Raw genomic sequence first — 142,042 nt, forward strand, 5'->3', positions numbered from 1 at the left:
TGCATTAAGCACGATGATGTACAGCACCAGGGGTCCGCATTCTTCAAAAGCTTGTTTTCCCGCTGTGGGCCAGAGGTTACTGCAATTTTTCAGAAATCGACTGCTGAGAGTGATTGACAGCCAATGGGGGGTTCAGACCTGTCTGTTATTAAATATCCCATTGCACACTGGAAATGGGGTAATGTCAGGCTGATCGCATGGGTGGATGAAGACTGAAATCGCCGGCCCAGCCCTACAGATCTGTGTTTGGCTGAGGAAAACAGCCCTATTTTTATTTATCTGGATGTTGGAAAGCAGAGGCTGTGATCTCTGGTGTCATTTTGGTTTGAAAAGTGCCAAAGACAGATAGGATTTTACATGATCCTACCTTTCGCTGGCCTATTGCATTGTCTGACTCTGCTACTACAATGCACATACAATTGCACCAGTAAATTAGGTTACTAGGATTGTGTAGGGCTTTAAAACTAAAATATTAAAACATGCTACAAACAACTGGGATGTGTAACTGTCAATTAGTGGCCAGCGGATACAGAAATCTATCCAAATCCAAATCCCAAACTATAAGAGACGGATTTTCCTTAGATTTCTTTACATACTGTATGGTTTATTCCCATTCTGTAGCGTTGGGGAACATGGTGTTTTTGTCAGTGGAGAGGGTGAAAAGTGTGGTTAGCTCTCCTGCTGTGGTTAATCGTAGTGCAGCTCTGAGTCGATGCGGGGGCAATAGGGCACTGCTCGGGATGGGCACTAACGCTCCCCCGGGCCTCCTTTGAGTGCCCACTCCAACACCACACCACATAGGCCAAGGTTGAAAAATACCAACGTTTCCCTTTAAGTCCACTGTTATATCAGTTAAGAAGCTTAATGTATGCTGGACGAGTTAACTTGGATAGCGAGTTAGAGATTAACCTGGCCAGAGTTACTGGAGTCATTAGCTAAACACTTTATTTTATTTTATCACTTTTATTTATTATTATTTCTTTTATTTGGACTTAATATATTGAGATGGTAGTAATACTTAGAAACTTGGTTAGAAACTCTGTTAAAACTTCGTCTTAAAACCACAGAACACCAGGAAGACATAACGTTTCTGACATTTGAATGAAAAATATGCATTTTAGATTGACAGCTAACCTAATGCAGTCAGGAACAAAGGTGATAGCATTAGATTGGGAATCATCAAAGAACAGCTATATAGGCAACACTAAGACTAACGTTACACTCAACTTTAATTTTCGTGTATCAATTCGATTTCATCGAAGCACCAAAATGCTCTCTATTCATTGTGGTGATATTTTATTTTCAGTTGTCAGAAGTGGTGGGGAGGAAAATGGTGATTGCAAAAAGTGGTGGGGACATGTCCCCAGCATCCTCGTCGTAAATTACACCTATGGCCGTGATCATCAAACTCAATTGCAGCCCATCAGTGGCTTTCTTGAGAGAAATATTTACTCCTGCCGGTCGGTCATTGAGGGGGAGACATCTTTAAAATGACAGACCCCCTCCATGTTGTATTGATTGTAGTGCTATGTGTGGCTTTGTGTTTGTTGGCAGACCTGCAGAGGGTATCAGAGGTCAAATCAACATTAGCTGAACTGATTAATTGTCTGCACATAATTAGCTTCTCTTGTTTAAAAGTTATTCTTTTTTACTTCTTCTGAGCTGGAGAGCTGTACTGATGATTGCGATCACTATCATTAGCAAACACTGTCCCATTTTGTCATGAGCTCATTGCATTTCTGTAAGCACATATTGATACCCCTAGCCATAGAGCTCAGAGGGATTGTTGTCACGGTTACAATATTTTGGTTTCCAATCTTCTTAGTTTGCAGATGAATTACGTATTGATTAATTCATCTTCAGTAATTGGACAAGGGGAAAAAAACATACTACAAGCCAGTCCTGTGACTATATAGGCATATTTCAGAAATATGAGACAAGCTAAGTAGTCCAGTTCTAATTTCCCTGTGGCTGTTTCATTTGTGATTAACCTTAGGGCATGAACATTTGATTAATGTCTAATACACTGTAGTCTGTGAATGTCTCTAGTCAGAGCAAATGTGACCTGAAAGTACCTGAAAGTTCGCCGGTAAGAGCAATGCAAACAAGTTTCTCAAGGCAAAAAGTTTCTCTCTCTGTCAATTTTACTGCTTCTGTGATAAGAAAAAGGGCATGAAGAATGTATGGTTGAGGTCCTTCTTGAGTATGGTGACATGACAACCTTGTGAAGCCCACTCACTGAGCAGGAAGCAAATTTGACACGAGTAATTTAGATATTGGTGGGGGGTCAGGCGGACTGTGGAGGGGGGACCCTGCCTCTCCACACATCTGCGTTCCATGGCACACTCACATGGGCAGTAACTGAGTTGAGGGGGAGCCTGGTTCACACAGTGGGGAGTCCTAATCATCTAATGAGCTGAAGAAAGCACGCCAGGCAAGGAAAAATATTCTTCCGCTTCTGTCAAAGGCCTCTATGAATCATGAGCGCTCGAATTATTATGCATTTAGTCAGGCCTATTGTCAAGACATTTCATTGGTTATTACCTCATTAGTTCATGTGTGATGTCGAAAGATATTATGTAAGAGAAATTTCACTCTTTTGAAGAATTACTCCAAATGTATCCACACATTTAGCTAAAAAATATTATGTGCTATATATTCATTTATTTCTACGGATCCCCCTAAGGGTCATTCCCACAATAATTTTTTGAAATTGCGAGAAGAAAAAAATTGAGCTACCTTTGCTTTCCCTCACAGTACTTTCATGTTCCCTCCATCCCTGCATCATGCAGATCACTGCAATGCTTTCTTGTAGTGAGCCCTCTCATTCTAAGTATTCGTTTAAGTGTACTTTCTCTGATTGCACAGCCATGCTTATCATGAAGCAGTAAAACTATGTCCGCATATGAAATGTCAAGTTCAAAGACAGTACAATTCTATGAGCCGATCCATGTCATGGCAAATACACTAAGAGTAGTGGGATCATGAGGTAATGCAAAATGTAAGCTATTGCGTGGGAACGCAAAACCATTGTGGGGGAACGCAAAACCATTGTGGGGGAACGCAAAACTATTACGAGGGAATGCAAAAGTATTGTGAGGGAAGGCAAAGGTTGCTCAAAAACAAAAATGACCCTTAACAGGCTCTGTACTTTTCTGGACATTTAGAGAGTTGAATTGTGTAGCTTTGAAAAATTAAAACTTGCATTGCGTACGACAAGAGTACTTGGTTTGCATATACTAGGTAGGGATTCAGTATGTTTTCTATGATTTAATTTAAAGTTTGATATGCAATAGGAAAGATGTTAATAAAAAAAAAAACTGAAAAGTACCAAATCCTCAAAATCAAGTCTAATAACTGTGCAATGACAGCAGAGGGAGAGGCAGGTACAACAAACCCCTTCAACACAGTGTCAATGTTGTGATATCTCCTGCAAAAAGTCACTTGGTTGTCCCGTCATGAAATTATTTTGATGGAAAGCCCTTTCCTTTCCTGTCATTCCCCATGGTGAGTCACAAAAGATGGTGCGGTGAGCCGTCTTTTGTGCTCTGCACCAACTATGGATATCATTTAAATGCCAACGTAGAACACTAAAGCTCTAAAATATGAGTCAGAGCCAGACTTTTATGACATACTGACAGGATGATTAGAACATCTGTAAAGTACGTTTTTTTTCTCTGTCTCTCTCTCTATCTTCATGGCTTCCGAATGAGAGAGGGAGCTTTGCCTTGCATGCAGATCCGTCTGGAACTGGGATACTCAAAGACTTGCATGCAGATCATAAGCAAAGAAGATGCTAAACGTGTATGCAGAGTGTCACCAAAGACCTGCAGGCTAGTATGCAGACACGACTACTAAACTAAATGAGTGTTGCACCTGATAACAATGTTTACATCTCAGAACAGAGGCCCGACCTGATGCTTTGTGATGGCACTGTGGTTGTTAAAAGCAGAGTGGTAAAGAGCACCTGCACAGGAAAATGTCATCCGCACATGCACTGCTTTTAAAATATGTCAGTCTCCATATAGTTTGTGGGGCTTTGTTGATAAATATTACAAAGCACTGGCTGGGTTATTTAGTGTTGTATGGAAGGCTGCATGCACAAAAGGCTCCAGATAATTTACTACCCCATAAAAACAGCTTGACTGATTTTCTCGAGTATTTATAGCCTGCCTTCAATGAATAGCTCTGCCATTTCATTCAGTTTATGGTTTTATGTTAATGCACAAAAATCAAATTAAGCTCCATTTGTTTATTTATTTGATTGTTTGCTCACTTTGTGATTTGTTGGACAATGTGAGTAATGGCTCGTGATATATTACAGCAAGTCGCAGGACTTCCATGGCACTACAGAGGGAGGAAGCAAATAACCTATTCTTCAGCTACAGCTGTAGCTGAACTTCCAAATTTAGTGGGAATTGTTAACAGTTAATTTGACCAGATTGTGGACTTTTCCAATTGATAGGTTATGTTACGTAATGTCAGTAACTTTCGTTATTCCATTCAATGAAAACATACATAGCAACACAACACATACAAACACATAATTCAACAACTTTTTACTGCACTCTCCTCCTCAGTGCAGTACCGAAGCATACTCACCTAAACCATCAAGGCTTTCTTCTGCCTCAGAGATGCTCCAGGCCACGTCCTTCACTGTCCCTGCCTCTCAGCCTCTCCCATTAGCCCTCAGCATGCTGCCACTGACTGATATGTTTACAGTAATGGGTGATTAAAGACGCTTGGAGATAAAGTCAGGCAAGCGCTTAGTCAAAGTGAGTCTTAATTCTGTATGGCTAGCTATAAAGCTGCAGCTGTTGTGCTCTGGAAGAGAAAAATATATCCATGCAGGCATAAATAAGGATTAACGTGTCAAACAAAAGAAATGCAAAATACTTCGGGAAACAAATAATCAGTTCCGATGCCTTGTTATTGTTATGGTAGCCATCATTAAGTATTCAGATAAAATCATAATATTGTTGCGCAAAAGTGGAGTCAAGGCGTCTTTTTGGCATTCATGCCATTTATTGAGACGGAAGACAACTGATATAGAAGGACTGGCTAAGCAGGGACCTTACACGCAGACATGATTTACATGATAAGGGGACGCGAATACAGAGGAAACTACACAGGGGCATTAAAACATAACAGGGAAACACCAATACACTCTTAATTCAAACAATACACAGAGTTACACTTTACACCCTACAGCTACTACATGCATGGAATTACCCGCAACAGGAACATAGAAGTGCCCCACCCCCAAGCCCCCAAGCTGTCCCCAGCAACCACAAACACAAGGCCCAGGAACCACAAACACAAGGCCCAGGAACCACAAACACAAGGCCCAGGAACCACAAACAAAAGGCCCAGGAACCACAAACACAAGGCCCAGGAACCACAAACACAAGGCCCAGGAACCACAAACACAAGGCCCAGGAACCACAAACAAAAGGCCCAGGAACCACAAACACAAGGCCCAGGAACCACAAACACAAGGCCCAGGAACCACAAACAAAAGGCCCAGGAACCACAAACAAAAGGCCCAGGAACCACAAACACAAGGCCCAGGAACCATGGAGCAGACACGGTTGCCCCCAGGACCCCCTCAACGGAATGGTAAAAGGCAGGAAACTCATGGCATGTTGAAGAGCAGCGGACACAGTCCCGCCTGGAGCAACTGTCTCTGAACTTTAAGGCTGGAAAGTGGTGGCAGGGTAGCGGCATCGTCCTTCTCACAGGAGAATTCCCGGCCTTAACAGAACGGTGTCCTCAGTGTGCTGAGTTCTTGGGCGGGCTGTAGTGACGTGGCAGCCATGCCCCTCAGCTCACAACGACCTGGGTGAAGACTGCTGCGGGAAGACTTCCCAGGGGTGGGCGTGGTCTCCACTGAGGGCAGCAGGTTCTGGGGCAGGCAATGGCAGGATGGAGGCTCTTCCACTGACAGCAGCGGTACAGAGGACCCTCAAATGAGCGACGTGGGAGCTCCGAGCTGGTGACAGAGGAATGGGAGGACCCAAGATCAGCACAGAAGACCTCCAGGCGGTTCAGGACACCCCCGACCCTCTGGCTGGCGGTAACGACGTAGGAGCCACCAGGACCATCAGCAGCAATACCGCGGCTCCTCTGGGCTCTCCTCAACACTTCAACAATGTCGTGGCCGTCCTCTTCCCCTGGCGATGGCGACACTGAGCCAATGAAAAAGGCCTCTCTACCGGTTGGCGATACGAGAACAGCAACGGACAACAAATGTTCTCCAGGCACAACATCCTCAGTCTCAGCAGTCAACAGTGGCTTCAGTGTGCTAAATTCTGGGACAGGCCGTAATGACATGGCAGCCACGCCCCTCAGCTCACGGTGACCTCATTGAAGACTTTGGCGGCTGGAAGACCTCTCCGGAGTGGGGGTGGTCTTCAGCCACCGTATGGTGGCTTTGGTGCAGTGGGCTCTGGGGCAGACGATGATGATGTGCCAGCAGCTTTCCCCCGCTCGTTGAGGCGCTGGGTTGGGACAGCTTGCTCCTTCCTCCCCGGGCTGGGCTCATCTTTCACAGTGCTCCCAGTCCCTGGAGTGGCAGTGGTGTCCAGCAGCTCCCTTGTTGTCCTGGGCTGGATGTGGCCGCTCCATCGTGCTGCAGCCAGGGTAGAGGCACGGCCCAGTCTAGCTCCATTAGGACTTTGGAATATTGCCTGACGCCCACACCTCTCCCCACTGCAGCTGGATCAGGTCCTCGACATCTTATCGGCGTGGTTATCTCAAGGTATCATTCCTCCAGTCCTCCAGGGGGCGCTGATCCCACTTCTGACACCAGCGTAGCGACGAGCGGAGTAAATGCTTCTCTTCTCTCTCTACAGAAGGGCAGGCTAAGCAGGGACCTTATACACAGATATGATTTACATGAAAAGGGACGGACAAAGACGCTAATACAGAGGAAACTACAGAGGAGCATTTACACATAACACACTGACTCTTAACAGGAAATACACTCTTAATTTGAACATTACACATAGAATTGCACATACAATTATTCACATACAGTTATATCTACAGCTACTACACACACAGAATTATGGGTGAATTCACCAATTCCCAGAGCACAAACATAGGAGCATGCACCCCAGCACGCTACAATATTCATTCATATATATTTGTCCCTACCAAATAATAATCTTGCAGTTCCTGTAAATGTTTTCTTTAAAGACAAGTGCGCTCAGATTTATAAATGCTTACAGTATTAATCCATAGCCAATTTACTCTGCGGAAACAGTTTGAGCAGCAAAACCTCTGAGTCATATCCATATGCAGAAATAACTGTACAAATCCACATATGCATACTGCCCTCTGGTGGTCCATTCTATGTTTAGTCTGACTCTGAGTAACAAGACATTGTGTGCTGATACATATGTTCACATATAGCCATATGTAACAAAATATGTGATAAAAATGACTTACTGGGTCACACTATGACATAAATATTGAAAGATGGATGACTGAAAATATTGAATTTATTGATGTCATGGGATTTCCCATGATGGACTTTTTTTCCCCAGTATTTCAGGTGTAGCGACTTATCTTGCAAAATCATCTGGCTCTGTGTCAAGCAAAAAGATTATCTTTGATAATTTAATCTGTCATCCTGAATCTTCAACAGCGTTAAACTGTATTTTTCTTTGCCTCATTTTTTTCCTTCTTCACTTGTGTACAGCAGCAGAAGCAGCTTACATTCATTCTTGCGATACTGTTACGTTCTAACGCCAACATGCTGAATAAGGGAAATAATAATAAGTTTCCAAGGGACCCACATTGCATACAATCTGTTAGAAAAACTCTGGGCATCATTTCCCTTGAAGTAGTTTCATAGTTTATTCCAACCACATTCAAAAGTGTCAGCAAATCCAGACTTGAGCATTATAACACAGTGCATTGCAATTGTATCTCAGGCCAACTAAACATGCTTGAGCCTTTGAACCACAAATAAGCATTGTCTTTATTTTATGTAACATAATCACTGGGTATAGGGTAGGGGTGGGGGGAAAAAAATCGATTTTTCGATTTCTCTCGATTCTCTTTAGAACGATTCTGTCTCGATTCAGAAAAGTTCATAATCGATTTTTTAATAAAAAAATTTTTTTTTTTTTTTTACACATTCATTTTGTGTTGAAATGCAAGCTGCATCGATTATTGCATTGTTCATAGAAAGTCATAATTGTGACAAGGAAAAACTTTTTCTCTAATAAAAAAATAGATCTGTTGATTTATCAAACACAAAGTAGGAAGTGATTTGAGACTCTAAGTAACAAACTCAAATGTTTTAAAAATTGAGATGCATCGATAATCGTTTTATCGGTTTAGCATTGATAATCGATAATCGGTTTAGAATCGAGAATCGGTTCAGAATCGAGAATCGGTTTAGAATCGAATCGTTGACCTCTGAATCGGAATCGAATCGAATCGTGAGGTGCCAAGAGATTCCCACCCCTAGTATAGGGTGTAATCACTTGCGAATATGTTTTAAGAATAATTTGTAATAGTATCAAGTGGGTTTCATAAGACAAAAGCCTTTCAAAAGCCTTTCTCTCCTACATATCCACAGTAGTAGGCTACCGACTCTCATCTCATAAGTCTTAGCTAAGATAGGAGCTATCACCTCTCTCACTCATTTGCTCTGGATGGACAGAGTTGATATTAAGAGGGAGCTGTGAAGGCACCCACTTGTGAAAAACGCCTTGTGTTCATGATGGCTACCTATAGTGGGCTTTCCATTTGTGATTAGACACCATCCATTACGGTGACAAGGAGAACACATTTGGCTGATGATGATAAATAAATTCACTTGCTAATGACAGTGCTCGGGGGACTAACTTTTCATTTCTGTATATGGTTATCACGCAGTGAATATGAAGCCTAATTTTGTCAGGTGTAAGGTGCAGCCAGCACTGAATCTGCACTTGTAAAGGTTCATACCACATTGTAGATGTTCTGTAGGCGTAATGCACATGATAATGAGAAATCATTTTCTTTCTTTAGCCTTTATTTTCAAAAAAAAAAAAGTAAACCTCATTGTTGGCTGACTCTGGGGAGCCAATTGGGGAATTATATGTTCACAGTATTAAAAAAAAAACAGAAGTTGCTTGGGCTGAAAGATGGCTGTCTATTTACCTTTGAGACAATAAAAATATAGCCTTCTCTCACCTTGGTGAAAATGTCAGTAGGAATCAATAATGTATGGATACAATCAAACTCACTCAGTACTGATGACACGCCAACTCTCCTTTTCTGTTACCCAGCATGCGCAGCGGGTGCTGGAAAAAAAGACCTCACCAACGCCTGAAGCTTGCTCTTTGCTAGCTAGCACAGTCATCACGAAAATTAGAGGTGGGGTATTAGAGGATAAACTTACATATTTTAACCGATATGCCTCCGAAGAAAACCTCTCAACCTGGTGCTGGTAGTAGTAAGAAAACCCAAGAAAAGAAAAAGGAAAAGATCATTGAAGTGAGTGAGATTTTGAAAAGAAATTGCGCTTTGGGGAATCACTGTTCAACCATGCTGATTTTTCGGCCTACCATACGTGGATTTCATATTGGTCCTGTAGCTAACTCCTGGCTGTGCTCCTAGCAAGTAGTATTAGCTTGCCGGCTAGCCATACTTTACGAGCGTAGCCATGTGGTTAAAATGACAGATCTGATAGCGAGGTGTGAACAGAAGTGTATAATGGTTTTGGGCATACGCATGATTTTTGTATTGCATTAAGCAGTTCTTGCCAATTATATGATCTTGAACAAAAATAAATGACAGACAAGCAACATTCCTTTTACCACTGTTTGGTTGTGTTAGCTAACGCCTGTTAGCAAGAGATCATAACTAGCTGGTCAGCTAGCTCGCTATCTATCATATATTCCTTGATGTGGTTTGGCGTGCCTCTCGATACGTTAGCGACAGCTATTTTTTTTTTTTTTTTACCAAAGCTTGGTTATTATCCAGCTATTTACCGATCACGTTGCTCTTTTTAAAATACGACGATACCGTCACATAACTTGCCTGTTAGCCAGCTAATATTTATCCTAGCCAGCATTTGGTGTGAGAACATAACGTATCATTACAGCTAGCTAGCGGAGTCCACGGTAACGTTACTCCATTACTAGTTAGCTAGTCATTCCTAGTTTGGACTTCTCTTTGAGCATAGCGTTAAATATAACTATAGATAAGTCATCTTTATCTGAACACAATCTGGCCTCATTTAGCTTGCAAGGTTGCTTGCCATATCTTTGCATAACAGCCCTTTATATGACGAGGCAGATTGTCTACTAACAAGGTTACTCGGGAAATTATTTTAATTCAGGTCTGATGTGATGTTATGAAAATGTTCATACTTCTTTCAAAAAGTGATATAATGAGTAGAACGCTCGATTAGAGTGTTAATGCGTGGAAGACCTTTGCCTGTTAGTCGACACTGTCGTATAGCTGGCCTTCAAAAGTCTTGTGTGCCAAATGAAATTATTAGAATTATTGTATTATTTGGGCACCTTACCCTGTGTGGTACATGTTAAAACCTTTGTTTAACGCACAGGACAAGACCTTTGGCTTGAAAAACAAAAAGGGCGGAAAACAACAGAAGTTTATCAAACATGTCGTACAGCAAGTGAAGACACCTCGGCCGGTAAGCTATTGTTCTTCTGTCATTTTAGCTGTACACAATTTGTATTCCCACCTCTCGCTGAAGCTTTATTGTCTTTCGGTATTTCTTGTGTTAGGCTGGTGCTGTTGGTGCAGATGGCAAAAAAGTCGACAAGAAGAAAGAGATTTCTGAGCTGAATGATCTCTTTAAGCCTGTAATAGCTGCCCAGAAAGTCGCCAAAGGTAACTCAAGGCCTCTGAGTCAATACATTAACATGCTGCACATAAATACAAATAACAATCGCAGTTGATTAGTTTGTGTTTTCCAATGTTATGAATATCGTCAACTTTGCTTGGCATCATTCTCTCCCACATGCACTGTCTTGCCCTGGCACATTCTGCAAATCAATTACTACAGGTCTTAGTTAACTAATTTGCTAATTTGGCATAAAGGCTGTGCTGAAGGTCTAGCATCAACCTCTGTGCCGGGTGATGAGTGATGATGTGCTTTTGTGCAGGTGTGGACCCCAAATCGGTGCTCTGTGCTTTCTTCAAGCAAGGACAGTGCACCAAGGGGGACAAGTGCAAGTTTTCCCATGACTTGACCATTGAGAGAAAATGTGAAAAGCGTAGTCTTTACGTTGACGAACGAGATGACGAACTTGAAAAAGGTGAGAGCCCAGCGTTATTCGTCATGAAGAATGAAAGTTAAAATTGTCAGGTTAAGATAGATAAAACCGATGTTTTAATTCTAGGAGTGGATGATACTAGCTGTGCTGTTTGGAGATATATTCCAAAGCTAAGTAACTTTTTGTTTTGTAGATACCATGGACATGTGGGACGAGAAGAAACTGGAGGAGGTTGTCGCCATGAAACATGGAGAGGCAGAGAAGAAGGCACAAGCGGGGAAGGAGAAGATAGTGACCCAGATTGTAAGCCAGACAGACAGACGGATGGACGGACGTGTTTATATATGTCTACAGTTCAATGACTTGACTTTGCTCCACTAATTCACACTCCTTAAGAAAGGAGAAAATGCTACCCTGGACTTAACCAGGATAGCATTGATATTTATAATATGTGAAATTATTAAGCTAAAGAAATGAATCAAAAGGAAGGTGGTTAACATTGTTTTGCTCATCTGTAGGTGTGCAAACATTTCCTGGATGCCATAGAGAGCAATAAGTACGGTTGGTTTTGGGTCTGTCCCGGTGGAGGTGACAACTGTCTGTACCGTCATGCCCTCCCTGCTGGGTTTGTGATCAAGAGAGACAAGAAGAAAGAGGAGAACGAGGAGGAAAAGATTTCACTAGAAGAACTTATAGAAACTGAGGTGAGGTTTTCATTATGAAGATGGGTTGTGAATGCTGTGTGTGTGTGTGTGTGTGTGTGCGGGCGGGGTGGGGGCTCCTTTGTATGTAGGAGTCTTCTTTTAGTTCTGGCGATCGTCATATGCCACTTCACCACCGTCTGATATCCCAAACACAGATTAAAACATGTTTTATAGTTTGAATTACAAACAAGAAAGGGTCATGATTAAGTCACCTTTAAAAGTGAGCTTGACCTTGCTGTGTACTGTAGACCACCAGTAAATAGAAATAACCTAGTTGCTTGAAGACTGTCTTAGTTGTAACAGATATAAAATATTATATATCTTATTATTAACTGTGAATGTGAATTTCAAAGCTATAGAGTGTAATATTAGGAAGGGTTTATCACTCATGACAGGTGGATAAAGCGTTGATATGCTTGATGAAACGCTCAAATCCTGCATGGCAATTCATTTCTGCAACAAGATTTAGCAGCAAAATGTGATTGTAGTAACCTAGGCAACTGTTCTCTCCCCTAAGTAACATATTTATTAGTAGTCAGGTTGATGTTTTTAGCTCCATTCTGACTGAAAGTGAAGTTTGATGATGGGTCATTTGGGTCATTTCATGAAATATTTCAAAAACGTTTGGTTAACAGGTTTGAAAGTTAGGGTTAAGGTTTGCCTGAAGATTTGAAGGTGAACAGAATATATGAGTATAAAATGTGTGTGGACATCTACCTTGTTTGTTAGTTGAGTTTTGTCTCGTCCTGTAGCTGACGCTGCTTAGATGTGTACACATTTTGTGTAATTTAGTAACAACCACTATTTCAAAAAGAAGAAACAACCACCCCCAAAGTGCATTCGCAGACACACATTAGGGGTGAAAACTCTGTTCTTATAGTAAGTGTTCCTCTAACTCTCTTGCCCCCCCTCTCCCTCCAGCGAGCTGCCCTAGGACCAAACGTCACCCGCATCACCCTGGAAACATTCTTGGCCTGGAAGAAGAGGAAACGACAGCACAAGATCATCAAAGCCGAGCAGGACATGGAGAAGAAGAAGGCTGATTTCAAAGCTGGCAGGTCTCTGGGGGTGAGTGAAGGACACACACACACACACACACACACACACACACACACACACACACACACACACACACACACACACACATACCGGCCCATAGGAACATGTCTGCTGTGTCAGCAACTCTATGCAGTCGGTGCAAGACTCCTTTGAGGTAACTCGGCAAAAAAGGGAGTCACAATTTGTCCTGGGACGTTTCTCCATGGATTGCAGTAGTTGAGAACAAGTGCTAGTTTCCACAGAATTTGCTGAGGAGGCATTTTTTCTCCAGGGTAGTGCCTTTGCGTTGTTTGGCTCTTATAGCCACAGGCACTTGTTTTCTTTTTCCTTCACAACATTTGCCCCTTGCTTACATTTATGATTATTATTTGTAGGAAACTTTTTTTTTTACACTATTATTAGTACATGCCAGTTCCAGGGACAGTGTTTATGTCTGCAGAAAAATCAAATTGGATTCCCTTATTACGATTAATTAGTTTCTTAACTAATCACTATCCTAATGACTTGCCAGATCAAAGGATAACATTTTAATGGTTGTGCATATGCACTCAATTCTGTCTCTTAAATTAACATGGACAAACAAGTTAGTAACCCTAGAGTTGCTCCTGAGTTGCTGTTGTTTATCCACAAGATGGAATCCATCAAAATAGTGAAGAAATCTCTTCTAGTCTCTACCCTAGTGTGCCAGTGGGTGGCGGCAGAGCCCCAAGACTTTTGGAGTCTTCAATCAGTGTTCTAAATAGCAGCAGGATTTATCATCAATGCAGTGAGCAGTCAAGGTGGAGGTTTATGAAGTTGTGTATTATAGAGAGCATTTTTCATGTGATTTTTCTGTTATATTTAATAGACGCTGTTAGCCTTGCAATGTAATGCTGAAGGAGTGCTTTAGAACAGACTGACTGAAACTAAGATGAGTGGTGATGTCTGTCCCCTTTACAGGTCAGTGGGCGTGAAGTCTTCGAGTTCCGTCCTGAACTGGTTGACGATGATGATGATGAGGCTGATGATACCAAATACGCCAAAGGTGATGATGATGATGATGACAACGAAGATGATTACGATGAGGACATCATTCAGGAGGTCAGTCGCCTGTGATAGAGCAATTCACCTTATCCATTGTCGTCTTTCATTGTGTATGAGTAATGATGTTTTGTGCTTCTTGTTAGTCTTAAACAGGCTACGTATTGAAGTATATATGTCAAGGACACGTTTCTCTTTTTTATTAGATGCCATGTGCAAGGTTCTCTACTGTTGTCTTGTGTCTCAGGGCTGTCTTTAAATGCTCTCGGGTGGTTTTAATTAATGTCGTGTGTGTTTCTTTTTTCTCTTCAATGCAGGTGCAAGAGCCAGATGACTTGCAGGACATTGATGTTACCCGGTTTGTTCCCCAAGAAGTCGACTATGCTGGCATCACGATCGCAGCAGCGGACCGCTTCACGGCAAAAAAGACCAAGGCAGCCAGAGAGAGAGACGGTGGGTGGCATTTTAGCACAGGCATTGTGCTACAGTATGTTCCTGAAGGTGCAATGTTTTCACAGTCGAGAACAGAACAGTCACAGAATATAATGGTTTTCGTTGAATTGGTGATGCTTTTCATTGTGTAGAGATGTTTAGTCATATTGAGAACCATTGAGAAGAGAAACCATTGGCATAAGAAGTAGACTAGATTAGAAGGGAAAGAAACCTGTTGTATGACATGAGGGTCAGTGACTGCTAGATCCTCTTGGTCAGTTTCAGGTTTTGAAGAAACCGTCATCAGCTCATCTGACTTCTGTAAGGTTGTTTGTCTAATTTGCTAACACGGAGCTTGTTTTCCCCTTTGCACAGCAGACAACAAACTGAGTGAGGCTTCGGGCGGGGTGGAGGAAAACGGTGAGCACAGTGAGGACCAGACGTTGGAGGACGAGTCGGAGGATGTCCCCGTGGACGAGAACCTCTTCACGGGAGAGGACCTGGACGAGCTGGAGGATGAGCTCAACACACTGGACCTGGAGGAAGAAGACTAGATGGGAGTTGGAGGGGTTGGGGGACTAGTCAGCACCGTTTTCATGAACTTCACAAGGCTTTTGACATGAATGAAAAAGACAGTGTCTTCACAAATCAAACAGCAACAACCACAGTCCACATTGGAAACGTGCAGCCTGCAATCCTTTTGTCTCTTTAAAGAAAAAAAACTATTAAATAAATCCCTGGATATTTCAAGATTGATTTTTGCGGAGTGTGCAGAGTTAACTGAGATCAGAATGGTTAGTTTTATTTTTTTTATCGTTTTGTTCCCCAAGCAGGCATTATCAAAGCAATCTGGCTTTATCAGGGCAGAGTCGGGCAAGGTTCCCATTGGGATCAACGCATTTTAAAAATATACCGGAATCTGAAATGGGAATGTATCCAAAATAAAATATTTATTTGGGCTAATGACATGGTAGCAGTTTGTTATGGTAGGTTTTGATGCTCCCTTCAACAGTTTTATTTAGGCCAACAACCTGATGGCCTGAACGTTCCAGATCATCATCTTATTACACCCAACTTGTATGATCTTTTTGAAATTAGAAGCACTATTAGGGGTTGGTTGTGGCCATTTCCACTCAGTTTTCCTGTTGATTTGAGATGGATGTGCTTACTGCAATACAAAAAAACGATTGTTTTTCATTGATACTTTCATTTCTGAGTTCATGTAATATCTAAAGTGCATGCCTGTATCAGGATAAGAATGTATATGGTGAACACGTGTTATGACATTCTAGTGTTCAATTCGCACTTGACGGGGGAGGGCCCCATATCTCGGTCACTCTGTCAGATTGTCTGTAAAAGCAGTCCCTGTAGAAGAGCACGACCTCTTAAAGAACAGTCAGAACATCTCAGAGGAGGAAGCTGGCAAATAGATATCATGAGAAACCTTTGCTGCTCAGGTTTGGCTGTTACTGTCACTGAATGGAAATACTTGCGTGAGGTTAATCTGCAGAAAAGAGGATGACAGGCCGGTAAGTTGGATGTGTCTGTGTTTGTCCCCTTGTGTCCCGGTTTTATTCTCCCTTTCATCAACATGCCAAGACAAATTGTAAATAAAAGGATATCAGATATTGACTGACTCTTAAATGTGTGAGATCTTTTGCCACGTATAGAGTAATGGACCCCTTTGAATTAGTTTGAGGTAAGACTTGTGTTGGTAAAAGGAGCTAATGAATAGTTGTTGCCAGGTGGCCAATTTTGAAGCCAAGTCTCATGAGTGGAAGACCTGGCTGGAAAATGTATTTATTCAAGGACAAAGGTTATTTTGCTATGTTGAGGAATTCTGCAATCTCATACTTGCTGAGGCTAAGTAAACAGCTTTAATGAAATGAGATGCTATTTCCACACTTAAACATACTACCTGGTATGCTTTAGGAGGAGAAAAGTGACTTGACACAACAAGAGCTGTCCATAGGAAGCATTAACAATGCTGGTGCCACATTGGTAAGGTAACACGTAATGACCCGCTAAAAGATATTTGGCAGTGTGTCATCACACTGGCATTTCCTGTGACCCTGAGGTGGAAAGGAATTAATTCCTTCGATTCGTTCAAAAACACTGACCCACAGGCAAAAAAGAACACAAATACAGTTATGACTAAACTTGGGCAAATATGTAGACCAACTCAGTGGCAAATGAGGCTGCATATTTGATCAAAATGATAGTATTTGATTTCTGGCCTAGTTATTTCTTATGCATTTGCCTTACCAAAAATGGAGGCTTGCTCAAACACCAAGAATTGGTTGGGTTTGTCCAATTCCTTTGACACAAACGTATTAAAAGGCAATATTGCAAATTAAAATGGTTTATCTATTGAATTTTGTCAATTTCACATATAAACATATTGTGACCATTATATCTAATATCAGAAGACTGGCTGTTGTGGGATGTTGCAAAAATATAAACCAAAAACACTACAATATAAACATGGTAGCAGTACGTCTAACATCTCCATGATTATGATACTGAATTTGTTATCCATATTTTTATGTATCTAAAATACATAAAATATGGGCTCCTATTTCTGTGACTCCATCCATTTGAAAATAATTGGAAAAATAAAATGTAAGTACTACAGTACAACTTAGACAATATGGGATATAATGCCCTCACATGTTTGGCTAAAGACAACTCTATTCACGCCCCAAAGGCAGATAATGTAGGGAGGCCACGGCACTCTTGAACGGCGTTTGAAGTTTGTCCAAAAAAATATCGGTCAAGCTGCCGTCAAGCACGACCCTTTCCTCTCCAAATCCGAGTGGAGAGGTGACTGCTAGCTGGGCTGACAAGATGTAGAATTTGAGCAAGTGCTTTTGTCTTTCCAGTCTCAGCAGCATGCAACATACGACGGCGAGGATATTTTTGACCTCTGCATAAACATGCATGTCCCGTCCGACGAGGACCAGGACTGCTTACCAAGAGCCCAGTGTGGGTCTCCATGTACCAATGGAACAGCGAGCGAGATGGATAAACCCTTCTTTTCTCAACCGTTGTGCAGTTCAGAAGCTAAATGTGGAGTTGCCCTTCCGCCCTCCAGCCCAGAGACCCACCAGGCTCACTGGAATCTTCCTGCCTCAGACTCCCACGATGGTGAAACAGTGTCTCCTACTTTTTCCGGATTTCGTGACTGCTAAATCTATCCTGGAATAAACAGCTGTCAACAGTTCCTGGAGCACGATGGAGCTAATAAGTCGGGGCTGATCCTCCTATGGAACCATCCCTCGCCTCTTACCTGGCCCACTCTCACAACAAGGGATTACGGGCCCAGCAACTATACTGTCAAAGCATTGCCATTTTTCTTTTTCATGCACAGGCTGCCGTACTTGATGAAATTCAGGTGGCTTCAGACTACATTCTCCACTTGTCTCACTGTGCAATGCTCTCCCTGGGCAGAGGGATGGCTACCACCGTCGTGGCTCAGCGTCACCTGTGGCCCATGCTGATGTAAATGTCGGACAGGAACAGAGCTTCCTACATGGATGAACCCATTTATCCTGGTGGCTTATTCAGACATTGTTTGACTTGAAAACGAAGCAGACGGAGGCGCTACAAAGCATCCTACCCAGACGTGATGCTAAGCCCAGACCACCATTGGGTGCTCGCCGGCCTATCGTGTCTTTCCAATCCCCTAAGAGAGCCGCTCCTCCTGGTTCACCCAATGTGCCACTGAAGCAGCCATCAGACAAGAGTCTGCATCAAGTCTTCACCATGTGGTCTTTGTAAGGACACCACTATGAGGAGGAAAAAAACAAATTCTTCCTAGTTACGGCTTTAACATGAAAGGGTCTGACATTTTCAGGAGACATGGCAGTGCCAACCTTAGTGTCACCCAAGAGGTGCCTTGCATCTTTTGTTCCGAGGCCCAAAGGACTCGTCTCACATTCTCCCAAGCAGTCTTGAAGGATATGATCCTCTTCTCTCCTCAGCTTCAGCAAAGCGTGTGTCTGATATTCTGTACATCTTTTGGGTACCCACTGTGCACTGGTGACACAAAGGTCACTTTGCACCCTCATGCTGCTTACGTATCTAAGGTCTTGTCTTATAAGTCTATGGCTTTTCACTTATGTTGCTTTCTCTCCTCCTCCATTTACCTCTGAGGAGCAGAGGAGACTGCATGCACTGTGCCCAGTGCAGGCGTGGCGTACATATATCTCACGCACCCAGGAGTTTCGGTCATGTGACCTGCACTTTGTCTGTTTTGCTAATCCAGCTCGTGGCATGGCGCTGTGCAAACAGTGGCTCTCCCACTGGATTGTGGAGGCTATCTTCCTGGTTTATAACAGCAAGAGCCCACCTTTGCCAGAGGATGTGCATGCTCATTCCACTAGGGGGATGGCAGCATCCTGGGCGCTGTTCAGGGGTGTATCAGTGGAGGAGGTGTGCTTTGCTGTGTCATGGCATGGGAGTCCTTCCATACATTTGTACACTTCTACCGCTTGGACATGGTGGCCCAATCCGTGGCTTCCTCAATCCTCACTACTGGACCGGTAGGGTGTTAATGTTCTGTTCGGCCTCAGCTGTTCAGGGAATGATTATAGGTCCAATACTATCTGTGTTTTACTGAGTGAATCAACTGAAATTAACTGTGAAGTTCTGCATACAACCACTGTTCCCTGAATGAGAGGAATGAAGTACAACATTAGTTTGCCCCGCACAGCAGCTAGTGCTCGGTGAAGAGACGGAGGTGACCTGGCTTATGTAAGCAGGCGTGGCCTTCCTATGTCACTACACATCATCTGTCTTTTAGGCATGCAAAGAGGTGTCTTCAGCCAGACACCCACATGCGTGATATCCCAGACTCTCTGTTTTATACCTCATTACTCTCCTTCAGGATAGAGTGGTTTTATACGTAAGCTTACGACTGCCTGGGTAGCACACAGAGACAAATAAATTAAAACCCATGAACACTTTCCAGATAACAAAAGTGTGATGTTTAAGTGTCTGTGTACATGCCAAAAATAGTAATTAAATCCATATAAATTGTTTCAAAATTGCAAGCAAGAGCTAAAGGAATGCATGTACTAGGAAGTTCCTGCCTACACACATCTTTCTTGAGTGGGCCTAGGAAATTTAATAGGAAAATTAATGTTGAGCGATGTTTTGGTAAATGCTTTTGCCCCACAACAACTCTGGTGCTTACATTAAGCTTAGCTGCTCAACTGGATAAGGTTTCCTTGAATACAGCTTTTGGGAATAGGGAGTTCAGTAACACTGGAGGTTGAGATTTTTCTGACTTTTTGCCTGCCAAAATAAACACAACTGGCATTTCATGTTTCCTCTTTATGCTGAATCTGTGTAACTACAGCATAAGGGACCCAAGGGATTTACGTAGTGCATTCTTTTAAGTATACTTCATTGCAGAACAAGAGGCTGCTCAGAGGCAAGCCAAATATGACCAAATATGCCCAAAGTCAGATTAGTCATTCATCATTAGACATAAGGATTTAGGGGCACGATGTTGCTCTTTGAAACATGAAAGGATACGACAGCATTGCACAGCTGTGGAATTTTAGAGGAACAAGTTAGTTTTAAATGTTGGCACGCTGTTTTAGGTCAAACTGCCTGAGACTGTGTGCAACACTGTGCTCAGTGTGTGCCTTTTTTATTCAACGACAAGTGGCACTGTTTCCCCCAAACAAACAATCATTGCATTACGTTTCAACAAACACTTCAAACTCTCGGTGTGTTTCGGATAAATCAGTGCCCCAGTTACACGTCTTTTGAAAATTAGAGATTCCATCATACCACTGTGTTCCACGGAAACAGACGATAGACGGCGACACTGAGGGAAAAAACTGGTGGGCAAAAACTGGTTGCGGAAGTCTGAGTTACGTTGGGGGGTTACGTTTAAGTTGATCAGTCTTCACTTCCTGTACAGTGGGACATCCCGCTGCATCAGTGTCCGCCGTATCCATGGTGAAACAGTCTCTTTTGACATTTATTTGAAACACTGCGTCGACGCTAAATACCTAGGACAGATATGCGACTTTACTTCAGCTTGTTTACGTCCAGTATGTGAACGCTGTTCTGAATTAAAACTTGCCGTAAAAAAACGTCGGTACGCTACATCTGTTTGTCCATGGACATGGAGCCTGGAATCACGGTGAATCGAATGTGTTCGTAAGCGGGAACGAGGACAAGTTGGCAACATCTTGGCTACATTTCTGTTCTCCTACCCTTTGTAGCATATTTCAAAACAAATACTTCGGAAGGATATAGAACAACCTGGCAAAATGGGGAAATATCGGAATCTATGTTTATCCGTAGCCATAATATTGTCCTGTCTCAAACACGGACTTGCATTCAACCTTGATATTGACAAACCTTCTGTATTCTCTGGTCCTCGAGGGAGCTATTTTGGATTTTCTGTGGATTTTTTCAAACCGAGTAACAGACAGTGAGTATGGCTTTATTTGTTGTTTAGTACGTCCGCGTCACGTTGTGTAGACGGGTACAGCTGAGCGAAGTCACAGAGTGAACTATCTCGATGTATGATACATTGTTGCAACCATGGGAAAATGCCCTACATCCACTGTGGGATGGATTATCCAATTCTAACACATTCAGAGTGAGATTGGCCAGTTTGAATAGTTATTCCTTCGTTTATCAATTTAATAATTTTGTAATTTGTTATTTTATACCCTTGGTTCACCGTATATTTAGGTTAAGTTGTCTATGTATAGGCTATATTTGTTTCATTGTGTGTCATTTTTGTGGCCAGATTAAATGTTCTTATAGGTGCCCCAAGAGCAATCGTGTCAACACTGTCAAACGTGTCAGAGAGAGGCGCAGTTTACAGCTGCCCCTGGCAAACCGGAGATGGCTGTAAGCAAATACTATTTGACAATTCGGGTAAGTTCCTACACATTGTTTTAAATGCCATATGCTGGTAGCACATGTTTTGTCTGCGAGAAGTGAAGCTCTTGTTTATCAGTGCTGCCGAAGTTAAACTGTACCTTTCATGGCCTTTGTGTTTTTTTTAATGTTGTGAATGGTGCTTCAACATGATGGATTCCCTTTGTTATGTTATGGGGCATGTATCAGTTTTGCTCCAAATCTTTTCAATGGGCTGGTAAGAGTAGCTGTACGGATTGGAGGAGAGCAAGCAACAGAGACAGACAGACAATGTTTTGTACTCAAGTCAGGGCTCATCCTGGAATGTTGACACACTGTCACCCTCACTAATTAGTCCTGTATGGAGGGCTGCAGAAAGGAAAACAGCTGAAAGGACATTACTGAGAAAGATGCCAGATACTGAAATCTCATTGGAGTGACAGTTTCTTTTTTAGATGCATTTCTTTATCTCGGTAGACTTGTCTTCTGTGGCATGAACCATCAATGCTATAAGCCAAGGCTTTGAATCAGTGGTCCCCCCCCCTCGAGAGTGGTATTTTACTGAGCAACGAAGGCAGAAAATTTAATTGAGAAACGATGAAACGGTCCTTTAATGACATAAACAAATCATTTAAGTGACCTTGTTTTGATTCAGTGAACTGCTGTCATTTATCTAGAAAATGAAAAGTGAAGCATACAAGCTTCCCTTTCGGCTCGTTCAAGGTCTCATTGATATTCTGGGTCTGTTCACAACAGACTTGGTTTAAACTGAGTGCTCTGAGCCAGTCCAAGTCTCTTACAATAGCACAGCACAAACTCATTCAAGTGGATTATCTCTTGGCATGCTCAAAGTCTTCACCAGGCAAAGGGTTGTGTTCTCTTCGCCATCTATCAGAGCCCTTAATGACAGCATTCTGTTTGCACTCATATAGTCTTGCGTATTCTTGTCCTTGTAAAAAAAAATCACAGAATACCGCTATTTTCAGCATGATTATAACATCCAGTCCTTCTAAATCACAGGCTCATCAGTCCTATTTACGAAAGTCAGTATAATGTGGATAGCGGGTTTTCTAAACGTTACTGCTGTAAGTTTTCATGTAAACACTATTGTTTGCTCCCTCAAGGGAGGTCGGTGCTGCACCTAGCCATGATTTTACTGTAAGTGATGACTGAGCCACAAAAGGGCCCTTTGTGCCAGCAGATCTGCTGACTGCTAGGGAGGCAGACTCAGCCTAGATTAGAGTGGGGCTCTGGGGGTGTCGAGGTAAACACTGTAATTACTTAGTGCAGAGGAAAAGGAGCTGTTTTCCCTCTCACTGACAAGTCTGAGCATAGCACTCGCACAAATCTATTGTTTTGGCTTTGCTGGGCTATCTGTTTGTCTTAAGAAGGAACTGGTTCACAGTTCCACGACCTTAGTTGTGTGTGCGCAGAGAGAGAGAGAGAGAGAGAGAGAGAGAGAGAGAGAGAGAGAGAGAGAGAGAGAGAGAGAGAGAGAGAGAGAGAGAGAGAGAGAGAGAGAGAGAGAGAGAGAGAGAGAGAGGAGAGAGAGAGAGAGAGAGAGAGAGAGAGAGAGAGAGAGAGAGAGAGAGAGAGAGAGAGAGAGAGAGAGAGAGAGAGAGAGAGAGAGAGAGAGAGAAATTCACATACGTGTGTTAGTTGGGTTGGTGAAAAGACAGGCAAGAAGAAGGTCAACATTTATACTGTAGTGCTTACTTTTTAGTGAATATACAGATGGAGGGCCTTGTCTTACGACCAGGTTCAGCGGATGGCTGGGCTTCTAGTATTTAGATTGAGCATACCAACAAAGAAGTAGAGACGGATAACAGTGGACCACACTGCCTTGTATTTCACTTCCTAGTTTTATACTTTGTTCATACTGCACTGCAGCTGCTGAGAGTGGGCTCTGTTCGTTCAGTTGTATGGCAGCGTGGGCACACACCCACACACACCTACCCCCCCCCCCCCCACACACACACACACAACCCAGGGAAATCCCCACCTCACCAAACGAGACGGAGAGCAGCTGGACAGTCACTTCTCTACCACCCCCCCAATCACTTCTCCCCTCCTCTCCAAAGTACAGACGGCCAATTCCAGGCAGGCTGCTAGACCTGTGCTAACGCAGTCAGAGAACCCTAAGGGGGTATGAACATCATCTTAAATATATGAGTGAGAAGCAGGGCTCTGTACAAACCCGCTCACCCTGGCTAAGAGGCCACTTAGAATCTGAACACTTTCCTTTGCTTCTTGTTGTTTAAAAGATGTCTGTCTTTTCAGCCTCTTTACAGTGACGGGTGATCTCTTTTACTTGATGTGGATCTTAGATCAGTGATATGCTAATTGGCTCAGTTTGGCAACTGTTGCGTGCCACGTTGGCATTCAGTTGACCTGCCTTTAGTGTAAGCCAGGAAGGGTCTGTAAGTGGTAAACCTGCCTTTTATGGTATAGGAAGAGGGCCTCCGTCTTAGTTAGTCTGAAGTTGCCCTGATGGCCTGAAGGCTTCCTGATGACTTCCTGATGACTCAGAAGCAATATGTTATTGAATGTTCTCTGACTGCAGGAGTCAGCTATGTCATCAAAACATGAAGTCGTCACCCGTTGTCATTTGTTTTCTGTAAATGATGATGCAGATGTTGTGTTCATAGATGAGGAAGGAATTTTAAAGAGGCAGAACTTTTTTACGTCCTGTTGCTGCATACACAAAGATTCCATACACGGCGCCATTCAAATTGAAATATTAAAGACGTAATTGATCACTGCCTTTTACTTGATCCAAAACGACAGCACTAACTTGCTGACAAATTGATCTCTTGACATCTTGAGATATGATTGATGCCTTTGTAGAACAAAAGGTGGAGAATAAGTCGGGATCATACAGGACCTATTAATAGATTCAGCTGTCTCTCGTCGAGGGGATGCATTTCACTTCATAAGCAGTCAGGGGTAAAGACAAGGGCAACACATATCACTTCATCAGAGAGAGGATGTTCCAGAGAGATTTTGGCCAGGAAATCACATGTTTACTGCACAACTACTGATGTTTCAGTAATGTCACTGTATTAAAATGACCTTGATGTTCTTTTGATTTGCTCATGTAGACAGTCTGTCTTTTGTCTCTGTCATAGATGATCGGAAGAATGAAAACAACCAGCAAATGGAGTTCAAGACCAACCAGTGGTTTGGAGCTACGGTGCGATCCGCTGGGGATCATATTTTGGTGAGTTTGTTTTACAACGGTATGCTCTCTGGTCTTAGAGACACTGGCCGGGAAGCAAGGGGATGGTTGTCATCCCAGGCGATAATCTCTCTTTATTTGGTTCTTTCTCGCTCTTTCTTTCTTTCTTTCTTTCACATTTTCTGTTTGCATTTAATGGAGTGTCTTTTTGTTCAACTTTATTGTTTAGTGTCATACTTTTTTCTCTTCTTCTTCTTTACTCACTCAGTCAGTCAGTCAGTCAGTCAGTCACTCACTCACTCACTCACTCGCCTTTAATTTGGTGAGCATCAAATTAGGCCTTTAGTAGTTGTGACCTTGCTGAAGCTTTGTGAAAAGTTTGTCTCTATCTTTCAGGCCTGTGCGCCTCTGTACCAGTGGAGTACCTATGGTCTTTCAGAGAGGGAGCCCGTCGGAACCTGCTTTCTGAAGAAAGGAACAAGTGTGGTTGAATACTCCCCTTGTCGCTCAAGTAAGCTGACCAGCTCAAATAATTCATGTCCAGATCTGGCATTAAAGGAACGGAAGACTTGCGCTGTCAGTCAGATGATTATGTATAATCTTTCCACAGTGGTCTGTCTGCCCGTGAAAGTAGCTAGGAGTCAGAGAATCATTGTGTCATCTGACAAGCTAGATGTCTTTGTTGTTTGCACTTCTATAACTCTAGTCAGATCTGTGATTTAGTGCTTTATAAAATAAACACAAGTGACAATATATATCTTTTCAGATCAATCTCCTCTTCTTAAAACAACCGGAACTATAGGCAATAAATAAGAACATTGAAGCTTTGACATCAAAATATTCCGAATTCTTACTTTTCTTTTTAATCACTCCCCAGATTTCAACTCACCAGAGGGACAAGGTTTTTGTCAAGCTGGATTCAGTGCAGATTTTGTGAAGGTACAAACGGTTCAGACCCAGTAATAGCTCATCTAATTTTACTGGCCAATTTTTTTTTTTACTTGTTTGAGCGTCTTCGGTTCTTCCGAAAATAAATGAGCATGGTCTTTGTGGTCACCTTTTAAAGCAAACAACATCCGGCTGATGTGTGTGATGTGTGAACTAAGAGTATAACTGAATATGTCCTCTTTTTCCTACAACAGAATAACAGAGTTGTTGTCGGCGGACCTGGCAGCTTCTATTGGCAAGGTAACTAATGTAATTGCATCACTTAACCAGGTTTAATATTTAAGTGCATTAGCTAGCTGGGAAAACTAAAGAAGTGCGTGGACTTCAGTAAGAGATGAAGCGTGTTGTGAAATTGGGAATCTGTGCTGTGTTTTTGGCAAAACAGCTGATGGTGTTTCGAAAAGCAAGACTTCTTTGTTCAGTGGGCAAACTGGTTTCCCCCCCTGTGTAAGGGCTGGTTGTTAATGTGTAGTGTTTGTCTGTCTGGTCATTCGTTTAAAAAAAAAAAAAAATAGAAATAAATGAGAAAAATCTGGAGGGCTGCGTCTTTTTGGAAGCCAGGCAGAGAGTGAGCTTCAAAAAATTGTTACAGATGGAGGAGCTCTGTGTCAATAAATAATTCACTGATTCACAGGCTGTCTTCCCGACACAATTTTCTTCTCTTTTCCCTTAAGTCACTCTGTCTGCCTCTCATTGGCAAAATAGTACTAAAAAAGAATGACTGAAAGAGTTTACGGCTTGTTGTAAGCCCTGTCCTGAGGGTGTAAGAAGGCACATTTCTGCCAGTGGTGAAAACAGGACAGACAACCTTGAAGTGTGGTCTTGACTTTGCAGCGCTAGCTTTTGACATCTCGAGAATTTGCTAATAGTATGTGTTTGTTCACATGCTGAGTAAGCCTTTTCCATTGGGATGTGTGAGGTTACCGAGAGCGAGAAGGAGAGTGAGGTAGGATGGAGAGAAGAATCAGTTCCCTGACGTAAATAGAAACGTTTTCCAGTGTGTTAAAAGAATATTTGGCTGTCTGGTACATAGGAACTGAGGCGTGAAGTGTAATGAATAAGCCCTGCTGGGAGCAGCTTGTGCTGGTGAATGCTGGGAGCCTGCCGGCTTGGCCTGTAGTGGACTCATGCCGACATGTCCTTAGTCAGAGCAGGTTCAGGAAAAAACCCTAGTGAGGGAGAAGGGGCACACAGTGCAGCTCTGTGTTCCCAAATGGAGCGCTGACGTCTAAACTTAATGCTCCAGACAACTGCATCATAGTTTGATTCATGACTGTGTTTTGTTTTTTTGCCTTTCAGTTGTTACTGGGGTGCCATGATGGAATATTTCAGAATGCTGTTCTTAATTGCAACCTTGCGTTGGTATTTTATATTGACCGAACCCCTTCTGTGATATGTTTTCAGTTATATGAAAATACAGAGCCTAAGAGCTAGATTCAGGTTAAGACACTTGTCTGCCAAAGGGGGGGGATTTGTTTTCACACGCCCATACAGAGGTCATACATAACATCATATGGTTTCCTTTCTAAGCTGCACAAGTTGTCCTCTTTAAAACCATTTCTTTTTTGTTGAAATCAGTCATATACTTGTTTCCTTCCTTCAGGTCAGCTCATCTCTGATGACATATCGGAAATCATAGACAAGTATAACAACAACTTCTACACAACGTACAGCGGTCAACTAACCACCAAGTCAGCAAGCGCCCAGTATGATGACAGCTACTTAGGTAAGGCTCTCTTCTGCTAATATCTTAGTCGACACCCTTAATTCTGAATCTCACAGTTGCAATCATGCTGTTTTACAATGCAGTGACTGCCATTATCTGAACATCAGCACAGGATGTTAAAATGACTGGTTAATCTGATTCAATGACTGATACATCTGATTCAAAATATTTTTCATCCGAGCTCAAGCAGGCTCGTACATGCTGTGTGGTGTAGTTAGTGCTGTCGAGTGCCAAAAAGAACTCCCCAAAGAGCCTGCTGATCTTGCTCTCTCTCTTCCCCTCCCCCTCCCCCTCCAAAGGGTACTCTGTAGCAGTGGGGGACTTCAATAACGACGGGGACGAAGGTGAGTGTATACGCAACTGCTGATTATTCTAAGACCCCTCAGGTGTCTCTGTGCACACATTCATGCCTTCATCTCTCCTGCCTTAATGCAAGAGACCAGCCTGCGACTCGGCATGTTTCCTTAGACCATTACACTACAGTGCAGCCCAGTGGGAAAGAGCTGCATTGTCTTCCTTGTGTGGCCGTAACTATATTTCTCAGATACCTCGTCACCTTGTGGTGTACGTCTAGTCCATGAGAGCACCTCATGACTGCTATGAGCTATTCATTATGCGCTGACGGCACTGAGATGGTGGGGTGTGTGGGCTTAGCCCTAAATACAGGTGTCTGGCATTGCCCTAGCCCCCACAGTTAATCCTCCAACTGAGTGCCAGTGTTGCTCAATGGAGGCATTCTTTGGTTTAATTTACTGCTTCTCTTCATACAGATTACATTACTGGAGTGCCCAGAGGAGAAAAGGCCCTTGGTTATGTAAGAGCTCTATGCCCTTTTAATGAACTGTACATCAAAAGCACATACATATATGGTGTGTTCCTTTCAGAAAGGTTAATTCCTACTTATTGTGTCTTCTCAGGTTAACATTTTTAATGGGAAGAATATGGTGTCTATGCTTAACTTCACTGGTGTTCAGGTAAGCTGTGGGCGTTCATCTACACTCATTTCTAAGAGTGCATATCCCCCCCACACACACACTCACACACTCCACACTTCCTAGATACAGTATGTCCAATCAGATCCCTCCACCTGTGTCATGTGATGTGGGTGTGATGTGATGGCACTCTGCTGACAGCGTATCGGAGGTCGCTCCGGCATGCATATCTTAACAGAATGTCCCCTGTGGTCGCGGCCTAGTTTTGTGTGGTATTTGTTTACAAGCCAGGAGTTCATGTCCTAAATCCACTCCCACATCTGGAAGCTATTGTGAACAGCATTCAGAGGTTTGGAGAAGGAGAGAAAGAGAGATGGAGAGAGAAAAATAAATGGCGAGAGAGACAGAGCGATGGAGAGGCAGCGGCGGAGGATGAGGAGGAAGAGAGGAAGTGCTCAGTCAGCACAGGATGGAGGCAGAGTGCCCAGACCTCAGACCCAAAATCTGATTAGATGCTAGCATAGCACACCGCTAATCTCTCTCTCTCTCTCTCTCTCTCACCAGAACTGGTTTGTCCCTTAGAGATAGAGAAATAAGATTTCCCTGCTTGTGTGAAAGATAATGCTGTTTTCGGAACATGGCGGTTGCTATTATGACACTGGTTTCACACAAACACATTGAGGCATCTAATTGAAAAATTCCCAGCAAAAACTTGACCATCAGTTTGGCCTGATATGGCGAGATTCTGACTCTCTGACTGTGGCGTTTATCCTGTTGCACAAGAGGAATCTTATTTCTGCAGCCTCTCTCACCACCACCACCACCCATTTTCATTTCTAATTCCGGTCCTGACGCGCACACACTTCTCACACATAAAAAAGAAAGAAAAGAAAAAGGGGTAAAAAGAAAACTGTTAACAAGCATATAAAGCTGAGGCCTCTCCTCCTACCCTGCAGTAAAGCCAGTCAGCCACTGGAAAAGGGAGCTGGGCTCGTAGCCTGTTTTGTACATTGAATGGCAGGGTCCTGACCAAAATGTGTGTATCCATGTCGGGGGACTCAGCAGGCTGCCTTTAGTTTGCATATTTGGGATTGATCACCCACACAGCACGCAAACAGAAAACACCAACCGGCGATAATGACAGAGGGAATTGGGCTCTTGGCTACAGCTGCTGGAATGCTGTGTGTAGAGTTGTGTTGCCCTGTGCTGGTTTTGCCCTGTGATGGTTTACTGTGTTTTTGGTTGTCTCTCATGACCATGATGTTTTCTTTGCTGTGTTTATTATCACAGATGGCTGCCTATTTTGGGCATTCGGTAGCGGCTACTGACATTAACAATGATGGGTAAGCGATGTCTTCACATACCAGGAGATTATGAGTAGCGCTACTGAGAGCAGTTACCTTCATGCTGTGTGTGAACAATAGTCTGGAAATGTGCAGAGGCTGAGTAACCTTTGGAAAAGCACCATGATAATGTGAGGGGCCAGAAAGTCCCTGTTTGTTTTTCTTACTTTCTCTTTTTCTCTCTTTCTCCCATCTCTCTTTCTTTCTGTTTCAAACTCTCCTTTGTTTTGGTTTCTTGCTATCTGTTTCTCTCTCTTTCTATTCTTGTCTCTCTCTCTCTATCCCTCTTTCTTTCTTTCTTTCTTTCTTTCTTTCTTTCTTTCTTTCTTTCCTTCTTTCTCTCTTTCCCTCCCTGTCCCAGGCTGGTGGATCTGTTTGTGGGAGCCCCTCTCTTCATGGACCGTGGCTCCGACGGGAAGCTGCGAGAGGTGGGGCAGGTGTACGTGTACATGGGCAAGGGCGCCTTCACCTTCCTCAGCCCCCAGAAGCTCACCGGCTCCGAGATCTACGCCCGCTTCGGCAGCTCCATCGCCAGCCTGGGGGACCTGGACCTAGACGGCTTCAACGGTACAGCGCTGGGCAGTTGAAGAGCAGTTTGTGTAGTTTACCTAGAGGAGCAAGACTGCACAGACGTTAGACTATGATAAATAATTTTCACAATGTTTTAAGGGCCACATTATTTGTTGGCCAGAAAACAACAATGTCAACAAGTTTGGCATCTATAGGCAGGAGAATGTTGTTTATCTACGTTTATTTATTATCTACAATATTTATTTATCTATCTACATATAGGACATAAAGGATATTTATTTATCAACATTGCTAAAGGCCCCGTCACACCATGACGTTCTGGTCAACGTTCTATGATGTTAGAGGAAACGTTGGTAATCGTCCATGGTCGCTGGAATTGCGCCAGAAGAGCTTTGTGTGAAAGCTGGTGAACGCTGTAATCGTCGGTAATCGTCGGTGATCGGAGGAGAACACTGGTCCAAAAAAAAAGTTTTGAACATGCACAAAAGTTCTCATGGAGATCAGCGTTCTTCAACGTTTCATTTAAACGCTGGAGAACTTTCGTGGAACGTTTTATTAACTTTGCACGCGTTTGGCTATCATAGTCAGTCGTTGGGTAGGGTAGACTGAGTACAGTTGATGCACCCGAAATAACTTATGTGCGCAGCAATCCTGAGACGTGATTTTTAGTTTGGACATGTCTACTAACGTCCTCTTTGATCCAGGGAAATTTGAGCACCTAACCCATCTCTCGTAGGAAGATATCGGCGAAAGTTTTTTCACCAAGGGAAGATCTTGATTTTATCATGTCCCTTCTACAATTAATATGTTATTAACCATACGTGATCAACAAACGCAACTTACATCATTGCAAACGTTATTATGTGCACTATAAATCTACATATTCCATGCTATCATGTCATGCAAGGTCATTGCATAATCTAGCGAAAAGCGGAGTGGAGGGTATATATGCTTGCTTGAGCCCAGCATGAAGTAGATGTACTGAACTTGAACATAGCTGAGCACTGTTATAGCTGGTGCTGTTCCATGGCAGATGGATATGATATGAAGACTCTTGTGACATGGACAATGTGTGTGGATGTGTTGATGTTTTCTAATAATAAACATTGAGAAACACAAATTTAAACACACATTTATTTTAATAACATAAACCCCCAGGAATAACGCCCGTTATTTCGTAAATCACAGTAATAATAACAGTAAATCTTCGTCCGAAGACATTGCTAGTGAAAGAGGCTTTGTATTCTTCTTACTTTCAGCAGGATTTATCATCTTCTTACTTGCAGCAGCGCTAGTAGCAGACACGTCAGCACACGTTTGTCGCGCACAAGTGACACGTCACAAGTCGCGGTTACATGCTCCTCATGCGTGAGTCCCACGTTAGTAGTCATGCGTCAGTCCTACGCTATTCTTTCATTAAGTCACACGCCAGATGTGTCCACATCGCCCTAGAACGCTCGAAATTGAACGATTAGAAAGTTCAGAGAACGTTGACCAGAACGTCATGGTGTGACGGGGCCTTAAGTAAGCAAGTAACTTGGCCTACTCATTCTTGAATACTGTTACCTAAAATGTTCCTGCAAACTTCCCAGAATATACAGATTTATTAGGTTTATAAGGTTTATGCCTTTACTGTATGTTGCCTTAACCTTCACTGTATGTTCCTGGGATGCAAATATCCAATGAATGAATAGATGCAAAAGTAGATTTATGTAAAAATGTGTCAGGTAACACACTCAAGCCACACATGAATGCTTTGGTACTAGGCATGAACGAGCATTCATGTGCTTGGCATTAGAACACTAATGTGTCCCATTTCTGTGAATAAGAGAGCACTATTTGGTTAGGTGCACAATCCCGTAATTCATCGTTTGAAAATACATCATCAGAGCGTGGGCAAGATTAGCTGTGTGAGCAGCCCAAATAAGGTGACTCACGGCGCAATAGCGCAAAGCCAAACATTGCTATCACCTCCTGTGTGCCGTGTGAGTTTAATGTTGGATTAGGTGAGCACAGGCCTCTTAGTCACTGGGTTTTGTCTGCTGTTGGAGATGTCAGTGTTAGAGCAGTGACAGCCTCTGACTCATATAAAGGGTTCATAACGCCCCCTTTCCATTTTGTGTGTGTGTGTGTGTGTGTGTGTGTGTGTGTGTGTGTGTGTGTGTGTGCTCAGATGTGGCCATAGCCGCCCCCTACGGAGGACCGGACCACCAGGGTCTGGTGTACATCCACAACGGCAGGGCAGCGGGGCCTGAGCTCACAGCCTCCCAGGTGCTGGAGGGCCGCTGGGCCTCCACCTCCATGCCTCCCAGCTTTGGCTACGCCATGCACGGCGCCACAGACATCGACCTGAACGGATACCCAGGTGAGTAGTCCTGATGGTTGCATTGAATTGAAATACTGAAACATGTATGTCGTTACGCATACTCATTACAGAATTTGAAAAATTATGATATGGCGTAGTGAGATGAATGTAAAAGCGTTGTTTCAGATTTGTCAGAAAGTATGATAACTTGCATAGACACCCACTTGGACAACACACACATACTTACATGGAAAGAGCTCTGGTAAAGTATTTATGTAAACTGCCAGAGTGATATATCTGTTATTCCAAAAATGTAACAGAAAGTGAACTGGGTTTTTTCTGTTAATACAAGTTCTGTTTGTATGTGAAGCAATGGCTCAGCACCAGGTCTTCTGGGGGAGGAGGGGGGTAATCATTCTTACTGTAGGCTTGAGCCTCTGTTTTGTTTGGCTCTGCGTAGCCTCCCTGCTGAAATGCTTCATGGCTGCTTTCTCGCTCTCTCTCTCTCTCTCTCTCTTTTGCTGCACCGACAGACCTGATTGTGGGCGTGTTTGGCGCTGACAAAGCTGTTCTTTACAGGTACAGTACAGCATGCATTTTGCTCGGTTCACTTTGAAGTCACACATGCGTTTGATAAACGTTTATGTTCTGGGGGCCAATAAAGCCATTAAAAGGTGTGTTAGTTTCATCAAAAAAGGTTTCCCACCCGGTTTTTATGTGCAATTAGTCTGCTGTTAATCCAAAGCAGTGGCTAGGGGGTTTCAAACAACCCACTCAGCAGAATGCTTTGCCCTTACACTCTCCTAACATGCATCATAGAAGCCGTGTATTGATTGACACACAAACTCTCTGAGGCCTGTGTGCTTTTTGTTATCTGCCTGGCCTAGATTGATTTGTTTGCGAGTAGGCCTGCTTTGAAAGCTCATTTGTCGATGTACAAGCAGGCTTTATAGGTTGTGAGGGAATGTTTACTACGTTATTCACTTTCACTCTCCCTCTCTCTCTCTTTCTCTCTCTCTCTCTCTCTCTCTTCATCTCATTCTCACTATTCATCTCCCTCTATCTTTTCCTCTCATTCTTTCTCTCTATCAATTTATCTCTCTTTCTTTCTTTTTCTCTCTCTCCCTTTCTCTCTTTCTTTCTTTCTTTCTCCCTTTCTTTCTCACTCTCCATCTCCCTCTCTCTCTCTCATGCTCTTGTTCTTTCTCTTGCCCTTCTTCATCCCACTAGGGCTCGGCCAGTCATCAGTGTAAACGCCACCCTGGACATCAGCCCTCAGATCCTGAACCCAGAGGCCCGGAGCTGTCAGCTGCCTGGCACCTCCACCTCAGTGTCCTGGTGAGGCACCCTCACATCACTGCCCCACATAACTGCTTCACATCACCAACCACAGGCCTCAGGACAAAGATATTAAGATCCTGTCATGTTCAATTTGTGTCTAAATTCTTTAGAAATTCACACACACCGTACTCTTGGTTCCGTATCTTATGAAGTACTCCCTGCCTTGAATCACATGGACCAGCTTTTTTCTACTGATGCTACTTTCTAGTCTGTGCGACAAACTATTGTGAAGTAATCCGGTTTTGAAATTACATGAAATTTCAGCCGTCATAAACTGGATAGCTTTAGATAAATCTATCTCCACACACTTATTATTCTTGATAGAATTAACATTTCCCACGAAGTTACTCATAAAGCCGTTATTGTGTAGACGTGAAACAGGCAGGACTATCAAATGAAAGAGTGGAGCTTATGCTTCAGAAATGACGCTAGTAGCTTGCTTGTGGAACAAACCAGGTAAGATTAATCGTCTTTTCAAGTCGCAATCTTTGGTCATTTCTTCATCCATTTGCACACCTCTGCGTTATACTGGAAGGGAAACATGAACAGTAGTGCTCACACTTTCAGATTATGCTAGTTGCTAATATGTGCAACGAAGTATTGTGAAGTAATCCGGTTTTGAAACTAAGGTTGGTGTTGTTGCATAAAACAAAAGTCCCTTATAACATTTCTGATAATACTATTTTGCATATACACTACCAGTCAAAAACTCAATTATTCAAGTTTTTATTGAAATGTATGCAGTTTAATTTCTTGACGTACTCTGAAATGAAAGCATAGAAAAAAACAAAAAAAAACAAACACCAAACATTTTTTTCATAAATAATGGAATAGTTCTGTTTAACATGATCTCATTTTTGACTGCTCAAGGTAGCCTCCTTTTGCTGATATAACACCAGAACACACTCATGCCCTTTTTTAGAAAGGCCTTCCCAACACCATTGGAGCGGTTCCCACAAATATGTTGCACTTGGGTTGGTTGCCTTGCTTTCACTCTTCTGGCCACTTCATCCCAAACCAGCTCGATGGGCTTTAAGTCTGGAGTCTGTGCTGGCCATTCCATGACCTAGCACTACAGCCCACACTAACATTACTGGATCATGGTCTTAACCCAACCCAAGCATTAGTCATCTTTAAAAGCACCCGCATCGACTCTGAGATTGGAGGGACCGCTTTGTGTTTTTCGTGTCTCGACAGGATGATAAGGCCTAGGAGTAGATGCCCATACTGCCCAGCAAGCCTGTCCCCTAGAGTGTGAATAAAGGCTTTGTGCTCACAGAGCTCTTATCAGGATGTATCAAGATGGATTTGGCTGTAATGCGACTCCAATCCTGATCTGATAAGGGTATTAGGTTGACTATTCAAAAATAGCTGCGCTGGAATGGAGCGAAGGTGAAGAGGTTTATTGTGATTTAGTGTGGAATAACAAATGCCGAAAATGATGAGTTGCCTGAGGAAACGTATTCGCACTGTTCAGACCCCTGTGTTTTGCAAACAAATATCTGTTCACAGATGCACCGTGGTTTTGACAGATCATGTTTCAGTAACCTCACAGAGGTTGTGTTCTTTTTTTTTTTTTTTAACTCACCATTTTATTTTCTCTTTCTTCAGTTTTACAGTGAAATACTGCCTGAAGGCAAGTGGAAGAGGTGCCCCATCCAATTTGAGTGAGTATAAGAGTCTAATATTTTTTTATGGTAAACAATCTCCTTTGAAAAATGCATCCAATTCAGGTGAAAATGGGTCACATGTAACATCACTAAGGTATTTTGCCACAGTTTACTTTGCAAATGGAAAAATGTTTCTCTCCTGCTGCCAATTAAGGCCATGTCTGCAGGCTAACTGTTAGCTCACAGTGTGAGAACAGCAAACTGTGTGGCAAGCAGCCCTCATAAATGCTCCGTCCGGCTCTTGCTTTGGGTTTCACACGAGCCTAGTGCGTAATGACTCCCAGATACAAGGCTTTGCTGTCTGCAACCTCACAGGCGACGGGTTTGATTCATTTCTCTCTCTTTCAGCCCGTTTGAAGTTGCTCGTCCTTCTGTTGGAGCCGTGAAAGCCAAACAGACATGCACTGTTGTTTCCTTCCTTTTTTTAGGTGTGTGGAATGATCATTAGGGTGCCAGTCCTCGAAAGCCCAACGAAAGGTTGGGTGTACTGACAAACAGAATCATATCTGATTAGAGAGGGAAGAGATGGATGTGAAAGCGAATGTTGAATTCAGTGGGCCCAAGTTGAAACTAAAATACTTGATCCTTTTTTTTTCGGACAGAGGAAGGATGAATGTCAAGGAGGAGTGTTTTCTTTGCACCCCCCCCCCCCTCACCAATAAATGTGAGAGGGCCCCTCATCCCCCTCTGACCCGGGACCCCAAGCACATACACCCCTCCACACACACACACACACACACACACACACACACACACACACACACACACACACACACACACACACACACACACACACACACACACACACACACACACACACACACACACACACACACACACACACACACACACACACATCTCTGTTTGAGAGAAGGGTGGTGTCAATGACAATGAGGTCAATCAGGGTGTGGGGAACAGCTGGGCCTCATCTCGCAGATCCTCCGTGTCACAACCAAACAGTCGAGAGCTAAGCCAGACCAACCCAGCATCGCCAACACTGAACGACTCAGGAAATGGCCACATCACCCTGTTCTGCTGACCTTGTGTTTTTTAGGAAAAAGGTTCCGCTTGACCCCAAGCCCTGTTTTTCATGATGCCTGCATTCTAGCTCCTTAGCTGTCGCTTTCATCTGAAGGGAATGAGTGGTCAGGGCAAGAATGCATCCCTTGTAAGGAAAGTTGATTTAAAACTGTTGGAGTCTCTAATTGACATGCTGCGGTCCACAGAGACCCGCACCCAGATATGATCCAGAGGGCCATGGGGATGGTTAGGGTTTCGCGGATCGACTTCAGGCCAAGCCGTAGTTTAAATCCTGTTTATCTGAGTCGGGAGTCAGGTTATCTCTGCAGAGAATCTTAATTTGCAGTTCAAATTTGACTCTTAACGCCTTGTGTTCCGCCCACCCTCTTATTAGACTTCCAGGTGGACATCGTCCTGGACAAGCTCAAGCACAAGGGGGCGGTCAAGCGCGTCCTCTTCCTCCACAACCGCCAGTCCCAGTATTCCAAGAACATGACCGTGTCCAACGGCCGAGCCCCGGGCTGCGAGGAGCTGGTGGCCTACTTGATCGTGAGTGTTGGAGCCCAATCCTCTGCCCCTGCTAAACTCATCTCCCATGCCTCAGGGCCCACTCCTCCTTCCCTGTTTGTTATCCTTGGCCATCCTTAATATGTGAATATGTTCCCCCCCCTTTTTTTTTATCCACTGTATGTGTAGTGTTGCTTAACTCTTCCCAGGCCTCCTTAGTACTCTTTCAACATAGGGCAAATAGTTGTTGCATTGCTGTTGCACACAGAAATAAATAAACCCTGGAATAAATCAAACATGTTTTGGACAGTGGTGACTTTAAAGTTGTTCTTGAGAGGGGAAAACAGCAAGAAAAAAAACAAACAGCATCTCTGTTAAGAAAGAAGAAAAAAAAAAAAAAAAAGAACTGAAAACCCATAAATGGAAATAGTCCACCGCGTTTGTTTGGTGTGAAGGCAGGAGTTGGAAATTCCCCAGGCCTGAGGTCAGTATGAAGCTAACTTCTCTCTCTCTTTCTCTCTCTCTTGCTGTCTGTCTTCTGCAGGATGACTCAGAGTTCAGGGATAAGATCACGCCCATTGCTGTGTTCATGGAGTACCGGCTGGACTACAAGACGGCTGCAGACAAAACTGGCCTGCTACCCATCCTGGATCAGTCCACGCCTGCCAACGTGACCAAACAGGTACTCACAGCAGTGGTGGGCCCAGGACCTTATCGGCCTCAGTGGCTGTGTGGGGGATTAACTGAGGACATGGTTGATGGCTGTGCTCTGTGTTGTGGCTGTGCTGTGTGTGTGTGACTGTGTGTGTGTGTTTGGGTGTGGACTGGAAGGATGGGCGTAACCGTAGCTGCTCTAAGTCGCCTTGATGCTTGACACTATGAAGTCAACAGCGCCTGTCGTAACACTGCCAGTTTCCAGATGTGATTAATTAAAAGCCCCTGTGAATATGCTAGAGATGGATGCACTGTCAAAGAGAGAAAAATATATCAATTCAATTTGAATAATTTAGAAAAAGAAATTATATTTTGCTTCAATAAATTGACAGGCCAGTTTATAAGTGTTGCGACAAACAAAACCTCACTTGACTTGAAGTGCTGTACTTACAGCGATGTCTGTTTTCCCTTATTTTCCAGGCTCATTTATTATTGGATTGCGGGGAAGATAATATCTGCAAACCAGATCTGAAATTGTCTGTGGTGAGGTGAGTCAGATGTGCCAGTCTGAGGACGACCCAGAATAAACCACTTCCTTTTCCTGCTCGAGTCAGACAGTGGTCTGGTGCCTCCTATAGCCCAGCCTAGTGATGACTAAACACAGTCTGTCTGTGCCAACTCAGCTCAGTTCCACAAGATCCATTATCGATGAACAGAAAGGAGAAAATACAATCACTACTTAGATCACATAGTTCACGACTTTGACGCTTAGAAATGAATCAGACTTTGTTTTTGCTCTGTGTGTAGAACTGATTGTCAGACAGTCTAACAGAAACTCAGTCATCATGACTGTATTAGTATTAATTTCACGGTTCAAAGTTTGGTACTAGTGTCCGAGCCAGACCGATGGGTGGGAGGTGAATGTGACTAAACAATGCTGTGTCTCTGTCCTGTGGCAGTGACCAGAAGCAGATCTACATTGGTGATGATAACCCCCTGACCCTCGCCGTCACCGCAGACAACAGCGGGGAGGGGGCTTACGAGGCTGAGCTCCACGTCATCATGCCCCCGCAGGCCGACTTCATCGGGGTGGTGCGCAACAGTGAGGTCAGTCCAGCCACACACACACACAGGAAACCATGGCAACCCACCGCAGCTGTGGAACAGTGCTCTTGGCTCTTAGCTCTTGGCTCTTTGAGGTGGGATTGTAGTTGTGGTTGAACGTGATTGATGTTTTTCTTTTCTTGTTCTCGTTTTGGCTCGGCTCGGCTCGCCCCGTCCCGCCCCTCAGACGCTCTCCAGGCTCTCCTGTGCTTACAAGAGAGAGAACCAGACCAGGATGGTGGTGTGTGACCTGGGAAACCCCATGAAGGGCGGCACAAAGGTGAGCGTGGCTTTGCTGCCTTTGTGTGCTGTTTTCTTTCCTCTATTTCAGTGCACTTTGAATCTTTGTAATGTGCATTGTGAACGAGATGGGGGCTGTGTTCGCAACGCACACAATTTACTCACGGTTGGATTAACAAGCTCTGCTGAGCAGACAAAAAGGCTCTTGAAGTTAACACCTTTTCCATCATGCGTCTAACAAAACCTCAAAGGTTAGGCTGTACATATTTTAAAGAGGGTACTCGAGAAGAGAAATAGACAGAATTCCGTGTACGTCTGGTGCAGCAAATGCCCCAAGCAAAGTTTACCGTCTGAAGCAGCCGCTCCAATGCTGATGCTGCAGTTCACCTCAGCGTGTTAAAGAGGTACCGAATGCGGTCGAATTGGCCCCTGGCCGAGGCTGTGTGCCCGTGGTGGCCTGGCAGTGTGTCAACCCCTCTGGTGTTCTCTAGGTCGTGGCCGGGCTTCGCTTCAGCGTCCACCAGCTGTCAGAGCAGGACACCTCTGTCAAGTTTGACCTGCAGATCATCAGGTACTCGCCGCCATCTGCTCTGTTTGAGGAGTACTTATTTAGTATGTATAATAATAGATATTATTTTATGAGAATATTATAATAACAATAATTATTATTGTATACAGTTTATCTTGCACTGTTAACTGGGTTATGTTTGTCTGTTTGTTAGTGTTAAGTGTTAATGCCACTCTCCCTCGATTGCTCTTTGAGGCTGTAATATTTTTACAGTTCCCCTTGCACACACATCCAGTCCCCCTCTGTAAATAAACACGGCAGTAAAAGCTTGTGGATAATCATTACACTGCCTGATGATGATGAGACTCTGACTCAGAGGCATTTTAATTACACATGCCCATGTTTCCATTTTGGTCCCGCTATATCTTCACGGAGCTCCGCTCTCAGTCAATCTGTCTTTTCACACCAGTCCCCGAGGGGAGGGGTGGGGGCGGAGTGGTGGTGCTATTTTCTGTAATGTGTGTTGATGATGGAGGTGGTTCAAGGCACTTAGACTTCAAAGAAAGGAGCTAAATGTTAGCAGGAAGCTAGCCAGTTATGATGACCTTTACCATTATGAACATGATATCTTTACTGCTGGTGATGTTTATGAAGCAGTGGTGAGGTTCGTTCCGTGATTTACTGCCTTGGTAGGTAATTTCTGTTAAACTCATTCATAGAAACCAGCAGAAGCAGTGAGTGAGTGCTAATCTGGTGAGGAGAAAAAAATTCTTGTGTGTTCTTCCAGCTGTAGGGTGATATTTCTTTCTCCCCAGGTTCACTATGGAGCAACAGCGCCATCTTGTGTTTAAGGACCAGGCTCAATTATTTAGACCTCTTTAGGCATCTGTGTTTTAATAATGCTTGTCCTTTTGTTGTAGTTCTAACCAGTTCAACAACACCAGCAACCTGGTCTCCAGTGTCACGAAGCTTGCCGTCTTAGCCAGAGTGGAAATAAGAGGGTGAGACGGTTTCTCCAGAATCAGCGTTTTATCTTGTGAAAGGGGTGAGCGGTGATCTCTTCTGTCTGACACTCCTCTGGTCTGTTTCCAGTGTATCTGCCCCTGATCAAGTCTTCCTCCCCATTGCCAACTGGCAGCCCAAAGACAACCCAGTGCTGGAGGATGACATTGGTCCCCTCATCCTCCATGTGTATGAGGTCAGAGAAATACTCTCTCTTTTCATCTCATCCCAAACGAAATGCTTTATGTTAACCATAAAGCCTAATGTTTGGAGAAGGTTTTCATCTTATCATATACTAAGTAACGACCGATTGTTTTTGTTCTTAGCTCCGGAACAAAGGCCCAAGCACATTCAGTAAGGCTATGTTGGACATCAAGCTCCCTTACAAGTACAACAACGGCTCTCTGCTCTACATTACCAAGTACACGGTGGATGGAGCCATGAACTGCAGCACGGACATGGAAATCAACCCTCTCAACGTCTCTGTAAGTGTCTTCAACGTCTGCAAGAGCAGGGTGCAAACAACCTGAAGGTCATGGGGTTTCATACCCAAGGAAGACACATGAAGTGATTTACTGATGAATGTAAACATTTAAGTTGGTGACAATCTATTTCTGCAGTGCGCTGTTAGTGTTTTTAGATAAAAGCATCTGCTAAATGAATGAATATTAACACATGTGAATGAATGAGTGTGCAATGAGTGCAGGCCATGCAGATTTACAACAGTAAGTCTCCTCTTCCTCCTCAGAACCCCACGTTTTTGGACAAGAATGTCACGGTATCCAGTGGAGACCGGTCGGAGAGCAGGAACCGCAACCACGTGCACCGCCGTGACCTGGAGAGCAAGCAGATGGAGGGGGACCTTGAAACGCTGGTACTGTCTGAGCTCACCTGCTCCTCCACACCAAGATCGCTGCTGCCACCCCATTCAGTTATCACATTATAATGTATAATAATAACAAATACATATGGAATCATATGATGCATAGATTGAGAGTATGAATCCATGTGCTTATATCTAGTTACTTGGCATGGATTTATGCAGATCAGATTTACAGATCAGAGATGCTTTACTGAAAACACAATGATTTATGGAAGTTGTGATCTGCTGCATGGACCTGTAGGACTGTGACAAGGCCAAGTGTCTGAAGATCCAGTGTCGGGTGGGGCGACTGGAGAGGGGACAGAGTGCCATCCTCTTCATCCGCTCTCGGCTTGGCGTGGGTACCTTCCTCAAGGTGAGATGAGATCTCTTGCGCGTGCCTCGCTCTGGTTCCATTCTGGGCTGTAGGGGATCTGTAGGGGATCTGGTGTCTGACCGCGGGTGTTCTCTTCCATTTAAGGCCGAGTCCCAGAACCGCTCCTACATCGTCAAGTCCTCAGCCACTTTCAATGTCATTGAGATGCCCTACAAGAACTTGGTGTCTGAGTTTCCATCCAACAGCACGGCGGTGAGTATGGTTGTGAGGTTTCTACATAACAATGCCTTCGGTGCTGTGTGACAACAAGAACTGAAATGGCAACTTGAATTTCAAATATGTTATTAGGTACAAATAGGGAAATATTTAACATAAATGTATAATACACCAAGTGTCATTAGTTTTGCCTTAGTTGCTTGCTTAGCAGATTGAACTGTGAACTTGTCAGTGGAGCATGCCCAGGGCCTTATGTGCTTTGGCTTTTAAACTCTTTCCTTTACCACTTTTAATCCGTTGCATTTTTTAATGCCTTCAGGCAATGCAAGTTGTATAATTTAAGTACAGATGGTTATCTCTGTGTTACAACTCATTGACTGAGACAGATTTATTCTCTTTCATCTTCATATTATGTCTAAAAAAGCAAAACTGCAATTTGCTCCTGTGATTCAGTGCCGTTCTAATTGAGTCTGATCCTCTATTCTGAAAATCGGAGGGAAAGACACTCAGATAGGATCTTGACCTATGACCTGGTGAATGTAGCAGTGCTTTCAGTGAGTGAGAGACCCTTCCATCTGTGCCTCAGGTGAACCTGGCCGTGATCTGGGTGAAGACAGACTACACCCAGCCTGTGCCAGGATGGGTTGTTGCCCTCGCTGTGTTGGCTGGCCTCCTCCTGCTAGCCCTGCTGATCTTTGTGATGTACAAGGTAAGGCATTTGTTTAAGGGTAGAAACGACGTGTAACTGTAAGGTCAAACATCTAATTCATGCACCACTGTAGTGTCTCCGTTCTGTCCGCTAATCTTATTTTGCCTTCCTCACTTATTGTATGTTCCATCACAAGTGACTTTTAAGGGTATGCTTTGGATATTTACCCCTAAGTAGTCCTCGCCGCTTGTGGGTCATGCAGTCCTAAACAAAACTCACCACCTCTTGTCGACCAGACGAGTGGCAGAATTCAAACAGTGGCGTGACCTTGTGTAACGCGATACGTGTCTTTCCCCCTCCCCCGCACCTCTAGCTGGGCTTCTTTAAGCGAGTGCGCCCCCCTCAGGGAGACTGCACAGAGAAGGAGCAACTGCAGCCACTGGAGAACGGCGACCGCAACACAGAGGCATGAGGGGCCGTCAGAGCACTGTGTCAACGCCACATCTCCAAGAATGAACTGGGAAATGTCTTATGGGGACCGCCATAAGACAGAACTATACAGTTGTGTGTGTGTGTGTGTGTGCGTGGGTGGGTGGGTGGGTGGATGTGTGTGTGTGTGTGTGTGTGTGTGTGTGTTTTGTGAGTCACGTGAGTCACGTGGCCAATTTGAAAATCTTGGGACAGATTGACCCATAAATGCAGTCCTTTGCCAACTTTGGCTGTGCATACGCAGTACTTTCAATTGTGGACACTGGAGGAGTGATTGCTTTTGGTCTAGACTGCTCTGATTCGTGTGACTGCCACAGTGCTTACAACAGGGGGAAAACCCAAACGAAGAAGTGCTGAAACCTTCAAATGCAGTGGTGTTCATGTCTTTTGACTGTCCCTCATACTGGGACGAGTGCCAATCCTGTTTGACTGTGCTTCAACAAAACCTGCTGGTTAAATCTATGCATATTTACTGCACTGACTTTCATGAGATTCCCTTGGCAAATGTAGTTGAAATATGAGGCGTTTGAATAACCATTGTTTACACTGTTAGTTTGAAGCAATAGAGAATAAATAGGTCTTAACTCTGTAATAAATGTAGTGTCAAATGGATTGGGAAATTTGCAATAATCATGTACCTTGAATAGCTACTGCCATATGCTGCTTCAGGTTAATAATATGCCAAGAAGGAGGCCACTTTAAAACCTTGGTTTCACTAAACAGTTTGACTCCTCTGTTGTGTAGTAATTTAAATTCACTCCTATTTCATTTCCTTTTTTTTTTTTAAATATAATTTTTTTTTTTAGATGAAATGTTTAAATTAAATTATTGTTATTTTGTCTTTCTTCCTCTGACTTTTAGGTGGTGGAAATAGAATAATTTCATGGATTACTTAAATTTGTATTTTTAAAATATGGTTTGCATTTTTTACTATTCTAAAATATAGGTACTACATTCACCATAAACGTATCACTCCATCTCATCGTAAATAAAGTCTAACACTTTTTTTATTTGTATTTCCAAACACTCTCACTGTCACAACATTGTCATTTCAATACAAAGACTCAAGTCCAAGGGCATAGTGTGAAGCTGTTGTGAGCTCTTGCTTTAGGAGCAGAAAGTACAATAGACCATCACTGCATAATGGAAAGTATTTTACGGCGAAAACAGCAGTTCTTCACAACTATAATAGTACTGTAAGACTGAATACAGTCTACCAGTCTAGCTTGAGGTTTTTTTGTCAGTCTGCATCGGTCTATTTTTTTGCACATTCTTCATGGCTGTCAACACATTTCTTCACATATTGCACATATAGAAGTCTTCTCACTTCCTTCAACAGTATGACTTCACCATTTTAAATTACATTAACCTAAAGAAATTGACTAGATCATAATGATCACATGATGAATACACGATACTTGTAAATCACAATTTTTGTAATATGATTGAACTTTGATTTTATTTTGTATATGTATATAAAGATTTTTAATTCAGTCCTGACTGTATCCCTCCACCAACATGTATAGAACAGCTCAGTTTGAAGTGTTAAAATGATCCGTTTCCACATGTGGAATAACTCAACAAAACCCTGCAGTCACTCCAGTTTGTGAATTTGTATACTGACATTTGGTGGGCGAAATGGGTTAACAAGGATAAACTGTTAGAATTTCAAGAGGTATCAGATATACTGTATTTTCACCAGTGCTTCCATTACTATTAAAATACGGATGTGATAAATATATGTTTGAGTGTGTTAATGTATATATGTATAGGCTCTAGTTGACTCTGGTTATAGTTATATGGAAAGTATATGAAGTTGAATGTCCTAAAAAAATATTGAGATATATATGGCATTTTATATATTCCCCATATAACATTTATCCATTATGATATATATATACTTCCCATATTTTGTTTTTATCTTTTTGTGGGATATGTATGAGGGATTTTTGTATTTATCTTTGTTTTATCAAAGAGAAATACCCGAATTAGTCTAATTTTTGTTGGGTGAACAGATAGAATTGTCAGTAGATAGGTAGGTAGATCTTGCAGTCTAAGTAGATAACCTATAGGCTAGCTGAAAAGTCAAATTGGCATTTATCTTCAGTAACAATCAGTAATAATCAGCTTCAGATGCATAGCAAAATACCTCAGAGCTGTCAGTGTAACAACAGGCATACCACCAACAAATGTCCAGACTTTTGACTGATACTTTACAACGGCAAATCAATTCAGCCAGTTCTACATAAAAACAGTTGAGCTATCAGTTACAGCAAGTGTCAGGTATGTAGGCTACTACTCGACGCGTCAATAGCTTAACAATTCCACAGGAGGGCGGTGTCATGCAATAAATGCATTCAGGCAGATAACTTGTGCAGCCAAGGGGTTAGTCTTTAATGAGCTCTAATTTAGATGGAATTAGTTGCTTTTTGTCGAGGTATGTTTTGAAGGATAAGAGTAGGCTATGTTGATATTCAAGATTTATCGCAACATGTACCTTTTTTTACCACTCTTTACGGTATAATTCTAAGCACCCCCTCCAGCAATTTCATAGTAGCCTAGGCTATAATTTACTTATTTTGGCCAACACACTTCTTTTATTAGCACAACCTGTGTTAACCCTCAACAACCCCGTAACCTAAACGACGACTTTTTTTTTATCTTCACGTGGAACTACGTTAGTTTGTTATTTGTTATTTTGATCAGTCTACAACCTATGTCTATTGCTGCAAAGTGGTTTTGATCAACCAATATGCTCTATTACTTTAATGCCAGTATCCTGGTGTGTCAGGTTTTTCTTTCCACGACTGGTTCATTATTTACCTCCCTGGTTGCAGATTGGGATTCAATGCCATTTACTTTTCCTTAATTTTCTCCCCCTATTGCCTCTGATTCTGTTTGAGTGGAGGGGTTTGGGACGCACTCTCACCTATCCAATTGCATCGCTCGTTAAAACTGTCCAATAGCTGTATGCCTTGGTGGACCAGCAAACTGCAGGAAGGAAGGAAATGTCACAGGAGTGTCAGGTATCATTGAAGCACAAATTTGAAAGTGCTGACTTGAATGACTGAAGAGGAACTTATGTTACTAAGAAATATTAACCATAGTTATAACATGGCATGTGGCCAAGCTGGCATTGCTTCTGTTCTCCGTTAGGAGTCAACTCGCTAACGTTAGCTAAAATACTGATGAGCAGTCGACTGGGCGAACGAGGCTGCCAGCAACTGATTCAACCAGACTAGCACGTACGGGGACGTGGATTTTTGAGGTACACTGAATTACAACCGATGACCAACATGATGGGTAGCTTTTCATAGATTCTGGTATGTATGACTGTTAAGGGTTCATTGATTATTTGATTTGTACTATTTTCCCCACAAGGTGACTTGCAACGTTTGGCTCTTGGATAACTAACGTTCTGTACAGCTAACTTAGCCTCTGGCGTGGCATTTCTTCCTATGGCCAGCAGTAACGACGTCAGACACGTGTCAGATTTTGTGAGTATTTTTCCAAACAAGACCCGACACGAAGACAAAATTGTCTCGTTATAGCTAAGCTTGGTGCAGTATTTCAGCATGAATTGAAGTTATCGTTAGCTGACGTCTTGGTTGTTTTAAATCAACGTTCGAGAGCAGGACTGCTGCGAGCTAACGTTTGCCAACAATCCAACTCGTCTTCTAAAAATGCTATACATAAAATAAAGCCACTGTTATCAACAGTGAAACGTTACGTTACCATACCTCAGTTCTCTGTTATGTTTTCTCAGGTTGTGGATTAGGGGCAACGTGTTAGTTTATATTCGTATGTTTCAGTTACTGTACAGAGAGTGGAAAAGCGTTGTCATCAGTCCTAACCATATCAGTTGCGTATATTATTGAATGCCTATGGTATTCTCTGGTGACGTGATTCGTGACTTGGATGGTAGTTTAGGGTAATAAGATAACCAAACAACCAGATTGTACAATGCACTATGTAAGTTGCACTCTAACATCACGGTACTCTTAACCATGTATGCTGTACATTGCATGGACATGTATCCTTCATTAGCTATACGAAGTGTCCTAGAGCACGTAACAATATAGGTGGTAAGGAAGGTCCATCCTCGTTGTTCTATGCCACTGTTACCGAATGTATATTGTTCTCACCTGCATTAGTGTCGGTTTTGGGAGTAATGGTTTAAATCACGGAAAATGAAGGCACTCCCACCGTCTATCTGTCAGTCACCATCGGGAGCATCTTCAACCAAGCCTACTTGGACAGACTTGGAGAAAACATGGTACTTTTCAGTGTATCCATTAACAACATGATCCCTACAGATAGACAGATAACCAGCCAGATCTCACTTGCCACAATGCTAGATTGATCCTAAGCTTCCAGTGGTAAGATCTGTGTACTTGCCTTATAGTCCATTGGAATCATTGTTATGCGGTGCTTGTTCTCCTGCCAGTGCAGCAATAGCTATAAGTTAGGCCATAATTACATAATACTCTGTTTGAATTACTTGGCAAACCACACTAGTAGTTCTGTCCCTTTGCCAATAGTGGAATTCTACTCTGTCCATGCACACGCGTGTACTGCATTTTGCATGCCCATGCTTCCCCAGTTGTTCACCCCAAATCCTTTTTGTTTAGACAATAAACTAATGATGGATTTCAAATCCCAGGCTCAGGACTTTAGCCTGTCATTGAAAACGTCTGGACCGGTGGATTAAGTCTGCTGTTGCAGTGTTGTCGCGATCAGCAAACAAGAAATCTAGCCTAGCGACTGCTGAGAGCTGTAGTGATGGTTTCATTATCTGCTCAGGCAATGTTTTAGTTCCCTTTCGTTCATTAACAGGACTCCCTTTGGCCCCTGTTTCACAGTGGAATCAATATGAGGAGATGTATGGGAGGTTCCCCCACCCATTGACTTTTTAGAGCAATCAGTGAGCAGCACTCTAATTTAGGCCGTCACTTATCATTCAGTGTCAGGGTTTTTTTTGTTTGTTTTTGTAACAGTTGGCCACAATGCATGGCGTGGAACCATTTCTGTGCCATTTGAAATGTTTGACTGTCATTTTGGCTTGGCCTATTTGTGACACATTTTAGGCATGGGTCCAATACACCCATCATAATCCTCTGAAGTTTTTTAAGATGTCTTTACACAGCAACTCACGGTAGATTCACATCTGTCAGGGAAAAGACCTGGCAAATTATGGATGCATGATGGTCTAAAACCATATTGCCCAATATTAGTGTGTGTGTGTGTGTGTGTGTGTTACATTTTCTACTTATATTGCTCCATGTCAGTATGTTTATGTAGTACAGTTTGTTGGATTGTATGCACATTGCATTGCTTTGGCAATACTGTTACATGGGTCACTTATTTGCTTATTTGAATTTGAGAGAGAGAGAATATATATAAATGTGTGGGTGCTTTATGCTCTTGAAGGCGAGGAGGAAGCTTGGGTTGAGTGTTGTCCTAGCTAGGCAAGCTAATAAAGTGGAACATAACGCATCACAGATAAGTCAACGTTTTTGGCAGAGGTGGGTAAAGACAGGTGATTGGCAGAAGTGGGTAAAGACAGGTGATTGGCAGAAGTGGGTAAAGGCAGGTGATTGGCAGAAGTGGGTAAGGACAGGTGATTGGCGTATTGTCAGAATAAAAGCAGTAGGGCCCTTCCAAGTGTGTACGTGCTGGAATGCCAAAAGAACCATGGGGAGTGAAGAGCCTCACTCACATAGGGGCATCATAAGATCAAAATAAATCCTGACCATCTGCTCACTTTCTCCCTGCCATCCTCTCCTCCCTCACTCCCTCTCCTCTCTTCCCCTCCCTCCCTCCCTCTCTCATTCACTCCCTCTCCTCCTTTATCTCTTTCACTCTCTTTTCATTTCTCCCTCTCTGCCTTTCTCACTTGCCCCTACCCCCCCATTCTCTCTCTCTCTCTCTCTCTCTACTCTCTCTAGTGTGAGTTTTATGCAGGCGTTCAGCTTATCCCCTTACCCCACCATCTTTGCCAGAGCCAGATTGGTTTCGTAAGAATCCTAGTAGGCTATCTCTGTGTCCTTGTGCTGAAACTAATTGAGGCAGCTCTGGCTAACCGGGGTATAGAGAAGTGTAAAGTCATGTATTACACAAGCCTGGTGCTATATGCTATTGAATGAAGAATGCTATGCTGGACCCTTGTAAGTCTTTTTTTTTTTTTTACCCCTGCTTACAGGACAGAATCCAATGCCTATTTTTAACCTCATTGTTAAAAAAAGGGTTTTACTGCCTTGACTACACCTAATCCTGGGCCATCTGCAGAGTCTCCATATGGAGCAACACCCTCCCCTTGTTTCGTTGTGGCAATCCTCCAAATGTGTTTCCTTTCCTCAAAACAGGCCATGGCAGGGAATCAGAGACCCAGGCAACCTTTGAGGCCTATTTTTTTTTTAAGATGGAAAAGAGTGAACAGTTGCATCCGTACCGTCAGTCTGTACCAGTCAATTCACATGCTGAGGCAGGCTATATATGGCATCAGTTTGAGGTCTCGTATGTACACTGCAGCTTTGTCTGTTTCTTGGGTAGCATTTAGAGCCTTTAGGCTACATCTAGCAGGACATGGCCCACGGGCAGGGTGTTCTCTGAGCACATTTCAGTTCTCTTGTCCTTTTTCATCAGAGACCTGGATTATCGTGGAATAGCCCCTGTGGTGTTTACACAGCCCAGGCTATCTGTTTTTGCAATAGGCCTGTCCTGATGCCCCTATCCTCTGCCCCTCAAATAGCCAAAGTTGAATTCAGTTTTCCCAGAGTGTACTACAGAACTTGAACGTTCAACTGTTTGTGTCGTTTCATGTTAGTCCACGCCAAATGCAACCAAAGCTCATTCGACGGCTATTGATGCATGTTTCGTTTCCCTCATCAGGACAGTCAGGGCCCTGTTTTAGGACGGTTGAAGTATTTTGTCTTTGTATCAGCTTCTTGCATCTGATGTTCCTCTCCCTCTGTCCAGGGAATACCTCTGGACTCAGCGAGGGGTTAATGGCAGTGTTCTGCACACGTGTGTTGTCTGTTTGGTTGGTAGTCTGTGAGTGGATTCATGTCTGCAACTCCTCCTTTGGGGTCTTTGGGGCTGAACGTCACTATTACTCTCTGAAGATGAATGTCACCGTATTCTGTTCAGGCTTGTCTTTTTTTTTATTTGTATTGTTTTCTTGCCAACTTTCTGTGTAAATTGCAGTAATGGAAGCAGGGTGCAAGCAAAGACACACGATGGGGGGGGTCGGTTCTTCTGCCGCCTCTCGTAGTGCAGAGCGTGAGCCTCTGAGGCCCTCGAGGCTCTGACTCACCACCTGACTTAGCACGACCGAACAGAGCGTGTCGGATGGAAAGGGAGAGAGGGAGACCGGGAGAAAGGGGGTGAGAGGCGAAATCTTGCCATCCACAGTTCAAAGAAGATGAGAGAGTTCACACACTCACTGAAGGGGCAAGACATGGCTGTCCGAACACATGAGTAGTCTTGGACCTGTAAGATGTGTGTGTTTGTTTATTGTTTGTTTATTTTAGAACGTTTTGCAGATGATGGACGTGGCATATGGTCTCTTCACTGCATTAACTTGTGGAAACAGTACTGGCATTCTGTGGAGAGGCTGCATGTCTTATTCATGGCCTTAATGTGGAATCTGTAATTCTGAGTCAGAAGATGGTGGCGCTGCTAAATTACAATTGAAGTCAATATCTACCTGTTGCTATTTCACACAGTATCAACTGGAGGTATTTACCTTAACACATATCATTTATGTCTTTTAAACACACTCTGTATGTGTATTTGACCCTTAGGGATATCCTCAATGCCACAGGTGTACAGCCAGCTGCTCAGTAGGAATTTGCGATTCAAATCATGTCGTCACGTGCAACGCTATGGTTCATTTGGATGCGCCACACCGCTTATCTAAACGTGAGAGACGGCCAGACATTCCTCGGAGATCCCGAGTCACGCTTGTCCCCACCATTTTCCTCCAAAAGGCAAACAGGATTGATCTTCAAGCCCTTTTGATTTCGGTGGCCTAAACCCCTGTGACGTTTGCTGGTCTTCTGTGTCCCTTCTGCCTCTTGATGCCTGGAGCCCTTCAGTAGCTCCAGGCCCCTCTGATGAAGTGGATTGGAGTGCTTGGCAGGATGTTGGCAAATCAATACGTGTGTCACCTGCTGTATGATTACCTGTGGACTTCAGTCTGATGGGGCTGCTCCCACGCCCAGAGAGCACACAAGGGCTGTGCTGCTGCTGTTGTCAACGTTTGTCATTCGCTGGGTTAACATTTAATCCTGGTATGTCATGGGATTGGATTTCTCGTTCGTGAATCTGTGAGGGGGAGAGGAAAAAAAGGTAATGGCAAACTTTGGGTGCTCGTCTGTACACAGTACTGTGGTTTTCTGTTTGATTTTGGGGGGTGAAGCTCACAATCAGCCTTCAGTCTTGGTATTTGTTCCTGTTTGACTGATTCACAGTGCTCTTTTCTAATTCAAAGGCACATTAGATGCTAGCTTTCATAACTGAAACCGATTCTGAACCAACATGGGCCCTCTTAATCAGGATTTGCCCATACATCTCCAGGACTTCACAAGGATCAGGAACGTTTAGCTTGTATGATGGATGCAGATAGTCCTGACTAGTAACGGCATTAATATTAAACAAATGTAATTTTCTATAGGACTGCATGATGAAGACAGGCTCCGGTCATTGCTGCCTAGGGCTGATTGGGAGCGAATTCGAGTAAAACCTCATCACTCACAGACAGCATTTACTCCTCCACTGTGTAGCCTCGCTGGGCAGGAGCTGTAGTATTGACTCCCACCACTCCATGTGATCACTAATTATCGACCGGCAGCTCTGCTGGCAGCCAGCACACGAGCGTTCCGCTGCAAGAGGCTATGTTCCGTTTCCATGATCCCAGCCCTTTCGATCAATGCACGTGTTATTGGGCCCAGCCGCCCAGTCCTAGAGTCAGGGGAAGAGGACGTGTGTGTGTGTGTGTGTGTGTGTGTGTGTGTGTGTGTGTGTGTGTGTGTGTGTGTGTGTGTGTGTGTGTGTGTGTGTGTGTGTGTGTGTGTGTGTGTGTGTGTGTGTGTAGAGATATGAGGATCCATTCTTTCTTATATTGCGCTACTCCCTTCAGATTTTGTGTAGTGCTATTACATTATACTAGGGCTCCCTGCCGCAGGTCCCACATCGGACACCACAGGAACAGGAAGTGACACATCCTGAAATGTGCACAATGCGAGCACAATGGACCTTAGCAATCACTCTCTACCTTATGCTTATAGGACTTTTATGTGCTGTGTAGGCTGAGGCTTACCCAATATGAATCTTAAACAGGAGCCTAAAGCATCCTGCCAGCCCTATCTTTGTTTGCCTTTGATTATGGCCGGTAATGCACAGCCAGTTTGGTATCATCCATCATTGATGAATGGTCTAAAAAGTAAAGACCAGGAAGTTGACCAGTTGTAACCAGAAATCAGTCACGTGCCTTTTGTTACCCTCATTTAGAGCGAGAGCGAAACAGGAAACTACTCACTTCTCGATATAATGTAATTGTAGCCTACGTTGAATTACTGTATAGTACACATGCAGCTTTCACTTTCTCCTTTCATAATATGCAATTGCTAAAATGGTTAAAAAATATTTATATTTATATTTTTGTGAAAGCCCAGACATCGAAACTGCAGTAAAAGGTGTCCGTTTATGTGATGTTGCTGGTATGATGTCAATATGACATCCTTTTACTGTCGATTTTTGCTGAGGACCACTTTCTTCACACTTGCCTCGTGTAAAAAAAAAAATTGGCTTCATGTCGAAGCTCTACATGACTCGCGGCTGCTGCGTGGCTCGAGCCGCGTCTGAGACACGCGTCTCACGCAGGCAGTGCGCACGCCGAAATGAAAATCAACAGGTGACGCAGCTGCCAGGCATACGTACCGCAGGCGGTGTGAAACGAGCCTGAGCATATCAAGTTCCGGGGCATGATGTTACTGTACACAGAGCTTGTTGACAGAAGTCAGCCATTGTTTTCCTGCAGTAGTGTTGACCGTGTGAGGCCATGGCCACCTCTTTGTGTTAGCACTTGGTGTAACTGAGAAGCATGACCTGGCAGAAAGGCAGTTGTGTTTGAAGCCTCCAGGGTTTGCTTCGCTCTGCTTTGGGTGGCCAGTGGCAGTGAGCGATTGGGTCAGTTGTAAGTTTGTAGGCTCTCGGTGGAAGATTTCTGCTTGAGCGGTTGGGTGCACTCTCAGGGTTCAACTGCATTGGAACATCAGTGGGGAACTCTCCCTTCTCCTCCCCTCCCCTCTCCAAATTTGTACATAAGAGGATTTTGGGAAGCTGTGTTTGACATTGATCATTGCAACTAAAGAAGGGGACCAGTAATCACACTTTTCATGCTGATTTTCTCAGCAGGTTCAGGTTCCCCCTCATTGTTCTGATGGAGGATGTTCGCCTCTTTTGACCCCTTTGGTCTCCTCACGGAACAGCATGTGTGCAGTTACTATGCCAGTGTCATATTGAGCTCAGGTCAGGGTAAGTTTGAGAAGTCATGGCAGTTCATCTTTTTATCCCTGGCATGGTCTGATACCGGTCCTGCACCCCCCCCCCCCATTAGCACAGTTTGCCCTGGTACCCAGCACTGTGCCCAGGCATCTAGCCTCTGCCACCATGGGGGCACCACTGAGGGTGGGCACAGCTCCTGATTTATGAGAAGGGGACCAGCCGCTGGTCACGCTAACTCAAGGTGTCCCATTGTTAGCGCACCAAGGCGGGTGAGTGTGGAGTGCCACTTCCCCTCTCTTCCCGCCTGCAGGGGTGAAAAAGGCCTGTGGCGTCAGCAGCTGTGTGCTGGGAAAGACCCAGTCATGTGCCTGCTTGATTGAGGTGCTGAGGGTCAAAAAAAGAAGAAACAATCACCTTCTGCTAACTCATCTGTTTTGCTCGTGATCTCTCTCTCACTCTCTCACACACACACACACACACACACACACACACACACACACACACACACACACTCCTCATGCTAATTCATCCATCTCCTGCTGTCTCTCTTGCTTTCCCTGTCTGTCTCTTGCTTTCTCTCGTTCATTCTCCTATCACCCCTTTTCTCCCTCTTCCTTCATCCCTCTCTCTTAGCTCCTCTCAGGCTCTGTGTCTCAGGAGGTTATTATTATTTTATTTCAGCACTCACAGTGCTGGCCGTGTGATGGCTGCCCCCCTCAGGCACCATGGGATATGTTGTTTTTTTGTTTTATTGTTTTATTTTCTCCTCCATTATGTGTTAAGCTTAAGGCTATTGCAATGCTGAATTATACGGTTATATTAGGCTGTAGCAGAATTAAGCTAGAAGGCTAATATGTGTTTGTTTATCCTTTGTTGCTCCTTTAGTCCCCTAGTCCGCCTATTTCATGGCGTGTGTGTGCGTGTGCGTGTGCGCGTGCGCGTGCTACTACGCCCAGTCCCAACAGTGGCCGCAGTTTGCCTCTCCTCTCTCCCAACTAAAAACAGCAGCAGCTAGCTCTGTGACTGGGGACTGAAACCAAATAGCCTCTGTAGTATTCAGTGTTTTCACTCTGCTATCTCCTCTTCCTCCTCCTCCTCCTCCTTCGCTGTGGAAATCTATATGAGCTCCTGACCTCTCAGTTCGGGGCAGATTGAATTCCCAGTGATGGACAGGCGTCCACCACACAGAGGCCCAGAATGACTGCATGACGTGGCCTTTGATGATGATGATGCTGATAAACTCTGCACGCGGCACCACTCCACTATCCGTTGAGTGCATCTGATCCTACACGGGCTTTCCCTCTGAAGGGTGGTGCCGGGTCAGTGGTGATTGTCTCCAATGTCCAGGTCGTCAGTGGTTTTAGTCCTGTTCCGGGGTGCCTGGTAGCTGGTGAGCTTGTGGTCTCATGTGAGGGACACCAGCACAGAACCAGGGGAGGTGGAGGGCTGCTGGGGTTACTGTTGGTTCAGATACGGGATCTGACCTGATACTGCGGTCTCAAGACACCTCTCTCTCTGTGTGTGTGTGTGTGTGTGTGTGTGTGTGTGTGTGTGTGTGTGTGTGTGTGTGTGTGTGTGTGTGTGTGTGTGTGTGTGTGTGTGGCGGGGTGGCGGGGTGCTCTGTGATTAGCGGGGTGCTCTGTGATTGCATCCATGGACTGAAACAGCACTGGGTGTAGACATTTCCAAAGTCCCGCAACGTATGTGTGTGTCCAGCACTAGTCTGAGGGGACATACGTCACCAAATCTTTCCATCCTTCAGCAGTCTCTTATGATCCATCACTGTTCTGGCTAATTTTTGCAGTGAAGATTAAAAATCTGCAGGGAGATGGAAGGAGTAACCTCCCAAGAGAGAGGAGGAGAAGACAGTTTGAGAGAACACACACACACACACAGACTCGCCACTAAGGTTCAATAATTCATGTCTCACCGAGCCACGCTGACCTTGAAAGATTTCCATCCGGTTTGGGGGGAAAAAACAACACCCAGCACTCTGAAATTAGGGCGAACTAAGCTGTGTAGGTCGAAGTCTACTACAGTTTTGTATTTGTAACAGTTCTTTGTGGACTCGCTCAGTGTCTTTCTGTCACAGATTCCTTTGAGTTTCTTTTTTTTTTTTTTCTCCCTTCTACTTTCCTTTAGTATTGTTTTTCGTCGTCAAGCTGATGTATGTAAGATTTAGTTGACGTGTGTGTGTGTGTGTGTGTGTTGACGATGTGCCGGGGGAGTGGTAGTGTGGAGAAGTCTGCAGGTGTGCTGGCTTCCGTGGCAGCATTTGAATGTTGTCCAGGAAACCGTGCGACGAGTGGAAGATGAGTCCTTGGTGGCCACCCATTTCCTAGACATACAGTAGCTCCCTATTTCACTGCCTCCACTATAAACAACGCACCTTAAAGGTCACTGAGAAATGTCCTTGTTTTTGAAAGTTTAATTTTTTTTTCTTCACTGAATTGGGTGCTATGTTAGAGACTGGAATAAGAGAGAGGTAAAACACTGACTGTACAAACAGTCACTACAGTTTCCTTACAGTTATTGAGGTCAACAGACACAGGTGTATCTCTGTAGGGATCCTTTCCATGTTGTCACACCCTTATAATAACATTTACGAGCCCGTCAGTGTTGCAAGCAAGTGGTTTACTATGACATGCTGGCTTGCCTCATAGGATTCCATTGTATAGCCTTCTTGCAGTTACATTAATTGGACCGATTACGATCGTTAATGGCCCCTAGTAAGGATTTGGACCCATCTCATCTAAAAATAGGACCCAGGTTGAAAAATCCTTAGCTGTGTGCTTTTTTGACTTGCGCACATGGGAGAATACAGCCCTTAGTGTCTTCAATCGAATCGTTGGCCCTGTTTGGCAAGTAGGAGGGAGTTTTGATCTAGGAAAATCAGCAGTTTGAGCCTTTTGATTCACTGGGTTGCATTGAGCTGAGGCCTGGTTTCCCTCTCAAACAGAACATAGCCTAGATTACCCTTGGACCTGAATCTGAGGGAGGTCAGTGAACCCGGCTCACATGCTGTCTCTCTCGTGTTCCTGTTCAGCAGTTTTTTAGATCCGTAAGAACAGATGTGATTTCTGCTTGACTGCTACTTTTCAGTAAACATGTGGTAAGGAGAACAGAAATTGGGCCGATCGTTTAACCTCATTCCTTTTTGTGTTCTGTAATCTGCTCTGAGGGTTGCTTTTTGCAGTGTATTACAGCACTTGTAGATTTTTTTAAGAAGTCAATGTGGCACAGCTTAGCATTTGTCATGATCCTGGTTTTATCGCTGATATTTGTGCCTGGCGACAGATTATGGCTTATAACCGATGGCTCGGTTGTTCTTACAGAAAAAACGACTAATCCCCACACACTCACCTATTTCTCTTTCCCTCTGTGTCAAATCTGAGGGGTGTTTTATACTTGAGGTTGGGCTCACCTGAGTCGGTTTTCCCATGGGAAATGACTGTCTATAGACACTCAAGCTTGGCCCTTTAAAAGGCCCTAAACCATTACTTCAGCAACAAAGTATCTAGCTTAGTAATTATGCTCTGGCCCCTTCTGGGCACGCTCAAACACTGCCCATCAATCACTCAGGCCAGTCCCAGACTACCAGAGGAGACGGAGCACTGCGTGCGAAGAGAGAGGGGAGGGCAGTGGCGCCATCAAGAGGCATGAGAACAGCCCATTGCAGATGACCTCCCACAGCTACAGATGGAGCCGAGCCTCCATTCCATCCAAGGCCAGAGAAATGCTAGAGGCAACTAGCCCATAATGATGATGGATGTGTGTGTGTGTGTGTGTGTGTGTGTGTTGTAATGATAGGGGGGGGCCATGTAGGTTTCACCTTAAGATCTTCGATGTTACTGATGTAGTGTCTCAGTGAGAATGAGCAATTTTTTTATAATTCTTTTCACTTTGTTTTTGCTTGTCAGCATTGCCATTTTTACTGTTCTTATGTATTTGTGTTCAAACATTGGTTGGATTTCCCTCATAGAAATCAGCAACGCATGAATGAATTGCGTATTGAAAGGACTGAAAATGAGGCTTGGTCTTATTAGGTTAGAGCTCCTTGTGAACTAATTGGAATTAATGCAGAATCACCAAGGGGACAATGCTCTCTGCTCCCACCCCCGTTTTCCGTTTATAGCACCTGTGATGTGGTAATGTGAGCGCAACCCTGAGGGGGTGTTGGAGGGAGAAACATCCTCTTTCTCTGACGACGTGCACTCTTGTGGTTTTAATACAAATTTACATTATGAAACAAAGGCTTTTAGATAATGAAAGAAAGCGGTACACCTGCTGGAGACTCCAGTGGAAACGCTGGTGAATTAATGTTGTTTATTTAGCGCTGTAGATGGTAGAGGATCCAATCGTACCATCTCCTTGACACGGTCAAGTTCTTTTTTTTTTTTTCTTCCTTTTCTTTTTTTAGACAAATGGCCATAGTGATTGATGTCCAGTTACTTCTCATAGTCATGGTCATCTATGGGTGTACCAGTTTCCCCTAGGGTAGAAACAAGAAAAAGTCTTTAATATCCTAATCGGGAACCTAGAGTGTATCAGATGAACACATAAGGACACAAATGACTACAGGAGTTATCTTGTCTCTAACTGTTTGCACGTTGTTGTGTACTCTCACCATAGCTACACATACACTCCATGTGACTATATCCTATAGTCAAGCAGAAACGTATTTGTATCATTTTACCCCTAAAATCATTCATTTCTAACAGTAGTGTCCTTGTGAAAAGCCACCCTCAAGTTAATATCCAGCAACATTTTCCATTAGATATTGGCAGAAAGAGGGCTAACAGAGACATCTGTTACACAGAATCATGAATCATCATATAACCTTTGTCCTTTGCTCTTGGTTTTTGGACGTGGGGAAGTTGGGGGGGGAAAGAGAAGTGTTTGCACAACCGTGCAGAAGAGGAAAGGCATTGACATTGGGAGGCAACATGTGGTGGTGTCCATTAGTGGTGGGGGGGGGAGAGAGACAGGTCTGGTCTGGACGGCTGTCATGGGAGGGAGGATGGCGTGTGTTTTTGGCACCATGAGCGAGTGGAACAGACAGAGCGTAGGCTGATGAGCTTTGGCCGCCTGCTAGGTGTGGAGATGATGAGGAGGAGGGGAAAAAAAGGACACTGATGACACCTGCTGCTCGTGCAAGCACACGTACACACACACACGCACACACACGCACACATTAGGGGTGTGAATTGCCGCATAGGTGATGATACAATACTATCACGATGGCCCAAGAATCAATATTATTGCGATTAAAATAATAAATAAAAAAAAGTTTGCAATTTGATTCTGTGATACATTGCAACTTATTTCTCCCATATATTATGTTTCGTACACTGGGAGTCTCTGCAGGCATCTTGGCGCGGTACATTTTTCCCATTTCCACTGTGATGCAGGAGAATAACGCGGTCTTTGCCATCTTGTGGACTTCAGAAGCAGACGTATGTACTGAAATAAAATGAAAATCATGTTTTTAATTTAATATTGCGATACTTGGCACCACTTTATCGTGATAATATTGTGCCAAAAACATATTGCGATACTACAATGTATAGTTTTTTTTCTTCTCTTAATACACACATACAGATTGAAGGAACCAGAATTTAAGATGTATAGTTAATAAGGATGTGCCATAGTCAATAATTCAATGTATTTTATACCTAGTTGTAATTGTTACTTTTATTTGGACTTAAGTTAGAATGTAATCATTTCTGGTTAGAGAAGAGAGATTATCCTGAAGCAGTGTATTGAAAGTGTCATGATAGTGTCAGCAAATGGCTCAGAGACTTGTGTCTCCAAGACCTCATGAATATAGAGGATGACACCCCCTTGTTCTCAGACAGCATTTAACAGCAATCCTTCAGTGGATAATCAGATATGTCTTAGGTGAAGCTCTGAGTGAGTGGAACTCAGGCTCTGTCTCACAATGGTGGCCACCGTTGTTCAAGATTAAACCTGTTCCTGACTGACCAAATCCAAGACTGGGTCTCCAAATATATGGTATACAATTAATTACTATTAATATACATACATACATGTATTGTTGGAGCCAGAATGGGTTTTGTTTATTGTTATTATTTATAGTTATGAAATATTAGGATAAGTGTTTTGCATTTATCATAATTTAATTAAATAATATTTTGTTGGTATTTGGATTTGCTTTGTGTACTGTTGAACAACCTGGAGGTGCGAAATTGCGTTGACTGCAGCACCTGACCTCGTGGAGATAATTAAAGCAGTCTGGACGCGACACTTCAGAGACAAGTTGGCAGGCATGCAGCCAAAAGGTTTTTTGACCGCAGAAAGCACAACAAATTGGAAATACGGAAAACTTTGAACCTCTGCTGTTTCGCACCTCCAGGTTGTACAATCATCTCAATTCAGGTACATAATTCTTCATCTTTATTATTTTGCAATAAATCAACTATCAACTAAAACCCATCAACTTACCGAACCGTGCTTGAAGCGCGTCAACTTAAGGCTGGAGTAAGAACTGGGTTTTACATGTATGGACCCCAAACACACACAGTCAGGGAACTAGGAACATGAATAGAATATATATTTAGTCCAGCACAACAGTGTCTGGTTTAAGTTTCGGTTAAGAGTGGAAGAATATAAATGTGGCATAATGGTCCCTTTGTGTGTCAAAACTAGCTTCTTTTCAAATGCAGCTTTATTTCAGTTGTATTCTGGTACACAGCCCTTCATAAGCATTCAGTAGACGGTAAGCATTCATTAAACTGGTTAAATGCTCTAAAGGTAAATATTGCATTTCCTGCGGACAGACATAAAAGAGCTCTACTGTTCAGGCTTTGACATTCAAATTACTTCCTCTCTCCCACTTCATTCAGACAGCGTGGAGTTGCCCTTCTAAAAGCACTACACCCATCACATGGCCCTGATTCATGACTAGAATAGGCCTCTCTGTGAGTCTATGAATACTCCATTTCTGTTTCTCTAACTCTGACACACACACACACACACAGAGCTCTATTTTTCCCGTCCTTCGGTGTACTCTCGCCACTCTCTTAACGCTGATGGGTCGGCCACAGTGGGACCTGGGTCAAGATCGACTATTGACGGCTTAAGTCGGTTTGGATGTCCGTGAGGGTGGACATACACACATGCGCATTTACACACACACACACACACACACACACACACTCATTCACACCTTTACACTCCTATTCACACACTTACACATGCATACACAGACACACACATGTTCTCCCACACAAAAGTTCATAGGCATAAACACACACATGTTCACACAGACGCACATATGTGAACGCACACACATATATTTACATCTACACACACCGGTATATGCTGCCCTGCAGGTTGGCCAGCTGCTCAGGCTGATGGAGCTCCAAAGCGTAGTGTCGTGACGTGACGTGACGAGAGAGGAGTGTGGTAAACAGGACGTGGTGCTGGATGTCCCTCCGTCGATGCGCCACCACTGAAGAATGGCCCTCGGAAAAGTGTGCTTATTGTTCCCCATGTTTCCCCTCATTAGCCCGCCGCCACAAATAGTCAACAATGGAGCCCAGAATGGGAGCTCAACCTGCAGGCGTATGCTCACAATGTGTAATGTTTAGTGTGTGTGTGGGTTTGGGTGTGTGTGTTTTGTCGTGCTCCATCAGTTTTAATGTCAATGAGGTTGCAGAGGATTTTAATTCACTTTCTCGTTTTCCCCATTATAGTCCATCTCTAGGCAACGCCTCATTGCTTGCAGTCGTTATTCACTGAAACGAGAAACGTGTGACTGCCAAAACTAGAGGCCATTCGGGCTTAGGGACGACCTAGTGTCATCGCTCACGGCCTGAAGCCCTCGGCCCTCACAGCAGAATTGATGGCTGCAGGTGTTGTTAAACTCAATGTGATGGTGCCGCCAGCTCACCTTTGGATGCCGTGGGCAGAGGACTGTATAGCCTAGGCCCTGTGTGAGCTGTTGCTTAACCGTCAGTTCATGTCAGCCATGAGACATTGGTTACAAAAACAATCTACCCTAGCATGTGACTCCTTTTGGTTTTGTGTGGTTTTTTTTGTTTTTTGTTTTACTCTGCCAAGGAGGTTATGTTTTCAGTGCAGAGTTATGGAAAAACTACTGGCCCGATTTTCATGAAACCTGGTGGAAAGGTGTAGCATGAGCCAGGGAAGAACCCATAAAAGTTTGGAGCGGATCCACAAAGGATTTTTCCCTGCTGCTATCATTGCTATTGAGATTAACCTTGGCGGAGGTCTGCGCTCTCCCAGGGCCCTTCTAGTTTATGATACGATCATTATGCATATTATACAATCAAACTTTTCTCCTGTAAAATCTGAAGCCATGGATCTAAAGCTTCAGGGCATTGACACGATGGGTCTTGATTGGTAGCATACAGGCACTCTCTTTGTAGCCTACTCTCAATGGACGATGACTTTGGTAATGGCAACCTTCTCTAAAAGACACCACCATCATGTAAATTCCAGGTGCACTGCGAGGTCATCCATGAATTTTTAAACAAAAACCCCATCAGATGCCACTCGCCACATGCCTGGAGCTGCCTGGTCTCCTGTCTCTATCTCTCTCTCTCTCTCTCTCTCTTCTCTATCTCTCTCTCTTTCTCTCCTCTCTCTCTCTCTCTGTTTGTCTCTCTTTCTTTCTCTCTCACTCTCTATTTGTCTTTCTTTCTTTCTTTCTCTCTCTCTCTCTCTCTCTGGTGCTGAGGCCTAGAGGTTACTGAGTCAAACACTCTACTGATGCGCTGTGGAGACATCTGTGTGGAGAGGCCAGGCAGCTGTGGGATGATGTTACTCGAAGCGCTGCTCTATTTCTAGAGCCTGCAGTTTTCCCCCCTACCACCACCACCCCACCACTCTACCTACCCCCCGTCCTACATACTGACGGCTGGAGGTACTGGAGCTTGTCTGGCCCTGGATCTGTCTGACAGGCCCACAGACTCAGCTGGAGCTTAAAGTTTCATTACTCCCATTTATGAATGGAGAGTTGTAGATTGCATCCCAGCATATTTTAACCATATTAACCTAAATAAAATTTTATGGTAAAGTTTTGTTTGTTTGTTTGCTTGCTACGACTGTTTGTTTTTAAAGGACCTTTTGCATGGTAGTATTATTATTGATGACAAATTATGTAACACCAAGGACATAAAAATGACCACACAATGTAGCAATGACATTGGGAGAGGAGAAAAAAAAAAAGCCAATTAGTTTCATGCACTGCTGTTGGTCTTTAAAGGATAATCAGTCTTTAAGCAAATCAAATCTTGCAGATAACCGAGTGCAGCTTTAATGGGATTTGCCGTATAATCTGCGTTCATCCCCCGCTGGGCCTACTCCTTGGCTACCGTCGCCGAGCTGGAGAGCCTCAGTAGCCATGGAGACCTTGGCTCAGCCTCCATTTGACTGGCATGGCAGCGGATGCAGGACTGAGTAGGCCGTTCTCTATGGTTCAACTTTGTCTCTATGGAGGAAGCGACCCACCCCCTCCACACTAAATGCTTCCCTCTATCTCTCTCTCTCGCTCTTGGACCCCATAAAAGCTCTCTGGGGTCTGCTTTTTTTAGAGAGTGGAGGCCATTGGATTCATCCTGCTCGTATGTGTAACTGTGCGGTGTGACTCCGTGCTACCTCTTGCAGTGACAAAAGATTTTAATTTAGTTTTTTGTCAGCTGTGCTGTCTTTGGCCGCAGGTTGTTACTCACTGACTCATGAGATGTATTTTTCCGTCCGCGTTTCTCATCTTGGGCTCTTTTGAAGCTGCGCTGCGTTTCATGGCATAACAAAGCAAAAAAAAAGTAGAGGAGGGGGGAAAAAGGGAACAAGATGAGACGGCGTGAGTCTGCGAATCCTGATGACTCATGTTGGATGACTGCGCCTTTTCGAGAACAAACGTCGCCACTTTAACATCTTTCAGAAACTGGAACGCTTGTTATAATAGGCACCGTGTGCGATGCTATCTGGTGTTGTGGTTTGTGTCTTCAGTGTTCGTACGCTTGATTGTCCCACAGACTTACTTGGGGAGGTCGTGGGACTGACTGCTTGAAGCTGACGCAGTAATTCGCTCGATGATTGAGCAGCTCCGTGTCTGTTCAGCATCAGATGATATCAGGGCAGGGAGAGACGGGCCGTGCGGAGATGTGAAAGTGCTGTGGTGGTGCGATGTATGGATTTGAATTTAGATCGGCTGCTCCTTCACGGCACACCAGCCTACTCCACACACACCCTCACAGTCTAACGCTTCTGTCTGAAGATTAGGCTGGATATATCCCCTCCCACTCGGGCCCTGCTGTGTGTGTGGAGGGGGTGCTTCTGACATCTGTGTGGGAGTAGAGGGGGGCTTTTGGGAACATTGGTGTTTTGGAGGTGCAGAGTCAAGTCCTTTTGTGTCCTTTTTTTAGAACTCATGTTTGTCTGTAGCAGCTTTATAATGACCTGTAATCTGACATGCTCTTCATTCTCCCCTCTTTGTGTTCTTCTTTCTCTCATCCTTCCTTTCTGCCTCCTCCTCTTTTCTTTCCCTCGCTTCTTTTTTCCCCCCTCATAATTACTTTACCTTTCCTGCTGTGCCCCCTCTCTTTCTCTCCTCTTTCCCACCTCTCTCCCTCTCTCTCCCCCTTCAATCTCTCCCTCCTTCTCTCCCTCCATTCGTCTTTCTGTCCTTCTCTCCAGGTGAGCGTCAGAGCTTGATGTGTGATGTGTGACTGCAAGGCGGCACGGCTGCTTCCCTCAGTGGACAACTGAATCCTGGGAGGATTGAGGTGAGGCTGCAGTCTTACAACTCCCAACACACACACACTCCCCACATACACACACACAAACACACACACACTCTGTGGCATTGGTCCATGAGTACTATTAAAATATGGCATCTCCCCGATTGATTTACTCTGCAGGGGTATTATTAGCTGAACCACAGAATTCAAGACTATTGATTTTGCAAAAGCCGTATTTTACAAATCGAACCACCCTTCTTTCAAAGCGTGCATCCTTAATTCTGAACTTGATTAACCATCACATCCAGAGACACACTGTCAGCAGTTGAGGTGTTTAACTTCTCAGTTCCGAACTTGATTAACCGCCGTGACCACAGATGTATCATTTGCAGGCTACACACATCAAGCTAACTTCATTTGAAGTGTTTTGCATGAGTCATGCGTTTGAATGAGTGGCCCTCAGTGAGAGTGAGTGAGTGAGTGAGCGAGTGAGCGAACTGGAGCTTTAGACAGGATTATGAGCGGAGAAGAGAGCCCGGCCAAACTATGATTGAGCAGCAGCAGCCCGCCAGAGAGGCGAGTGATTGATCGAGAGGGGGTTGCCAGAGAATGGGGAGGAAAGCCAATCGGGTTTAGGGCGTCTGGCACAGAGCAGATTTGGTACCTCCTCCCCACCGAAGAGGCGCACACACACACACACACACACACACACACTTTTACCTCATACACACTCCCCTTTACACACATGTACACACACACACGCACACGCTCTTTTATCTCATACACACTCTCTCCTTTCACACACAGGTACACACACACACCCTCTCTAATGGTTTCACACACACACACACACTCACACTCAGACAGTGAACCACACATGCACAAAGCTCACAAACAAGCCCTCTCATCTAAACTAGGTGTAAGACGAGAGACTGTTGAAGGGCAGGCAGCGGGCGCTGGTGGAGAGGGAGGGAGAAACGAAGAGCTGGAAGCTTCCTGACAATGGCAGGAGCAAGGAATTGTTGTGCCAAATGAAACAGACCAGCGTTAGGAAATCAGTTTTGGGAGTGAGTGAGTCGAATTGTCCAGGTTCTAAACTCGTTTCTCTTTCTTTATTTCCTTAAGTGCCTTTTTATTTACCTCTTTATTTGCATTTGTTTAGCTGCTCTTAAGTCTGTTGGGTGTAAAATCCAGGGAGTTACTGCAATACACAGGATTGAGGTTTCTTGGAAGAAAAATAAAATCATGGACTCGTTAGAAAACAACTATTTTATTCCACGATCATATGGACCCCTTTTGGAGTTTTTGTTAGCCAAACAGGCCGAACCATTTTGAGTGTTGCAGATGGGGGGGCTCAGTGGGCAGTTTCCGGTCGCCTGTCTCACTTGGAGCAGGAGGTTAGCGAGTCGCCGCTATCGTTGAACAGTGTAATCGTGTAATTTCATACCAGAGTGTCCTCCACTTTCATCTTCCCCAGTCACGTATTTAGGATAAATGGTCTGTGACCGATAGTGATATTGCTGAGAGGGAGTGTGTGTGTGTGTGTGTGTGTGTGTGTGTGTGTGTGTGTGTGTGTGTGTGTGCACGCTCATGGTGGTAATGTAATTCCAGCAGTGGGCTCATCATCCAGGTAGGAGGGGGCTCTGAGTTTTCTCATTTCCCTGACACTCTCTCGACATCCCTGCATCACTCCTAGCCACCATTTCCCACAATCCATCTCCTCATGACTGATTAGAGCTGCAGTCTATCCCTGTCTCCTCTCAGTAATGAGCAACACACATATACAAATACACCAGTGCAGTCAGTCAGTCTGTCACCGACCACGTGCTCTTAAGTGCTCTGTCTGCTCACGACACAAAGCTGGAACACTTTACTTCAGAAAGAGCCTGCGTATGTTTTCTTTGAGAAGGAAGCCGATTATGCAATTGTTCATTCATTCATTCAAATATGACATGTAATCAAAATGCAGTGACATGCAAAAAGTTGGGCACTCCTGATCAAAATTTCTGTTGACATTTCTTGACATTTCATGACTTGACATTTCTTCGCAAGATTACTTTTTTTATTTCCATCTTTTACAGTTTCAAAATAACAAAAAAGGAGAAGGGCCTGAAGCAAAAGTGTGGGCACCCTGCATGGTCAGTACTTAATAATAGCCCCTGGCAAGCCAGCTAAGGCTCTTTCAATTCTTGTTTGGGAGATTTTCGCCCTTTCCTCCTGGCAAATGGCTTCTAGTTCTGTGAGTCTTACGCTGTCTTGCATGCACTGCTCTTCTGAGGCCTATCCATAGACTTTCAATGATGATTAGGTTGGGGGACTGTGAGGGCTATGGCAAAACCTTGCATGCATGTTTAGATGTTCCTTTGCTAACTTCTCATGCTACATTTTGTGGTGAGGATGCAGGAAAGGTCATATTAGTGCAGGTGTCGCTGCACAGTAAAACAGTGGACCACCACTCCACAATGTCCTCCTGAAGGCCTTTTGCGGTCAAATGTAGGATTGCTAAAAAGGAAAATGAAAACACACAAGCTGTTCTCTCGGAATGTTTTCTTGGTCTTTCTGACCTCAACTTGACTTCCACCATTCCTGTTTACTGCCCATTCTTAATTACATTTCGAACTATGGAAACGGCCACCTGCACACGCTTCGCCATCTTCTTATAGCCTTCTCCTGCTTTGTGGGCATCAATTATTTTTATTTTTATGAAGCTGCTTAGGAGGAGCCGATGGTTGCTGATTGGTGGGACAAGATTGGAGGAGTCGGAGTATTTTATAAAGCTTTGAAATCCTAACGATAGCTGTGAACCTCAGACCTGAAGTTAATTCAGGTCCGAGACCTTGGTGAAGTTTATCTGAGAGCTCAAATCTCTTGGGTGCCCAAACCTTTGCATGGGTCTCCTTTCCTTTTTCTTTTTACCCTCAAACTGTACAAAACAAACATGATACACTAATCTTGATTAAAATGTTAAAAATAATGCTTCATCTCTCCTCTTGGAGATCATTTCATCTTCTACTCACTTAATTATTAAGAGTAACAGAAATTTTGACCAGGGGTGCCCAAACTTATGTTCATTCTGAGCAGTGCTGTCTAGATGGTCACGTCCGATGTCCGTCAGGCAGCCATAATGGCTCAGAGATTATCGTTACTTCTCCTCTATCCCCCTGCATTCATTATTTCCAGTTGATGAGGATGGTATTTGTAGAGAAATGGCACACTCTAATTCCAGAGTAACAGGCCTATGTTTTTGTGCTGAGCAATACTCTCTAGATTGTCTCATAAGACACCAATCGGGTAGCCATGACCTCACTGGGTTGTGCACATTCATCAGTTGCACAATCTGCACCAACCGAGCCTCACGAACATGCGTGCCAGGGCTCCACTGATTTTCTTTCTCAAGGGCATGCAGTGTGTGTGTGTGTGTGTGTGTGTGTGTGTGTGTGTATGCTTGTTTGTGTGTTTGTATGAGTGTGTGCGTGTGTTTCTGTGCGTTGCAGATAAACACGGCTCGATTCGCAGTGACAGCAGTGCTCCTTACATAACTGCGTCCAGTCTTCTGAGCTCTCTCTCACTTGCTCGCTCACTCTTTCATTCGCTCGCCAGCCTGCCTCCTTCCCTCCGTTTTCTTCCTCTTTTACTCATTCATTTTCTTCTCCTTTTCTCATTTGGCTGTGTGGGCCTGGGAGGCTTTTAGCACAGGTCTGTTGTGTCAGCGTTGCTGGGTTTAATATCTGTCAGTGCGGAGCCTCCAGACCCGCCGTGACTGATGCTCTGGGGTAGCGGGAGGGAGGGAGGGAGGAGAGCAGTCGCAGGGTGGATGTGGAGTGGTTTTCTTTTTTTTCTCTATTTTTCTTCTTTCCTTTTTTTCGAGTGAACAGATCAGCATGCGGGAGAGGAAAATGTGAGGAAGGTGTGTGTGTGTGACGCAGTGTTGTGACACTGGGTGATGTCACTAGCTCGGATGTCCTTACCAACACCTAAAGGTCACTGAGACGTGATGGGTTTTGAGGATGACTTATTCATGATTTAATATTTCTCCCATCTCTCTCCCTCCCTCCTTCTCTCTGTCTGTCTGTCTGTCTGTCTGTCTGTCTGTATGTCTCTCTCAGAGGAAGATGCTGAACTCCGAGAGAGGGGTGGTGGAGGAATGGCTCTCAGAATTCAAGGTGAGCATGCTGTGGAAATCCCCACATATTCACGTCTGATCCTAGCTTCCGCTCTGCTCAGCCTTCAACACGCTCTCACTCCCTCTCTCACTCACACACACACACACACACACACACACACACTCTCACACTCTCTCTCACTCTGTCTCACACACACACCACATTAATGCAGAGGCTCAGAGCTGGAAGGGATTGCACAGACCAGAGCCCAGTTTCTTCCAAATTGAGTTAAGCCTGGCTATTATGGCTGGAATTAAGACAGGGCCCATGTGATTTTTGCCTAATTTGCTCAGACTAATTTACTTTGTTCTTTTTGATCCAAATGTGTGCAGAGGGGGTCTCTGCGCCTCTACCTCTCTCTCTCTCTCTCTCTCTCTCTCTCTCTCTGTCATCCTCCCTCTCAATCCCTCTGTCTCTTTCTTCCTCTGCTCTATTTCCATCTGTCTCTTCCTTCTCTATCCTTCCCCCTCTCTATGCCCCTTCACATCTCTCTATCCCCCTTTTCCCATTCCCTCTTTCTCTCTCTCTGTCTTGCCTCTTCTCCCTCTTTCTCTCCTTCACATTTCTCATCATCTCCTCTCTTAATCTCTCTTTTTCTCTCCTCTTCTCTCTTTTCCTTCCTCTCAACCCCCCCTCCCCTCTCTCTCATGTCTCCTCTTGGGTATTGAGTGGAATGGTTGGCTGCTCCCGCAGGAGCTGTGCTGCGTCCTTAGGGATTCGTCCTCTCAGCCGGTCACTACGCTGTCATGGGCGAGACTAGAAATGCCCATGTGTTCTATACAGCTGTGTGTGTGTGTGTGTATGAGCCAGAGATAGATAGAGAGAGAGAGACTGTGTGTGTGTGTGTGTGTGTGTGTGTGTGTGTGTGTGTGTGTGTGTGTGTGTGTTTGAGAGAGCTGTGAGTCAGACAACATGACTGTGTGCCACATCAGGGAACATGCTGCTCTGTTCTCTCCTCTCAGCTTTGGCCTCTGATGTGTGTGTGTGTGTGTGTGTGATCTTCTGTCTGCATCTATTAGTGTAAAGCACAGAGCATTACTTTGCATGGCTTTTAGATAGATGTTTGGCCCCACATTAATAACTCAAGCAGCGCAGCGGTGCAAACTGTCTGCCCACTGCTATGCCTCATGCAGTCCTGAGAGTTGGCCAGGAGTTCACACAACTCTTAAGACGCCTCTTAGGCTCTATTGATGTCCATTAGGCACTCACTCAGTGTTACACACGCCTGACTCACAGCATGGCAACATGAAGGGGAGACCACATGCAAGTTGACATTTGAGAAGTACATTTATCAAAGAGTTGATAAAGAATGTGAAGAACGTCAGTATGGTGGAAAGAAAGCAAAAAGTGTAGCACCAGTCAGTGTCTAGGGGTGTTGGCAAAACGGCAAAACAAAAGCCAAACGCCGTTGGAGAGGAAGGGAGAGCCCAAGCCAGAGAGCAGGCCTCTTATCCCCTGCCAATCAGGAAGAGATCCACCACACCTCTGCACCAATTCACCTGCCGCAGAGAGGGGGTGAGCGAGCGCAGGCACACTAGGTGGGCGAGGCCACGGAGGGCCAGACAGGGCCGTGACGTCAGCATCCCTCAACCACCCATACTGGAAGTCTTTAAGTGCTCTTCCTGTCTGTCAGTGCTGAGTAAACAGTATAGATGTTTGAATTGATGGGTTACCAATGGCAAGAAAGATGTTACTTTATGATGGGGGTGGGCGATCTGACCATTTTATATCGTGATCAACCAGACGTACTTGGTCTACTTTTCAGGCAAATCATGGAGATTGCGACATTTTATGTCCTCCTACTAATGTTTCCAAACATATAACTTTGACGGTGTGGATCCACAGGACGTTGACAACCCAAAAGAGTGATTGCCTACTAGAGGGCTGTGCTCTATTGGCCAAATTATATCACGGGTCTCTTTCATGCGTGGCATTTGTAAAACCGTTCAATGTGAGCTAGCATTCTGCAGTTCAGTCTGCACTTCCGATGGTAATAAGGCTAATCTATTCAGTTACCTCACGTTAAACAGAGGCATGTGAAGGAACATGCAGGGAGTGTTTCACTGAGGGTGGTACTAGGGGTGAACCCATATGCAGTTTTAATAGGATATGGTGTGGATGAGGTAGGATTATGTGTGCGTGTGTGTTATTTTTATATATATAACATGAACGCCTCTATCTGTTCTTCCTCAGACGTTACCCGACACCCAGATCCCCAGCTACGCGGGCAGCCTCCATCAGAAGAAGCACCTGGTCACGGCGCTCTACAGGGTCATCCAGGACCCCCACAACGAGGTGGGTGGACCCTTCTGTCACACCCATCACATTAACTCTGCTGAGGCTGATTTAAACTGCTCTTATGTAGGGGAAGGGTTTCACTGCTGACTCAGGGGGAAAGGGGTGAGGGAGGGAAAGCAAGATGGTAAAGGGGAAGGGAGAGTGAGAGAGAGCGGAATAAGATAAAGAGAGGAGTGAGTGGAAAGGGAGATTTATGTGAGGGAGAGAGGGGGATGTGAGAGACAGCGAGCGGAAGGGGGGGGGGGGGGCAGATGATTGACAGGTGTGTGTGTGGGGGGGGTCTGGAGTGGGGAGGTTTGTGACCTCCTGGCATGGCCATCACAGAGAGGATCTGTCAGAACTCAGAGCTGTCTCAAAATAGGCGCCTCAGACTGAGAGAACAATCACACAGACACATGACAACACTCACACTCGCGCATTTACACACTCACATACAAATGCGCACAAGCACTCTTCTCACACACACACACACACACACACACACACACACACACCCTTTCACCCATTCTTCATGGCCACTTAACTCGCACTGTTAGGCAGACAGGGCTGAAATCCACACATTCGCCTGAGGTAGCGTTTCAAAATAACCAAATGGCAGTTGTGCATAAACGGATACATGCACTCAGTGCTGTGGTATTTCAGTGTACAGTATGAAATCATTTCCCCATCCAATAAAAGCATTCATGCATTGCCCCATTCAACAAGAATCATAGTGTCGTAAAAAATATTGTTTTGCCTAGCTAATGTGGCTACCAGTCTCTGTAAGCCCATACAAATACAGGAATGGATATATAGATCTCATTCCCTGTGCAGCCATAGGCACCATCACAGTCTCCTCATTGTTGGTGTCCTTACAGTGTTCATGTGAGAGCTGCTTTTAAATAGAGAAACATGTGTGCCCAGCTGTTTGAGATCCACCACAACGCTCCTCTCCTCTCACAAAGCACTCTGGGAGTTCCGCTCCCATGATTCCAGATTCCATTAGCTCTGGCGGACGCCTCGGTTCCGACGGCAGGAGCAGCGCAGGCGTGGCCTCCAAAGCGTGAGATTGGTCCGAGCGTCGGCGACAAATTGGGTGGAAGGTCTGACTCTGCTGCCAAACTCAATATAGCGGCGACTTCTTAGAGACGCACGCAGTGTGTAAAGAGAGGAGGAGGGCTCGTTTCGGAGAGAGGGTCGTGTATGGTTCAGCCTCAAATACAAACACCCAGCCATCAGAAATCCATTTATTGGACTCTGGTTCGCCTGTAGTGCCAATGTTGCGGTCTAATCACATGGCATGCTATTTTGTTCAGACATTTTTGGGTATCTGTTTTGTTCCTTTCTTCATCCCTTTCTTGCTGTCGGTCTTTCTTTTTACCTCTTTCTCTTGCCTTTCTTTGGTTCTCTCTTTCTTCCTTGCTTTCTTTTTGCCTTTCCTTCTGCCCTCCTTCTATCCTTCCCTCTGTCCGTTTCTGTCTCTCTCTCTCCTGCTGTGTGTGTGTGTGTCTGTGTGTGTGTGTGTGTGGGGGGTGATGTCCTGAGAGATGGGCTATGTCCATGTTGAAGGCAGTAAATAAAGTGGCTGCTGTGGCTGCAGGTGGACCTGGGCCATGAATCACCCAGCTAGGCCAGAGAGCCATCTCCTTCTCTACTCAACAGAGATCCATCACACTCACACACACACACACACGCACACACAGTCTGTCTCTCTCTCTCGCACACACTCATACACACACTCTTTCATACACACACGCACAGACATTCACACTCCATCTCTGTCCTTTCATTCGTTTCCTCAATCTCTCTCTCTCCATCCCATTGCCAGACACAGGCATTAATATTCACACGCACCCCGCTGAGCGAGATGCCGCCACAGGCAGGCAGGCTTTGAGAAGCCAAGAGATGTTCTGGTGCTTTAGCACCGATTCTCATCAGTTCACCATCACACTACACTCTCTTGACTGTACACAAACACTGGTAAACGCCGTGAGAGAGAGATGGAGAGTATCGCTCTCTGTTTGCGGCGTCTCCGTTCAGTGTTGGCGTAAAGCTGGGTGATGCGTGAACAGAGGTTAGATCATGGGCTCACAGCCGAGGGTTGGATTGCTCACTCGTAGGGTTTGTATAAAAGCTGACCCTTTTAAGTGTGAGACCTTGGGTGCTTTAAGGTTTGTTTGTGCGTCTGTGTGTGTGTGTGTGTGTGTGTGTGTGTGTGTGTGTGTGTGTGTGTGTGTGGTACTGTTTCTATGTCTGCATTGGTGTTTTGACATGTGTTTGATGTGTGTGTGCATGCGATGCCCCTGTGTGTATGTTTTGACATTTGTTTGTATTCTATTGTATGTGCGTCTGTGTATATGTATGTGACTTGTTTTGACGTCTGTGTGGGTGTGTGTAAGCAACGCATTTGTGTTTTTATATTTTAATGTGTGTGTGTGTGTGTGTGTGTGTTCCCACGTGCAGTTGCTGGAGCCGGTGTGTCACCAGCTGTTTGAGCTGTACCGCAGCTCTGAGGAACGCCTGCGCCGCTTCACGCTGCAGTTCCTGCCCGAGCTCGTGTGGGTGTACCTGCGCCTCACCGCCAGCCGAGATCGCCACAGCAACGGCTGCATCGAGGCCCTCCTGCTGGGCATCTACAACCTGGTAAGATGGGGGGGGGAGGGGAGTCTGAGAGAGCAGGCAATCTGAAGGGGCTTTAACACAGGCTGAGTTTGTTCAGAGAGAATGCTTTGCGCAGTCATATCAGAGAGTTCTCTATGCAGTCACATGACTAATTACACTTGCGTCATTCTGAGCCTTCCAGAGTCTGGCTCGTGCAGCGATCATTCATATTTGCTGATTGGTATTTGTGTGTGTGCGTGAGTGTGCATATGAATGTGGCTGTAAAAGTTTTCACATGTTTTCCATGTGTGGTTTGTGTGTGTGAGTGCAGGTGTCCCTGTACACGAGTGAGTGAGTTGTGTGTGTGTGTGTGTGTGTGTGTGTGGTGATCTGGCCGTGAGCAGCAGTGAGATATTAAAGAGCGTGGTGACTAAGAGCCTAAGCTCCGCAGGGGGAGCGCAGCGCTCTGCTGGCCCTCTGAAACTATTAGCTGTTGCCGCGGGCAACAGCCGATGAGTAACACCCTCCCAGAGGCCAGGACATGCAGAGAGATGTACAAGGACAAGGATACACACACACACACACACACACACACACACACACACACACACACACACACACACACTTTGAATTGGCACATGTAGAAGCAATCGTGCCCCATCCAAACAAGCACACCGAGATTGCTTCAGAAAATGTGGATTTTGTGTGTGTTTGAGGTCTCTGAACCAATCAACACGCATACACACTCGCTCCCTCACACTGAGGTAACCAAACAAAGCATTGTGCGTGCTGTGCTGAAAGCCTGTCTGCCCCCCCCCCCCCCATGTGCTGTTGCAGGAGATCGTGGACAAAGAAGGCAACAGCAAGCTGCTCTCCTTCACCATCCCCTCACTCTCCAAGCCCTCTGTCTACCACGAGGTAAGAGCAGCCAACACTCTTCAGTCTGCCTCTCTCTCTCTCACACACACACGCAGACACACGCAGACACACGCAGACACACGCAGACACACGCAGACACACGCAGACACACGCAGACACACGCAGACACACGCACACAGACAGACACACACACAGACAGACACACACACAGACAGACACACACACAGACAGACACACACACAGACAGACACACACACAGACAGACACACACACAGACAGACACACACACAGACAGACACACACAGACAGACACACACACAGACAGACACACACACAGACAGACACACACACAGACAGACACACACACAGACAGACACACACACAGACAAGATATACTGTTAGACTGAAGCGTTCCTGGAATTCCTAGAATTCAGTTTGAGCCTTTCACAGAGAGAGCACCTGTCCTTTTTTAACCTCCTCTCCCAATCGCTCCTCCATAAAACCCAGCTCTGAATGTCTAATGGTGTGATGCTAGTCAGACATACAGTATGTGTGCTTTAGTGAGATGGCATATTTACTCTGAGCAGGGAGACCTGCCTGTCGTAATACAATCCATTACTGAATTGAAAGATAAAGAGAGAGAGTGTGTGTGTGTGTGTGTGTGTGTGTGTGTGTGTGTGTGTGGTGTGTGTGTGTGTGCGCCTGCCTGGGAGAGGGGTGGGGGGGGTGGATGTAATTTATGGATGTAATTACAGGCCAAAGAGGCTCCTCTCCATGCAGCGTCATGGTTAACAGTGGTGTGTGTGTGTCTGAAGGAGAGTGAGAGGAAGCTCACACCAGCACGTCAAATCACGCCGGCATCCTTATCGCAGAACGGATTGCATTAGCATACCGCTCTCCACGCTTTCATTCAACATTAATTCAGCCCTCACTGCCCCCCATCTTGGCCTCCACTCTGCCGTCACCACCACCACCCACCCCAACCCCCTCCTCTCCACAAAAGCCAATTTCAATTTAGCCATCCCTCCTCCACTGCCCACCCCCCCCCCCCCCACACACACACACACACACACACACACACACACACACCACACACAGTCAGAATGACTAAGTGTGCTTAGAGCACCATGCTCCAAGGGCCCAATCAGAGTTCTTGCTTCAGATTCGGTCCTCTCCAAACCACACACATACACACACAAACAGGAGTGTGTAGACGCATAGAAACAAGTATGCAACCCCCCTCCTTTCTCACTGATGTCTCAAATAACACACACACACGCGCACACCTACAAATGAGGTGGTAATCTGTTTCTGCATCCTTAGCCTAAGACCTATAATGAGAACCAGATGGATCGGTGTCTTTCCTTATTACTGCCAGAGCTATTCTATTTGTGTACAATTCAGTCAACCCAAACTACACCGTTCATTCTCTATAGCACATTCAACCCTGAGAGCCTCTCGAAATATTGAATTCGTGCCACATCAGTTAGTATTCCGTCGGTATTCCGCGGTGCGTCTGCCCGTCCGCCCTCTGGCTCCGATGCCGTTATTTCCTCCTCTGTGGGTGAAGTCGGTGTTCATTTCCTCGGCCCCGCTGGGGAGCCCCTTCAGTGGTGGATATCCCAGGATTATAATTCAGTTGCGCTCCGTGCTGCCTGCTCCATTGTGTTTCTGCTTGAGATGCTGCAGCACGTGCTTCGCTCTGTCATTCATCAGCGTTCCTCCAGTACACTAGGGAAATATGGGACTGTCTTTGTGTGGGGTTTGTAAGTCATTTTACCACATTGTAGTCATTTTCTCTGTCTGTCTGTCTGTCTGTTTCTCTGTCTGACTGTCTCTGTCTGATTGTGTCTGTCTGTCTGTCTGTCTGTCTGTCTGTCTACTCAGCCCTCCAGTCTAGGCTCCATGGCGTTAACAGAGGGAGCTCTGTGTCAGCACGACCTCATCAGAGTGGTTTACAGCGGCCTGCATCCACAGAGAGAAACCTTCACAGCACAAAACAGGTATACACACACACACACACACACACACACACACACACACACACACACACGCTTATATAGAACAGCATACACTGAGCATACATTCGTAAAATAAACCCAAAATAAACCTGTACACACACACACACATTGTTCAGTCCTGCACTCATGGATGTGCATAGCGTACTCTGCTTGTATCCATGGCGCATACTCGCCTGAAGACGATGCACAGTGTACCCAAATTTAGAAACACACAGCTCGAGCCTGGAGGTGAAAAGTGTACACATACACACAGAGAGCACACTGTGAAGTAAACAAGACACACACACACACACACACACACACGTGCAGCCCTTCAGCCACACAAGCTGTAGTGAACAGCTCCCACTGAGCAGAAGCCGCAACGCGTTTATCCGTCTGAGTCGACCTCCGAGAGGTCATATTTCTCCCTGATGGATCATAGCCCAGCCCTGCCCGGCCCCTCATGACTCTGTGTGTGTGTGTGTGTGTGTGTGTGTGTGTGTGTGTGTTTACACCAGAGCAGCGTCGTAGACCTTTGAGGAATGGCTGCCCTCTCTAGCAGGTTATTTATGAGAGCTGCGCCTACCTCTGCCTCTCCGCCTCAATGCCTCAGCCTTGCTCCTCAACCCCAGATAACACTCCCTGCCTCACTCTTATCGGACTGCCATCTCTCACGCCGCTGTCTTCGCAGCCTAAAAGTCTGTGTGTGTGTGTGTGTGTGTGTGTGTGTGTGAGAGTGGGTTAGATCATGATTTTTGTTATTTTGAACGTCTTGATCAGTGAAAATGTAACGCTGATTCATGTGCAAATTTGCCAGGCCCCCTCCCCCACACTTGTTTATGTTTTAAGCTAACACACTGTGTGTTGTACAATACTGTCACCATTCATCTGATAATTAGCTCACTGTAGATTTGTGTAGGCACCAACTTATACACTGTCCCCACAGACCTGCTTTTGCAGATGAAAGCTATTAAGTACAAAGCTTGTTGTTTATAGTTTAGTACAATCCTTTCTTGCTAAGAGTCCCACCAGCTGCATGTGCTCCACAGTCTGGTTCTGTTTGGGCTCTTCATTGTGTTGGGTTTATGTTTATCTGTGCTGCATCTGATACTAGTGACAGCCATCCCCGCCACACACCAGAGCAGTTGCACCCGACAATGGGACAATGTGAAACGCATTGCAGCGTTGTAAATATTCAATAGTCAGTGTTGTGCCAAATTAAAAGCAAAACATTAGTTTTTTCAGATTGCATGGTTTCCTTTCACAGAAAGTTACTTTCGAAAGAATATAATGCAGAAATCAAGTCAGAATTGGCTGGAGTGTATACCACTCAGGTATATTGCATTCAACTCCGCAATACTTAAAAATCTGGCAAAAATTAATGCCAAGCACTTTATTCCATTTCCCCAAATAACGCCATGTACCACATTGCATTTCAATCAAAACAGTAGCGGACTCATGCCAAAATGAAATGGAATGCCTGTCCACTCTCTTCATCTGTTGGATTGGTGATGAGGGCTTTAGGTTATGGGTCACGACAGTCAGAATGCTAATTAGTTCTTGGCGACAGACCCTGCAAGCTAAGCAATGTCTAACTGACGTGATCTTGGCCTTGTGTCGTGTCCTGTTTTGCGTGAGTAAAGTCCTGTCTAACTGTCCGTCTCCTGAGCGTGTGGTCTCCTGTCCGTCTCCTGAGCGTGTGGTCTCCTGTCCGTCTCCTGAGCGTGTGGTCTCCTGTCCGTCTCCTGAGCGTGTGATCTCCTGTCCGTCTCCTGAGCGTGTGATCTCCTGTTGCAGGTTTGAGGTGCTGTGCTTTCTCATGCTGTGCTACAACTCTGCAGTGGTCTACATGCCCCCCTCCTCCTACCAGGCCGTCTGCAGGATGAGCTCCAGGTGGGACTTACTATCTCTCTCTCTCTCACCTTCTACTGTCCTTTTTTTAAGTAGTTTCTTTGTTGATGTGTTTTCTTCTTTTTTTTTTTTTCCCCTCTTCTGTCTCCTTCGAGTGTAACTTGAGAAATGGTGCTCTCTCAGAAATGTCTTTAGATAAGGGCGCATTTACATTTTCTCTCAGTTCAGTTCTCTCTCTCTCTCTCTCTCTCTCTCTCTCTCTCTCTCTCTCTCTCTCTCTCTCTCTCTCTCTCTCTCTCTCTCTGTGTGTGTGTCCTGCGCGCCTCAGACAGCGTGTTTGTGCCTGTACTAGGGCTGAACGATTTGGGAAAATAATCTAATTGCGATTTTTTACCAAAATATTGCGATTGCGATTTAATATGCGATTTTTTTTATCCTCTTTTTTTTCCCCAACAAAACGTAATGAATGATTTAAATATGACCAACACAATATAAGATACATTTAGTGTAAAATATTCTATCCCACATTTTACATTTTTATTTAACTGCTCATTACAGAAACAAGAACAACAAATCGGTGGCTTTGCCACTGTGCATTTAAGTAATTTAAAAAAAGTCATTTTAAGTATAAACACTAGGCATGCACTTTTTAAACACTGTGTGCAAAATGTACCATCTTAAAAAAAAAAAAAAAAAAAAAATTTTTTTTATTTATTTATTTATTTATTTTTTTAGACCACGTTTTTTAATCGCGAACGTTGCGGTTAGAAAATCGCGTTCTATCATATCGCAATTAAATCGCAAATGCAATTAATCGTTCAGCCCTAGCCTGTACAGTTTAGTCTCACGCTGACAAACCCTATGATTATGGTCGAATAATCCGCCTCCATCTGTGATTAACTGCCTCATTACCTGTAGGGCTCCCGGTTCACTCTCAGAGAGGCGTCCGTGTCAACATCTCACCCCCCTCGGTTCCGCTCTGTCTAATAACTGTTGTCTCAGACAGTCGTTACGGCCGTATATCATGGTGTCACCTGCTAATTGATGGTGTGTGTTTTCAAAGCACACTACTTACCAAGTGTGTTCAAGTCAGAGATGGGAGTGTTGAGCTTTCGGAATTACAGTTTTTCATACTTAAATTTAAGGCATTAAAACGAGTCAGTCATATCCACTGCAGGGACAGCATCGCATCATAACATCATGAATAATGCTGAGATTTGGGACACAAGCCCCAGAGTGTGCCCTGGAACTGTCTTTCCAGAACGTTCTGTTTGTGACTTTACTTTTCTGTCCATCTCTCACTCCTTTCTCTCCTCCTCACTCCTCTCTCTCTCAGACTGTGTGTATGTGGGTTTCCACGGCAGCAGCAGAAGTCTTGGCGGGAGCCGTGCAACCGTGTGCAGCTAGACCCTGACTTCATGGTGCAGATGCTGACTGCTGTCTACCACGCCACGTGAGTGAATCCTTACCGCTGACACTTAAAGGTTTACCTTCTAAAAACAGTGTGTGTACTCAAATTCCAATAAGCCTGAAAGCTCCTATTAATTGACGGCCGTGTGAGGCAGACACCGTGCTTGTCGCCTCCCCAAAGCCCCCTATGCCTCCACTAACACACTGAGAACTGCACTCCATTAGACTCCCCTCTGATTAGATTTGCAAAGCATTGTGAGAGCGGCTGATTTCATTGGACAGGGGTGCGCAGCCGTTGCAAAGCAGATTAGCGGCGATAATGGCCGACTCTCTCCCTGCCCTCAGAGGCTGCCATGGCCATGTCCTCCCCAGTGCTGTCCACAGCCAGGGCCCGGTACTGGAGCTGGCCAGCAGGCCAGAGGGAGGGTGTGTGTGGTTGTGTGTGTGTGTGAGGTTGTGTATGCGGCTGTGTGTGTGTGTGCGTTTTGTTTTTACATGACCTCTCCTCGAGGCCAACACCAAAGCCTAAACACTCTCATTTGGTGAGAAGTGCTTATGAAAAGTGTGGTTTTATGTAATGCAAAAGGGTGCTTGCTTTGTTAACTGAATGAGGTGCAGGAGCGGTGGCCTACATCAGGGCTATTCAACTTCAGTACCAAGAGGGCCAAATGGGAAAATCACTGGGTTTTCAGGGACCACATAAAATGCAACACCACTAAAAAATATATTCCTATTGTGGATGGTCAAGTGGCATATTCATATCCAACTACATTTGATAAAGTCAGAGTAAAACATTCCCTGGATATGATGCACATTCTTTTATTCTGTGATCAATAAAAAATAGATAACATAGATCCAGACTTTATTTTGATGATAGGTGATAGGACTACATAAGTATACACAACAGGTTTTTGTTACATTTATATTTGTAAAACAGATCAATCAATATCCTGACAAACAACAAGCAATATTTACATGCCTCAATGGGCTATTTGGCTGTCACTCTCAGACTTAAAGTTCGTTTATAATATCTACTTAATATTATGGGTCCCTGTTCCCTTCTGTGAATATAAATAAAAGCCAACACAATGGCTTTTTCTAGCGAATTATTATTATTATTATTATTATTATTATTATCAAATATCATGTATAATACAAACAAACATTTAGAAAACTGATTCCCCATACATATTCATAAACTCATAGTTGCCGACAAAAGGTCGCTTTCAAAATCAATATACACGTTAGACCAAACCAAAACTAAACACGTTGACAAACAAAACATATACCCACTCCAACAAAGCTACAACTAACCTGGTAGGCGGTTAGCTTACCTGTTAACTAGCTACAATGCAATAGCCCAAACACACCCAATGTCCACAACGTTACCGTAGCAGGTAAACCACTCTCCTAACCCCCAAACGTAGCAGGCCTGGGTCGTTGCTAGCGTGCGTTGTGGCCGAAAACGTACTGGCCGCTTCACTCTATTCAGCAGCAAAAGAAAAAACGTCACTCCACCTTTGGGTGGATGGATATTCGCCGACCAGTATGCGATTTCTCCGGTCAGTATGTACTGGATTCTCTCTGGTTACCGTCAGTGTCCCGTCATAGATTGTTTTGCCAACAAGCCCAAAAGTCCACACAACGAACGTGAAGTCCTATGGAAAAACCGTGTTAGCTTCCTTGTCCTCCTCATCATACCTGGGGTTTCCTCTCTCAGGATTCCAGACTCTCCCTCGTCTCTACCAAACCGGCCATAAATCAATTAAGGCCAACCAATCAACTCTGACATCACGATGTACTAGTTGGAAAACCACTGCACATTACACCAATAAACAGCAGTAATGAAAACAATAAACACACAACAGGCAAATTCATATTTTATAAAAAGTAACATATGTATTTTTTAACCCTGTTACATAGGCTCATATGTAGTAAGCGCAGTCCTGAGACACTCCTGTAACTTCTCATTGGTCAGGGAACAACGTGCCTTTGTTTTGATAGCATTCAAATGAGAAAAGCTAGACTCGCAGGTATAAGTAGACCCAAACATTGTTAGAATTTGCAAGGCCACTTTCTTAACTGTGGGGAGCTGATTCTTATTCACATGGCAAGACCAAAAGTCTTCCACACTCGCACATGTCGCACTTTGTCATGAAGTCGGTCAAGACGTGTGTTCCAGTTGATGTGATCATGAATGTACGGAGTTGTGGAAAGTGCATCAATTTTGAGTTCCTTAAGTCCGTTGTGAAGATCCATCGTTAGCTTGGTCTTGAAGGCACACAGTCTCTCAACCAAATACGCAAATAGACTTTCCACGGCAAACTGTATTTCGAGATTCAAAGTATTCAGTTGTCCAAACATGTCACATAGAAAGTGGACTTCTGCCAGGAACTTTTCGTTCATTATCTGCTCTAACAGCGTAGCTGCCTATATTTGTCGAGACATTCCCAGGAAAGTCACGATCTCCTGCTGAAGTTCACAGAACCGGTTCAGAGCCTTTCCTTTGCTGAGCCATCTGATGTTGTAGATCCGTGTGTTCAGCATCAGTGTCCACAAGAAGCTGGCGAAAAAGGCAATGCTGTAAGCTCGAGGTTGAGCGTATGAAATTGACGATGCTTATGATGCATGGTGTTTTATAGATCGCCACTAAGCTGTGCACATAACAAAGACTGGTGAATTATACAGTGTAAAAACTGCATACGTGGGGCAATGGCTGATAGCCTAGCTATGAGCCCCTGCACTCTACCGATCATAGCTGGTGCGCCATCAGTAACCAACAGGCAAACTTTTCCTATTTCCAACTGGATGAATTGCAAACACTGACCTCTCATAAAATATGGCTTTTTCAAAAAAAGGAGGGCAAATTTCCGAGATCAAACCGCACACACACCAATACATGTCAAGTGGCTCAAGTTCTACATACTAGTCACCAGATTGAAAGAGGGGATGCCCTTTCTGAATTTTCCCATCAGCCATCACAGAGGTCAGAGGTCACCTCACCCTCTTCACACATCTGTCTATTTGCGGAGAGGACAGCTACTGTACTCACTGGAGTGAAAACAGAGGTGCACTCACATGATTAAAAAACAACTCCATTTATGACAGAGGATTATGAGTGGCGACCTTAGTCAGTGCACTGACCTCTGGGGCCTAAGTCTGTGTGGTAGGAGACAGTGATGAAGGGTGGAGGGAGGAAGACTGGAACGAGTAAAAGGACTAAGAATTGTTTTCATGTAGTTAAGATTTATTTTCAGAATTCATATTGTTCTCATGACAGATTCTCTCTAGATGCCGAGAATGTTACATCAAAGATGTGCTTTTTTCTTTTTCGTGGTATTTGATGTCGGCGTGTTTTGGTTGTTGGGGAAATCCACACATTGTCTTGTATTGTTTGAGATTATGACGTCGTCTGGCAAGACATGAAAGACTGCACAACATCCCCAGCTTCTCAGAACCCCTCTTTTATTTCCTTTCTATGTGTGTGCGTGTGTGTGGGTGCGTGCGTGTTTCTGTGATCATGTTTAGAACGACCACGTATTCATAGGCTGTGCTCAAAACATACCTCACTTGAGACACAACCCTGTCCTGTGTGTCCTTTGCTCACTAATGCACTTGGCCTATATGTTACAGTTTGCTTTGGCGAATCATGATATTTTTATGGATATAATATACCCTATTTGTCATGGCGGTGGGACATAAGCATGGCCTACATTTTGGCCAGGTCCCTACAGCATCTCCACACGACCCAAAATAGGGTAACCGCTATGGGCTTTGAAAGTACTCCATAGTAGTACTATATAGTCTGATGCTCGCAGAATGCCCTCAAGGCCCACGGCATGTAAATGGCTTTGGGTATTATATATTTGTGTTAAGGGATAATGAGACAGAGAGGGACATTTATTGTTGTATGTGAATTTTGCAGTGACCTTGTCCTGTACAATTTAGAGATTCAAATCTTAACAAGCCTGTGTAAACTATTTGTGGCCATGTTGGTTCTTCAGTCTGCGCGTGTTTGTATTTGAGTGTCTGTCTGTCTGTCTGTCTGTCTGTCTGTCTGTCTGTCTGTCTGTCTGTCTGTCTGTCTGTCTGTCTGTCTGTGTGTGTGTGTGTGTGTTCTGCCTCCTCAAAAGGAAAGGTGTAATAATACCTTGATGAATGGGGTGTCCTTATTGCAGGAGCTCGTCTCCGGTAGAGCTTGGCTCTCGCAGCACCAAGGTCAGCCGATCCTCATAGCTCAAGAGGGCGATTCACACACATTCACACTGCTGGAAGTCGCTCGGGGTGAAGAATTCTCTCAAGTGTAAATACCATGCAGCGTTTCCCTCGTAGTGCGTAGTTCTCAAACAAGTAAAACAGGCGGTATGCAGAATATGAAAATAACTTCCACCAGCTTGAAAACCAAAAGGACAGTGTGTGGGCTGGTGGGGCGGGTCCACACCCTGCTCTAGTTGTGTCTTGGCATGGATGCCTGTGTGATGCCAGTGCTGCCACTCTCGCCATGGCGCCAGCGCAGCTTCACCTGAGTGTGAATCAGCAGGAGTGAATTTGCACGTTTGCGTTGCAGGTACAATGGGGAGTGGGACATGGGGATAGAGGCACTCGAGGACGTCCTGTACCGATCCCAGCTGGAACTCTACTCCCAGCCCCTCCTGGTAAGAGACACACACACACACACTCTCTCTCTCTCTCTCACACACACACACACACACACACACACACACACACACACACACACACACACACACACACACACACACACACACACACACACACACACACACACACACACACACAGTGGTCTGGGACTTGGGGCTTGATCTAGTGCTATTTGCCCTTGCATGCTGAACCTTGCATGAAGTCTTTACCTGACTGGCCTGCTCTCTGTCAGAAGTGGTCATGTCAGGTTCACAAATGTAAAATGGAACAAAAACATGGCCCAGTACCAGCTCTCTGAACCTCAACTCTATGACCTTGTCCTTACCACGTAATTAAGAATATTTGTCTTCATTTGGTTTATTGTGTGTCTGTGTGTCACTGCTTGTTTAAGCACCTTCGCCACCCTTTCCAACACTGTGTGTATGAACGAGCGTGTATTAACCCTAACTGTCTTATTCATTACTGTGTGTGTGTGTGTTGACCTCTGATCCCTCTGTGTCGTCCTCAGCTGGGCAATGCCATGAAGCGCTCGCTGCCAGACAGTGCCCCTGGTGGCTCAAGGGGCCGCAAGGTGCTGCAGGTGGAGGTGACGCCCACAGTCAGCCGCATCTCGCGCTCGGCCATCACCGCCGCCTCCATCCGCCGGCACCGCTGGAAGAGAGAGGGTGAGGGTCACACCCATACTCTCACGCACACACGCACACACACACACACAAACACACACACACACACACACACACACAAGCCAGTTATACACACACATTACAAACATGCAGAGGTCAGACACAAGCACATTGCTCTGTTGTTTTTGCAGTGTCTGACATTTCAGTGAGAATATTTGGTCAAAAATTCCAAATGGCAAAATAAAAGCATTTTATTGAAGCATTTTCACAGCAACTGTATAATCAGCCTAGCTCATCCAGTAATAACTAAATCATGATTCTATCTATCTAAACGTTTCTGCAACATTATTTTTTTTTTTACCAAAGCTGAAGTTGATCCACTGCCAGATGATGTCTGTGGTCCTGTGCTAGTCTGATGACTTTGCCAATCGGCTCAAATGTTTTTAGTAAAATGCTAAGGAGGCTGTTGGGCAGCTGTGAAGCCAGTGATGTGTAAGGAGATGAAATTAGCGCTCATGGTAGCATGAACAGAGTGGAACATGAAGTTCCGCTCCAAAATGACCTCCAGGAGGTTCAGCATTTCCTGGACGGCTCTCACGGCATTGCCACAGGATTGAGCATCACAGAACACATCACATATACAAATGTAACCCCCCCCCCCCCCCCCCCCCCCCCGTCAGAGAGTAACAGGAATCCTTTGTGATCTCTCTCTCTCTGCTGGATGAGACCTGTTTTCCATCAGTGTGTGATTCTGTCGTCTCATGTTTTGATGTCTTCATTACTTTATGACTTGCCCTCTGTTGTGTGCCTTCCTTGTAATGACCCCAGTTGTGTTTCAGCCGCTGTTCTATTGCCTCATTTGTCTCAGTCTGTCGTTATCTCTCCATCTCTCTGCCTGTCTGTTGTGCGGTTGAACTGTTCAACATTGTCCTTTAAAGGGAACATCAGCCCTGCTGGTTTGTCTGCTGAAACGTGTTTGTGTGTGTGTCTGTTTCTGTCTGTGATGTGTGTGTGGCCGTGTGCATGTGTGTGTCTGTCTGTGATTTTAATTTGTTCTGTGTGTGTCTGTTTGTAATGTGGTGTGTGTGTGGCCGTGTGCACGTGTGTGTCTGTTTATGATTTCATGTGTGTTTGTGTGTGTCTGTAATGTGGTGTGTGTGTGTGCATGTGTTCTATATTGATGAGATCCATCAGAACTGTGCTGTGCCACCGTCACTAAGGCACCCCGTGTCTCGTCCCTGTTGTGTTGACTCCCAGATTGTTTTGACTACTCATCCGAAGCAGAGCTCACCCTCACCGTCAATCCCTGCCGACACACCGCCCGCCAGGACCCGCCGGCCAATCAGGAGCGAGGAGGGCAGGGTCACGTCGACATTCTCGCGGTCACTCACGAGGGTAGGCGGGGGGGTGCGGAGACTGTAGAGCAGGGGGCGGTTTGGAGGGGGGGGGGGGGGAGGCCCTACCTCTCTCGAACCCCTCCCCAACAGATGCCCTTTATTTCTTTTCATTTGGCGCTGTACCTGTGCTAACCCCAAGCTCCACTAACTCATCTGGTTCCTTTATGTCAGCGGCTGACAATGCAACTCCCCCAATCCTACGACCCAATTTCCTCTCTGCTGTAGCTACGTCCTTCTCCACAGGACATCGATGCCAATCAACAGCTGTTTTATTCTGGGTTTGGGCGAGATGTAGGCCAGAGACCTTTGCATGGAGCCCCCCTCTCCCCCTCCCCCCTCCATTTCGCCATTACTTTCAAACCTGTCTTGTGTCATCTGCTTCAAGAGCGACGCATATTGTCACTAACTGAGCATGCTCAACAGGCTAGCCTCCAGGCCCTCCAAACCACCTCACACCTGAACCATATCCGTCCCAAGAGGATAAATAGACCCGGTGCTCCCTAAACGATCCCTCACCCTATAGAAAGGGCATCCAGGCCAGGGGCAAATTAACTCCCTGACTCAGAGCTGCCCCGGGTGGTGGTCTTTGGAACTGCCACCTCCAGAGAAAAACACTGGAACAGGGGCAGGTGTGTGTGTGTGTGTGTGTGTGTGTGTGTGTGTGTGTGTGTGTGTGTGTGTGTGTGTGTGTGTGTGTGTGTGTGTGTGTGTGTGTGTGTGTGTGTGTGTGTGTGTGTGTGTGTGTGTGTGTGTGTGTGTGGCCATCTGAGTCCGCTCAGACAAACACACCCCACCCATGGGAGTAGTGGCCATTTTGATCTCATCAGCTGCTTCCACACTCTGGGTTGATCTGAGGCTTTCTTTTTTTTAATTGTTTTTTTTTGTTGTTGTTGGGAGCACGCTCAGTGAGTGAGAACCAGCCCCCCCCCCCCCCACCACGAGGGCCGCCCTGCCTCCACGCATGTGCATGCAGACACAAGTCCAAGCTCCACCAGAAACAAACCCTGAGAGGATAAAACAAACACACCCACAGGATGTCTAATTTTGCCTCCTAATCTTTTATTTCTCCCCCCCACCTCCCCTCTGCGCCAGCACTGCTTATCTTCCTGGCTATCAGCGGGGGCGTTGGCTCCGTCTCGCTCTCTTCGGACGTCGGGGTTAGACGTCTAGTCGTCTCTGCGGGCCGTTTGGACTCTGCTTGAAGTAATAAACTGCGAGTGTCCTGTTTAGTCTTGGCCCTAGACTGGGGCATTCACCTCAGCGCAGGAGGGGGTTTCACTCGTTAATGCTCCTTCTCCTCTCTAGCAACTCACTCAGGTCATGAAACCGTTAGACAAGAACGATTTAATGACGAGATTTAAGTCAGGAAAAAGAGAAATTGGCAGAAGAGATTTATAGATCTCTTGCATTAAGAACAGTCGATATTATGCTGTCAGATAGAGCCTTTGTTGCTTAGCTACTATCTGTTTTGCTGACAGTGTTCTCCCACTCTATATTGTCAGTCGGACTGTGTACCTTTGGGACAGATATAATCGTAATCCATAGTATACCTCTCCATAATTGGCTGCAGTCTATAAGCAAAGGGATTTTTCTATGGGCATCTCTTAGATGTGTTGGAACCAGACAAGATCTTGTTAGAAGACCGACCTCACCCCACCCATATTGTTTTCATTTTTAGCCTGTAGTCTGGGCTTGGTGTGTGTGTGTGTGTGTGTGTGGGGGTGTGTGTGTGTGTGTGTGTGTGTGTGTGTGTGTGTGTGTGTGTGTGTGTGTGTGTGTGGTGTGTGTGTCTGAGGACATTTTTTAGCCTGACAGGTGTCCCTTGAGCAGGGCTGCTCTTTTTTTTATCTTTTCTCTACTTAATTGGCAGGAGCCTAGTCTGCCAGTGAGTCCGCCAGTCTGTCTGCCAGGAGGGCATGAGTGCTGGGGTACTTGCCATGTGCATGTTGTCCTCTTCCTTCCTGTTTTTTTTTTCTTCTCTCTCTGTATTTCTCTCTCTCTCTTCTTCCCTCTTGCCTGTGCAGGACTGCGGTCCGGTGACCCACTTTTCTGCCTGCTTCTAAACGCTGCATGACTACCGAGAAGAAACCTGTGTATCTGTTTGTGTGATGTTCTGTCCAAAGTGCTCATTGTGTTTCTTTTTTTCCCTGTTTTGACTCAACCTTGTCTTCTCTCTCTGTTTCCCTCTTTTCAGCTTTCGGCACAGGAGACTGCGCTTGGATTTTAAACTCTAAATGTTTGTGTTTTTCTGTCTGCAAAGTGTTTTGTGACTGTCAAACGCTGAAGAACGTCGGTTTGGTTAGATGGAGCCCAGTTATTTCAACATCCATCTTTAACATATTTTAACATTTTATCACGTGTCCCACTAAATTGCCACCAGATTGAAATCACCAGTTAGAGTTTCACCCACCTCCCAGGTGGAGATTTTTCCCATTAAACACAGTGATTGTCCGTGGACATTAAGTGCTTATTCGTTGGCCGGGGGGAGGGGGGGTCCCCAACGGGAAAACGGGCAGCGACCTGCTTTCGATTCAGACAGTGATAAAAGTTCATCAACACCAGCTGAGGAGAAAATTGAGTCTGGTCTAGAGACGCGCTCCCTACTGTCCCTGGACACGAGCACAGTCAGCATCCAAGGTCGCGTATGATTTGGCAGAGGGGATGATTGCATTATAAGGCTGTGCTGATGGATCCTTCTGATTGCTGTATGAACGCTATCGTTGCAAGCGCTCTCCGCTCACTGATTTTTTTTTTTTTGGATTCAGCCTATTTTTAGCTCATTTCAATCTATTTTTTCCCCCTCGCACCTGGGAACTGATTTTTGATGCGTTGGCTCTTATTAACCCACACCCCCACTGATTGATTGGGGCAGTCGTAATTAGAAAACATGACTGGAGTGCTTTTCCTCCGCGGGTGAATGCTGTGAAGTTGTAGTGTCAGGTATTAACCCCGTAGCTGCCAGCTCGGATTGCCCACATTTGTACAGTGCATTTTGTACTATCTGATTCTCCTCTTAATTGGCCACTCGAAATAGCTAGTGCTTTTAGACAGAACAATTTCAGAACTAAATTCACAGTGCTTTTTTTTTTATTATTTAAGATTTTTTTTTCTAGAAGTCTAGAAGAGCTGAACAAAAGGGCCAAATCTCACTGCCCTACCAGCTGTCACTTCCCTCCACTTATTCCTTTTTGTCTTCTGCTCTCTCTCTCTCTCTTTCTCTCTCTGCCTCTCTCTATCCCCCTCTCTTCCTTCCCCTGCTTCTCCTTCTTTTGCGTCTGTGCACCACAGATGCAGATGGGATGAGTGCAGGAGAGGAGTCCTTCAACCTCAACGACCCCGACGAGGGCTTCTCCTCGGGCGCATCCAACAGCAGCCAGCCCAGCGCACCCAAGCCCAGCGGAGGAGGAGGAGGAGGAGGAGGCGGCAGCGCCCGCGGCGGGGTGACCCGCAGCAGCCAGAAGAGTAGCGGCGGCAGCAGCATGAAGAAGAGCATGATGAGCCGGCTGTCCCGGGACAAGGACCGCGACAAAGACCGCGACAAGGACCACGAGCCCCCGCCGGACAAACACAAGGAGGCCCCCGCCGCGCCGGTCCAGCCCCAGCCGCCTCCTCGCCGGCACCACCAAATCCAGCAGACTCCGCCTCCATCCCCATCCCCACCCACGCCCCAGCGCCCGCTGCGCCCCGCCCCCGTCTCTCCCCTCGCCCAGCAGTCGCCAACGCCACCGCTGCCGCTGAAACATGAGCCCATTGAGCTGGATGCCATCGAGCTGAGCCCCATCCGACGGCAGCCCAGCCTGCCCATGTCCTGCCCGGCACGAGCCCGCACCCGCACGGCCAGCACCTCCTCCAGCCGCTCCCTGGACCGCACGGACAGCAGCCTGAACGGGAGCAGCCAGGGCGGGGGCGCCGGGGGCTCTCTGGGCGGAGGAGGTGGAGGTGGAGGCGGAACAGGGTCCGGGGGTGGGGGAGGCCACCGCCACTCCTCCATCAGCCTTCAGGAGGAGCACCTGGCCAGGCAGCGGGGGAGCCAGGAGATGCTCTCGCCCGGAGCCCCGCTCACCAAGCAGTCCCGCTCGCCCAGTTTCAATATGCAGATCATATCGCAGGTGTAATGCCCGCACACACACACACACACACACACACACACACACGCGCGCTCACACACAAACACACACACACACACGCACACACACGTCAGCAGACCCACATCTATTTACCATCACAACTACTCCTCTTTCTCTTCCACCTCCTCCTCCTGCTGTCCTTCCTCAGCTACCTCTTCACTCGTGGCTCCCTCGGACAGCCTGCCTTGCGGTCTGGGGCACCAGGAGTGGAGTCTCACCTGCCAGAGAGGAGCTGTGCTGTGGAGGGTGAGGCTAGGAGTGGGTGGCTGATGGCTGCCTCTGTGTCGGCCTCAGGTCCCTTTTTTTTTTCTTTTTTTTTTTTTACATCTCAAAAAAAAAAAAATGGCTTTGTGCCTAATGCTGCCCTCTGGTGGAGGCCTGTGTAAACACAACACTGAGGAAAGCCATCCTGGCAGTGGAGCGCCCCCTAGTGTGTACCTACTCTACCTAGTCTCGTCTGCAGGACGGAGCCACCCGACGTCCTCGGACCAAACTCAGCATTCCGTGTCTACAGACAAAAAAGAGACCCTCAGAAGAGAATAAAGAGATGGCGCTGCGCTCAGCCATGGGAAACTACTGTGGTTTCTGGATGTAATATTTTCAGAAAGAATTCAGTTACTGTTCCACTCACATAGTCTATATTTTGTAAGCGAATCAGCAATAAGAGTTACTGTTTGTTCATCTGAGATAATGAATCACTGTAGCGTCTCATGCCTACCTGTTGCTCCCTAGGTGACGTGCAATCTATCAACTGTTGTTTTTGTTAAATGTTTGTGATTTTTGCCGGGAACAGCCGGACGAGCACACATTGGAGCCTTGACATCCTAAACATCCTAAAGAATATATTTTGAATATTTGTTTTGTGTTTCGCTTTGGAATTAGCCTACTATCAGACACTGACTAGACAGATCAAAACTGAAATTTTATACTCATCAACAAACTTTAATTCAATTTTAAGTAATTTATAAAGTTTGTGATTTTTACATTTTTTTTTTCATCGCTATGAGATATGGTTTTATCGGCTTGCGGTCTTGAATCGCCTGTGCAGTCTGCAATTCCTAGATCGCGGGTCCTTCTGTAGAATATCTGTGTTGCGAAACGTGAAAGAAGAAAGCCAATGATTTTTGTATGTTCTCTGTTGCCAGTGTGCAAGTGTGACTGAACACTGGGGGCGTGTAGTCAGGCGTGCGTACTCAAGCGTGTAGTCAGGCGTGCGTACTCTAATGAAAGGCTCAGTACTGTAGCTGTTTTGGGGGCTCTCAGAGAATGCTGGTTTCGCTACATGTCTAAGACATGTTTGCTGTCCTGTTGTCATGAAACAATATAGTAACACTGTCAGTCTTGTGTTTGTTGGTTCTATCACAGGAGACTGTATTGTGTGTGTGTGTGTGTGTGTGTGTACCTGTCTATGTAACATTGACTTTTTTTTTTTTCTTGTCTCGTGGCCCTTGTGGGCTCATGTGTTCTTTAGTGAGATAAGCAATCATCCAGTGTTTGGAGACCAGTTTCACCTGATGACTCCCAAGCATCCGTTGTTCTACCTCATCTTCTTCACTGTCTGCCACTCTATACCGGACTCACAACACAGAATCTCCAGCAGCTAAATGTGCTCAGTCGGTCAATCTGTTACCCAATCTTTTTTTGGGGGGGGGAGGTTGAGGTTGAGGAAAGCCCTAGGTTACCCTACCAAGCCCAGGAAGACCTGTAGTGTCACCCTACACATCACGTAGCCCTAGTCCAGAGTGCAGAAAATCCCAGGGTTGGTTGGTTGGTTGGTTGAAATAGGAGCCAGTATGGGACCAGTAGTGGGTGATTAAGCATGGCCTTCAATAGGCCTACTTGGGCTTCTTAGAGATGGTCATTTGAATTTTGTCCAAGACCAAGGAGTTTTACTTCACATTTGGCCCGAGATCCAGTTTTATATGCGTTACTCTTTTATTTGAATATATATATATATAATATATATATGTTTTGGAAATTGCTAGTTGCTTTCCCATATGGCTCATGTCATTTTGTCTGTGAAATGTCCTACACAGAGGGGTTGAATGGATATATATATTAATATCGCTGGTAATGTTTCTCTGTGTGGAATGGGTGTCTTATGGAATGTGGATTGGTTCAGGGGTGGACTCCTGTCCACAGCCTCTCTGTGCTCAGAGTAATGTCGAGTCTCGAGTGCTTACTGACCTGCAGTTTCTCTGTAATGTCTTATTTTTGCCAAACGTGCCAAAGCACAAGGCCCTCCTAGAGAAGACTCGCCCCGTGCTTGTGTCTTAAAGCTGTAGGTCGAATTCAAGCTTGTCTTAAGTTTCGTTTTGAGATTGAGGTCTTATTTCAGAGAGGTGAATGGGGTTTCTTAAGACTCGTAAGGAGCTGGCCAAGAGTAGCTGCTTCTGTCTAGGCATCATTTCAAACAACACTGTCTTGTCATTTCATGACGTCATGGGTAATTAACACAAACACACACTGTGTGTCTGTGTGTGTGTGTGTGTGTGTGCGTGTCTGTGTGTCCATGTTTTCAGAATGAACACGAGCCTTTATGTGACTGAAATATAGTGTAAATGCTGTAACCTTGTATTTTATTATTTTTATGTTGGTGTATTTTTGTTGTGCTTTTGCGAGGAGACTGAGGCATAGATGGTGACATTAAGTGCTGCAGTCTGGTGGGCTTTCTCCCACTGACTTTAGGTTTGACCATTTCGGATAGATTTATTATATATCTCCACAAGTATGCCCCCCAATTTGAGTATTTTACCAGGAGTCCATGTCCGGTTCTATTCGGGGAGCAGAACTAAGCTAATGCAGCACAGCATTCCCTTAAAGTATGACCGCTTGGATCATCATGCACCTGGTGGTTCAGGTATATGCAGTTTTGGGTTTATAAGCATTTTCCTATTCCTTCCTGTCAAACTGCTGTTTCAGGGTCAAGGACATCTGCCCCCTGGTGGCCGTGGTTGCCTCTGTTATACAGGGCTGAAGGGGAGCGCATGCCTGTCCTGTTTGTGGAGAGGGTCATTACTTCCTCATCTGCATTGAACACTTTCAGCTACATCTCTGTGTGTACTTTTGTCATCTATGTACTGCTGGTGTAGGAAGTGAGAATGTGTGCACAGTCAGACCAAACAGCTAGAGAGAGCTGTGTGTGTGTGTGTGTGTGTGTGTGTGTGTGTGTAGTCAGAGTTGATGTCATCTATATACTGCTGGTGTAGGAAGTGAAAATGTGTACACAGTCAGACCAAACAGCTAGAGAGAGAGAGTGTGTGTGTGTCTGTCTAGTCAGAGTTGATGTGTCTCAATTGTCTTTCTCGTTCTTTGTTTTGATTTGTGTCATGTGATGTTGTGAGTGTGGGCGTCGTCCTCATATGATGCACTTTATCCAATCCTCAGCCCACTCTGTCGCATTGTGACCATTGTTGACATGCTGATTCAAACATATACACACACACACATACACCTTTGCAGGGTTTTTTGTTTGTCTGTTTTTGTCCCATCCGACAGATTTGCTTAAGGCTGTATCAGGCTGTACAGGCAGTGATGCACCTGCTGTTTAAAGTTCCCCTTCTTTCCCCTCTTTATTTCAACCCAAATATCCACACGTTAGGACACCTAAGGAGAGTCATGGTGATTCCCTCACGCAGTAACTTCAATCCAAACAGAAACCTTTTCGTTCTTTTTTTTTTTTTTTTTTTCTTCTTGTTCCACATCGCAGGTGATTTCTATGCAATGTTTTCATTTTCGTTGTCTGTGTGTTTTTCGTGAGTCATAAGGATAAACAGAAGCAGAAGGGAGAGAGAGAAACGTACTTGTGACCAGTGAGACGTGCAAGCTTCTCAGGCCCCACTTTGGAAAGGTAAAGATCCACACGTGCTGCCTCCGGGTTGAAGAGGGGGGTTCCTAGGACAGGGTTGTGTTTCAGTCGGATGGATAATCAGGACCGGTTTGCTTAGGCCACTTTCCTTTTGAAGATGCATTGGCTAGCCTTGCTGTGGGAGGTTCTGGTTCTGATGAACTCACAGGAGGCATGGTCCTGGTCTGTGTGTCGCCACATTGTTGCGGTAGAGTCTTGCTGCATGGGTCCATGTTTAAAAAAAAAAAAAAAGTTTAAAAAAATAAACTAAAAAGTCCAATCCTAAGACTGTAACAGAGCAACTCTAAGATGTGAAACACTGTACTATTGATGTTGTAAATGGGACATAAAAAGAAAAGAATATTTTAAATCTGTGTAAATAAACAAATGTACAAAAGAGTGTGAGGCAATATAAAGATCAGTCTGCAATGCAGAGAGAAATTAATATGTATATTGGTGAATAAATCTTGTGCTGTAAAGAATATCTGTCTCTGATTTTTATTTTTTCCTTTAGTTTTTCTCTTAATGTAATTTGTTGGTAATTCATGTAAATGAATGTACATATTTTTGGGTTTAGTTAGCAAAATGACCTACACATTTAAATGTCTCAAACCTATGGTGTAGTAGTGTATTTCATGGTGGAGGTACAAGTCAAATAGTATCTAAAAGGGAGTCTTTCCCTTTTTGCCTCAGAGCTGTAGGCTACTGTTCAGTATTGTTCACTTACACTTGGCTGATAACTGGTATTGGCTGTCATTTTTATATTATTGAGGCTACGTTTTTACTAATGCTGGAGGAGACGGAGACTATTACTGTTACTGGGATGTAGGATCATCCACCACAGTGGGTTACAGCCTGCCATCTAGTGGTCTTTGATGCCCACTGCATGCTGACAAATACCACTTGGACTGCACATCATTTTTCTTATTTGTCTTCTGGAAAACTTGTCATAGAAACACAAATAGTTACAGGCCCTGCCCAGATGTGTAAAAAGAATCTGTGTTAGAGGGAAATCAGAAGCTTCTTAGTGTAAATTCAAAGAAGATATTTTTTGTCAAGGTAAAAAGAATAAATATACACAGATGGTATTGTGGCCCTGAATTAGGATCACTTTGGACTGCAACAGAGCCACTTCTGGCTCTAGAAAACAGGAACCTGTCCTAAGCTATGCAGGAACTGTAATAAACAAGCATTTTGTATAGGTGGTGCTGTTCTGATCACCTGTCCATGGTTATCTATTATATTATCAGTGATGCATATTGGTGTAGCACACACCTTTAACGTGGCATCATGAAACCACAACGATGGCTTTACCATAGCGGTATTTTGGCCATTGGGGAAAATTTTCTTGTAACAAGCAGAAAGGTCAGGTGTAAATGCCTCTTTGTGGTGTGAGGTGTTGAGAATGTGGCTAGTGCTTTACTCAGTGATGACTACCTCTAGCTGCACATTTCAGACCTTCTCATAATTATCTACTCTTAACAGTAACCTTTCATAGATATTAATGTAACCAAGTTAAAAATATTTGTTCTTTTCATAATGTAAGAATATACCTGAATTTGTCTCTATATATATATATGTGTGTGTGTGTGTGTATATATATATAGAGAGAGATATATATATATAGATATATATATATACACATAGATGTATGTGTGTGTATATATATATATATATATATATATATATATATGTGTGTGTGTGTGTGTGTGTGTGTGTGTATTAGTAAGTGTACATGGTTGAAGAGTTGTGTGTTTTATTGTTTTCAATGCGTAGTGGATACGTTTTCTTTTATTCCTGTGAAGTGAATGTGAAACTACTATTTAGAATGAATCAATGTGAGTGAGTGCTGATTGGTTGTAAAATATCTGTTTCATTCTGGTTGGGTTACAACTGTGGAAGGACGGGACTTTTCAGACTTTCTCATAATTATCTACTCTTTACAACCTTTCATAGATACTAATGTAAACGAGTTAAACATTTTTTTTAATAATAAATAATAATAATTTATTTTCATAATGTAAAAATATACCTGAAACTTAATATACAGTTTTATGCAAAAGTTGATAATTAACCTGATAACGGGCCTAATTAATAAAACGTACCTACGCACAGATTTGATCATAGAGTGTTCGTGTGATCAAATCCACGTCTAAGTACAGATTTATAAAAACCGTATCTCTACGTCTGGTTCTAGTTCGTGTAAGTACATTTCCTTGTGGCAATACTGGAGTACTGCAGGAATTCGGAACTCTCCGAGCGCCGACATGCAGTTTCATCATCATCATCGTCACCACCACCGTCACCATTAGGGCTAATGGTAAAAGGCCAAATGAATGTTTCGCTCAATAAAATCAATTAAACAATTTGAATAATTCATACATGAATGAAATTCACGTCTAATAGGTATTCATTTTAATTCCACATGTGGAAAACATTTCGCTCAATGTATAACCTATAAAAAGCCTGATAGTGACAGTTTTCAGAAGGAGATATAGCTGCATTGGCGTTGTTATAGGATATTATCCCTCTATGTCCGAAATGTATTACATGTCCATACACTGCCCAGGAACAGCGAAATGTGAAAGAGGATTTTCTGCCTAAAACAGGGTTCCCAATGGCTTCTCACCCCGATTGCGCACACTCAGACAGGCTAGGAAGCCCACTTCAATACAGCACATGCCCGTGCGCGGTCGGTAGTGGAGCGCAGCATAGGCATGCTGAAGGGAAGGTGGCGATGTTTGGATGCATCGGGAGGGAGACTGCTATATGACCCCGAAACGGTTTGGCAGATCATCCTAGCCTGTTGTGTGCTACACAACATCTGTCTAAGCCATTGCATAGAGCTAGGAGAAGACGAAATGCACATGGACCAAGATGACCACCCTCCCATCCTCCCATCCCAGCTGGCTGGAACACGCACATTACTGCGCTGAGAAGACGGGAGCTGATTCACCAACTATACCAACAGTATAAGAATAAATGCCCACATGTTCATTTTCTTCAGAATGTTTTATTTAGGCACGTTTGTTCAAAGAACCCTCAATAGCGGACAGAGTTCCTTTGTGAATGAGAAGAGGGAGCTGGTGACGGCCGACGAGGCCCCGATGCTGGTGCAGCAGGTGCTGCTGACGCAGATGCGGCTTCTGGTGCTGCTCGTGCCGCAGGTGCGGCCGCTGGTGCTTCGGAGACGTGTCTTATACTATGGCACATACTTTGCTTTTGCCATTACGCCACCAGACAGGCTTTCGAACAATGTCTTGGCTCGCATCTGCTCTTCCATCAGCAGAACGTCGATTTCAGCCTCACTATAATTCTTCTTTTTACATGTTTCTTTCTTGCTTGCCATTGTCACAGAGAGTTTGTGCATTGAGGATGCGCTCAGTTTGTGCATTGAGAATATGCTAATTAGGTTAAGTAGGGGCGTTTTGAGGGTGGAGATTCAGTTGCGCACCATTCCACGATCATTTGTGATTTATAAACGCAGGAATGGCGTACACGTGTTTTTTTGTGCGTACGTTCGTTTTCTCTGAATCGCACTTAGGACCATTTCAGAAAACGTCTGAGATCAAATGTAGGATAGTTTCTACACAACATTTTATAAATGAGGCCCAACCCCTGATAATTATCATTATTTCAGATTAGTTTCAAAGCAGTAATTTAATTTGGACCTAATTTCTGAAGTAACATTTCAGATCTGTAATAACATTTATTGAATCGACAGAAACAATAACAGATATATGCAAAAATGTGGGCACCCCAGTGGAATAATCACATCAATATTAGGTAGAGCTTCCCTTTACTGAAATAAAAGCCTGAAGATGCTTCTTATAGCCACTGATAAATCCCTGAATTCTGGCTGCATGTATTTTGGACCATTCCTCCTTACAGAATGGGTCCAGTTGAGTCAGGTTTGATGGCTGCTGAGTGTGGACAGCCCGCTTCAGATCATTCTGAGATATTCAAGTCTGGGGACTGGGATGGCCATTCTAAAACATCTGTGCCTCTGCATGAATTCCTTGGTAGTTTTTGAACAATTCTTTGGATCGTTGTCCTGCTGAAACAACAAACCCCAGCGTAACTTCAGTTTAGTCTTGAACATTGTTCCCAAAAATCTGCTAATACTGGGTGGAATCCCTGCAACCCTCAACTTTGATACGTTTTTCAGGACCTGTGCTAGCCACACAGCCCCATAGCATGACGGACCCTACTCCAAATGTTATAGTAGGCAGCAAGTTATTTATTCCCTGATGCAAAGAGCTTGTGGTTGTGACCAAATAACTATATCTTAGTTTCATCTGTCCACAGCACTTAATTTCAAAATGATTTTGGTGTGTCTAGACAAGCCTTTGCATACCTCAAGTGACTCTGCTTGTGGTGAGTAAGCAGAAAAGGCTTTTTATGCATTACCTTTCCATTGAGCTGTCCTTGTGCAAAGTGCGCTGGACTGTGGAACGATGTACAATGACACCATCAGCAGCAAGATGTTCTTGGAGCTCTTTAGAGGTGGTCTGTGGTTTGTCTGTGACTATTCTAACCATTCTTCATCTTTGCCTTTCAGATATTTTTCTTGGCCTACCACATCTTTCCTTCACAAGGGCTGTTCTTGTGGCTTTTCCCTGGCCATTTTCTTACTACATTTCTGACTGTGGAGATACACACCTCAAACCTTTTTGATAACTTTTTTTATATTCCTCTCCTAATTCATATTGAAGAAATCATCTTAGTTTTTGAGGTTCCCATTTTGCTACTTTCCAACAGAGAATGAAGGAGAAGCACACCTAGCAATTAGCTATGTTAAATGAGCTTTTTCATGATTGATTGATTGGTTGCAACTTTATTTGCAGTTCAATCAATCAGCTAATCAAAATAATTTTGTGAGATGAGCGACAGAGAACGAGAGAGGCGACAAGTTTTCTAGCAAGGACTTTGTGTTCGTTGTGTGTGCTGTAAGGAGTGTTCGTAAGGCTTGTTGGCTAAACAATCCAGGACTGGACACCGACTGTTAACCGGAGACTGACCAAGTCCACAGGTTTATGGATATACCTATCCGTATCGAACCAGGTAGACACGCATTTTCTTTTAGTTTACATAAATTACTACATAAATGGAGGCACCGCTGGGATTCATTTTGGGTTTCTAGTTTTTTTTTTTGTGCAAAAGCCAGTTGTTTTCTTTGGGTAGTATAAGTAACGAAAAAAGGATTGACCGAGCCAAGTTAGCAATAGAACTGAAAGGATGGTGCCAGGGCATGGCCATTAGTGAAGTACAGTCTTAACTTGTAGTCCCTGAAGACATTGAGACTGCAAAGATTGAAGAAACTTTACAGTCAGTTAAATGCTTGGGACGGGTGCGTGTCAGAGGGAGAACCTTCAATCTTGACCTTAATAGCTTGCTGGTCTTATGTGAATGATGCACCACCTCCTCTGCACGACTGTAGAAGACCTGCATTCTATGTTCCCTTCCCTATGTTCCGCAACAGAGTCTGTTTTGCAAGCAGTTGGAGAGCTTTTTGAGAAGGTCCAAAAGCTCCCAGTTGAGGTTGGTAGTTATCGGCGTTTGCGTCTCTTTTCTGGCCATCTGCCCACACCAGCAGGTGAAGTCTTGAAAATGAACAGACAGGAAAGTATATGTAGCTAATGTGTAGGTTAGTGTCGGTTGCTAATATCAGACAAATCAAATATCTCACTTTGGATCTTTTCACAACTTGACAAACCCCTTGTGATCAATCACAGACGTACACACACAGGTGAGGAGAGCGCAAAGGACCTTTGGGAGCTCATGTGACACTGGCTTGCAGACGTGTGCCCTCAGGGTGAAACTGGACCCCTCGTGTCTAATTGCATCTCACCTACCCAGGTGTCACCCAGCAACGATTACCGTGACGACTGATCCAGGAGTAAGGAACACATGCGTAGAAAGGAAACAAACATGTCGCACTCCGACACCTAAGAGAAGCATTTCCTTTCTTTCCTCGTCCGCTGCTTTTTTAAACTGCTTCGAGGAAGTGAATCTTCTCTTCTGCTTTAGCTACTCGAGAATCAGGAGTGACCCAGGAGAAGAGAGAGGGGAGAGGAGATGAGACATGCTTATGAAAACCCTCAAGACCAACTTCAAGAAAAGTGAGTGAGGCTCTTCAAAACTAAACTCATCTAAAGCGCATTCCACCTCCACCCTCCTACCCCTACTCATGGTGTGTGCTCGTGCTTGTGTACACTCTACCTTTGAACCCTTCAGGTTCTACAGTTTTACTGGAGCCCATTAAGTGGAGGCCTGCTAGCATTCTGCATGGGAGTGTTAGGTGTATAATTAGCAGGAGAGGGAGGAGCCTGTGTGTGAGGTGTTCGAGGACGTCTGTAGTACTTATTTAGTGTACAATGGCTGATAGGGATCCATCACCTACTGACAGATAAATATGGAGCGGGATATGACTTATGGTTTGTATGGCTTTCTTCGAATTCCGCAAAAAGACTGGTACATTGTGTAGAGATGGAGGTTACGATTATGGGTGGTTTAAGGTGTAGTAAAACTGATCATAAAGGGATGTTAATCACTAACAACAGGTATTATGGGTTGTAAGTGATATATGATGGCTTGATAATGGTAATGTGATACTAAATATGTAGTAGTTACATATATAAAATAGCCACCATGTCATGCTAGCTTTATGCATTTTCTTTGGTTGAAATGAATGTTGGAGACTGTAAGGAAACAGTCTGAGCCTTGACTGAGAAAGACCCATGGGAAATGTTTTCATGTAGCTCTGCACAGTACTGTTGGATAAACAAATGCACTTGGAGCACTTAACTGTAAATATTGTGAGGACGTGCTGCATTATCTATAATTTAATTGTTTAGTGTCTGTTATAATAATGCTGTTATAATAATGACATAACAGAATAACCACAGTGCAAATTAGTTGATTTATTCAAAATGATTCAAAATGTATTCTGATTCAGGATATAGCTTGCTATTACAAAAGGTTATTAGTTAGTTAGTTCTCTCCATGCCATGAGGCGCATAAGGCTGCAACTTTCTTTTTCCATTCTGCTCGGTCCTTCGCCAGACCTCGGATCTCATTCCAGCTTCTCCATCCTTCACGTCCTCCTTCCTTCTCCATTGTTCGTCTCCAGGTTGTCTTTTGGCAACCCACAGCGCGTTTTCCCTCTGGTTGCCATCCCATTGCCACCATACAATCATTATTTTGCTCTTTCCAGAGTACATGGCCGATCCAATTCCAGCATCTTCTTCTGTGTTCATCGCTTATCTTGTTGACCCTCGTAATCTTTTCAGTTTCCTCATTGCATATTTTCTGCGACCATCTTATTCCGAGGATCCTTTTGAGGCATGTGAATTGAAAGCTGTCCATTTTGTTTTCCTCTGCCTTTGGTACTTCCCATGCTTCACAACCATAGAGCAGTACTGGGCATACAAGTGTCTTGAATAGCTTGATCTTGGTGTTGCGTCCAATGTTCTTTGCTCTCCATATGTTCATCAGGTTGTAGAATGCTCCTCTTGCCTTGTTCAGTCTGTTCTTGATGTTCTCTGTCCCTCCTCCGGCATTTCTGACTGTGGCTCCCAAAGGTTATTAACCTCAAATTAATGTTTATCTGCTTCTAGAAATGCTGTGTAAATCAGAAAAAATCCACCCAGATGAGCCAGACATCTGGCAACTTGGACAGATTGGAGTAAGCAATCTCCTATCAAACCTCAGGGTAAGAGAACTGAGCTCATTTCATCTTCCTTTTTATTCCATCCTTCCTTTTTATTAAACAAGCTAGAAAACTGATCTTTGGCACTTCCTTAAAAAGGAGAATATCATTACCTCTTAAAGGGAGTAAAGTTTAGCAGAATCATCAAGCCACCCAAAAAGTTGACTCCAATGAAAACACACGCACATACTGTATACATGCGCGCACACACACACACACACACACATATGGAAAACTGATCCTCCTTAAAGGAGAACATCATTATCTCACCCATGTCCTCTTTATGACCTCTTCTCTTAAGGGGAGTAAAGTTTAGCGGAGTCACCAAAAGTTAACCGTCCTCATGACACAGTAAAACATCTTTATACATAATACACATTTTGTGGACATAATTCAGAAAAAACAGCTCTAGATGGGGTTAAGGAGTCTGCTTTCTCCTGTGTGAGTGCCAGCATCAGTGTGTGTGTGTGTGTGTGTGCTCTTGGTTGGATTTCAGCCGAGCTCAGCAGCAGCCCCTGAGCTACCGTCTCCTCTATATGACATCACTGATGCTGCAGTACTGCACAGCAGAGCAGAGCACGGCACAGACGGGACAGATGCTCTGAGTGCCGGCACAGCAACCTACTGCAGCAGGGCCATCCTGCATATTTCCCTCTCTCTCGTTCTCTCTCTCTCTCACTCCCGCTTCCTCTCTCCTTCTGTCTGTCACTCGCTCCACATGGAGGGTAAAAGCGAGCCCACCCTGGTGCAGAAGCTAGCTGCCAGCATAGCCAAGACCCCCAAGTACCTGACTTTCTCCCCTTCCTTGCAGCGCTGCTCACTCAAGTCCTGGATTAAGGAGAACATCAAGAAGAAGGAGTGCTGCTTCTTCGTGCAGACAGAGAGGTGGGTTCACCGGTCTCCTCTGGGCTCGCTGACCTTGTTTGGGTTTTGATAGAGATCATTTCCAAACACTTAATTACTTAAGAATATATGAATCAAGTGCCTTGTGAAATGGCTTTTCTGCATGTGTGTAACTTAGAATATTAGGTGCCACTTAGTCTGCATATGTAAAAGAGCATGTTTAGACCAGAAGTGATAAGGGACGAACTGTGCTTCCTCCGACCTTGTGCAAAACTTTCATCCTTGCCTCGGACTAGAGAAATCCACCACGTGGTTATCTCTGCTGAACGCTAAACATCTGTCTATATAAACCTTGTGTGATGTGTTTAATCATTGCTTCACTTTCATCCTTGTGCTGTGAGTGAGCCCGATTGCAATTGTTGTCTGTCTAATAAATATACTTATATGCAGCTCCGGAGTCCTGAGGTACAGTAAATAGGGTGAATTTTCACCTATCAGGTTTTGTCGAAACTGTGTGAGGGACTGATAAAGTTCTCTGTGTGTGAGTGTGTGTGTGTTTGTACGTGTGAGTGTGTGTGTGTCTGTCTTTGGTTGTATGTGTGAGTGTGTGTGTGTGTGTGTGTCTGTCTGTCTGTGTTTGTATGTGTGAGTGTGTGCCCTGTGTGGTTGTGTGTGTGTGTGTCTGTCTGTGTTCGTGTGTGCCCTACGTGTGTGTCCTGGGTTGCTGTATTCTGTAGTTCTCTGATGGAGGTCATGTATGGGAGAGTAGACCAAATACCAAAAATAGGCTTTGATGACTTTGAAGTCACTACAGTTTGGAGAATGCCTGGACTGTGCAGCCCTGCTTAGGGTGTGGAAAACAATAGTTTAATTTACCTACACCCATGTGTGTGGAAAACAATAAACTACATTCTTCCATAAATTACATTCTTCCATAAAGAGGCCTCCAGATGATAATTCTGTGTATTATAAATCTGACACACACTGCGTTATTGTCATACCACAGAGAGGGCATTTGTAAATGTGGCTACCCAAAAGACCACCATGTGGAGGAGGCCAATAATCCAGAGAGGTTTCTGGGACAGTCTTGGGAGGGCCAGAGTCATGTTATTGAGGTGCCCACCGACGCCTTTGGGGATATTCACTTTGGGGGCCTTGCCCAAAACACAGGCAAGGTAAACGTGTTTGCATGTTTCAGTCTCTGGTTTGTGTATTTTATTGTCCTTATGTGCCCTTATCATGCTCGCATAAAAATACTGGTTTGAATATATGTGTGAGTTTGTTTGTCTTTGTGTGTGTATGAAAATCTGTGTGCAAACAAACACGAATCCCTTGGTGTGTGCCCTTATCCATGTGTGTGTGTGTGTGTGTGTGTGTGTGTGTGCATACAGTATGTGCGTGTGTCATCGGACACCCCCTCTGAGGTCCTGTACCAACTCATGACAGAGCACTGGAAGCTCCGCCCCCCGAACCTGCTCATCTCAGTGACGGGCGGGGCCAAGAACTTCTACATGAGGACGGAACTGAAGAACAAGTTCCGCAGGGGTCTCATCAAAGTCGCACAAAGTACAGGTCAGCCGACTCCTCTATCTGGAGGAGTTGACATAAAACAACATTTACTTACCCAACAGGACTGTATTCCTTGTCCCAGTGCTTTTGGGACCACACGCAACTCTTAATCTTTCTGCTTCATATGTTGCAAGATCCCTGAAGGTCAGAACTCCTAATTACATATGCCCTGTTCTGTCCATTTCATGCAGGAAACAACAGCATTACTGTCATTGCAATGGTATCAGAATGGAATTACAATTTCTGTATTGACATTACACTTACTGAACCTACACTTACACTTACTTTAAAACCCATTAATGAAACTATAAATTAAAAGGTCCTTACCGGATCGAAAGTACGTATGGTGCAAGTAGTCTTGGTTGTAGAATTGAGTATGTTCCTGGATTGGTGTAGATGAATTTCACTTTTTTTCCAAGTCTATTCTGTCTAGTTGCATTCATATATAACACCTCAGATTTCTCTGTGGGTTAAAATGTTTCTTTTCTTTCTCTTGACTGCTTTTTGGCATGATCAACATGAATACAACCATCAGATACTTCCCCATGTTCCCACTCACCACATGAGTCTTGCAACCTTGGGCTATAAAGCTACATAACTACCACTAATGGTGATCATTCATGTTTCTCAACTATTTGTCCTTGGCCAGGCGCCTGGATCATCACTGGAGGCACCCATGCCGGGGTGATGAAGCATGTGGGGATGGCTGTACGTGACTACACCCTCAGCAGCAGCTCAGTCAAGGGGGAGATCGTGGCCATTGGGGTGGCCACCTGGGGCACCGTACACAAACGCAAGTCCCTCATACACCCTGAGGTATGGTTGAACAAGTGATAACTTGGCTATGAGTAAAGGAATCCTAAACCAATTTTAACAGTTTCTGACCATTATGTATGCATATACTGTATGTGTGTAGATGTATTTATTTACATACACACAAAGTGTACATAAATCTGTATATTTTAAAAACAAAATGTAAACTTTTCTGACTGTATCTAGGGTTATCCGTTGCTTGAATCTTTGTCTGTCTTATCTTTGTATGACTGTCTGTCTGTCTGTCTGTCTGTCTGACTATCTGCTATGGCCCTCTTCCTCCCCCTCTATCCAGGGCTGTTTCCCTGCCGACTACACGCTGGATGAGCAGACCCAGGGCCACCTCTCCTGCCTGGACAGCAACCACTCCCACTTCCTGCTGGTGGATGACGGCACGCATGACCGTTATGGCGTGGAGATCGGCCTGCGCAGCCGCCTTGAGAAACTCATAGCAGAACAGTCACTAGGGAACAGAGGTGAGCTTATGGATTTATGGTTATCTTGATAAGTTTGTGGATTTAGCCAAAGCAACTTGCAAATGAGTTACGACAATAACAAATAACCATTGATTGTGTATAGAGTCTATATACTTTATACGTACATATATATTGTCTATATGTCGATGAATAGTCATGGTAAATTGTAAATAACAATGAAACCCAGTGATAATAGTAACTGTTTCCGTATTATAAGGGGGAGGGGGGGGGGGGTATCTGAGTTCAAATGATACCCCCATGTGCCTCTCCCTGACATACTGCGCATTAATAGCAGCCAAATGGCCCCTAATGCTTGATCTCTGTGAATAAGTGTGCGAGGTTGAGTCTTGTATCTTTCTTCCAGAAAGTCATGTGAAGATCCCTGTGGTGTGTGTGGTGTTGGATGGAGGACAGGGCACTCTGAACGTGAGAACAGCTGTCTAACATCCTAGAATATTATGTTCATTGACCTTGTATGAGAATAAAGCAAGTTTTAGCGAGCCTCCTCAACCATCACTGTCTCCTAACAGACCATCTACAATGCCATGCTGAACAGCACGCCGTGTGTGATTCTGGAGGGCTCGGGCCGGATGGCGGACGTGATCGCTAATGTGGCTGGGAAGCCTGTGTCACGGGTCACCCTGGCTCTGATCCAGAGGCTGATGAAGAGGTTCTTCGGACAGGAGTACGAAAGCTTCTCCGAGATCAAGGTCATCGAGTGGGCCAAGAAGGTAGCACACAGTCCTTATTGCAATCGAGTGTTGAATTGTGATGGTATTGGGTATTGGTGGTCATTTAGGTGCCGAAAGAGGATCTAAAACGTTGTAGCATGTTGTTAAGCGCCATGGTACGTAACCTCTGTTTGAAACTCCCCTTCAGATCCAGGACATAATCAGGATGCCGCACCTTCTGACCGTGTTCAGCATGGACGAAGACAAGAACAGCGACGTGGACGTGGCCATTCTCCAGGCCTTTCTGAAAGGTGCTTATCCCCGTTTGACCCTACCAGGCGGGCCTGAGGGCTGAGGTCTGACGGAGATGTGTATTTTTATCTCACATCATCAACTCAGTGCATTTAAGTTTGGAATCCTATACTTTAATTTACACTCTAAGATTATTAAGTCACTTAAGCTGTGATAGATGATGCACTTAGCGGCTAAATAACATTGTTAGAGAGTTTTTGTGTAAAGCTACAATATGATGAGTTGCCTAATATATCATCCGTCATGGCTTCCATTCTCAAACTGAATTACATGAGTTAAGTGGTTCAAACTCAGTCAAAGAGGAACCGAAAAGCATCAGAACGGATGCACATTACTGTTAATAGCGCTCAGTCGACTGGAAAATTGATGTCACAGACATACCACAACGTTCTCCGTCATCACTTTCTACACTGTTAGATGCGTTATCGATAATTTATGCACTGGGATTGCAAAATGTTTTATCACACACAAACTTTAATGATCCAGTGATGGGCAAAAATATATCAAAATGTATTTTGATACAAAATACCCCTCAAATAAATGTATTCAAATAAAATACAAAATACTGGTGCCAGAAAATGTAACAAAATACAATACATGTCTTTTTCTGGATTTTCCGTTTTCTCACAATTTGGTATAGCAGAGCATTCAGGTTTGGGGTAAACAGTGGCGTAACGTAGTTACTACGGGCCCAGGTGCAGGCTATAATGACTGGTGTCGGGGGAGAATCCGTATTTCCGCTGGGATCCGTATTGAAACCGGAAGTGAGTACTTAATTCCGTTTAATGTATGCATTTGTATTTTGCTGCGGTATGTGGTGTACTGAATAGCACTGATAAGTAGTCTTTATAATTATTTACATCTGTAAAAATGTATTTGATAGTCTGCATCTTGTTTTTGCACTCAGAGCACATCACCCCTAAACTCTAGGTCTAGCTAGCTTGTTAGCTATCCAGTTGCTCGCCAACTGACTAGTTTGTTACTTGCTGTTGCCACAGGCTTTTCTTATAGTCTTTATAGAATCAAATGTGCTGACATTCACATATTTTACACAACGGGTGTGATCACTTGTCGGGGATGACAAGTTTTAACCAACCAGAGGATTACGTACTCACTTCCGGTTTCAATACGGATCCCAGCGGAAATACGGATTCTCCCCCCGACAGAGTCAATGAGAGAGATCTGGGGCAATTTCCATTGCCATTTGAAGCACCACTTTTGCCTGACTGTTGCCTGATTCGACAATGACATTCAGAGGCAGATCAGATGGTCTAGTGGTAGAATCCGACAGAAAAAAAATCTCCTTCTGCCTAAACACTGGAAAAAGTATTTTAAATACAAAATTACATTCTATTTTTTTTGGCCCTATCAAATACAAATTACAAAATACTCAAAAGTCATTGAAATACGTATTTCAAATACAAGTAATAGAAATACTGCCCATCTCTGGGCAGAGCGCATTGTTAGTTTAAATGACTCAAATGGACATGGACATTGCTGTTATGGATAAGTAAGCGGTAAATTGCAGGCACACTGACACTAACGCAGAGGTAACCCCTGTGCCCCCTCAGCCTCTAGGAATGAGGAGAGTGTGGGGCAGCAGAGCTGGGAGAGGCAGCTGGAGCTGGCCGTGGCATGGAACCGCGTGGACATCGCAGAGAGCGAGATCTTCACTGAGGAGAGCAAGTGGAAGGTTGGCATTCAGCACAGTTCTCACCATAATCAGGCAATACTGGCAGTGCCAGAGGTGGCTACAGAGGAGGTTCTGTAAAATAGTATTCACTTTTACTTTACACGCTTTAATGTTTCAAGGTGCATTTTAACTTGTTAAACATTTATACCATCCTCAAACTATGTTTACATTTGCATCAGTTAATTTAGAAAACATCTCTGTCCCAAGTCACAGCACAGGAGCGGTGTGATTTAATCAGTATGTGTGCTCTCTGGGAATCAAACCCAGAGTCGTGATGTTCATCACACATTACTAGTAGTTAAGGGATGGGAACACTTCACACATACAATATGCTTCAACAACATACAACAATTGTTATGAGAATATACATTTTAAAGGAGCTTGCAGTTTATATCCCTTTTTCCTCCCCACCGTCCAGCAATCTCACACTTCAACACCATAAACCTCTAAAACAGCTGTTCTGACTATATAGAGTCAGCAGGGCCCCATGAGGTTTTTATCCCTCTTTCCTTTCCGTAGTCCAGTGATCTGCACGACGCCATGTTCTCGGCCCTGGTGGGCCACAAATCAGAGTTTGTGCGCCTGCTTCTGGAGAACGGCGTGAGCATCCCTCAGTTCCTGGACAAGAAGGGCAAGATGCTGTGCGAGCTCTACACCAACATGCCCAGCTGCTTCTTCCTGCGCAAGCTGGTAAAGCGGCTACAGGGCGACAAGCGCCACAGCCAGACGAACCACCGCAAGAACATATCCCTCGGCGCCGTGGGAGAGGTCTTGCGCCAGCTGCTGGGCAGCTTCACCCAGCTCATCTACTTGCCTACGCAATCACACGACCTCATCAAGATTGCAGAGGAGGACCCCGACAACACTGTGATTGTAAGTCTGAGTTGTCAAGTCACTGTAAAGAGTGATAATACATAAGAGATAAGAGATCTAGATATGGATAGAGGTTTGTAAATTCTGACATTCTGACACAACCTTTGTGTCTGTTTTGTCCTTCAGCGAGACCCTGGGAGAGATTTCTTCCTCTGGGCCATTCTGCAGAATAACAGAGAACTGGCCCAGATCGCCTGGGAACAGGTACAAGACAAGAGAAAACACTATGTGATAGGACAGATAGAACGGTCAAATCAATAGAGTTCCCTTTCTCTTCTTCATCAATTCAAACCAAATGGTTGACTTGAACACAGGGAAGTTGACACAGTTCAGCACAAGAAAATACAGTTTAAAAAAAAGTGTTTATGATTTTTTTTTATGAAACTCCAATAAAATGGGAATGGGTTCAGATTGAACTAAAAGTGTCTATCATTATTTTGTCTGCTTGTGTTCTCAAGAACCACTTGAACAAGCATTTTAATAAATAAAACTAAAGTTCACGTTATTAATGGAAATATCTTGTTTTCATAGTGCCGAGACAGCACAGCTGCTGCTTTGGCAGCCAGCAAGATTCTAAAGAAGCTGGCGCAGGAGTCAGATGACGATGAAGATGATGCCAATATGAGAGAACTTGCCAACCACTATGAGAGACAGGCCATTGGTAATACCTTAAATAAAGTTCAGTCTTAGGCTTTTTATACTGGTGATCTCAGGCTTCATGCACTATTCAGCATTGCACTAGCAGTGCACGGCCATTGCAGTTTTGGGAGTGCTTGCAGTGATGTCACCTTTACTGAGCCGCATGGTTGTTTTTTGTAGATATAAAAAATCTATGACTAATATAAGTAGATGAACGATATGGTTCATGGGCCTCTTTAATGCTGTTCATTGTTAATGCTTAAGGGAGAAACCTTCTGAAACACAAAAAGAGGTCATGCTAATTTTGAATGTGCAGCATGACTCAGCCGATTTGAATCATTACTTCCTCTTTCTATAGAGAGGAATTCTATTTAGTGAATGTATATGGCTGCTAAATATAGAACAGCAGTAACTCTCCTATTTCTGTTGGAAATTCAAGGCTGTAACCCTCTTATCTAATGCTTTCTCTTTCCCTCCCCCTATCCCTGTCTGTCTCTATCTATCTCTCTCACACACACACACACATTCACTGGTATCCAAGGTGTGTTCAGTGAGTGCCATAGCTGGGATGACCAGCGAGCCCAGAGACTTCTGATCCGTATCTCGCCGTCTTGGGGCAAAACCACGTGTCTGCGTTTGGCACTGGAGGCGAACGATAAGAGCTTTGTGGCACAGTCAGGGGTTCAGGTCTGTGTGTGTGTTTGTGAGAGAGGTGTATTTAATATTTAAACTCTGCCTTTTAGAAAGAGCTTTACTTTTTTTTCCATTGCAAGATAAAGTTATCTTTATAGCTTGTCAAGGTTTACACCATTGGTTGTGTGTTCTAGATATATCTACTGAACAAAAGTGCACTTGTCTAGACTGCCAAATTGACCAAAGATAGAATGTTTAGAACCTTTTTTTTTTAACATGACCCAAACATGCCTGAGGCAAGAAAGTAAGGCTTGTGATTCCCTGGTTGTTTGAGGCTCACTTGCCTGACATAAGGTCGTGTTGATGCCTCAGGCTCTCCTGACCCAAATCTGGTGTGGGGAGTTAGCTGTGGACACCCCCCAGTGGAAGCTGGTCCTCTGTATGCTGTTTTCCCCACTCATCTACACTGGTTTCATAACCTATAGGTAAATTCAGAGTTAAGCTCCTCTCTACACCTTGATGAAACAATGTCTAGCAAGTGCAACGACTAACTTTGTGCTTCACATGTAAATAGTTAAATAGGCCTAATTGTGGTAAAACTTTTTCTTATTATAAAGACACAGCAGATCCAGCAGTTATTTTAAGTACAATTAAATAAATAAATGAGATTAAAATAAAAAATTTAAATAATAACCTGCCAAGTAAAATCCTGTTTATAAATTGATCAGGCGTAATGAAGATATTGAGAGAGAAGCCATGAGAAATGAGGAGTTGCTGGCTATGGAGTCTGTGACAGGAAGCTCAACCAATACCAGGATGAAGACTTCATTCCGGTAAGAACAAGAGGCGCAACAGAGTGCTAATGTAGACCATTTGTTTGGAACAGCTTTACTGAGAAACGTCTGCTCTTCCAGTGATCCCCAGGACGGCGCTCAGCTGAAGCCTCTGTCCTGCTTAACCAAGCTGGCGAGCTTCTACGCGGCTCCTCAGGTGAAGTTCTTCTGGAATATCGCCTCCTACTTTGGGTTCCTCTGGCTGTTCTCCATCGTGTTGATGATCGACTTCCAGCCCACGCCGTCATGGAGGGAGTGGCTGCTGTACGTCTGGTTGACTTCTTTGGTGTTTGAGGAAGTCAGGCAGGTGAGGTATAAGCCACACTAGTATATTGCTCTTTTCTCCTCTTGATGTGGAAATACAATGTCAGCATGTACTCTCACACATATAAGCACACAATATTATGAGTGGTCAATTCTCCTGTGTAATGAGCCCCACTCTATGTCTTTCTCTTTTTCTACCTGTCAATCTTACTTTGTGCACTGTAGCTTTTCGATGATCCGGATGGATTTGGGTTCCGAAGGAAAGCCAATTTATATATTAATGACTTGTGGAACATTCTAGATGTGGTTTCCATCCTGCTCTTCATCGCTGGTCTTGCCTGCAGGTTAGATTTGAGTCTCAAACTGTCGATAATACATTAATATTACTTTTAAAAGTCACTAGGTAGGTGTATGCACGTGCTTCACTACCCAAATCTCTGTCATTACCCAGAATCCTTTGCTCATGAGGGAACTTCTCTCCTGCAGGTGGACCAGCAGTGCGTTTTATGCGGGAAAGGTCATCCTCTGCATCGATTTCATCATCTTCTGTCTGCGGCTGATGGCCATCTTCACCATCAGCAGAACCCTGGGCCCAAAAATCATCATTGTCAAAAAGATGGTGGGCACCTGGTCTCAATAGACGAGGCATTCAATCTCCCTGTGTTTTTATATTCCATTTCAGCGATTGCAGAGGGCTTATATGCACTTATTTTTCCCTCTCTCCAGATGATGGACCTTTTCTTCTTCATGTTCCTGCTCAGTATCTGGGTGGTGGCCTACGGGGTGGCTAAACAGGGCATTCTGATCCACAACGAGGAGAGACTGGACTGGATCGTCAGAGGGGCTGTGTATGAGCCTTACCTCATCATATTCGGCAATGTCCCAACCAACATCGACAGTGAGTAGTATGCAAGCATAGCCAATATTGAGATGTTATTCAAACATGCAGTTCATACGGTTAAGGAGTAGGCATATACAAAAGCATTTACTCATTTCTATAAGAATGTTCATACAGTGTGCTCCCACTACAAGCAAGTTGCACATGTACATTTAAAAAATGTAACAAAAGCATGTTATATGTTAATTATTTTAATCATCTAGATGCTGAATTTGACGTGTCCACCTGCACTGTTAATGGCACCGACCCTATGCGACCCAAATGCCCTGTGCTCAATGCCAACCACATGCCAGCCTTCCCAGAGTGGCTGACCATCATTATGCTCTGTGTTTACCTTCTCTTTGCCAATATCCTGCTCCTCAACCTCCTCATTGCCATCTTCAAGTGAGTTCACTCCTCTCAGAACACTCGTCTACTCTCTTCTCCTTTATCTGAACCACACACTACCGTACAGGCCTTCTCTGTTGGGCAGCTCTGTATAATCTGTGCTGTTATTTCCTTGAGGGATTTACTTAAGATATTGTATTGTAAATGATAGATATTTCTTGAAAGTAAACTTCATAGCGACTGCATGGCTGCCTGTCCCACAGAGTCATGGGACTTTGACCGTTTTGCTTCAACAGCTACACATTTCAGGAGGTACAGGACAACACAGACACAATCTGGAAGTTCCAGAGGTATGAGCTGATTAAGGAGTACCACAGCCGGCCTGCCGCCCCCCCACCCTTCATCCTCCTCAGTCACCTCCTCCTCCTGTTCAGGCGCCTCGTGATGCGCAGCTCCCCCCAGAAGCACAAGCAGTTCAGTGAGTACTGCATTCACCTGGTAACTTTATGAGCCAAACGGATGCTTTTAGTCAAAGCTACTTATAGCATAGGGACGTACTTTCAGAGGGATCATAATGATGACGATGATGATGTTGAAGATTTGTTTAAGCTTCAGCAAAAAAAAATAACGTTTTCGGCAAGCCAGGCTAATTTCTGTCATTACTTTTAAGAGCTCAGTTTAAAAACCCATTATTTGACCCAAACCACTTTAGAAGTAATTCTTCTGCACAAACCTGAAATTATCATGCATGCATAATTAGTATACCTAAAATCAGGGTCTGCATCAAAGTAATTGCCAACTGAGCATGAATACATGCCATACTGAAAGGCTTATTCTGTCTGGTTCTGTGTAGGGGAACAGTTGTCCAAAACTGAGGAGGAGGAGTTGTTGTCATGGGAGACTTTCATGAAGGACAATTACGTCGCCACCCAGCGACAAGAGAAGAGTGAAAGTACGGAACGCCGTATCCAGGACACAGCTGATAGGTAAGGCTGTTGGAGAACCAAGTGGAGAAATGCTCTCTATACACTAAGAAGGACCTACTTGACATGTACGAAAATAACTACAATAACTAAAATAAAGTGTCCTTAAATCTCCTTAAATCTACTACCACACCTAAATTAAAGTGTAATGTTTTAATCACTTTGTACAAGGAGACAAGGATAAATCACGCAGTGTTTTAGTAAATGCCCAGCCATCAAGGGAATTGTTCTGGCTTGCCCTCCAGGGTTGGCTCGATGTCAGAGCTGCTGGAGAGAGAGCAGGACAGGGGCTCGGTGGCAAAGCGCCTGGTTCATCTGGAGGAACAGGTTCAAAACAGTTTATTGTGTTCCTTTCCTAAGAATAAAAAAAACAAATAGGCGAATAATGCATGTCCCTGCAAGCCCACATTGTGTTTTTCCCCCCTCATTTCCCAATGTTCCTCACATGGCAGATCTCCCAGTCCACTAAAGCGCTGAAATGGATTATGGACACCTTAAAAGCCCAAGGTTACAAGTCTAAAGAGGAACCTCCTTCCATGTGTAAGTGGAGTGGATTCAGACTGCGTCCCCCTCTAAAACAACTACAGGATTTAGTGGGGTCAGTAAGGACAGGTTCTCTACTCACTACCGCCCCCTCTGTCTGTCCACAGCCAAGAGCGCTGAGAGTGAAGCAGATGAGGATGAAATTGATGGAGAACCGGAGAAGAGACAGTACCACTTCTACGCCCGTAGTTACCTCTACCCGGGCACCAATAAGAAGCGCTTCCCTGTTCCTGAGGAAAAAGTGCCTTGGGAGGTGCCTTATGATTTACATTTCATAAAATTATAAAGGTTATAACTCTGGAACTCTGGCATTTTTTATATTATAAAGGTGATAACTGAACTGGGTATTTATTATATTATAAAGGTTATAGCACTGAGCTAGGCATTTGATTTACATTGTAACCTTTGAAGAACTCTTATTTAACATTTAAATCGAGGTTCTGATTAATGTCTGACTATTCCATGAATGTGAGAGTGTCATAGCATAAATGGCATCTTCATATTGGTGCTCATCATTATCACATACCTATGTCTCCTCCAGGTTGACTTCACCCCTTACATAGCTGAAGTCTACAGTGCAGATACAGTCAACAAGTAGGTTTGAATTGTCTGAATGCAGCCAATACATGTGTAGCGCCCCCTAGGCCTATTTCCTGACACTAAAGGGCGTTCCTGGGTTCCTAAACTAATCCCAGTAAAGTATATAATACATATAATCCTTGCTGACCTTCTTTTTAAATGTCTGTTGATGTGTTTTACATGTGCTACGATTTAAACTATTTACTTAACTATTATTCAAATGAAATACCCTTTTAACCCTACACTCTATTACCCAATAATGGCTTAACACTAAGGAAATACTCAGAACTCAGGTTGTTCAATTATCAAATAAAAATATAGTTTACGGATTTGAATAAGAAAATAAATATCATACATGTAATACATTCTTAATGAAAACAAAATAGGATACACAATGTATGAATAGCTTTTGAATTAAATGAAATGACAACAAACCTCATGTTTGAATAAACCTTCAAATATACAGAAATCAAACAATAGCAGTTACCTATAATATGTCCCTAACAGACATCCATATTATAGTAGCTAGTAGGCTACCTAAACTAACATTCAGCTAACATTTAACAATACACAGCACATGCGTGGGCCCACACACACACACACGCGCAATCTCTCACCAGTGATTCACCCACCCCAGTCCTAGCCGGCAAATGAGCTAGTAGGCTACCTAGCAGCTTACCGTTGCAGTACTGGAGCGTTGCTTGTGTTCGGTGTGGCCAAAAACAAACTGACCCATTCACTCCGTTTTGGAGCAAGAAAAATAAAACTGACGATACCTTAATCCAAGTGTTGTCGAGCTGTCGTCGAGTTGCCGTCGTTGTCGTCGAGCAACGACAGGGAAGTCTCTCACATGATGACAAGTGTCTCGTCCTCAGGATGGCGAGATGCTTAACTTTTGCACAAATGTACTATCTTACTGTTCAAACTTCGCGTATTCAGTCCGAATACGCTAATACACATAGACAAAGTCCAGCTAGCAAATATATATATTGTTTATCACGCTATATTTCAAACATTCGCTTAAAACACATGGAGACAGTTCTTAACGTGGCTTCTTCTCTTCAACTAAATCTTATCTCCCTTTCGCGGGGTTTGCCACCTTTCACCTCACGTTACTCAGTGCATACAACAGTAATAAAATAAAATACATTTGACATTAAAACATCAAAATATTGCATAAAACACAATACATTTCACTTTACCAATGAAATCTTTTAAAACAAAACTCTTAGAACGAATTGAAACACATGCATCAGCAAACACTGTTGCTCATCCAACTACAACTCCCTTAATCCCTTGCATTCAACCCAAAATGAATAGAAAGGAGATGAGTACTACTATAAGCTTCTCCTTAGCTTAATGGCGATCTCTAATATATTATTTTCTTTATGATTATTTCTTAGTTCTAATGTGTTATTATAACTTAATTAAATCTAAAGTTTCTTAGCACTAATATGCTTTTTAGCACTGCGCTACACATGTGAAAACCAAACATATGTTCTTGACATCCTTTAACTTGTGTGTTTCTACTTCCATAGAGCAGAGGAGTTGACCTTAGACAACTACAGGTGGGTATCACACTTTTATGTTCCTTTTTCCCCTGTTCCCTGGTGTGGTCTAACATATCACCAACATCTTTCACAGGAATCCAGGGGGGCGCACAGGGATAAGGGGGAAAGGAGCACTACAGTGCTTGGGCCCAAATCACATCCTTGACCCTGTTCTCACTCAGTAAGTTAAACTGTTTTTTGCTGAATTTTGCTGAATTTGTCTGGTACATGTTCATAGTACATAGACATATCAATAGTAAAATATTTGACCAGTTAAAACAACATTCAGAGCCTTATCCCATAAAATAGAGACAACTGAGATTCAGGAAGAAATCTGATGTATATTTAGTACTCAAGCGTAGATGCAGTGGCATTTACAGTACAGGTTTTCAAAAGGTTTGGGGTTTTACCTTGAGTAACTTATTTAAACGCTGCATGTTTCTGTAGCTGGCAAGACAAGGACCATTCAGTTCTGCAGTTCCTAGCTGCCTGGAATGAGGCCGAAAGATGTTGGTCTTTGCCAGGGGTAAGAGAATTCAAACTCACTGAATTATCACTTTACTGTCACTAACTATGTGCTGTTAGCTCCTCTTTTCTTTGTAGTTTGGGGAATGTAGTGCTCTGTTACTCTGTTGAAACTAGCTAAGCTAGAAATGTTCTGCAAGTGCAGCTACACAGCCAGGCTGAGGAAGTGTTTCCTGCTGTGTGTGACCTCTTGCAGGGTGCTTTAAAAACAGGGGAGCCCCTCCCAGACAGGCTCAAAACACTCCTTGGGGATAAGCTGTATCAGAGAATCAAAGCCAAACTGGGAGATGGAAGCCGACATAACACGGTAAAGTTAACATTTACTATACGAGCAGTAAAACTGTGGCATGATAACAGTGACTGGGTTTTGGTTATTGCCTTTGTGAGGTGAAGAGGGGTGAATTTAAAACGTGCAATATGTGTTTGGTGTAAGGTTTAACTTGGTGTATGAATGAATGAACTGGGAGTTGAATTTGTCCATATAAATTCGATTATTTTCATTCCTGTGTTCTCCAGGTATATGAGGGTTATGCTGATGAGCCCAGGAATACTGACAATGCTTGGATTGAAACCGCTGTTCTCAACATTCACTTGGACAGTGCTGGGTCCCTCATGAATGAACTAAACCGCAAGGTATTTTCTTTTTTAACCAGCCATACGCTTACTGTAGAGGTGTAGTGATGATCTGGAATACTTTAAAAGACATTTCTTTCTCTCTCATTCACTTTCACAGATGCAGTCCCTCTCTCACTCACTCTCACACACACATAAACTCTCTCTCTGTCTTCCATGGCAGTCACTCTTGAGTGCAGGTATTTTGTGTGAGAGACATGACTGACTCCTTTTCCTGTCATTCTATCCACCAGGTAGCCACAAGTCAAATGTCAAATGAGCGGATTCAGTGGAAGGAAGTCAACAGCAAGACGTCAGTGTACACATACCAAAAAGAAGCTCTCCGATTAATTGCCAAGCTCCACCAGACTCCGTTCTGATTTGCAGAGAAATGAACAAGCCAAAAAAAACTGGTTGAACCGAAGACAATCACAAGCACTCCTGACTTTTCTGATGAAGGGCACTGCTAAGACATGTACACTGCAGTAACAAAGTCAACGCTGTTTTCGCACATATAAAAACATTTTAATGTTGTACATTTAAACAGTATCATGTATAAATGCTGAATGTATATTGTGTACGTGAATATGCAAACATATTTTTTAGTAAAGCTGAGTAAAGGACAAAGCAAAAATCAGTTCAAATGAGGCACCTTATATGCCTCAGCTTCAGATCACTTTGCACAGATCAAGGAAATTATTACAAAAATCCAGGTTTTAAAGAAACCAACTTTCTTGGGTCTTCCCTTGACATTATCTACATTACCCAGGCCTACTCCTGCACACTGTTACTTCTTGGACACATACACAGAGATAAACTTTAGATGACACTAACATGACACTTTTTCTCTGTTGGTCCATGTTCTAGCCGAATACACTCCAGTATGCTCCAATTAAAGGTACATACAAAAAACGTATTGGTCTTGTCTTGTCCAGAAATTGGGAATATAAGTGATTAAACACGTCCACTTTAAACGGCTCATGTAGGCTTCTCAGGGCCAAATCGCTAAAATGACGAAACAGAGTGAACATTGCATAGCTGGGCCAGTTTTAAATATAAAGCCACATCACTGTCTTACTCTAAATCAGGGGCACATCTACTATTTATGGCTAGAGGGCGGTGTTTCCATAGGGAAATAAACTGATTGATCAATGCATAGCAGAGCAGGCATATACGTGGAATATCGACAAGTAGTTCATTTCTCAGCGCATATTAATTGGAATAGTTAATGCAATACTCGGCATCCTCAGAAATTAGCTTCCTGGTCCTGGGTTTTAACGTAGGATTCCTTAACAAGGCAACTTTCTACTTTGTTAACGTTCAATAGTGGTGGCGGTGCAGAGATGCCAGGATTGGAGTCAACGTCTGGTGCGTTTTTATTTCACACTAGCTATCCACATATTGACGCAAAATCTATCGAACATCAGGATAGGTTATTTCTTCTAGGTAAAGTTAGCTGGTTAGCATAACTTTATAACAGAACAGACATCTAACGTTAGCAAGATATAGCTTTAACTAACGCTAGCACACTCGAATAACGTACCTTCTAAGTTTTGACATTCGTGGCAGATCAGCTTCCGTTTACGTTAATCATTATGTCACCATGGTTGCTATTCTTTGTCATTGCTTAACCTATAATCCCTGACAAACTAACCTAAAGTGTTCAATGAAAACAAACTTGACACATGTATGTAAGCTAGGTAGCATGTGAGCTACACAAGGATTTTGACGTTAGCCAACATAGCTAGCCACTTCATCATAGATATTCTTTGGGCTGACTAAGTTATTTTGTCATATCATCAGCTTCGGTTACTGTAAAGATAGTTAGCAGGCAACCTAACAGCTAGGTATATTTGAATATTGTGTAGATTGTTATGAAGTAATGTCTTGTCTCTTAGGAGTTGACAGTACTGTCGAAAATATTGGACGACTTCCTCCTGACGTTTTCGCAGAAACAGTAAGACGGCTAGATACACTTCCTAACATTCTCTACAGTTTTTGTATTTCTGCTGTGCGTTTGTAGGCTTCCTGTAACTGTAGCTACTGTTAAACAACGTTAACAGTTCATTCGAGGCTAAGGGTTTCAGTGAAAGCTTGTTTCCTTGATAACAACATGCGATGGGGAACCATGTATGATACAGAGGTGTAGACGCGTGTTATGACGACCTTCTGTGCGGGTTGCAGCAGTTCTGATTATAATCTTTTAATCTTTCCAGTGTCAGCAGATTCTGGCTCATCTTCAAGGGCAAAGCAGTGCAGTCGATTTGCCTAAAATCTGTGTTGTGAGTGAAGGCACATAGCGGCTTTTACTGTCTGCAACTATTGTTGATAACTTTATCAAGATAATGAATTTCTTACAACCGTATTACAGCCCTACATTGAGTTGATGACGGAGTTCTGTTCCGTCCTTTAGACTTTTCAGAGAGCAGGCATAGACCTCGAGTGGAAAGCTCTTCAAAGCATCATCAGGTTGTTATCATCTAATTTCAGGTAATCATGCCATCAGATTTCCTCCTTTGCTCAGCTAAAAACACACACACATACACACACCTTGTGCAAAGCAAAGTAAAGCCATCTTTCTCTGAAATCGCTGCTCTCTTGCAGAACAGCTGCAAAGAACAATCTCACGGCTGATCAGCTGGTTGCCAGGCTAGGTGAAGGCAGCAGGCACTGGGCCAAGGCTGTGCTGCAGGTGGTGCATCAGCTGTGGAGCGAGCATGGGTCACTCATTCACACATATCAGGAGGCCCACGCTATGGCTAGCATTGGACAGGTAGGCCCTCCACAGTGATAGGGGTTGGGAGTTTTGAACATGAATATGTATGCTATTTGAATTATTTAATTAAAAGTATACACATATCTAATGTTTTTGTTGTCCAACTGGTAAAGGAAGAGCTTTAAGCATTACATACTTGGGTTTAATTAAATGTGCAACCTAGTATTGCATTGAGGGATGGATGAAACGCATGCAAGTCAGGCCCCTGAAACAAATGTCACCCATGTGTTTGTTTAAGGTAGAGGGCCCCCACACATATAGGTTATTTGCTCTCATAACATAAATCTATCATGCCATTCACAAATACCTTGCTAATTAACTGTTGCCGGGTAACCTTAGTTGCTTCATAATAGATGTTTGTGTTGCCATGCTGACTGCTGACCTTTGGTCCTCCACAATAGATGGTGGACATGCAGTGGAAGCTGGGAATGGCAGTGAGCTCAGACACGTGTCGGTCCCTGAACTCTCCCTATGTGTCCCTGCTGCTGAAAGTGGCCGACACCTCTGGAGAAGTGTCCTACAAGTCTTTTGAAATGACCATTCCTCAGTTCCAGGTGTGTGGTTAAGTGCTGTTGAGCTTTAAATATGCATTCATTCATTCATTCATTCATTCATTCATTCAGTCATGTTTTTTGTTATAGCTCTGTACCTTGATATTGTAAGACACACTGATTTTAATTTCTCTCTTTTTTTTTTTTTTTTTTCCTCTCGCTGTTGCAGAATTTCCACAGCCAGTTCAAAGACATATCTGCAGCTCTGGAGACTGTGTAATGCTTACGAATGCACTCCATGTGGCCTTCCTCTGTTCACTAAAAAAATGCTTGACTCTTGTAGACTGTGTTGACCAAAATGTTTACATTCTAACAATGTATTATTTATAGGCGTCCTTTATAATGTTGTCCTCTGTATTCCAAGGGTAAACAAATCAAGCATGAGGGTTGGGGGTAATCATGAATGTCTTTTAACTACAGCTTAGTGTTGCTCATTGCTTCATAGATGCTACTTTAAAGTTTCTCACACAATCAAACAGCCAACAAAGTCCTCACTCATAAATGCATTTATGCTTGATGCTTAACTGATGTAAAATAAATAAATAAGATAACAAAGAAAACCTGATGAACTGGTTATGTTGGGCTGGTGCAGTTACTGATGTCCCTGAGACGTTTGTGTTGAGTATTGACAGCATGCAAAAAGTGCCCACAGTGGCGCACTAATGCCTCATGGTCGGAGACTGCGTCTGATGAGGTTACATGGGCTGCATTTTTAATCTATTTCTGGGAGAGGGGGGTACTCAGCACCATAGGGCATCCGGTTACAAGCAGAGCCGCCACCTACGGCATCAAAGCAACATGAATGTGTAAAAGCACTTTTGTGGAAAAATAGGTTAATTTGATTTAAAACATATATATACTGAAAGAAATGAATATTCATTCTAAAACCATATTTGAGAATTTGGAATACTAACAACAAAGTTAAAAACTGGATGTTGTATACAATTTATTTATAACAGCCTGACGCTTTAAGATTAATCAATCTGGCAAATTATCTAAATATGAATTCAAATCTAAATACAATTTTAGGACTTGACAGCACGTTAGTTGTTTGCAAAATCAGCATGTTAACAACATGTCCTAACCCCTCCCATTTTCTTGAAAAATGCACAGCTGTGTCAATTCCGAGAAGTGAGAACGTGCTGTTAACTCGTCCTCACAGCGCTGTGCAGGCAACCACCTGTGCAGCCAGATGCTTTGCGCACACCTGTCCGAATAAGATTTACCTGCGCTCCAAACCAGAAATGCTACCCTGGCTGGTCAACGGGGCGTGCTTAGTCACGTGTGCTTTCTCCTCCCATGGCAAGCATAAGAGAGTATGTTCCTTGCACATGCGATCGGGTGGGACTCCTATCACGTAGCTTCAGACACTCCTCCCGCAGCAACAGAACGGATAGAACCGTGCCCGTGCTGTCTGCGGAGAATAATTTCGGAGTAAAGTCAGAATGCAGACAACAACGTGAGAGGACAAGGAGTCGAAGGATATATATATAGCCAGAGGTCGCCCTTTGTGTCCAAACGAAACGGCAGTGTCTGGAGAGACAGGGAGAGATCGCTACTTTTCAAGTCTGATGATCTCCCAATGTCGATTTTGTGTTTACACTCGAGGCTGCAAACGCCACGTTTTAGCACGTTGCAAACTTCATTGCATGTGCGGTGCGGCCCTTGCTAACTAATAGACCTTTCAGCGGATTCTTTTTACATGTATTGTTTTTTTTTTCACAATATCTTTAAGTAAACTCAGGTAATGGCTCAGATATCAAATAAACAAATAGTGCAACTGTCTTGTGGGCAGCACGGGTGTTTATCCTTTATTTTTCAACAACACGAGGGACGCGTCGTCCGGGCGCATTTTCTGCAATAACTTTTGCCCCAAACAAAAGATTTTGACGGCAAATTGAGAATGGGGCGTGAATGTCAGCGACTCAGCAACCAGCCACGCGTTGTTTTGTTGAATGTTTGATTTTTGCATTGTTATTCATTGTTGAATGTATTCGCGGTTGAAGTATTGGAAAGCCACAGTAACGTCTCGAACGTTTTATTCACATCTACAGCTGAATACAGATGGAAGGTCAGGATGACAAAGGGAATAATCTGTCGAAGCCAGATAAGAGGTTTTCGCTCTGGTACATGGGGTGGTCTTCCCTTGACAGAAGGACTACGCTTCCTATGCTACCATGGCTGGTGGCTGAAATCCGGAGGAAAAGTGAGAAGAACGAATCGGGTCCCGGACAAGCCAGAGAAGTTATTTTGACTCTCATGCCACCTCTTATCCGATGTGTGCCTGCAAACAGCAACAACGCCTCTGTGTTTATATTCGAGCACAAAGCGCAGTATATATCACGGTTCATCCACAACAGCCATGACCTCACCTACTTTGCTTACCTTATCCGGAGTCAGCCCGACAACCCCGAGTCTGAGATGGCATGCCATGTCTTCAAGGCTTGTGACCCAAACCAGGTAATACACACGTTTCTGTGCGGCTATGCATCATTGTGTCACAGACACATACACACCCTCAAGTTTCATGGTCCAACAAGGCTATTTGCATCATGAAATGTAATCTGTACAATACGTTATGTGAGTGACATAAGTGGGCTAAAGACAAGGATGCCAAAATAGCATGGACATTGCTAAATTAGAAATAAATCCAGCATCTTGAGATGAGTCTGTAACTATTCTTTAGATTGCTGTATCAAGCGTAATGTCCAAAATATTGTACCCTTATATTTGTGGCCCTAATAAATCTAGGCAGCCATACCCATACATTCAGCAACATTGACTGCATTGCACCTTTGTGTGGCCAGGGCTGATTGAAGACAGTGGTGTGGAAAAAGTGCTTGGTCATCAGATTAAAAGTTTTCCACTCATTTTGTGACTGCATGTTTTAGTACAATATAATTACTTCCATCAATGTGCTTCAAACACTAGCTGAGATTAAGTGGAGGCAGTATTTCCTTTACCAACTGTGATTCATAGCTTACTATAATATACTGCATGAAATATCTTACAAGTACAGCCATTCACACATGTAGCCTCTGTGTTTGTGTGTGTGGGCGCACTGTGCTGGGGGAAGGGTGTGCATGTGTGTGTGTGCACATAGACAAGGACAAGGAGGTTTGTGTCTCACTGCCCAAGGAGAAGATTTTCCTGCTATTGAGCCTCCCTCTTGAGTGTACACAGCTCTCTCTCTCACAGGCCAACACGCTTCACAAGCACCTCACCCTCGCAGGCGCCCGCCCCAGCCCCGTTGTTGTGCAGGAAAAACAGGCTGGATAGCAACATGTGCTAGGTGGGCCACACGTGGAATGCTTCCCTGAGCCATGTTTAGCTGGAGTTCCTTCAGTGCACTTAACTGCTTCTCTTCAATCACAGAGACAGCTCGCTCCCAACTCCAGTTATCCAAGGGTATATCCACACACCAAAAAGCACGATTCCCCCTGGAAAAGGTTTTCTAGCTTTGCACAGCACAGTCTAAGAGCCACTGACTACCATGAGTGGAAAACAATGAGCCCCTTACATGATTTGGCTCAGTTTCGTTTGGGGGTTATTTATAGCTCAATTTCTGCAACTGTTGCCTGTCCAGCTGTATGTCAGGGTTGTTATCAAGTAGTTAGTTGTTTATCAGGAATGTATTGGATTGTGTCTGGTTTTTTGTTGTTGTTAAGTGCACTCTTGAGGGGAGTGCAGTGACTGAAGTGAAATTATGGTATTATGAGTCGTGGGTGTGTTATGTAATCACAGTTAGTAGTCCCCCTCACCAAGTTAAAACAATGGCTAACTGTGGAAATTGCAGAATGTCTGGGGTCATTATAGCACATTGGGATACAAAACACGGGTCTTCGTGAAAAGTAAAAAAAAAAAAAAATATAAAAAAAATCCCAGCAGTAGGTGTCATGTAGTATTCCTGTTCCCTTTGCAGAACTTAATATCTTAGTTTGAGGAACTTGAGGGACACTAATCAAGCATCTAGTAATATTTTGTTTTCAGAGAATTGGCTGGTCAGTGCATTTTCAAGCCAAAGTACCGTGCGAAAGCTTCCAATGCTTTATTCAATTAATTATGGGTAATGAAGTATGTCAAAGATCTGTCTTGACTGTCTCTTGTCTGGAACGGAACCCTCTGTCTTTTAAAATGTCTTCATCGGGGTACAGGTAGAGGTAATTTTTTTTTCAGGTGTGAATTCTTTAGCCTTGCGTAAAAAGAACCCGGTCACACAGGTCCTGGAGGACGTCAGTGCCCATAAATAGACAAGCCCTCTGTCATATCGTGCCAGTCTGTTGTCCGGTTGGGCTTGTGACCTTTTGCATAGAATCCCGTCTCGGACATGTGCCTTCTTTTGTCTGTTGCCTGTTTAGGTCACGGGGCCTAGTGTGACCACCAGCATCCCAGTCTGAGGAAACAAGTGAAGATGGGGGGGGGTCATTAGTAAAGAGTCAACTAAGACAATGATCAGTCATATCACTGGGGATAGTTGGTGGTGGCATTTCACCAGGTAAACATTGAAACTGGTCTCTATCAATGATTGACAAAAGCTTTTTTGTAGTGGTTCACTCTCAACTTTGTCACACAGGCTGTGTAATTTCAACTAGTATTCATTCTTCCTTTGTTGTCACAGGAAGCGGCATAATAAGTGCTGTGTCATGATTGGAAAGAAGTAGGCCACTTCCTGTCTATTATTTATTTTTCTTTGGCTGGTCGCTGCACCGCATCATTTAGGAGGACAGGGAGTCCTTTAATCTGTGTTTAGCTTCTTATTCAGGACTTGGCAGGGCTCAAGTCGGGTGGCTGTGGAGGAAGATCCGGAGCCTGTGTGCAGATATAAGTGAAACGGCAAACAGAGTGGAGAGCACTGGACTTAGCATGCAGCTCAGGGGCCTAATTTGTTGGCCACCTGCACTGGGTGAGAGTGGCGATGCAGACCCCACAGAGAGACTCTGGGGTCCTTGTGGTGTGCGTGTGTACAGTCAGACGGAGTCATTCATAGGCTCAGCCTCCTGAGACCGACTGGAGCAAAGGCTGTATCTGCCCTCCTCTGTTTGGGTCCCTGCATGCTCAGACTCTGCAGTGTACCGAGACCTGTGACGTAGGGTTCTGTGCCAAAGGACAAAGAGTGGCCTTCGACTTGGGAGTCCAGGCTCAAAAATAGACTGATGATGAGAGAGAGAAATAATTCCTGGCAAATGGAATGATGTCCAAAACGTTCATAGCGCCGCCATTACCTTTGACTCCATTCCCTTTAGCCTCCAGCCACTTGCCTATTTATGTCTGTTGTTTTCACTGCCCTTATTCTGGACTGGCAAGGTCTGAGAAAATGTGTCACGTTGCAAGGGTTTCCTCATATTTGCTTGTATTTCCTTTACGATATTCACTGTTGGACGAGTCTCTCTTTAAAGTGCCTGTGAGGTTAGTAGTCAATATGGATGGTAGACCGCTTCCTGCTTGCACTGACAATAATGCGGACAGAATACAACAAGATCTTTGTCTTTGTCAAAGTAAACTGCCCTAGAATGACAAGTCTTATATCTGCTCACTGTTTTTTATGAAATCAAAGCTTTTAATTGGATCTTTTCTGTTGATCCTGACATTTCAGATCGGGCTTTGAGGTCCTAGATTGTTGTCTGTCTTGCTGTGAAACTGGCAGTTTAATTGAATGCTTTACTGAGAATAGAGGACTGTTTGAAGTCTGAATCATTTAATAGGACCAGTCTCTGACAGTATAACAGAAGCCACAATGGCAGAAGTTATTTTCTTTTTTCCTTGATATCCATGGAAGTGTTCCTCTGGCTGATAAAGGCAAAAATAATTTGTTGTTATCTTGGTTATTATTTCGTGCGTGCGTGCGTGCGTGCGTGCGTGCGTGCGTGGGTACGACAGCAGACACAGGTGAGAGTTACACTGTACCACCCAGTTTTCCGCTGTTTTCAACCCACTAATGAAACGTTAGAACCTAGACATCGAAAATCATCCATCACCACACCATTCTCTGTCCCTCCAGTGTGATGTTATTGGAAGGAAGCAGGGGGTTTAGGAGATGAGCGAGCCACTGCTATGGCCTTTCATGTGGAGGTCTTAGGATGGACAATCTACTGTGTGTTTTCTGCCAAGCTTCCAGTGCTGAATGCTACATGTATTTATGTAGGCTTTTGTTAGCATTACGAAAGTGGTGCGCTGTGTAACAAGTCATGATGTGCTGCTTGGCAAACTCCTCTCAGCCTTTCGACCCGACTTACCCTAGCCTTTGTCTCACCTTTATTGGCATGGCATAGTTATATCTGTATTGCCAAAGCATGCAAAAAACAACAATAAACCCCAACAAAAAGTCTCTCTTCTTTGTCGATGAAAGCTCAATAATCTCTGTCAACAAGTCAAACGCAGGCATGGAAAAGCCTGTACTGTGGCCTTAGGGGCCAGTTCGTTGTTGAGATGGATACGGTCATCGAGGCAGAGGAAGATTAGGAGGCATTATGGCTTTGTGCTCCGCGCAGCCTCCTTCACAAGCCCGGTGGTGTGTCCTCTGCTCCTCCTGAGGTCTTCAGACCCAGCACTACCGTTACCGTGTGGCCCGGCTTGGTGTTGGGTTCAGTGAAATAATTAATCAGATTAAATGGTGGTGTGGCTTTACGGCATTTATGAATAATTCGTGAAGCGGGTGGGGATTTAAGGGACAGCAGGCAAAGATGAGGTGACAGTTCAGGTTTTTTTTATTTTTAATTTTACAAATAGATTTCTTGACACTGTCCACATTGATTTACTCTCGTTGACAAATGAGGTTCTTTGATTCTTCTACGTTGGAATATGTTGTTGGATTGTATTGATTTGTTGTGATGTGCAGATAACTGCACTTACTAAGTGTTGGGGTCAACCCCTGTTTTTTGCATTGTCTGACCATGAGACTTTGCTTTATCTGCCTTCAAAGCTGCTTCTGCTAAACAAATGATAGATCTCACCTTGACCCCCTACTCAGTAGGTCCTACTGCATTACAGTAAATCAAGGATGATTAGGTCTAAGATCCAGGCATGTGCTAGCTTCAAAAACTGAAGCCTACATCATGTAAATATTTGTCCACCAGGGAAATTATTTGTGGTTTCATGAGGATTGTGTAATTGAGTAAAGACAAAATCGTAATCTGAGATAAGGTTCACCAGATAATTTGTTATGGTTAAGAACTGGCAACATCTACTGTGCTGGTGTGCCAGGAGGTTGTCAGATCAACCTGGGATTCACGCCAGTTGTCAGTTATCAACAAGTGGACCACACCCTTTTTCTCCTCGTCCCACAAGTCAACCCTTTGTGCTGGAGAGAAGATCTGACAAGGTGGAATTTAAAAAAAAAGAAAATTCATCTCAATGGCCCTTTTTGTGCAAAGAGGGGAGCGTGATTTTCCACCAGTTCACTCTGCTAGTCAGGGAGGACCTTTTTACATAACACCGTAGGCCCTGCGTTGCCCCAGTAACAACACGGAAAGGGTCAGGGAAAATATTTGATTTAAATCCGTACATTGCACAGGGCCAGGGCCTAACCACCTCTCGCCTGGACTCTTCTTGCTTGGGAGTCTTTCCACACTCACACAGCTCATTTTTCAGCTCCCTGGTGAACTTGAGATTTGTTTCTCAAACAAGCCACCCTTGACTCTTATCAGTGTCGATAGAAGAGGACAAACATCACTGATACTTATTTTGTTTTTTACCTTCCTCTGCTGCCTTGAGCTAGTGCACTGTATGACCCTGCGGTTTAAAAGCAGTGGGTATTTTTTTAATTAAATTTTTCGGGCTATTGTTTTTGCACCTTTTAAAACCTTATGGTTCTCACACTGCCTACTGCAGTCAGAGTGCTATTGATTGTTAAGTTTTCACAGCCAAGCTCTTAACACAAACCTGTGCCTTACATGGGGACTTCATCAAGCTAACACATTTTGCTGTGCCACGACGGCCACGTTAAACTGATACTCCCATTTCACAAGTCATGACCAGGCCACTATAACCCATGTCACTCTCTGCTGCATAGACTTGGACTAATTTTAATACAGCAAGTCATTTTTAGGGTTATTTATAGAACCGACTACACAGGCACTCTTGTCCCAATAGGAGTACCCAGTCTAGTACCTCCAGCTGGTTCCTGCTGCTTTTCTCGAGTTATGAATGGCACCTTTAATTGTTCAAGATGATTGTGTCCCCATATCATTTTTTGGGTGTTTTCTGAAGAACCCTTGGGTGCCAAAGAACCCTTAAACCTTTTAGTTTTGTGTTTTTAACATAGGGCTTTGCTTTTAGTTTTGTGTTTTTAACAAAGGGCTTTGCTTTTAGTTTTGTGTTTTAAACATAGGGCTTTGCCGTCATTATAGAGCCTCAGAGTCAGGTTCGTCTTTGGCTCATGGCCTGAATCTGTCATGGGAGAGACTGTGTTCTCTCAGCAAGACCTGTTCTGCTAATGTAAATCACTTCCATTTCAAGACCTGGCCTGAGGCTGCCGCCTGTGAGAGCTTACATGGACGACCTTACCACCCTCACCACGACCAAAGCTTGCACTGTACGGCTACTGAAAAAGCTGCAAGATAACATCGAGCTGGCTCGGATGAAGATCAAGCCGAGCAAGTCCAGAAGCATCTCCATCGTCAAGGGGAAGCTGTCAGACCAACGCTTTCTCATTGGCGATGAGCCTATTCCAACTGTCTCTGAGAAGCCTGTGAAGAGCCTTGGCCGATGGTATGATGCCTCCCTTAAGGACAAAGAGCAAGTAGATCAGCTCAGGAAGGATGTAGCCAGCGGCCTGGAGAACATCAACAGAACCGCACTACCTGGCAAGTTGAAGCTCTGGTGTATGCAGTTTGGGCTCCTTCCACGCCTCTTATGGCCACTTACCATGTATGAAGTCCCGATCTCAAAGGTGGAAAAGCTGGAGAGGCTGGTCAGCTCATATGCAAGGAAGTGGCTTGGGCTTCCCAGGTGCCTCAGCAGTATAGGGCTCTATGGCAAAGGAGTATTAGAACTGCCCATTTCCAGTCTAGCAGAGGAGTATAAATGCGCCAAAGTTAGACTGGAGATGATGCTATTGGATTCGAGTGATCCATTTGTAGCCCAAGCTGCACCCATCCTGGCTACTGGGAGGAAGTGGACCCCACTGGAAGCAACCAAGCAGGCAAAGGCAGCACTCAAGCACAGGGACATCGTGGGCCGAGTGCAGCACGGGAGGAGTGGTCTTGGAGCCGGAGCCAGTACACCGGCCTGCAACAAGGCTACTCTGTTCCAGAGACGCAAGCTGGTGGTCCAGGAGGTACGTCAGCAAGAGGAGGCAGCAAGGTGTGCAAAAGCTGTTTCACAGGCAAAGCAGGGGCAGTGGATGACTTGGGAGGGAGTGGAGAAGAGGAAGATCTCCTGGCAGGAGCTGTGGGAGATGGAGGCATTTAAGGCTAGCTTCACCATCAGGGCCGCTTATGATGTACTGCCGTCTCCCAAGAATCTTAGCCAGTGGTACGGAGAAGACCCGACATGCTCCCTCTGCCCGACTCCAGCTACACTAAAGCACATCCTGGTGGGCTGCAAGACCGGCCTCACTCAAGGCCGGTACACCTGGCGGCACAACCAGGTGCTACAGTGTCTTGCGGCAGTGATGGAGAGTCGACGGATGAGCGTCAATGCCCTTCCTCCACCATCTCGTAGGCCGGCAACAACATTTGTCCGGGAGGGCGGGGGCCAAGCCACTCTCACCACCACAAGACCAGAAACTGGACAGCTAGGTGGGGCACGGGACTGGAAGATGCTGGCAGACCTAGGCCAGAAGCTCCGATTTCCAGCAGAAATAGCAACATCAAATCTGCGACCAGACCTTGTGCTTTGGTCGGCCTCACTCAAGCAGGTCTATATCGTCGAGCTCACGGTGCCCTGGGAGAGTGCGGTGGAAGAGGCTTACGAGCGCAAGAAGCTAAGGTATGCGGACCTTGCAGCAGACGCACAACAACGAGGCTGGAAAGCTAAGGTCTGCCCAGTTGAAGTAGGCTGCAGAGGATTTGTAGCCACCTCAACATCCAGGCTTCTTCGAGAGATGGGAGTGCGGGGGAAGGCCCACAGGCAGGCAGTCAAATACCTTTCCAGGGCTGCTGAAAAGGGAAGTCAGTGGCTGTGGATAAAGAGGAAGGACTCCGCCTGGGCTGTCGGATGAGTGATGGCATCTAGGGAGTGAGCCCGGGACGCCGGATCTCACTGCTGAACCCTCTGGAGGTGTCGTGGGTCAATCAGCGAAACATCGAAGAAGGAGGGCGCCCACTTGACAACCCATAGGATGCCATCAATCATTCGACCAACCCACAGAGTCTCGAGTATGCAGAAAGGGATATTAACACCTTGTCCTACATAATAGATCTGCATGACCTTGTATGCTTTCATAGTAAGCAGAGTAGGAAAAAAAAATAAACACTTTTCATTCTTTGTCACTGTGGAAAATGACGTAGATACGCTTTGGGCATTCCATTTATTTTCAAACATCAGTTTCATTTACGGAAGCCCAACAACAAGTCATATGTGCAGTGCTGGCTTGTGTCCATGATACCAGAATTTGGCCTGTGTGTGACAGCCTTTGTCTGCATTAGAGATATGCCACTGGGAGGGGGGGGGGGGGGGGGGGTTGTTAACATATCTGATTTTTAGCCCCTGCTGCTAATGGGTCCATAAATTCATGCTCTGCATCTACGGCAGTATTGAGCAGCTATTTGAATGAATGGCATAGCAAGCACTTAGACTTCCGTCACAATGTTGTGAATAAACAGAGAGAGAGAGGGGAGGGAGGGAGAGAGGAAGAGAGAGAGAGAGACAGACTGTGTGTGTGTGTGTGTGTGTATGTGTGTGAGAGAGAGAGACAGGATATTGTGTTTCCTGCAAATCGATAACTCACAAGAATAGCTGGTCCACACCCCGTATTGATATTCAATCTCTTTTTGCTGCTGTGTTAACTCTGAATAGTGTAATAAAACAACACAGAAATAATGCTGTGTTTAGCTAGTTATAATGCTAGAATAGGTAACCTTTGTTGTTTTCATTGTAATTCATCCATAACACAGACAGAAGCATTTATTATGTGCCACAGTTTAGCCTCCTTGATGTAGAAATGTATGGGGATTCCTCTCCGGTCTCCAAGGCCTCCCTTTATTTATCACCTCTCTCCATGAGCTCACTTGCACAACCTTCAGAGAGAAGCCTGCACTGTGGGGCTTGGATATGGCCCATAAACCCCCGAAAACCCAAAAGTGATTTGTTCTGTTGTCTTTGTTTAATGCTTTGCGGTAGAAATGTCATATTAATATTGTATAGGTGTAGTGGAAATCTGGTTTTGAAAAAGTTAGGTAGGCAGGTTATGTTGTACAGTAAAAAAATCTGTAGTAAAAATGCAGTTAAAGTTTGTTGTGAAACATTTTTTGTTTATTTTTAATAAGGTTCCTGGGGTGATCAGCAGCATCAGGCAGGTGTCTAAGGTGGCCTTGAAAGGGGACACCAAGCCCAAACAAGATGGCTACGACGAGTCCTTCTACAACTCACAGAAATTTGAGGTGCTTTACCGCGGCAAGGTCATGGTGGCGCAGAAAAAGGCGCCCCCCACGCTGGTGGACGACTGCATCGACAAGTTCCGCCAGCACGAGGTGGACCGCAAGCGACTGCGTCTGCTCAACGGCCAGCGCGGCTCCACAGAGAACGCCCCCGTGGAGTTCATCGTCGGGGGCGACGACCCCCAGGCCGCCTCCTTAAGCGAGAGCCCGGAGGCCGACTGCGTGGTGGAGGAGGAGGAGGCGCAGGAGGAGGAGGTGGTGGTCAGTGACCCCCTGGGCGGGGGTGCAGTTTTTGGGCTGAGCAGCAGCGCTAGCGTGGGCAGCATGCGCAACGCCTTCCCCGAGTGCATCCTGGAGGACTCCGGCTTTGGGGAGCAGGAGGGCCCCAGGGAGGTGCGTGTGCGCTGCAACAGCATGGCGGGGAGCCTGCAGAGGAAGTCCCGTGAAGCGGCCATGAAGGCGGCCACGGGGCGCCGGCGCCACGCTAGCGCGCCCAATCACGTGCAGCCGTCCGACGCCGACAAGAACCGCACCATGCTCTTCCAGGTGGGTCTGTCTCACTCCTTCATTAACACTCTACTTTTCTCTCACTCTTTTTTTTTTCCACTTCCTCTGTCTTTCTCTCTGTGTGTCTCTCTTTTTCCTCACAGCTCTTCCATGAAGGCATATGAATAAGTAGGAGAAGCACAACTTGACTATGTTCCTTCGGTACACACCATGTCACGTTTTTAGTCACAGGTTGAGACGAAATCACGCCTAAAACGAGCGCTAACATGTTAGTACATCTGCCCCTCTGTCCTATTTCCCTTCTTCAGGGGCCTCATGCTTGCCTCTCTCTCTTTCTCACACACACACACACACACACACACACACACACACTGCTCACGTGTGTGTGGGGGTGGCTGCAGGGTCCTGTAGGGTCTCCTTGGCCTCAAGTGATTTATCACCTAAGCTCGAGCAAACAGCCTCCCAACCCCAGCATTACATAAGAGACAAACTTTACCGGCCCCAGACAGTGCTGTTGTCCTGCTGTAATATTTACTAAAGGTTCTTTATGTGGCCAAGCCTTGAGGATAGGAGGCGCTACAGCACTCTGCCATAGCAGTAAACAGGACCCGATGGATATCCAATACACCCCCTCCATCTTTGTCATCTGGATTTGATTGGATAAATCATTTTAACATCCTCAGCTGTCAGAGGCAGAGCTCTGCCCCCCTCACCTCCTGACCACCTCCGAGAGCTGAGGCCCATCAGTGGAAGGCATCCGATGCCAACCGCTCAGTATATCCCCGCCAAAGGAATACGTCTTTAAGTCATTGATATGCCGCCGGCAAGGCTGCCAGCAAGCTATTCGTCAGCAGCCAAAAGTGGAGCTGTGTGACCTCAGTTAAGAGAGTAATGTTTTTTTTTTTTTTTTGGTTGTGTCTGGTCATTTAGCTGGCTTCTCATTTCCAAACGTGGCCTTGGCCCTTGTGCTTTTGTGTGTGTGTGTGTGTGTGTGGGGGGGGGGTTGGAATGAATCGGTCCTTGGAAGAGGAGCACCCGAAGTACCCGGGGCCGGTCATTGTGTGCGTGTCGTGCTTTCTTTGGCTGCAACGGGGGGTCAGATTTCTAATGAACTCCTTCCCGTCGTTCCATTCTTTTCTTATCTTTTCTCTCTTCTTTGTTTTGTTCTCGTTGTGCAGGTCGGCCGCTTTGAGGTAAACCTCATCAGTCCAGACAGCAAGACGGTTGTGCTGGAGAAGAACTTCAAAGACATTTCCTCTTGCTCTCAGGTTTGCCAGTTTTCCATTTGTTTTTTTTTGTCCGACTAATGTATGTTTACACTTTAGAAGTTAATCTTCTCCCCCTTCTTCCTCTCCCATCACTTCCTTTGTTACCAAAATACACCGCCCTCAGTAACCCTGCGTGTTACTGTTTAATTAATGATTCATAAGAATAAACGGGTCATACTCAATCATGTGCAAAGAGGGAATGAATAAGAAATCAGGAACTGAAGTATTTCAGAAACCCTTGAAATCCATTTAAACCTCCCTTGAATAACCTTAAATGAAAATCCCCCCCCTTTCAATAAACATGATGATTACAGTCATTTGGTGAACTGTCAACTTTGAATCACTCTCTTGTGTCTTAACCACAAATTAGATTCTATTTTTGCCCCTGGATATGCTGATGCCTGTGCTATGCCTTCTCAAGTAATTAGTCGGAAAAACTAGCGAACGGCTATGGGGAGCTGCTGGCGTGGTTCTCAATTAGTTGCTGTTAAAAATATGTCCGGGTGTGGTCTATACACACAGCATTGCCACAAATTGATGTACTCCTATATTGTATTCCATTACAAAACTGGTTTAAAGCCAGTTTGTTCTGTGGTGTACACAGTAGTAAATCATAGGTTATTTTGATTCAGTTAGACGGGTTACAGCAGGTTCTATTCATTTCATTTGAGAACATGTTTTGCATTCTGTTACCCTGAGCATGAATGTAATGTCAGTCAGACGTCTTCATAACACACCTCCTTCATATCTTTCTACACTTCACCCGATTCCTTCTCTCCGCTGTCCTCACACAGGGTATCAAACAGAACGATCATTTTGGCCTCATCTGTCGCGAGCAAGGGGAGTCTGGTCCCAGCCAGTACTTGTGCTACGTCTTCCAGTGCGCCAGCGACTCTCTGGTGAGCCGCTCGATAATCTCTGCGCCTCCTCCTCTCCTCTCCCCGACCAGACCCCCTGTGGGACATAATCTATTATTTACAAGGAGCAGACAGGAACAACGGCCCTGCCACTGCCTGGGATGGGACCAATGCAGTTCACATGTTATTGTCCTTGACTGCTTCACCCATTCTCCTGTGCATACATGGCTGTGGGTTTAGGCTTATTGTACTGCTGTGGCCTATCCTTTTGTATGCTGTACTCTTGTGTGCTTGACTCGAGAGATGCATGTTCTTGTTCCCACTGTAGCGCAATAGGGTTTGAATGCACACTGTAAAACATTTACTGGTCGTTATCAGGGAATTATCACACCTTCAGAAGACATCACAATAAACCTTGTCAATGATTAACGCGAGCTAAGGTGTAAAAGGGAGAGTGAATTTGCTTCTAGAGATGTATGAACGTCATTAAGCAATCAGAAGTAATATTAATAGCTTCTGAAATAACAATGCAGGCATTGTCCCTTTAGCACAAATGTACAGCTTGGGTTTTGGAAATGAAGCACATGTTTTAAACATTTACGTTATTACGCTAGTAAATTAAGTTATTACTTAAGTATAAATTACTCTAAAACAGTAAAGAAAACATTGAGGTGGGAAGTTAGTGACATCTCTCTCTCCCTCTCCCCCTACCTCCCTCTTTCTCTTTCTCAGGTGGATGAGGTGATGTTGACGGTGAAACAGGCCTTCAGTACAGCGGCCGCTCTGCGGAATGATAAGACGCAGGTCAAACTTTGCGAGGCCTGCCCCATGCACGACCTGCACAAGCTCTGCGAGAGGATAGAGGGTAAGAAGGGAGCCAGGGGGAAAATGTGGTTGTTTGCTTTTAATATGATGACACACACTTCATCCTTGTGTTTGCTCATTCAGTTGTGCACTGCAACCTCAAAATCTGATTTAAAAAGTGAATTTGCTATGTCTGTACCTCTTGCAACTAGCAAACAAATCACATAAGCCTCTCCTGCTCACTGTGATCCAGCGTTGTTATCGACTTTAGTAGAGCTTGTAAAGTCGAGTGGGAGTTGATGTCTGTGCTAGCTGCTCCAGGGAGATGTCTGATCTCCTCTGTGTGACCTCAGGTCTGTACCCACCGCGGGCGAAGCTGGCCATCCAGAAGTATCTCTCCGAGCTCTTGGATAATGAGCAGGTGGACATTTTTGAGCGCGTTCAGGTATGAGCCGGCCCGTAAGTGGAGCACGGGAGAATCAGAACTGCCAGTCTCCAGTGACTCAGCGAGTGCAGACTTAATAGATCCTTTGTGCCCTGATGTGATTTGTAACGAGCTGTCTATCTCTGTCTCTATCTCTGTCTCTGTCTCTATCTTTGTTGCTGTCTCTGTGTCTGTCTCTGTCTTTATCTTTGTCCCCGTCTCTATCTTTGTCTCTGTCTCTGTCTCTATCTCTGTATCTGTCTCGGTCGCTGTGTCTGTTCAGAGGATGAAGCCGGGTTCAGATCAGGAGGAGAATGAGCTGGTGATTCTGCATCTGAGACAGCTGTGTGAGAACAAGCAGAAATCCCATGTCCACATTGGAGAGGCCCCTCAGGTACACACACACACACACACACACACACACACACACACACACAAATGTGTGCAAAGGTATAGATATAAGTACCGTAATTTCTGGACTATTGAGCGCACCTGAATATAAGCCTCACGCACTAAATTTTTTTTAAATTATTATTTTTAACATAAATAAGCCGCACATGTCTATAAGCCGCAGGTGCCTACCGCAACATTGAAACAAATTAACTTTACACAGGCTAAAATGAATATCAAAACTAATACAATAGTTAGTTTTGCCAGTTAGATAAGTGCACTGTTGCTTTAAGAGCGCACAGTCGCAAGAGTCAATCAGAAGCTAGAACGTTAGATTGAAGACAGACGCTAGTTTGAAACCAGTGAGCTAAAGAACTTGAAGACTGGATTTGTATTGTTGTAAACTTTTATTTTATTTTCTAAAGTGTTTTGAGTTGTGTTCTGTCTACGCTGGTAGACTGTGGTTATTTTGACATTAGTTAAGTTATTGAGAGATACTGAGAAATCGCGTGGAGCTAAGCATCCATGCGGCTGCATCCATGCTAGCATCCTAGCTCCACAAAGCCACCGTAAACACAAAGCCACCGTATACAGTCACAGGTATCATAATCCATAAATTAGCCGCATCGTTGTTTAAGCCGCGAGGTTCAAAGCGTGGGAAAAAAGTAGCGGCTTATAGTCCGGAAAATACGGTAGACAAGAGACCTCATTCATACATACAAACACATTCATACAGATGCACACTACAGACGCACACAGAATACACCCCCCCCCGACCCCCACATACACACACACCCACACAGGTCTCTCAGTGACAGTAATGAGGAGCAGGTGAGATGTCCTGTCTCTCTTGTCTGCCCCTCCCCCCTCTCTCTTAATTGAGTTACAGTGAAGAGACGACAGGGTAAGTCTCTTCACAACGACACTCACTCAGCCAAAGTGTCAGAGCAGAATGGACACCTCTCCTACTTCCTTCACCTCAGGGAATGGCAGACACCTCTTAGACCTCTCTCTCTCTCTCTCTCTCTCTATCTGTCTCTAGGCCCGTATAAACAGAGATCTCGCTATACTGTCATTAAGAAGAAGATCCCTCATTATGCCGCCTTCACTTGTTTACACTGCACCAAAGAAAGCACAATGAGTACTTTTAGATAGCATGCCGGCGTCCCTGAACCAGAGGCGTGACATTGAACATAGTGTCTATAATGCTATGATCAAGAACACTTGGAAGCTGGACAATTCAAACACCACTTGATGTTGGAGCTCTGACAAACATTTCCCCGGCTTCAGTGAGGCACATTATTTAATCAATGTGACATCATTATCAATGTCAACAGAGCCTAACAGAGACCTTGATTATATCAAAGGTTAAAGACATTTGACACACAGACGCCAATCCGGCTCTGAGACTACCTCCACTGCCGGCTTAAAGGCAACACAACAATAACCTCCCCCACCCCTCCATCCCTTGTCTACCCCACTTTCTCTTGCTCTTGATAACTAAGAGAAGTCAGCCGCTCTGAAACTGCCCACAGCACTTCCACGTCTAGCAGCAGACAACTGGAGCTCTCTGTGCTTCGTACTCTGTGTGTGCTGGTCTCTCTGTGCTGGGACCTGTGCAGCTCTTAATGCAGCTTCAGAGGATACTCCTAACCACATGCCCCAGTTGATTTAAGCACATACTGTACGTGTAAAGATTGTTAATCACTTTCCTTTTCTCTCTCTCTCCGTTTTTCTTCTCTTTTTTTCCCCCCCTTCATGGCCCTTCGTGATGCGTGGGCAGAATGCGCCAAGCAGCAGTGCAGCCGCAGACAGCTCCTCCATGGGCCGCTCCAAACTGGACCTCCTGAAGAACAAGGCCCGCACCTCCCTGACCAGCTCCCTGGAGAACATCTTCTCCCGGGTCTGTGGACCACCACCACCGTTCCGTTCTGTGTCATTCTGCATTGTTGTTTGTCAGGGAGGGATTTGGATTGACCCATATTCAGCGTGTGTCCCAGTGGCACCAATAGCTAGAGAAGTGTGATCATATTATTAATGCCTTTGTTGGTGTGGAGGATGGTGATGTATCAGAGATGTCCCCCACCATCTGCTTATCTGTTTGTAAATAATTACACCCCCCCCCCCCCCCCCCCCCCCCCCCCCACACACACACCCTCAAACATGGCCCCTGGGTCAATAACAATAACAATAACAAAGAGATGACAATCAAACTGTTGTTTTAGCTCAAACCGAGTTTGATACTGTCTGTGTTTACAGACAGGCACTGCCTACAGATAACAAAGTCTGAAATATTGCAACTATCACGTATTTGCTAGGAAGGTAACCGTATCTGAGGAATGCATGCCTTCGCACCGTCCTCTGTCTCTTCCCAAGAAAACGAGGGTGGAATTTCTCTCTGCATTTGTGATTTCTGTGAAGCCTTAGCTCGTATATTTACATGCTGTCCTCGGCTTCCTTGTAAAGAGCAGGGACACGTTTGCGTTGTGTATTTCCTGGAAGCGATGGCCCCTGACAGTTATTTCTCATCTTGTGCACAGGGGGCCAACCGCATGCGTGGCCGGCTGGGGAGCATGGGCAACATGAGCAGCTTCGAGCGGGTGAGTCAGCCTGGCGTGAATGTGTGTGAGAATACCCAGAACTGCTCCTCTTACTTACTTATATACACACACACACACACACACACACACACACAGACACTCAACAGGCAAACATTCCAAACCAGCCCACTGAACCAAGTTCCCTTTACTGTATGTGAGAATACCCAGAGCTGTTGCATACATATACAGACACAAACACACATACACACACACACACACACACACACACACACACACAGAGTTACACTCTCCAGCCCACCGAAACAAGTCTGCTCCCTACCCCTGACAGCTCCCAGAGCTCTGTTGAGTTATCATCAGCCTTGGGCATGTGAATGGAGAGGGGGCATCCATCAAAGAGGCTGCCGTGTCCGGCTGGTGATATACTACATGTTTTGCCTGCCCCCTTAGTCAAACAGCACACCTAGGTGAGAGAGAGCAAAAGAGGTGAGAGACAGTGAGAGCCGGACTCTGAGCCAAAAAGGGGAGCAAAAGAGACCGCCGGAGAGAGAGAGGGAGAGAGGGAGAGAGGGAGAGAGGGAGAGAGAAGTGGAGAGAAAAAAGACAGAGACTGAGTAATACAGGGGTGCTGAGCAGCATGCCAACCCTTCAGTCAGCGCCTGTCGTCCGTTTCTCCACACTGATCAGGTTGGCCCCGGTCTCTAATCTTCACCTGGGTGAAGAATGTGTGCTGTGTGTGCGACTGGGACCCTCGAGGGGGCCTTTCCGCCCCCCCCCTGCCCGTCCTGGTGTGTCTCAGGGGACTCCACGTGAGTCCCCTTGTGACCCAGATGCCTACTGGTCCTCGGCCTCCTGATGTGACTCGATACCAGCTCCTCACGAGCGCCTCACTGCCAAACACAGAGCCGTAGCCCAGGCCCCTAGCTACTGAGACTTGTTATTCTGCATGCCTTCAGCTTCTCACTTGTATCATTCAGCGCGGTATCAAAGAGCTGCACTGTTGGTGGGGAACAGCAAACGAGGTTAGAAAAGGAATGGCAAAAAACATGCAGAACAGGAGAACACGCTGACCGATATTATTGATTTGCATGTATGTGGGCTCAGGGGGACCTAATGGTTCTCTCAACTGACTGTTCCCTGTAGCATCCCAAGAGTGGAAAAGGGGGCGAGGGGTTTAATGTGTGAGTGAGTGTGAAGATATTGCATTCATGGAGCGTAGTTTCTCATCCTCTACATAAATCCTGAAGAAGAGGAACTCTCGCTCTGAAGCACAGATTAATGACATTCACCTTCGATAGCACAGGACGGTAATTTATCTCTTCGCTATCGCATATTTTACTTCTCCATCCCCAGCCATAACAGGTGTTTGTCAGGTGCTTCTGTACTTGTCGGTTTGCTGTGCACCCTGCATAATGGCTGTCAGAGACCAAAAGATGGTTGATAACTGCTGATAAAGATCCCTGTTGTTAAGGACATTACCCGGCAGAATGAGTGATTGGAATTCAGATCACTGTTCTGTTTAGGGGAATGCAGGAGCTACTCTGCAAAGCAGTGATAATCATCTTATTTACATGCTTTTTACAGTAGGCCAGGGCACAGTGTTAGGAACAGATCGCTTCCATCCAGGTGGAGCTTAAATGACGTACCTCACCTTTGGCAGGTTAACCAGGTTAGCACACCTGTCCTGACTGCTCTCTCTGTGTTCCAGAGCATGAGTGTTCTTTTCGCTTTATGGTGTGTTTTCCATGGTCTGCATCCAGGCAACTGGTGCCACTTCTCTTTATGGATTACTTATTTGGAGACTGTCCTCCCTTTGTTTATGGATACCACCAGGAGGCCTAAGACTAAACTAACATTAAAGCAACCAGCGCTAAGCAAGTCCGCCAAGGCACTGGGGTAGAGGGAATGAAGCAGCCTTAAGGTAAGCTGACTCTCCCTGTTGCTTGCCAAGCTAACACTCACAAAGAGTGAAACCCAAGAAACCCAAGTTGTCTCTCAGGATTTGACACAACCTGAATAGAATGGTTGTTAGGTATTTGGTTCTTGCTAGCACTGTTGGCAACACATTCCTTTGACAGATAGCTAGTTATTTTGCTCTTAAATAGGGGTGGGAATCACAGAGTAACTCACAATACGCTGCCCGTGATCACAGTGGTATCACGATGGTATCACAACACAGCGATTCTGTGATACTCGATCATCGACGATACATCATGATATCTCTGCACCTGAAATAGAAAAAATACCTCTGAAAAGGCAAAAGCAGGAATTGTATGTATATATTCTCTGCATTGTGGTGTCAGTTTCAAAGAATTTGACAACTGAGATGAAACAATGTACAACAAAGTGCGTAGAGTCAACCCCGGACATGGAGGTGGAGGTTAGTGATCCCTGGAAAACCAGAATGATTAGGTGAAATACATTTAAATAATTAAAATAAGTTTTATGATCAGTATTGTGAGGAGAAATATCGCTATACATCACCATATCGATTTTTGGCCCCACCCCTAAAAGTCCACGATTCTAATCCAGTACACAGCTCAGATTCACCTTATTGCTCCATGCGGTCCTCAGTGTGTGCTCAAAACTGTTCATACACAGTCCTGGCTCTGCAAATGTGGCTCAGACCAATTCCAACCAATCAACACATTCTTTCAGCAGCATGGAATTTGATTGGCTTTTGTGCTCAAATATCAATTCGCCCGAATGGCGGACAGCATCTTTAATACGAATGATCTTGGGCATAATACCACAGTTGAACTAACACTGTTCAGCACCTTGTTTTGGGAAGAACAGGTGCAGGGTGCACAGATGCTGCACAGGTAAAGGTTTTTCCTGTCTGTCTTTGTGACGAGAGGACCGGTGTTAGCTGGGAGATGAGGTGATTGTGGCTGTCTGCAGAGACATAAATAGACTCGAGCTCACCACACTCGCTACGCACTCTTCCTTTTACAAACTGGCAGAAGGAGTCCGAGAGTGGAGTTTGGGTTTGTTTGGTAGCGTTTTTAATCACATTAAGAATTGACACTGACTTTC

General features: G+C 44.6%; 7 protein-coding genes across 21 annotated transcripts in view; all 7 read left to right on the plus strand.

The window, feature by feature from the left end:
- The first annotated feature begins 9,297 nt into the window (after positions 1-9,297).
- On the plus strand, positions 9,298-16,093 carry zc3h15 (zinc finger CCCH-type containing 15). Of its 2 annotated transcripts, none has more exons than XM_012834047.3 (10): positions 9,298-9,495; positions 10,571-10,660; positions 10,755-10,860; positions 11,136-11,288; positions 11,440-11,549; positions 11,765-11,950; positions 12,872-13,018; positions 13,949-14,089; positions 14,347-14,482; positions 14,837-16,093. In XM_012834047.3, exons 1-10 carry the CDS (start codon positions 9,415-9,417, stop codon positions 15,013-15,015), a joined length of 1,329 nt encoding a protein of 442 aa, XP_012689501.1. In that variant the 5' UTR covers positions 9,298-9,414; the 3' UTR covers positions 15,016-16,093. The 2 variants fall into 2 exon arrangements, with proteins under 2 accessions (XP_012689501.1, XP_012689502.1); XM_012834048.3 differs by having other exon boundaries at positions 9,299-9,495; positions 14,840-16,093.
- A 4,230-nt stretch (positions 16,094-20,323) lies between these two features.
- Positions 20,324-44,651, plus strand: itgav (integrin, alpha V). The gene is made up of 30 exons (XM_012834030.3): positions 20,324-20,915; positions 21,240-21,370; positions 24,481-24,572; positions 24,927-25,041; positions 25,408-25,469; positions 25,673-25,718; positions 27,082-27,204; positions 27,504-27,548; positions 27,975-28,018; positions 28,122-28,178; positions 29,427-29,479; positions 29,841-30,046; positions 32,184-32,375; positions 32,849-32,894; positions 33,546-33,653; positions 35,268-35,323; positions 36,741-36,895; positions 37,398-37,535; positions 37,988-38,055; positions 38,467-38,614; positions 38,799-38,891; positions 39,343-39,422; positions 40,280-40,360; positions 40,452-40,557; positions 40,688-40,846; positions 41,110-41,235; positions 41,486-41,599; positions 41,705-41,812; positions 42,363-42,485; positions 42,799-44,651. The coding sequence occupies exons 1-30, from the start codon at positions 20,752-20,754 to the stop codon at positions 42,895-42,897; spliced, it is 3,138 nt and encodes a 1,045-aa protein (XP_012689484.1). The 5' UTR covers positions 20,324-20,751; the 3' UTR covers positions 42,898-44,651.
- A 1,071-nt stretch (positions 44,652-45,722) lies between these two features.
- Positions 45,723-94,469, plus strand: LOC105905895 (protein FAM126B-like). 8 transcript variants are annotated; one of them, XM_042710351.1, is made up of 15 exons: positions 45,723-46,182; positions 46,296-46,411; positions 64,110-64,198; positions 66,235-66,291; positions 68,260-68,316; positions 70,510-70,611; positions 73,057-73,236; positions 74,032-74,112; positions 75,961-76,076; positions 77,871-77,966; positions 79,261-79,377; positions 83,902-83,989; positions 84,502-84,658; positions 85,874-86,011; positions 89,302-94,469. In XM_042710351.1, exons 4-15 carry the CDS (start codon positions 66,289-66,291, stop codon positions 90,126-90,128), a joined length of 1,962 nt encoding a protein of 653 aa, XP_042566285.1. In that variant the 5' UTR covers positions 45,723-46,182; positions 46,296-46,411; positions 64,110-64,198; positions 66,235-66,288; the 3' UTR covers positions 90,129-94,469. The 8 variants fall into 8 exon arrangements, with proteins under 8 accessions (XP_042566285.1, XP_031442351.1, XP_042566287.1 ...); XM_031586491.2 differs by lacking the exon at positions 46,296-46,411 and having other exon boundaries at positions 45,723-46,237; XM_042710353.1 differs by lacking the exon at positions 46,296-46,411.
- Positions 94,470-99,795: 5,326 nt separating this feature from the next.
- Positions 99,796-118,266, plus strand: trpm2 (transient receptor potential cation channel, subfamily M, member 2). The gene is made up of 35 exons (XM_031586515.2): positions 99,796-99,886; positions 100,018-100,109; positions 101,607-101,701; positions 102,510-102,583; positions 103,548-103,716; positions 103,933-104,113; positions 104,760-104,926; positions 105,219-105,399; positions 105,764-105,825; positions 105,930-106,130; positions 106,279-106,381; positions 107,954-108,075; positions 108,595-108,948; positions 109,075-109,152; positions 109,480-109,609; positions 110,129-110,274; positions 110,593-110,705; positions 110,949-111,053; positions 111,135-111,360; positions 111,543-111,661; positions 111,804-111,936; positions 112,044-112,215; positions 112,419-112,599; positions 112,839-113,020; positions 113,396-113,528; positions 113,771-113,852; positions 113,978-114,065; positions 114,176-114,321; positions 114,610-114,662; positions 116,186-116,215; positions 116,292-116,378; positions 116,645-116,723; positions 116,919-117,029; positions 117,239-117,355; positions 117,589-118,266. The coding sequence occupies exons 2-35, from the start codon at positions 100,073-100,075 to the stop codon at positions 117,712-117,714; spliced, it is 4,383 nt and encodes a 1,460-aa protein (XP_031442375.1). The 5' UTR covers positions 99,796-99,886; positions 100,018-100,072; the 3' UTR covers positions 117,715-118,266.
- Positions 118,267-118,495: 229 nt separating this feature from the next.
- Positions 118,496-121,221, plus strand: commd6 (COMM domain containing 6). Of its 2 annotated transcripts, XM_012833991.3 has the most exons (7): positions 118,499-118,702; positions 119,233-119,291; positions 119,551-119,616; positions 119,748-119,824; positions 119,939-120,107; positions 120,512-120,664; positions 120,831-121,221. In XM_012833991.3, the coding sequence occupies exons 1-7, from the start codon at positions 118,678-118,680 to the stop codon at positions 120,879-120,881; spliced, it is 600 nt and encodes a 199-aa protein (XP_012689445.1). In that variant the 5' UTR covers positions 118,499-118,677; the 3' UTR covers positions 120,882-121,221. The 2 variants fall into 2 exon arrangements, with proteins under 2 accessions (XP_031442418.1, XP_012689445.1); XM_031586558.2 differs by lacking the exon at positions 119,551-119,616 and having other exon boundaries at positions 118,496-118,702.
- A 98-nt stretch (positions 121,222-121,319) lies between these two features.
- The window catches only part of tbc1d4 (TBC1 domain family, member 4), a 35,848-nt gene continuing 15,125 nt past the window's right edge, over positions 121,320-142,042 (plus strand). For 4 of the 6 annotated variants that reach the window (XM_012834023.3, XM_012834024.3, XM_012834025.3 and 1 more), the window contains exons 1-9: positions 121,992-123,121; positions 132,088-132,744; positions 133,884-133,973; positions 134,768-134,872; positions 135,563-135,695; positions 135,988-136,079; positions 136,342-136,452; positions 138,232-138,351; positions 138,989-139,048. In XM_012834023.3, the coding sequence (XP_012689477.2) occupies positions 122,726-123,121; positions 132,088-132,744; positions 133,884-133,973; positions 134,768-134,872; positions 135,563-135,695; positions 135,988-136,079; positions 136,342-136,452; positions 138,232-138,351; positions 138,989-139,048 (1,764 nt within the window). In that variant the 5' untranslated portion in view covers positions 121,992-122,725. The other 2 variants (XM_012834022.3, XM_012834021.3) reach the window with 2 other exon arrangements.
- Positions 123,130-131,202, plus strand: LOC116225040. The gene is made up of 2 exons (XM_031586548.2): positions 123,130-129,381; positions 129,715-131,202. Exons 1-2 carry the CDS (start codon positions 129,150-129,152, stop codon positions 130,818-130,820), a joined length of 1,338 nt encoding a protein of 445 aa, XP_031442408.1. The 5' UTR covers positions 123,130-129,149; the 3' UTR covers positions 130,821-131,202.

This window comes from Clupea harengus, chromosome 2 (genome assembly GCF_900700415.2).
Source record: "Clupea harengus chromosome 2, Ch_v2.0.2, whole genome shotgun sequence".
NCBI classification, from domain to species: Eukaryota; Metazoa; Chordata; class Actinopteri; order Clupeiformes; family Clupeidae; genus Clupea; species Clupea harengus.

Coding starts and splice junctions, on each gene's coding strand:
- zc3h15 (XM_012834047.3), top strand. CDS start 9,415: ATGCCTCCGAAGAAAACCTCTCAACCTGGTGCTGGTAGTAGTAAGAAA. Junction 9,496..10,570: donor AAAAGGAAAAGATCATTGAA/GTGAGTGAGATT, acceptor TTTAACGCACAG/GACAAGACCTTTGGCTTGAA. Junction 11,289..11,439: donor AGATGACGAACTTGAAAAAG/GTGAGAGCCCAG, acceptor TTTGTTTTGTAG/ATACCATGGACATGTGGGAC.
- itgav (XM_012834030.3), top strand. CDS start 20,752: ATGGGGAAATATCGGAATCTATGTTTATCCGTAGCCATAATATTGTCC. Junction 32,895..33,545: donor GACAAAGCTGTTCTTTACAG/GTACAGTACAGC, acceptor TCATCCCACTAG/GGCTCGGCCAGTCATCAGTG. Junction 40,361..40,451: donor GCCAGAGTGGAAATAAGAGG/GTGAGACGGTTT, acceptor GTCTGTTTCCAG/TGTATCTGCCCCTGATCAAG.
- LOC105905895 (XM_031586491.2), top strand. Junction 79,378..83,901: donor ACTGCTGTCTACCACGCCAC/GTGAGTGAATCC, acceptor TTTGCGTTGCAG/GTACAATGGGGAGTGGGACA. Junction 83,990..84,501: donor TCTACTCCCAGCCCCTCCTG/GTAAGAGACACA, acceptor TGTCGTCCTCAG/CTGGGCAATGCCATGAAGCG.
- trpm2 (XM_031586515.2), top strand. CDS start 100,073: ATGCTTATGAAAACCCTCAAGACCAACTTCAAGAAAA. Junction 106,131..106,278: donor TCATCGAGTGGGCCAAGAAG/GTAGCACACAGT, acceptor ACTCCCCTTCAG/ATCCAGGACATAATCAGGAT. Junction 110,275..110,592: donor TGGCACAGTCAGGGGTTCAG/GTCTGTGTGTGT, acceptor TTGATGCCTCAG/GCTCTCCTGACCCAAATCTG.
- commd6 (XM_012833991.3), top strand. CDS start 118,678: ATGCCAGGATTGGAGTCAACGTCTG. Junction 118,703..119,232: donor AGGATTGGAGTCAACGTCTG/GTGCGTTTTTAT, acceptor CTTGTCTCTTAG/GAGTTGACAGTACTGTCGAA. Junction 119,292..119,550: donor CTGACGTTTTCGCAGAAACA/GTAAGACGGCTA, acceptor TAATCTTTCCAG/TGTCAGCAGATTCTGGCTCA.
- LOC116225040 (XM_031586548.2), top strand. CDS start 129,150: ATGGACGACCTTACCACCCTCACCACGACCAAAGCTTGCACTGTACGG. Junction 129,382..129,714: donor CCGATGGTATGATGCCTCCC/TTAAGGACAAAG, acceptor AGATGATGCTAT/TGGATTCGAGTGATCCATTT.